This window comes from Tachyglossus aculeatus, chromosome 16 (genome assembly GCF_015852505.1).
Source record: "Tachyglossus aculeatus isolate mTacAcu1 chromosome 16, mTacAcu1.pri, whole genome shotgun sequence".
Taxonomy (NCBI): Eukaryota; Metazoa; Chordata; class Mammalia; order Monotremata; family Tachyglossidae; genus Tachyglossus; species Tachyglossus aculeatus.
Window position 1 is genome coordinate 25,416,739 of NC_052081.1, and position 144,179 is coordinate 25,560,917.

At 44.3% G+C, this 144,179-nt stretch overlaps 2 protein-coding genes and 1 non-coding gene across 7 annotated transcripts; 1 reads left to right on the top strand and 2 right to left on the bottom strand.

Moving 5' to 3' along the window:
* Window positions 1-4,167: 4,167 nt before the first annotated feature.
* BAG3 (BAG cochaperone 3) lies at window positions 4,168-57,868 on the bottom strand. The gene is made up of 4 exons (XM_038758471.1): window positions 57,548-57,868; window positions 25,266-25,625; window positions 16,977-17,369; window positions 4,168-5,494 (listed from the first exon to the last, which is right to left on the bottom strand). The coding sequence occupies exons 1-4, from the start codon at window positions 57,731-57,733 to the stop codon at window positions 4,712-4,714; spliced, it is 1,722 nt and encodes a 573-aa protein (XP_038614399.1). The 5' UTR covers window positions 57,734-57,868; the 3' UTR covers window positions 4,168-4,711.
* Window positions 57,869-60,026: 2,158 nt separating this feature from the next.
* On the bottom strand, window positions 60,027-60,099 carry TRNAK-CUU. Its single transcript has one exon. It is a non-coding gene; the product is annotated as a tRNA-Lys (tRNA).
* A 33,457-nt stretch (window positions 60,100-93,556) lies between these two features.
* TIAL1 (TIA1 cytotoxic granule associated RNA binding protein like 1) lies at window positions 93,557-125,499 on the top strand. Of its 5 annotated transcripts, none has more exons than XM_038758095.1 (12): window positions 93,557-93,639; window positions 105,055-105,151; window positions 113,300-113,449; window positions 113,605-113,659; window positions 114,085-114,172; window positions 116,018-116,093; window positions 117,208-117,316; window positions 118,471-118,566; window positions 118,662-118,746; window positions 120,374-120,497; window positions 121,866-122,005; window positions 122,837-125,499. In XM_038758095.1, the coding sequence occupies exons 1-12, from the start codon at window positions 93,608-93,610 to the stop codon at window positions 122,952-122,954; spliced, it is 1,170 nt and encodes a 389-aa protein (XP_038614023.1). In that variant the 5' UTR covers window positions 93,557-93,607; the 3' UTR covers window positions 122,955-125,499. The 5 variants fall into 5 exon arrangements, with proteins under 5 accessions (XP_038614023.1, XP_038614026.1, XP_038614022.1 ...); XM_038758094.1 differs by lacking the exon at window positions 93,557-93,639 and adding an exon at window positions 98,016-98,076; XM_038758096.1 differs by lacking the exon at window positions 93,557-93,639 and adding an exon at window positions 98,016-98,076 and having other exon boundaries at window positions 113,351-113,449.
* Window positions 125,500-144,179: the final 18,680 nt, after the last annotated feature.

Below are 144,179 nucleotides of genomic sequence, written 5' to 3' on the forward strand. Positions count from 1 at the left end.
GTACTTCAGCAACAAGGGAGACGACCCCTGCCCACAATGGGCTCACAGTCTAGAAGCGGGGAGACAGACATCAAAGCAATTAAACAGGCTTCATCAGTTTCAATATAAGAACGCTTACTGTGTGCCAAACACTGTACTAAACATTTGGGAGAGTACGGTATCCTATCACATGTTAATTTCAGACACAACAGAGCCAAAAGCCCGTTTAAAAAACCATAGGGGAAACAGGAATCACCCTTAGTGTGAGAATTAAAATTCACCTAGAGTGGCTTTATCTTCCTTCTTAAGATCGAAGCCGCCGGACTTTTAAAACCCTGTGAAACAGGGACAGAAAGGTATTTAACGAAGTGACTCAGTAATCTGTTCCAGGGTTTTCCCACCAGGCTGTTTCACATCCCAGAATAACTCCAACCCTGAATTCCATTCAAGGGAGTTGAGTTACACTCGTATAAGGTTACAGAACAGCGAACAGACCGTTCACATTTACACAGCGCTAGGAGAGGGCCGCGGGGAAAACACGCATGAATACAGTGAGAGGAATCGTCTCCCGAGGGGAAGGATCTGCTGTGAACAAAGTTCAGGATCGGGTGGGTTGAAAAAGACTCAAGCCGTTCATCATGGGAAAAGAAACAAAAACCAGGAATGGGAATTAGCTTTCCATTGAATTATTTTTCTTGGCAGAGAAACTTGAGTCAAATTGAATTGAACGCCGTTCGGTTTGATGGGAAATGGATCCGGTTTTATTCTGGAAAACCCGAGTTCATTTCACTGAGGTCATAAAGTCACTATCACTACAGTACAATAATAATTCATAATTATGGTATTTGTTAAGCGCTTACTATATGCCAGGCACTGTACTGAGCCCTGGGGTAGATACAAGCAAATCGGGTTGGATACAGTCCCTGTCCCATGTGGGGCTCAATTCCCATTTTGCCGATGAGATAACCGAGTCCCAGAGAAGTGACTTAACCTAGGTCGCACAGCAGAGAAGTGGTGGGATCGGGATTAGAACCCATGACCTTCTGTGTCCCAGGCCTGTGATCTAACCATTACGCCACGCTGCTTCTCGATCGTCGCGATTAAAATCTATCACTGGTACTTGGGCACACTGTATGCAGGATACTTAATAATAATAATGGCATCTGTTAAGCGCTTACTATGTGCCAAGCACCGTCACAGCTAGCTTCAGTTTGAAGTTTATTCACTTAAACTTTGAAACTACAGAGCATTTGCAGAGCTTTAGATTGGGTAGGATACGGCGGCCTCACAATCTTTGTAGACGGAGCTAATTCCGAAAAGAATCGGGTACGTTTTTCCAAACGGTCGGGATGTTAAACCATTTGATTTGCCAGTGGCGGACGTTTGGGCATCCATCTCCGAAGCTCCCTTCCCCATGGGCTACACTAACCGGTGCCTCTAACGATCTGTACTTTATTTTGGCGAACGGTGGAATGGGCGCATTCGGACTGGAAACATTGGCGTCTCAAGTCCATTTTGGGGCCACGCTGGGACAAGAGCGGGAAACAGCATGATGTAGGAAGGAAGCAGCGTTGGCTAGTGGATAGGATTCGCGGGCAACGAGATAGGCGAAATCGAGGCATGGTGAAAACGTTTAAAGGCGATGAGGAGGAGCTTTTGTTTGATGCGGAGGTGGACGAGCCACCACTGGAGTCTTTTGAGGACAGGATGGGGGGGTGACATGTCCTGAACATTTCTGTAGAAAAATGATCCGATCAGCAGAGTGAAGTATGGACTGGAGTGGGGAGAGGCAGGAGGCTGTTGCAGTAATCTGGTGGGCTAGCACGGGTGATTGTATTAATGCGGTCGCAGCTTGGATGGAGAGGAAAAGGCGGATTTTAGCCATGTGAAAGTGGGATCGACGGGATTTAGCGATGGATTGAATACGCACGTTGATGAGAGGGGAGTCAAGGACGACGCCAACGTTACGGGCTTGTGAAACAGGAAGGATGGTGCTGCTGTCTACGGTGACGGGAAAGTCACGGGGAGGACGGGGTTTGGGTGGGAAGAGAAGGAGCTCTGTTTCGGACACGTTAAGCTTGAGGTGACGGGAGGACAGCCAAGCAGAGATGTCTTGAAGGCAAGAGGAAATGTGAGACTGCAGGGAGGGAGAGAGAGCAGGGCTGGAGATTTTGATCTAGGTATCATCCACATAGAGGTGGTAGTTGAAGCCATGGGAGTGAATGAGTTCTCCGAGGGAGTGAGTGTAGATGGAGAATAGAAGGGGACCCAGGACTGAACCTTGAGTGCGGCTGTGGGCGACTTCACTTCTCTGTGCCTCAGTTACCTCATCTTTCAAATGGGGACAAAGACCGTGAGCCCCCTGTGAGACAGGGACTGTGTCCAACCCAAATTACATGGTATCTACCCAAGTACTTAAGTGCCTGGCACATAAAGCACTTAAATACCACCATTATTATTATTACTTCAGGCTCATCATCATCATCATCAATCGTATTTATTGAGCGCTTACTGTGTGCAGAGCACTGTACTAAGCGCTTGGGAAGTACAAGTTGGTAACAAGTTGGCTCAGCGATCAGATGCCACACGAGCCGGGTTCACGTTCCCAAGAGAATCCAGACACCGAGGCGTCCTAGGACACTAGGCCCGGAGGAGACCAAGTTCCCCCATCCAAGTGGGCTCTGCTAATTTTGCCAGCTCTGAAGTCACCACAGAGGTGCCAGAGAATATGCCAGGGGGCAGACGGAGAGGGCTTAAAGGGTAGATTGGCACAAAAGTGGCAGGCACAGCGGACTGTAATGCACGCCAAGTCTCCCCAGGACAGAAATACATACAGACTATCCCCGTTTTGACTGGCACGGATCGCCAAAAATAATGTAGAACCATTCCACGTCCTCCTCGGTGATGATGGTATTTGTGAAGCGCTTACTACGTGCCAGGCACTGTACTAAGCGCTGGGATAGATACCATGTAATCGGGTTGGACCCAGCCCCCGTCCCTCATAGTGCTCACAGTCTTTTAACTCCTATTTTGCAGCTGAGGTAACTGAGGCACGGAGAAGCGAAGGTCACCCAGCTGATGTGGCAGAGCCGGAATGAGAACCCAGGTCCTTCTTAATCCCAGGCCCGTGCGCCATCCGCTAGGCCAGACTGCTTCTCGGTGTCACGCCAACGATGCGACCGGATCCTCTGCCCTGAAACCTCGGGACTGAGAACCTGGCAAAGGAAAGTGGTATTGTTTGTGAACCCCATTCACACACTCACACATCTGTTGCGACCCCATTGAGGGACACAACATGGAGTGCAATGAGTGAGGCAGAGGTGCAGCATACCGCAAAGTGCCTGCAGAGGTTTGTGTCATTCATTCATTCGTGTTTGTTGAGCGCTACTGTGTGCGGGGCACTGTACTAAGCGCTTGGGAGGTACAAGTTGGCAACATATAGAGACGGTCCCTACCCAACAGCGGGCTCATTTACGGCCCCGGCCAAGTTGGCTGCCAATTAGTGGTAGCGGCACGGCCTGGGGGCCTCAGTAGCCGCCGCGATCTTCCCTGCCCACGATGGCCAGCTATTTTTCAGGATCCTTCTGGCCCGGCTCGCCTCTCCTCCGTCATAAACCTTCACCATGGATCGCACAGCCAGCCGGCCAAACTGAGATCAATCAATCAATCAATCATATTTATTGAGCGCTTACTATGTGCAGAGCACTGTACTAAGCGCTTAGAGGTCAACTCTAAACTCTAAACTTAGAGATTAGAGGTCAACTTAATCATCTTCAGGGCGCTTAGTACAGTGCTCTGCACATAGTAAGCGCTCAATAAATACGATTGATTGATTGATCTTCATCATAATAATTACGGTATCTGTTAAGCGCTTACTCTGTTCCAGGCACTCTACTAAAGCGCAGGGATAGATCGAAGTTTATCAGGTTGGACACAATCCCTGCCCCACATGGGGCTCACAGTCTCAGTTCCCGTTTTACAGATGAGGTGACTGAGGCAGAGAGAAGGGAGGTGACTCGCCCAAAGTCACACAGCAGACGAGTGGCGGAGCCAGGATGGTGATTCCCGGAGCTGCGTTCTCTGCGTACCGACAGCCCGTCCACCAAAAAGAGTGATACGGTTTTAAGAGAGATCGTGGTCCCCGGAAAGCTGCGGCCTTTCCGAGCGTTTCAGAAATCACCCACACGGTTTCAGGTTAATATATTATTGTTTTATTTTCCTTTTAAAATATAGCATTGAAATCGTCCACACTTATAAATAGTCCTACAACTCCTTGCACACTTTCTACCCATCATTAAAGTGCCCAATTGTGAAAAGGAAAAAAAAAAAAAATCATATTCAAGTGGCAACTTTTGAAGAATCCGTCATACCGTTCGGGACCGGGCGTGGCTTTTCCAATAACAGCCCAGGAACAAACCGTGTGAGACTGCTCATACCGATGTTGACATCACAGTACCCCGGCACGAATATGGCACAAAACCCACCGAGGGACGGGGCTAGCTTCTTGAAACGGGAGGCGATTTCCTTATTTATACAAGAGAAGACTACAGAGTACAAGCGGGATTTTCATTCTAGCCCTTGGGTTGTTCGTTATCTCCGAGCGTTTCCTGTGTCCCAAGCTGCTACGTAGATTAAAAACCCCTTGGTGCTCAGCTCCTGAAAGACATGCAACCTAAAATTTCTTTAAACACACAATCAGTCCCAAGTCCAGGTTTCTGCTCTCAGCAGACGGCTAAGGTCCTGTGGGATTGCTGGATGTGTCGGCTGTGCTGGCGGGATCCGCGGCGGCTCCCCTCGTTTCCGGCTGGTGCGTTTCCGATTTGGAGTCCTCTCCGACCCCTCGGTTTTCCGCATCCTTCTTGCCCCTGTCCGCCTCAGCGTCCACCTCCATGATTTCCTGCTGAGGGTGAGCGCTCTCCGGCAAGCCGGGCTGCAGTTCGTACACCTGGATTTGATCCGGGCCGTCTACGGCTTTCTGTTCCAGTTTCTCTAAAATATTCTGGACCTTCCTCACGCCGTCCCTCCGGGCCTGACGCACGTCCGGGCGGCCCTCCGGGTCCACTGAATCCAAAGCGAGCAGCTCTTTGGTCAGGTACTCTTCGATCATCAGGTACTTTTTGTCAGTTTTCTTGCCTTCGAACGAGTTGACCGCTTGCTCCAGGCCTCGGACCCTCTGCAGGATGGCTTCCACCTTCAGCACGCCGGGGTGCTTCGGGCCGTCGTCCCCCTCCGCCGTCTTCGGAGGTGGGGCTTCCGCCGGGGCCGGCCTCTCTTCCGAAGCCCCGCTCGCCGGGGGACAAGGGACGGGGACGGGAGGAGGGGGGATCTTTAGATCAACCCTCTCGGCCGGAGGCGGGGGCTTCTGCGGAAGCGGCTTGGAATCGAGCTCCTCGTGGACGACTTGAATCGGGACGTAACTTGGCGGCGGGTCTGTCCCGGCCTTGCTTTCCGGCTTGTTTTTGGGCTGAGGCGCTGGAGGCGGCTCTTGGTGCGGCGCTGGCGGCTGAGGAGATGCCTGTGAAGAAGACAGACTCATTTGGAATAACTGGGATCTAGGCTGAGAGGTTGTATCTGTTGGCATCGTCATCATCAATCGTATTTATTGAGCGCTTACTGTGTGCAGAGCACACAGTACTAAGCGCTTGGGAAGTACAAATTGGCAACATATAGAGACGGTCCGTGCCCAACAGCGGGCTCACAGTCTAGAAGGGGGAGACGGAGAACGAAACCAAACATATTAACAAAGTAAAATAAATAGAATAAATATGTACAAATAAAATAGAGTAATAAAAACGTACACATATATACAGGTGCTGTGGGGAGGGGAAGGAAGGGTGAGCCCGTCATCGAGTAGGGACCGTCTCTAGACGTTGCCGACTCGGCCTTCCCAAGCGCTCAGCCCGAGGGGCTCCCCGTCTTCATCCCTGTTTTCCGGATGAGGTCACTGAGGCCCAGGGAAGTGACTGGCCCAAGGTCACCCGGCAGGCAAGCGGAGTATTTACTGAGCACTTCCCGAGCACTGTCCCAAACGCTCGGGAGAGGACGGTGTAACAACATCACAGGCGCCTTCCCTGCCCACACCGAGCGTACAGTCCGGGGGGGGAGGCAGACATGAACAGAAATCAAGAGATGACAGATGTGGACGTAAGTCCGTATCGAGAAGCAGCGTGGCTCCGTGGAAAGAGCCCGGGCTTTGGAGTCAGGGGTCATGGGTTCGGATCCCGGCTCCGCCAACCGTCGGCGGTGTGACTTGGGGCAAGTCACTTCGCTTCTCTGGGCCTCAGTGACCTCGTCTGGAAAATGGGGATTAAGACTGTGAGCCCCCCGGGGGACAACCTGATCACCTTGTAACCTCTCCAGAGCTTAGAACAGTGCTTTGCATGTAGGAAGCGCTTAACAGATACCATTATTATTATTATTAATAATAATAATATTATTATATTGGCAGAAAGGTGCGGCGGCTAAAATCAGCCCCAGGCAGGGACAATTACACACACACACGCACGTTCGCTTGTGATTTTAAGACGCCTGTTTGGTCATTCGTCTCTTATCCTCATCAATCGTATTCAGTGAGCGCTTACTGTGTGCAGAGCGCACAGTACAAGTTGGCAACATATAAGTATTTTTTTTACTCTATTTATTTTGTTTGTACATATCTATTCTATTTATTTTATTTTGTTAGTCTGTTTGGTTTTGTTCTCTGTCTCCCCCTTTTAGACGGTGAGCCCACTGTTGGGTAGGGACTGTCTCTAGATGTTGCCAATTTGTACTTCCCAAGCGCTTAGTACAGTGCTCTGCACATAGTAAGCGCTCAATAAATACGATTGATGATGATGAAGTCTCTTACTTGGCTGAATCTTTCAGTAAATGGTACCGCTGGGGAAATGAAGAGATGGAAAACGCCGGGAGGAGGGGAGGAAGTTTTCAAAAATGAAGATGTGGTTACAGAAGCAGCCTTGACTCTTAGAGCAGGCTACTTTTCTACCAGGTGCTATTTCAGGAAGGGCTTGGAACCAATCAATCGATTGATTTAGACTTTTAGACTGTGAGCCCACTGTTGGGTAGGGACTGTCTCTATACGTTGCCAATTTGTACTTCCCAAGCGCTTAGTACAGTGCTCTGCACATAGTAAGCGCTCAATAAATACGATTGATGATGATGATAAATACGATTGATGATGATCGATGGTATTCACTGGACGCTTACTGTGTGCAGGGCACTGTACTAAGCACTCGGGGGAGTGCAATACAACAGAGCTGGTAGACGCGTTTCCTGCCCACAGTGGCCTTACAGTCTTTTTTGGATTTCCAACTGGTCGATGATTGTTTCTGGACAGGTTAATTTGCTGGTTGGGAACAAAGAGAATGGGTGGGGCATTAAGCCCTTTAAGAGTATTTTCTTTTTTAAGGGCCTCTAGGCTGAAATAAAACGATCAGCTACGATGCTTAACTCCTGCTCTGACATTTGGATCACAGATGTTTAGTTACTAGGAGAATAATAGTTAAATGGGACACAGGGAAGATACACGTTTTCTAAACTATTTTTCAATAAGGCAGAATTATAATGGAGCTCTAGCTATAACATCTTGTATATTAACACAACTTTTAAGCTAGGTAAATCTACCCAGTTGATTAACATTTTCTTTATTAATGGTGATCGTTAGGCTCTTACTAGGTGCCAGGCACTGTACTAAGTGCTGAGGTACATGAAAGTTAATCAGGTTGAACACGGTCGCTGTCCCACATAGGGCTCACGGTCTTAATCCCCATTTTACAGATGAGGTAACTGAGGCCCAGAGAAGCGATTTGCTCATTCTGCATCAGGAGTCAGAATCAAGATGAAACAAAGTACATTTTTTAAATCAAAAAAATCCATTTCATCTTCAAAGTTGCGGAAAGAATATGCTCTCCCCTATGAAATTTTCCATTATGCAAAATCAGGCCTGCCTGTAATACTTGGAAGACAAGTATCAGCTGCAATGTCCCTATCGTTCCTTCTCTGCCATACCCACAGTTCCGCTCTTAATTGGTTTCATCGGTTCTTGCAGGGTAAGTGCAAGACCCTAAGTAGCTTGAGAACTTCCTGCAGTAAATTATGTAAAGCACAATAATGCATTTCCGAGGTCCAAAAAATGGACCTAGGATTACAAAAACAACGATAAAAAACAATATAATTCTGTCGGTCCAAAAAATGGACCCATAAGATTACAAAAACAACGATAAAAAACAACATAATTCTGTCATCAAAAAGCAAATTAACCACGTACCATTAATAAAACATTTTGAATTGGATGTTTTCATGGGTTCAGCTCTAAAGACTTAAAATCTCCAATCACATCTTATTCTACAAAGAAGCACCTCCTACTGACGTACGAGAGAGGCCTTTATTTATGCTAAATAGACTTTCCATTATTTAATGCTAAATCCAATTAGGCTTTCATCACTATTCAATTCATCAAAATACTTTGAAGCTTGAGAAGGAGAGAAGGTGGTCAGTTTGTGTAATCTTGGGTGAAACACCTTGAAGCGAGGGAACTGCATTAAAATTCAATAATGCTATAAGAAAGTGCGATAGTCTTTCACAGCAGGTAATGGCTGCGTTGCTAAACTAATCATCATCATCATCATCATCAATCGTATTTATTGAGCGCTTACTGTGTGCAGAGCACTGTACTAAGCGCTTGGGAGGTACAAATTGGCAACATATAGAGACAGTCCCTACCCAACAGTGGGCTCACAGTCTAAAAAGTGGGCTCACAGTCTAAAATCTAACTAATCACCTGGTCCAGTACATCCAAAGGTGATATACTAACTATAATTATCACTAAGATTATTAATAAATTATCATTAGTCTTATTATTTAAAATATCATTATTTGTGAACTCCTTGCTTTAGAACTGGAAACAGTATATAATGGTGTGGTGACGGCTTTCCTAAAGACCTTTTTTATGGCGTTTATTAAGTACTTACTATGTGCCAGGCACTTTTACAAGGTAATCAGTTTGGACACAGTCCATGTCCCACCTGGGGCTCACAGTCTTAATCCCCAATACAGATGAGGTAACTGAGGCACGGAGTGACCGCTGAGATCTTTAAAAAAGGAATGCAGTAATAAAGTGCCTTTTATTCAAAAGTTTAGTAGTATTCCTGTTTTCTTTCATGGAGCATTAAACACGGGGCCGGTAGGAGACTCGGGTTCGAAGCCCAGCTCTGCCCTGGCTAGCTCTGGTGACCTTAAGCAAATCGCTTAACCTCTCTGAGCCTTGGCTTCCTCACTGGAAAACGGCGATAAAACAGACCGCGTTACCCCTGTGGGGCAGGGATAATGTTTTATCGAGGACAGCGCTTAATAAACACCATCATTATAATTAGGATTTTTTTCTCTTGATGTCCAGAAACTCACTGTGAAGGAGATTCACTCATTCAATCGTACTTATTGAGCGCTTAGTGTGTGCAGAGCACTGTACTAAGGAGATGGCAAGTACTCCTCTGTATGTAAAAGTGAGGCAGTGTGGCTTAGTAGGAAGAGCACGGGCCTGGGCTCCACCGCTTAGGCTTGATGTGTGACCTTGGGCAGCTCATTAATTTTTCTGTGCCTCAGTTCCCTCATCTGCAAAATGGGGATTCAGGACCCGTTCTCCCTCCTATTTAGACCGTGAGCCCCACGTGGGACCTAATCATCTTGTATCTACCCCGGCGCTTAGTGCAAATTGCAAGCACTTAACTAAAACCGTTATTATTATCTTCATCACCATCAATTTATGATTACCCGGTTTCCCCAATAGATTCTAAACCTCTAGAGGAAGGGAACGTGTCTTTGATTTTTCTTGCCCTCTCCCGAGCATTTAGCACAGTTCTCTGCACAAAGCAGGCACTCCAATACTATTGATTGACTGATTTCCACTTGTCAGTTGAAAGAAGGATGACACGGAGGTTGTGGCTCCAACGATGAGAAGCAGTGTGGCTCAGTGGCTTTGGAGTCAGAGCGCTTTCCACATAGTAAGCGCCTAATAAATGCCATTAAAAAAAACTATGTTGTTGAGTCATTGGTGGAAAAGGGAATCAGTCAAACAGTCAAATTTGTTGAGCACTTACTGTATGCACAGCACTGTACTAAGTGCATGGGAAGGTACGATGTAATAATGTAACAGAGGCATTCCCTGCCCACAACGAGGTTACGGTCTAGAGGCGGAGACAGACATTAATATAAATAAATAAATTACAGATATGTAATGGGGTCGGGAAGGGGGATGAATAAAGGGAACAAGTCAGGGTGACACAGAAGAGGGCGGGAGAAAAGGAAGAGAAGGCCTCTTGGAGGAGAAATGTGCCTTCACGAAGGCTTTGAAGTGAGGAATGGTAACTGTTTTTTGGATAAGAGGGAAGGCATTCCAGGCCAGAGGCAGGATGTGAGCGAGATAGACGAAACTGAGGTACAATAAGTAGGGTAGCATTAGAGGAGCAAAGTTTGCAGGCTGGGTTGTAACAGGAAAGCAGCGAGGAATGGTAGGAGGGGGCAAGGGGATTGAGTGCCTTAAAGCCAATGGTAAGGAATTTCTACTTTATGTGGCGGCGGAAGTATAGTGCTTTGCACACAGTAAGCACTCAAAAAATTCACTTGACTGAACTAATGAAGAGCCACTGGAGGTTCTTGAGGAATGGGGAAACACGGCCCGAATAGGGCTTTTGGTAGGAAAATGAGAGGGGTAGCAGAGTAAAGTATGGACTGGAGAAGGGAAACAGGAGGCAGGGAGGTCAAGTAATCAAGACGGGATGGATTAAGTGCTTGGGTTAATGTGGTACCAGTTTGGATGGAGAGGAAAGGGCGGGAAAAAAAAGAATAGGGAACAGAATCCACGATTCCACCATGCTGTTATCCCAAGAGCCTCCTGGGGAATCTGGGACTGTTCTCTGGAAGGGAAAATGAAGATGTGCTTCCCTAAATCTAAAAGCCTTCCGGGGCTTCCTCCTGTCCTGTATGCACCACGAGGGGAAGGGGTACTGATCATCATCATTATCGTCATCAATGATGATTTATTAGGCATTTACTGCATACGGAGCACTTGCAACAAAGCTGGTAGACAAGTTCTCTGCCCATAACGAACTGAAGCGTGGAAGGTGGTAACTAGGCCACCGAAAAGGGCAGGGTTTTAAATGCTATTTAGGTGCTTACTACGTGCCAGGCACTGTACTAAACCCTGGGGTAAGATTCAAGCTAAACGGGATTAGACACTGTCATGTCCCAGGTGGGGCTCATAGTTTAATCCCCATTTTAACAGATGAGGTGAGTGAGGCCCAGAGAAGCGGAGCGACTTGCTCAAAATGACACAGCAGACAAGTGACAGGGGCAGGATTAGAACCCAGGTCCTCGGATTTCCGGGTTCGGGCTCTTTTCGCTAGGCCAGGCTGTTCCTCTAGGTTTTCTTGGTTAATCATTCTGTCTGTGACTCTCAAATTACCATTGCTGAGTGTAAACCTGAAATCAGGGCCCCATCAAGGCCTCCCCACCATGGGATTAACCAAGGTAGAAATGGGAGGCATAGTACTAAAATATGGCTTCAAACCAAACAAACAGTTAATCAAAAGACAGCGCTCTATAGCAGCGGTAAAACAAAAAAAAATAAGGGTTTTATTTTGATGGAATGGGGCTGAAATTCTATTTCTTCACTTAAAGCCTCCTCAGTCTGTCAGTCAGTCGATTGTACTTATTGAGCGCTTTCTGTGTGCAGAGCACTGTACTAAGTGTTTGGGAGAATACAATATAACAATAAACAGACACAGTCCCTGCCCACAACGAGCTTGAAGTCTACAGCGGAGCTTAGTGGGAAGGATGCTTGGAACAGTGCTAAGCACAAAGTAAGCGCCTAAAAAATACCATAATTATTATTATTCTGATTCGCAGGGAGGAGGGAGTTCAGGGGCACTGTGCTTTCATCACTTCCTTCACTCTCAGTGAGAAACTCCATCCATTTATATTTTCCACCAAATTCAGACCGGAGACTTTCATGGCTAGCTGCGTGAAAAATACTAAGTTTAATAACTGTAGTATTCCCTCTCCTTCCCTTCCCCACAGCACCTGTATATATGTTTGTACATATTTATTACCCTATTTATTTATTTATTTTACTCGTACCTATCTATTCTATTTATTTTATTTTGTTAGTATGTTTGGTTTTGTTCTCTGTCTCCCCCTTCTAGACTGTGAGCCCACTGTTGGGTAGGGACTGTCTCTATATGTTGCCAGCTTGTACTTCCCAAGCGCTTAGTACAGTGCTCTGCACACAGTAAGCGCTCAATAAATACGATTGATTGATTGATTGACTGATTGATTAAGCGCTCTGTGCCAAGCACTGTACTAAGCGCTGGGGTAGGTACAAGATAATCAGGTCCCACATGGGGCTCACGAGACCAAGTTGGAGGGAGAACACATACTGAATCCCCATTTTGCAGATTAAGGGAACTGAGGCAGAGAGAAGTTAAGTGACTTGCCCAAGGTCACGCAGCAGACACGTGGGGGAGCCGGGATAAGAACCCAGGTCCTCGGATTCCCAGGCCTGTGCTCTTTCCATGCTGCTTCTTTATATGAAAATATGCAATCAATCCATCAATTGAATTTACCGAGCACTTAGTCTGTGCTTGTATGTATGTACTGAAAGCACGTTTCCTGCCCACAATATATCATCATCATCATCAATCGTATTTATTATCAAATCCCCCAACCATGCTTCCCCAATTAATTTCCAGCACCCCAAGTCACATATGCCCATCAGCTATTACTATGATTTATAGTAATAATATATAATATAGTATAATATAGTATATATTATTATATATTAATTATATCATTATATATTATATAGTATATATTATTATATATATTATACTATATTATATATATAATATAGTATAATGACTTATTTATTCCCATCCTCAGGACTTACATACTACACATGCATTCAACCGTCTTCCAATTTATTTATTTATTTTACTTGTACCTATCTATTCTATTTATTTTATTTTGTTAGTATGTTTGGTTTTGTCTTCCAATTAAAGAACACTTTCTCCTTGCGGATACGGAATGGGTCAGATGCTTTTTTGTGCACTTCCCTTGTGCTTAGTTCAGAGTATTGCGCCCAGTGGTTTTCCAGTAAATGCCATTACCTTTTCAAAAACTGAATTTCAAATGCCTCGAACGCAAATCCCGAGATCCAATATAGCAGAAAATAAAGATAGCTACGTTTTTCACTTTTACTGAACTAGCCCAGGGTGGCTTCGTGGACAAAGCACGGGCCTCAGCAGTCAGTGGACCTGGGTTCTAAACCTACTCTGCCACTTATCTGTTGTGGGACCTTGGGCGAGTCACTTCTCTGGGACTCAGTCACCTCATCTGTAAAACGGGGATTAAGTCTGTGAGCCCCAAGTGGGACATGGACCGTGTCCAACCCGATTATCTTGCAGCTACCCAAGTATTTATTACAGTGCCTGGCGCAGAATAAGCGCTTAAATACGACTTAAAAATAACACCTAATACAGCATTCTGCCCACAGAAGGCACTAAGTACTATGCTCTATACAGCAAAAGCATTCATTCAATCGTATTTTTTGAGCGCTTACTATGTGCAGAGCTCTGTACTAAGCGCTTGGAAAGTACAATTCAGCAATAAAAACAAACAATCCCTGCCCACACCGGGCTTACAGTCTAGAAGACACTCAAAGGGTTCTACTGAATGAATGAGGGAATGAGCAAATCACATATTCATTCATTCATTCAATCGTATTTATTGAGCGCTTACTGTGTGCAGAGCACTGTACTAAGCGCTTGGGAAGTACAAGTTGGCAACATATAGAGACGGTCCCTACCCACCAGCGGGCTCACAGATCCGACATGTTGCCGCAGAAAACCAAGACGGAGAATTGAGACTAACTTTTAGACCAATCAATCAATCAATCAATCCTATTTATTGAGCGCTTACTGTGTGCAGAGCACTGGACTAAGCGCTTGGGAAGTACAAATCAAATGGGAAAAGACATGGACGGTTACTGGAATAGTTTGATCTACTTGGGCAATTGCTTCACCCTCAATCAATCAATCAATCGTATTTATTGAGCGCTTACTGTGTGCAGAGCACTGGACTAAGCGCTTGGGAAGTACAAATCAAATGGGAAAAGACATGGACGGTTACTGGAATAGTTTGATCTACTTGGGCAATTGCTTCACCCTCAATCAATCAATCAATCGTATTTATTGAGCGCTTACTGTGTGCAGAGCACTGGACTAAGCGCTTGGGAAGTACAAATCAAATGGGAAAAGACATGGACGGTTACTGGAATAGTTTGATCTACTTGGGCAATTGCTTCACCCTCAATCAATCAATCAATCGTATTTATTGAGCGCTTACTGTGTGCAGAGCACTGGACTAAGCGCTTGGGAAGTACAAATCCAATGGGAAAAGACATGGACGGTTACTGGAATAGTTTGATCTACTTGGGCAATTGCTTCACCCTCAATCAATCAATCAATCATATTTATTGAGCGCTTACTGTGTGCAGAGCACTGTACTAAGCGCTTGGGAAGTACAAATCAAATGGGAAAAGACATGGACGGTTACTGGAATAGTTTGATCTACTTGGGCAACTGCTTCACCCTCAATCAATCAATCAATCGTATTTATTGAGCGCTTACTGTGTGCAGAGCACTGGACTAAGTGCTTGGGAAGTACAAATCAAATGGGAAAAGACATGGATGGTTACTGGAATAGTTTGATCTACTTGGGCAATTGCTTCACCCTCAATCAATCAATAAATCAATCAATCGTATTTATTGAGTGCTTACTGTGTGCAGAGCACTGTACTAAGCGCTTGGGAAGTACAAATCAAATGGGAAAAGACATGGACGGTTACTGGAATAGTTTGATCTACTTGGGCAATTGCTTCACCCTCAATCAATCAATCAATCGTATTTATTGAGCGCTTACTGTGTGCAGAGCACTGGACTAAGCGCTTGGGAAGTACAAATCAAATGGGAAAAGACATGGACGGTTACTGGAATAGTTTGATCTACTTGGGCAATTGCTTCACCCTCAATCAATCAATCAATCGTATTTATTGAGCGCTTACTGTGTGCAGAGCACTGGACTAAGCGCTTGGGAAGTACAAATCCAATGGGAAAAGACATGGACGGTTACTGGAATAGTTTGATCTACTTGGGCAATTGCTTCACCCTCAATCAATCAATCAATCATATTTATTGAGCGCTTACTGTGTGCAGAGCACTGTACTAAGCGCTTGGGAAGTACAAATCAAATGGGAAAAGACATGGACGGTTACTGGAATAGTTTGATCTACTTGGGCAACTGCTTCACCCTCAATCAATCAATCAATCGTATTTATTGAGCGCTTACTGTGTGCAGAGCACTGGACTAAGTGCTTGGGAAGTACAAATCAAATGGGAAAAGACATGGATGGTTACTGGAATAGTTTGATCTACTTGGGCAATTGCTTCACCCTCAATCAATCAATAAATCAATCAATCGTATTTATTGAGTGCTTACTGTGTGCAGAGCACTGTACTAAGCGCTTGGGAAGTACAAATCAAATGGGAAAAGACATGGACGGTTACTGGAATAGTTTGATCTACTTGGGCAATTGCTTCACCCTCAATCAATCCATCAATCGTATTTATTGAGCGCTTACTGTGTGCAGAGCACTGGACTAAGCGCTTGGGAAGTCCAAGTTGGCAACATATAGAGGCAGTCCCTACCCAACAGTGGGCTCACAGTCTAAAAGTTGTTGGAGATTTGTTCGTAGTTGGAGGTTTAACCCTGAAATTTGGCTTGAAATTTCCATCACGACAACAATCTAGGCTTAAAGACAAGCTGCTGTAGTCAAGGAAAAATGCTCCCCAAAAGTTAAAAATACAGGCGGGAGCCCATGCTGGATTTTCCTTCAGGCCTCCGACCAATCCCCCATCCCGGCCCCAGGCCCGGATTGTGCAACTCTGCGCCAACACCAACTATGCTGTGAAACAACGATGATGTTTCCAGGCTTGAAAAGGTCCCCGATCTTCTCAGTCAATCCTATTTATTGAGCGCTTACTGTGTGCGGAGCACTGTACTAAGCGCTTGGGAAGTACAAGCTGGCAACATAATTTATCCACAATCCAGCCTCAAAGGACCTTCTCACTGTACCTCAATCTCGGCTGTTTTGCCGCCGACTCCTCGCCCACATCCTGCCCCTGGCCTGTATCGCCCTCCCTCCTCAAATCCCTCGCTTCAAAGCCTTATCGAAGGCACATTTCCTCCATGAAATTAAGCCTCCCCTTTCCTCTTCTCCAACTCCCTTCTGCGTCGCCCTGACTTGCTCCCTTAACTCATCCCCCATCCCATCCGCCAAGCTAGCTCTCTTCCTCCCTTCAAGGCCCTGCTGAGAGCTCACCTCCTCCAGGAGGCCTTCCCACACTCAGCCCCTTCCTTCCTCTCCCCCTCGTCCCCCTCTCCATCCCCCCCATCTTACCTCCTTCCCTTCCCCACAGCACCTGTATATATGTATATATGTTTGTACATATTTTTTTTTACTCTATTTATTTTATTTGTACATATCTGTTCTATTTATTTTATTTTGTTAGTACGTTTGGTTTTGTCCTCTGTCTCCCCCTTTTAGACTGTGAGCCCACTGTTGGGTAGGGACTGTCTCTATATGTTGCCAATTTGGACTTCCCAAGCGCTTAGTACAGTGCTCCGCACATAGTAAGCGCTCAATAAATATGACTGACGATGATGACGATGATCCCAGCTCCACGGCACTTATGTCCGTATCTGCAATGTGTTTTTTTTATTTCTATTAATGCCCCCTCTGGACTGTAAGCTCGTTGTGGGCGGGGATTGTGTCTGCCGTTCTACTGCATCTCTCCCAAGCGCTCAGTACAGTGCTCTGCACGCAGCCCATAAATACGGGTGAGTGGACGAACGAAGGAATGAAGCAGGGGTAGAAATCCTCCTACCTGGGTGGGTTTGTCCGCCACCGTGTGCCCCCGGACGGGAGACGGGGGAGGAATCTGCGGGCCGGCTCTGCCGGGCGAGCTCTCCCGGCTGGCCGAGGCTTTCGGGGGCATCCTGAACGGGGACGGGGCGCGGAAGGGCTTCGGCTCCCACTCGTCGCTCTGGATCTTGTGGTAGACGGGCTGGTGGGTTTGGTAGTCGCCCTGCTGCGCCGGGTAATGGGTCTTCTGGGCCTGGTGGTAGGCTTGGGCAGGCTGCCGGAGCACGTTCTGCTCGTGGATCACGGGGATGGGGATGTACCCGCGGGGAAGCGGGTGGCCACCCAGGCCGGCTCGGCCGGGCGGCTGAGGCGGGCCCGGCGGCGGGGAGTCGGAAGCGGTCGGAGACTGAGATCGCTGGAAGAGACAAGAGCCGCACACGCAAATCCGCGTGGGTTATCTGCCCCTTCCCCTTGCCAAGATCCGCCCTTTCCTCTCCATCCAAACTGCTACCCTGCTCATTCAAGCTCTCATCCTATCCCGTCTGGACTACTGCACCAGCCTTCTCTCCGATCTCCATTCCTCGTGTCTCTCTCCACTTCAATCCATACTTCATGCTGCTGCCCGGATTATCCTTGTCCAGAAACGCTCTGGGCATATCACTCCCCTCCTCAAAAATCTCCAGTGGCTACCAATCAATCTGCGCATCAGGCAGAAACTCCTCACCCTGGGCTTCAAGGCTGTCCATCCCCTCGCCCCCTCCTACCTCACCTCCCTTCTCTCCTTCTCCAGCCCAGCCCGCACCCTCCGCTCCTCCGCCGCTAATCTCCTCACCGTACCTCGTTCTCGCCTGTCCCACCGTCGACCCCCGGCCCACGTCCTCCCCCGGGCCTGGAATGCCCTCCCTCTGCCCCTCCGCCAAGCTCGCTCTCTTCCTCCCTTCAAGGCCCTGCTGAGAGCTCACCTCCTCCAGGAGGCCTTCGCAGACTGAGCCCCTTCCTTCCTCTCCCCCTCGTCCCCCTCTCCATCCCCCCATCTTACCTCCTTCCCTTCCCCACAGCACCTGTATATATGTATATATGGTTGTACATATTTATTACTCTATTTATTTTACTTGTACATTTCTATCCTATTTTATTTTGTTGGTATGTTTGGTTCTGTTCTCTGTCTCCCCCTTTTAGACTGTGAGCCCACTGTTGGGTAGGGACCGTCTCTATACGTTGCCAACTTGTACTTCCCAAGTGCTTAGTACAGTGCTCTCTGCACATAGTAAGCGCTCAATAAATACGATTGATTGATTGATTGATTGATTGATTCCCCGCCTTGGTCCTATCGGCCCCCGTTCGTTAAGGAAACGTCACCGCAGAGCACTGGACTGAGCGCTCGGGAGGCCTTCCCAGATTGAGCACCCTCCTTCCTCTTCATTCATTCATTCATTCAGTCGTATTTATTGAGCGCTTGCTGTGTGCAGAGCACTGGACTAAGCGCTTGGGAAGTACCAGGAGGCCTTCCCAGATTGAGCCCCCTCCTTCCTCCTTATTCATTAATTCATTCAATCAATCGTATGTATATATGTTTGTACGTATTTATTACTCTATTTTACTTGTATATTCTATTTATTTTATTTTGTTAGTCTGTTTGGTTTGGTGCTCTGTCTCCCCCTTCTAGACTGTGAGCCCACTGTTGGGTAGGGACTGTCTCTATATGTTGCCAATTTGGACTTCCCAAGTGCTTAGTACAGTGCTCTGCACATAGTAAGCGCTCAATAAATACGATTGATTGATTGATATATGTTTGTACGTATTTATTACTCTATTTATTTTACTTGTACATATCTATTCTATTTATTTTATTTTGTTAGTCTGTTTGGTTTGGTGCTCTGTCTCCCCCTTTTAGGCTGGGAGCCCACTGTTGGGTAGGGACTGTCTCTATATGTTGCCAATTTGGACTTCCCAAGCGCTTAGTACAGTGCTCTGCACATAGTAAGCGCTCAATAAATACGATTGATTGATTGATATATGTTTGTACGTATTTATTACTCTATTTTACTTGTACATATCTACTCTATTTATTTTATTTTGTTAGTCTGCTTGGTTTGGTGCTCCATCTCCCCCTTTTAGGCTGTGAGCCCACTGTTGGGTAGGGACTGTCTCTATATGTTGCCAACTTGGACTTCCCAAGCGCTTAGTACAGTGCTCTGCACATAGTAAGCGCTCAATAAATACGATTGATTGATTGATATATGTTTGTACGTATTTATTACTCTATTTATTTTACCTGTACATATCTATTCTATTTATTTTATTTTGTTAGTCTGTTTGGTTTGGTGCTCTGTCTCCCCCTTTTAGGCTGGCAGCCCACTGTTGGGTAGGGACCGTCTCTAGATGTTGCCAATTTGTACTTCCCAAGTGCTTAGTACAGTGCTCTGCACATAGTAAGCGCTCAATAAATACGATCGATTGATATATGTTTGTACATATTTATTACTCTATTTATTTTACTTGTACATATCTATTCTATTTATTTTATTTTGTTAGTCTGTTTGGTTTGGTGCTCTGTCTCCCCCTTTTAGGCTGTGAGCCCACTGTTGGGTAGGGACCGTCTCTATATGTTGCCAACTTGGACTTCCCAAGCGCTTAGTACAGTGCTCTGCACACAGTAAGCGCTCAGTAAATACGATTGATTGACTGATTGATTATCAGAAATTCCTCACATGGGCCTGGGTGTTCAGGCCTTCACACCAGCCTCGGGGCTGCTCACCATTCCTGGCAGTGCCCCGGTCCCTTCTTAATAATAATGATAATAATAACAATTGCTATTATTATATTATATCATTATAATATCACTATTATAATGTAATATAATTACATTATGACTCCCAAGCCCACGCTCTTTCCACTGAGCCACACTGCTTCTCTGTGCCACGTCCTCCGGACTCCTTTCCTCTTCTCCCACTCCCTTCTGCGTCGTCCCAGCCCCACAGCACTTATGTCCATACCTGTAACTTATTTATTTATATTAATGCCTGTCTCCCCTTCTAGACTGGAAGTTCGTTGTGGGCAGGGAATGTGTCTTGTTTATTGTTATACTGAACTCTCCCAAGTGCTTAGTACAGTGCTCTGCACACAGTAAGATTATAATTACTATTATAATGTACTATTCTAATAATAGTTACCATTATTATTATTATTATGGTATTTGCTAAGTGCTTACTATGTGCCCAAGTGCTTAGTACAGTGCTCTGCACACAGTAAGATTATAATTACTATTATAATGTACTATTCTAATAATAGTTACCATTATTATTATTATTATTATTATGGTATTTGCTAAGCGCTTACTATGTGCCCAAGCTCTGTTCTAAGCGTTAGGATAGATACAAGATAATCAGGTTGTTCCACGTGGGGCTCACAGTCTTCGTCCCCATTTTCCAGCTGAGCTAACTGAGGCACAGAGAAGTTAAGTGACTGGCCCAAGGGCACACAGCAGACATGTGGCAGAGCCGGGATTAGAACCCAGGTCCTTCGGACTCCCAGAGCCGTGCTCTATAATAATAATGATAGTTGTGGTAACTGTTAAGCACTTACTATGTGCCAGGCACTGTTCTTAGCAGCGTGGCTCAGTGGAAAGAGCCCGGGCTTTGGAGTCAGAGGTCATGGGGTTCTATTCTATTTATTTTATTTTGTTAATATGTTTTGTTTTGTTCTCTGTCTCCCCCTTCTAGACTGTGAGCCCACTGTTGGGTAGGGACCGTCTCTATGTGTTGCCAATTTGTACTTCCCAAGCGTTTAGTACAGTGCTTTGCACACAGTAAGCGCTCAATAAATACGATTGAATGAATGAATGGGTTCAAATCCCGGCTCCGCCAATTGTCAGCTGTGTGACTTTGGGCAAGTCACTTCACTTCTCTGGGCCTCAGTTCCCTCATCTGTAAAATGGGGATGAAGACTGTGAGCCCCCCGTGGGACAACCTGATCACCTTGTAACCTCCCTAGTGCTTAGAACAGTGCTTTGCACATAGTAAGCGCTTTAATAAATGCCATCATTATTATTATTTTTATTCTAAGTGCCGGGCGGATACCGGCAAATCAGGTCGGACACAGTCCCTGTCCCACGTGGGACTCGCCGTTTTAATCCCCATCTTACAGATGAGGTGACAGAGGCCCAGAGAAGTTAAGCGACGGTTGTCCAAGGTCACATGGCAGACATGTGGCAGAACTGGGATTAGAACCCAGATCATCATCATCATCATCAATCGTATTTATTGAGCGCTTACTATGCGCAGAGCACTGTACTAAGCGCTTGGGAAGTCCAAACTGGCAACATCTAGAGACAGTCCCTACCCAACAGTGGGCTCACAGTCTAAAAGGGGGAGACAGAGAACAAAACCAAACATACTAACAAAATAAAATAAATAGGATAGATATGGACAAGTTAGATCCTTCTAAGTCCCAGGCTCGTGCTCTAGCCGTTAGGCCATGCTGCTTCGGTTCCCCCTCCACAGCTACGCTCTGTCCATTCCGCTATGCTTCCCTCCCCTAGTATTCCTATTTTCTCAGGCCTCTGCCCACCTTCCTCCTCCTCCTCCTCCTTCCTCCTTCCACCCGGCTCCCCGTCCCCCTGCGCCCGGCTCCCCCGGCTAATTGCTTCCGGAGAACCATCAATCGTTAGAATGTGGGGCCTGTCTAACTCAGGGTGGACTAGACTGCTCCTGCAGTTCCTGGTTGTTGTTTTTTCTGTATTTTCTTTTTCAGTGGTATTTGTTAAGTGCTTACTAAAGCAATGATAATTGTGTTATCTGTTAAGTGCTTGCTATGTGCCATCTTACCTCCCATCCTACCTCCATCCCCCCGTCTTACCTCCTTCCCTTCCCCACAGCACCTGTAAATACGTATATATGTTTGTACATATTTATTACTCTATTTATTTATTTATTTTACTTGTACATATCTATTCTATTTATTTTATTTTGTTAGTATGTTTGGTTTTGTTCTCTTGTCTCCCCCTTTTAGACTGTGAGCCCACTGTTGGGTAGGGACTGTCTCTAGATGTTGCCAACTTGGACTTCCCAAGCGCTCTGCACACAGTAAGCGCTCAATAAATACGATTGATTGATTGATCAATCGAACTCCACGACAACCCGACAGAAGAACTGCTTACCCTAATAAGAGTTCTGCATCCTTGCCCGTCTTCTTTATTTTTTTTGAAACGGTATTTGTTAAACCCTTACTCTGTGCCAAGTGCAGTACTAGGCACTGGGGTAACTACAAACTAAGCAAGTTGGACACAGTCCCACATAATAATAATAATGATGGCATTTGTTAAGCGCTTACTATGTGTAAAGCATTGTTCTAAGCGCTGAGGGGGATACAAGGTGATCAGGTTGTCCCACGCGGGGTTCACCGTCTTCATCCCCCTTTTACAGATGAGGGAACTGAGGCTCAGAGAAGTTAAGTGACTTGCCCAAAGTCACACAGCAGGCATATGGTGGAGCCGGGATTAGAACCCATGACCTCTGACTCCCAAACCTGTGCTCTTTCCACCGAGCCATGACTCATCGTCTTAATCCCCATTTTACAGATGAGGGAACTGAGGCCCAGAGAAGTTAAGTGCCTTGCCCAAGGTCACTCAGCAGAGAAGTGGCTGAGCCAGCATTAATAATAATAATAATAATAATTATGGTATCTGTTAAGCGCTTACTATGTGCCAAGCACTGTTCTAAGCGCTGGGGGAGATACAAGGTAATCAGGTTGTCCCACGTGGGGCTCACAGTCTTTAATCCCCATTTTCCAGATGAGGGAACTGAGGCCCAGAGAAGTTAAGTGCCACACGGCAGAGAAGTGGCTGAGCCAGCATTAATAATAATAATAATTTTGGTATTTGTTAAGCGCTTTACTATGTGCCAAGCACTGTTCTAAGCGCCGGGGGAGATACAAGGTGTTCAGGTTGTCCCACATGGGGCTCACAGTCTTTAATCCCCATTTTCCAGATGAGGTAGCTGCCCATCTGTGCGGCCACTGCTTCGGGCTTCGAGGTGGCGGCGGACTGAAAGTTTTGGCGGGGGGAGAGGGTTGAATCAATCAATCGTATTTGTTGAGCACTTGCTGTGTGCAGAGCACTGTACTGAACGCTTGGGAAGTACAGGTTGGCAACATGTGGGGACGGTCCCTACCCAACAGTGGGCTCACAGTTGAAGGTTGGAGGCATGTGCTATGCCCATATGCCCCCTCTCCATCCCCCTCATCTTACCTCCTTCCCTCCCCCACAGCACCTGTTTGTACATATTTATTACTCTATTTATTTATTTTACTTGTACATATCTATTCTATTTATTTTATTTTGTTAGTGTGTTTGGTTTCGTTCTCCGTCTCCCCCTTTTAGACTGTGAGCCCACGGTTGGGCAGGGACTGTCTCTATGTGTTGCCAATTTGTACTTCCCAGGCGCTTAGTACAGTGCTCTGCACACAGTAAGCGCTCAATAAATACGATCGATTGATTGATTGATTATCAGAAATTCCTCACATGGGCCTGGGTGTTCAGGCCTTCACACCGGCCTCGGGGCTGCTCACCATTCCTGGCAGTGCCCCGGTCCCTTCTTAATAATAATGATAATAATAACAATTGCTATTATTATATTATATCATTATAATATTACTATTATAATGTAATATAATTACATTATGGCTCCCAAGCCCACGCTCTTTCCACTGAGCCACACTGCTTCTCTGTGCCACGTCCTCCGGGCTCCTTTCCTCTTCTCCCACTCCCTTCTGCGTCGTCCCAGCCCCACAGCACTTATGTCCATATCTGTAACTTATTTATTTAATGTCTGTCTCCCCTTCTAGACTGTAAATTATTTATTTATATTAATCTCTGCCTCCCCTTCTACACTGTAAGATTGTTGTGAGCAGGGAATGTGTCTTTACTGTTATACTGAGCTCTCCCAAGTGCTTACTACAGCGCTCTGCACACAGCAAGCACTCGATAAAAACGACGGAATGACTGAATGAAATCCCAGGCTCTTTCCCCTAAGGCCGCGCCGCCTTCCTCTCTTATCCCGGGCTTTCTCGCTAACTCGTCATCATCATCATCATCAATCGTATTTCTTGAGCGCTTACTGTGTGCAGAGCACTGTACTAAGCGCTTGGCAACATACAGAGACGGTCCCCACCCAACGGTGGGCTCGCAGTCTAAAAGGGGGGGGTGGAGAACAAAACCAAACATACTCACAAGAGAAAATAGGTAGAATAGAGATGTACAAACAAAATAAATAAATAAATAAATAAATAAATAAGTAAATAGCTAGATAGATAGATAGATAAATAGATAGATAAATAAATAAATAAATAAGTAAATAGCTAGATAGATAAATAAATAGATAAATGAATAAATAACAATAAATAAATAAATAAATAAGCAAATAAAAAATAAATAAATAAATAAATAAGTAAGTAAGTAAATAGATAGATAGATAAATAAATAGATAGGTAAATAAATAAATAAGTAAATAGCTAGATAGATAGATAAATAAATAAATAAATAGATAGATAGGTAACAATAAATAAATAAATAAATAAGCAGGCAAATAAAAATAATAAATAAATAAATAAATAAATGAATAGATGGATAGATAGATAGATAGAAAAATAAATAAATAGATAGATAGATAAATAAATAAATAAGTAGATAGATGGATAGATAGATAAATAAATAAATAAATAGATAGATAGATAAATAACAATAAATAAATAAATAAGCAAATAAAAAATAAATAAATAAGTAAATAAGTAAATAGATAGATAGATAGATAGAAAAATAAATAGATAGATAGATAGATAAATAAATAAATAAGTAGATAGATGGATAGATAGATAAATAAATAAATAGATAGATAGATAGATAGATAGATAGATAAGTGAGTAAATAGATAGATAGATAGATAGATAAATAGATAGATAGATAGATAGATAAATAAATAACAATAAATAAATAAATAAGTAAGTAAGCAAATAAAAAATAAATACATAAATAAATAAATAAATAAATAAATAAATAAATGAGCAAATGAATAAATAAATAAATAAATAAATAAATGAATAAATAAATAAATAAATAAATAAAGCAAGCAAGCAAGCAAGCAAGCAAACAAGCAAGCTCATCTGAGGGCCTGGCTGCAGGACGCTACAGAAAGCGCCCGGAGTAAAGGCAGTTGCCCTTATCTAAGAGAGCGGGAATGACCAGGAATTAAGAAGCGCAGGACGGCGGGAAGAGTCAGCCGGTGGCCCACGCCAGACCCTCCCCGGCGAGACTGACCTCAAGCCCGTGAGAGGCGGGAGGCGGAGGGGTGGCGGCGGCCGCCGCCGCCTGTCCGCACTGTCTGTCCGGCTGGCCGGCTTCGGCCGGGCCCCTGAGAGGCGACTCGGGCTGGCCGTAGGCCCGCAGAGGCGACTGCGACCTGGCGGGATGGGCCACGGTTTCCGCTCTGACCCGCTGCACGCCCGGCTGGTGAAAGGAATGAGACGGGGGCTGCTGCGGCCTGTTCTCCAAGCCTTCGTGGCTGACCGGGATGGGGATGTAGCCGGGTCGCAGCTGAGGGTACACCGGGGTCCCTTCTCTGGCCACCTGCGGCTTCGGGCTCTCCCCGGTCGGGCCGTTTGCAGAGGACTGACTCTCCTAGAATAAAGAGAACCACGTTAACACGCTTCAAACGCGGGGGGAAAGAGCGGGAAGTTTTTTAAAAAAAAAACCAGCACCCGACCGAGGCCTTCCACATTGCGAGGTTAAAGACGTCTCTGATTTTGACCTACAACCAAGGGATTTATATATGTAAATATATGTATGTATATATGGTTGTACATATTTATTACTCTATTTATTTTACTTGTACATATCTATCCTATTTATTTTATTTTGTTGGTATGTTGTTCTCTGTCTCCCCCTTTTAGACTGTGAGCCCACTGTTGGGTAGGGACTGTCTCTATGTGTTGCCAATCTGTACTTCCCAAGCGCTTAGTACAGTGCTCTGCACATAGTAAGCGCTCAATAAATACGATTGATGATGATGACGATTGAGCTTGTTCTGGAGTTATGCCCCCTTCCTCCCAACTCTGCCAAGAAGGAGCCGCTTCTGGAAAGCCAGGAGAGCCTATTCCTTTACCTCGTCGACAGCTCCAAAATGGGAGTTTAAACTCCCCTAACTGGTTCCTCAAGTCTTCTCCCCTGCATGATTTTATGGGCGTTCGGGGTGAGTCGGGCTGAGCTGCCTTCCTAAACATCTAGGATCACAAATTCAAATCCCGAAGGCCCTGCTGAGAGCTCACCTCCTCCAGGAGGCCTTCCCAGACTGAGCCCCTTCCTTCCTCTCCCCCTCGTCCCCCTCTCCATCCCCCCCATCGTACCTCCTTCCCTTCCCCACAGCACCTGTATATATGTATGTACATATTTTTTACTCTATTTATTTATTTTATTTGTACATATCTATTCTATTTATTTTATTTTGTTAGTATGTCTGGTTTCGTTCTCTGTCTCCCCCTTTTAGACTGTGGGCAGGGACTGTCTCTATATGTTGCCAATTTGTACTTCCCAAGCGCTTAGTACAGTGCTCTGCACATAGTAAGCGCTCAATAAATACAATTGATGATGATGATGATGAAAGGTGATCAGCTCCCTGAGGGCGGGGACCACTGTTCTCCCCTATAAAAATAATAATACTATCAATCAATCAATCATATTTTTTGAGCGCTTACTGTGTGCAGAGCACTGTACTAAGCGCTTGGGAAGTACAAGTTAATACCAGTAATAATTGTGCGTTTGTTAAGTGCTTACTATGAGCCAAGCACAGTAAGACCATCAGGTCCCATATGAGGCCCCCACTCTAAGCAGGAGGGACAACAGGTACTGAACCCCCATTTGGCAGATGTGAAGTGACTCGCCAGGGTCACACAGCAGGCGAGCCAGGATTAGAACCCAGATCCTTTGACTCCCGCCAGGGCTCGGGCTCTTTTCACTCAGCCACGCTGCTTTTCCTCCGTGCTCGGCGCACAACAGGGGTCCAACAGATATGACTGATTCATCGACTGAGCCCGATAAAATGCGACGCATTTCCTTGTTTTCCTGACGGCGATTTCCTCCGGGAAAATACCGACCGCCGGGAAGGGAAACGGCGTTCAAATACGAGTGACACTTAAACCACAGCAGCAGAAGCAACGGAGGCCGGGCGTGCCAACCCAAGAGTGGCTAAGGAAGGGTCCGTGAAGTGCAGTTATTCCTTCAGGATCCAGTCTATTTTAGGGCTTGCCGCGGGAACGAGTTCCAGATGTCCGTCGGGAAAGATCGTGTATCACACAAGGCATCCCGGTCACTCCCTAAGCACGCTGTTATTCAGCGAGCAGGAAAATTTCCCAACGAGGTCGGTAACGCGGCCTCAAGTCCCCGGGTCCCAAAGTTTCTTGAGAAAAAGTTTAACGTTAACAGGTGGACGCTACATACGCAAGAATTAAGACAGTCACCATGAAAGTGGTCGGAGGTCATGGGTTCAAATCCCGGCTTCACCACTTGTCAGCTGTGTGACTTTGGGCAAGTCACTTCTCTGGGCCTCAGTGACCTCATCTGGAAAATGGGGATGAAGACTGTGAGCCCCCCCGTGGGACAACCTGTTCACCTTGTAACCTCCCCAGCGCTTTGAACAGTGCTTTGCACATAGTAAGTGTTTTATAAATGCCATTATTATTATTATTATTATATGCACATAAGTGCTGCGGGGCTGGGAGGGGCGATGACTAAAGGGAGATGTGCCAAGCCACATCCCCTTCCCGCCTTCAAGCAGCGTGGCTCAGTGGAAAGAGCCCGGGCTTTGGAGTCAGAGGTCATGGGTTCAAATCCCGGCTCCGCCACTTGTCAGCTGTGTGACTTTGGGCCAGTCACTTCGCTTCTCTGGGCCTCAGTTCCCTCATCTGGAAAATGGGGATTAAGTCTGTGAGCCCCACGTGGGACAACTTGATTACCTTGTATCTACCCCAGAGCTTAGAACAGTGCTTTGCACATAGTAAGCGCTTAACAAATGCCATTATTATTATTATTATTTAGTCTTCTTAAAGACTCGCCTTTTCCTAGAGCCATTTCCTAACTGATCCTCATTTTCCCTGGTCATGGCATCTTAGTCAGTCAACTGTATTTACTGAGTGCTTAGTGTGTAAGCACTGTACTAAGCGCTTGGGAGAGTACAATATTGCAATAAACAGACGTATTCCAAGCAGGAATATGCCAGTTTATTCGTCCTACTTATTTAATTGTTTGTTGTTTCTTTTCCCAGGCGTAGCAATCCTCTTATTTACCTCCCTATTGTATGTACGTGGCTCTTCAAAGCCAGGGCTGTCTTCTGCTTCTGCTCTCAAGTGCTTAATAATAATAGTAATAATAATGATAATAATAATAATAATGGCATTTATTAAGCGCTTACTATGTGCAAAGCACTGTTCTAAGCACTGGGGAGGTTACAAGGTGATCAGGTTGTCCCACGTGGGGCTCCCAGTCTCAATCCCCATTTTACAGTTGAGGTAACAGAGACCCAGAGATGTTAGGTGACTTGCCCAAAGTCACACAGCTGACAATTGGAGGAGGCAGGGTTTGAACCCATGACCTCTGACTCCAAAGCCCGGGCTCTTCTCCACTGAGCCTCGAGCTCTGCCCCTAGCAGGTGCCCAGAACAGTACTTTGCACACACAGTAGACGCCCAGCAAATACTGAAGATGATGATGACACACAGGATTCAGATCCCTGGGGTGGGCAAGAAGTGCGTCCTGTCAGTAACAACTCCCGTCATTCATTCATCATCATCATCATCATCAATCGTATTTATTGAGCGCTTACTGTGTGCAGAGCACTGTACTAAGCGCTTGGGAAGTACAAATTGGCAACATATACAGACGGTCCCTACCCAACAGTGGGCTCACAGTCTAGAAGGGGGAGACGGAGAACAAAACCAAACATACTAACAAAAGAAAATAAATAGAATAGAGATGGACAAGTAAAATAAATAAATAAAAAGAGTAATAAATCTGTACAAACATATATACATATATACAGGTATACAAACATATATATAAGGCATATACGGGTACATAAACATATATATACACATATACAGGTATATAAGGTATCAGGTATATATACAGGCATATAACATATATCATCATCATCAATCGTATTTATTGAGCGCTTACTGTGTGCGGAGCACTGTACCAAACGCCTGGGAGAGTACAGTAGAACAAGGCCGGCTGAAAAGCCTCCCGCAGTTTTAGGAAAGGGAAGACAGCCCTATCCTGCCCAGAAGCAGCGTGGCTCAGCGGCAAGAGCCCGGGCTTTGGAGTCAGAGGTCATGGGTTCGGATCCCGACTCCGCCACATGTCTGCTGTGTGACCCTGGGCAAGTCACTTAACTCCTCGGAGCCTCAGTTACCTCATCTGCAAAATGGGGGTGAAGACTGTGAGCCCACGTGGGACAACCTGATCACCTTGTATCCTCCCAGCGCTTCGAACAGTGCTTTGCACATAGTAAGTGCTTAACAAATGCCATTATTATTATTATTATTATTATTATTATTATTATATCCTGGAGCAGGGAATGAACCCCAAATGGCCGCCCCTGCCCCGCTGGTCGACCATGGTCCCTGGCCCAGCCCTGTCCCCTACTCTGGGCTCTGGGATCAGGCCAGCAGCAGCCCTCATAATAATAATAATAATAATGGCATTTATTAAGCGCTTACTATCATTATCATCATCAATCGTATTTATTGAGCGCGTACTGTGTGCAGAGCACTGTACTAAGCGCTTGGGAAGTCCAAGTTGGCAACATATAGAGACAGTCCCTACCCAACAGTGGGCTCACAGTCTAAAAGGGGGAGACAGAGAACAAAACCAAACATACTAACAAAATAAAATAAATACAATAGATATGTACAAGCAAAATAAATAGAGTAACAAATATGTACAAACATATATCCATATATACAGGTGCTGTGGGGAAGGGAAGGAGGTAAGATGGGGGGTGGAGAGGGGGACGAGGGGGAGAGGAAGGAAGGGGCTCAGCACTGTTCTAAGCGCTGGGGAGGTTCCAAGGTGATCAGGTTGTCTCACGGTCTTAATCCCCATTTTACAGATGAGGTCACTGAGGCACGGAGAAGTCACTTGCCCAGAGCTGACAACTGGTGGGGCAGGGGTTTGAACCCATGACCTCTGACTCCAAAGCCCAGGCTCTTTCCAATCAATCAATCAATCGTATTTACTGAGCGCTTACTGTGTGCAGAGCACTGTACTAAGCGCTTGGGAAGGACAAGTTGGGAGTTTCCACCGAGCCAAGCTACTTCTCCGGTAGTCCGGCAGAAGCTTCATCATCATCATCATCATCAATCGTATTTATGGAGCGCTCACTATGTGCAGAGCACTGTACTAAGCGCTTGGGAAGTACAAATTGGCAACATACAGAGACGGTCCCTACCCAACAGTGGGCTCACAGTCTAGAAGGGGGAGACGGAGAACAAAACCAAACATACTAACAAAATAAAATAAATAAAACCAAACATACTAACAAAATAAAATAAATAGACTAGATATGTACAAGCAAAATAAATAGAGTAACAAATATGTACAAACATATATCCATATATACAGGTGCTGTGGGGAAGGGAAGGAGGCAAGATGGGGGGTGGAGAGGGGGATGAGGGGGAGAGGAAGGAAGGGGCTCAGCAATGTTCTAAGCGCTGGGGAGGTGATCAGGTTGTCTCACGGTCTTAATCCCCATTTTACAGATGAGGTCACTGAGGCACGGAGAAGTAACTTGCCCAGAGCTGACAACTGGTGGGGCAGGAGTTTGAACCCATGACCTCTGACTCCAAAGCCCAGTCTCTTTCCAATCAATCAATCAATCAATCGTATTTACTGAGCGCTTACTGTACTAAGCGCTTGGGAAGGACAAGTTGGGAGTTTCCACCGAGCCAAGCTACTTCTCCGGTAGTCCGGCAGAAGCTTCATCATCATCATCGTCAATCGTATTTATTGAGCGCTTACTATGTGCAGAGCACTGTACTAAGCGCTTGGGAAGTACAAATTGGCAACATATAGAGACAGTCCCTACCCAACAGTGGGCTCACAGTCTAAAAGCAGCATGGCTCATTGGAAAGAGCACGGGCTTTGGAGTCAGAGGTCATGGGTTCGAATCCTGGCTCCACCACATGTCTGCTGTGTGACCTTGGGCAAGTCACTTAACTTCTCTGAGCCTCAGTTCCCTCATCTGTAAAATGGGGATTAAGAATGTGAGCCCCATGTGGGACAACTTGATCACCTTGTATCCCCCCCAGCGCTTAGAACAGTGCTCTGCACATAGTAAGCGCTTAACAAATGCCATCATTATTATTATTATTAAAAGGGATGAGGCCCCTCACAGCCGGCGTGGTGGGGCTGTGCACTCACCGCGCAGTGTCTCAGCTCCGAACTACTTTCATTCATTCAGTCGTCTTTATTGAGCGCTCACTGGGTGCAGAGCACTGTACTAAGCGCTTGGGAAGTACAAGTCGGCAACGTATGGAGACGGTCCCTACCCAAAAACGGGCTCACGGTCTAGAAGGGGGAGACAGACAACAAAACCCGTAGACAGGTGTCACCAACCGGTCTCTCCCAAGTCTCCCGACGGGTGACGGCAGCTGTGGCCCGGGGAGAGGAAGAGGAGGAGGGAAGAGGCTCAGAACGCCTCAAAGCCACCGATGCAGGGCTCTCCCCATCCCTCTGGGGCAAATGTCCCCACAATCAATCAATCAATCGTATTTATTGAGCGCTTACTGCGTGCAGAGCACTGGACTAAGCGCTTGGGAAGTCCAAGTTGGCAACATCTAGAGACAGTCCCTACCCAACAGTGGGCTCACGGTCTAAAAGTCTAGAAAACAGCCTAAAAGACACAACCCGCCCACCTCCGCCCCTCCGGGCCTAAAAGCCAGAGTGTCTGTGGTGCCTCTGCTTCCTCACTGCCAAGATCATCATCATCATCATCATCAATCGTATTTATTGAGCGCTTACTATGTGCAGAGCACTGTACTAAGCGCTTGGGAAGTACAAATTGGCAACATAGAGAGACGGTCCCTACCCGACAGTGGGCTCACAGTCTAAAAGGGGGAGACGGAGAACAAAACCAAACATACTAACAAAATAAATAGAATAGATATGTACAAATAAAATAAATAGAGTAAAAAAAATGTACAAACATATATACAGATAATAATAATTGGCATTTGTTAAGCGCTTACTATGTGCAAAGCACTGTTCTAAGCGCTGGGGGGGATACAGGGTGATCAGGTTGTCCCACGTGGGGCTCCCAGTCTTAATCCCCATTTTACAGACGAGGGAACTGAGGCCCAGAGAAGTGACTTGCCCAAGATCACGCAGCAGACATGTGGCGGAGTCGGGATTCGAACCCATGACCTCTGACTCCAAAGGCCGGGCTCTTTCCACTGAGTCACGCTGCTTCCCTTCCAGAACCCCTCAAACTTCCCTACATCAACTGTGGGTTTTTGTCAGGGGAAATAAAAAAGAAAGACAACCACAACCACCCCCGGCGAACTTTAAAATAATTATGGTACTTGTTAAGCGCTTACTATGTTCTGAGCACTGTTTTAAGCACTGGGGTAGACACAAGTCAATCAGGTTGGACACAGTCCCACACGGAGCTCACGCTCTTAGCCCCATTTTACAGATGAGGTAACTGGGGCACGGTTAAGTGACTTGCCTAGGGTCACACAGCAGACGCGTGGCAGAGCCGGGATTCGAACTCAGGTCCTTCTTGATTCCTAGGCCCGGGATCTATTCGCTAAGCCACCCTGCTTTACTTTCAAAGCCCCCCAAGCCCACCAAAGGCTGCTGCTCTCAAGGATTTCAGCAAGCAGAGGCCAGCAGAAAACTCTTTCTCTAGGCTATAAGCTCCTTGTGGGCAGGGATCTTGTGATACTGCACAGTTCCAGGTGCTCAGTACAGTGCTCTGCACGCAGGAGGTGCTCAATAAATACCGCTGCTTGGCGGTGATCGCCTCACACGGCACACACACGTCATTCAAGGAAGCAGCGTGGCTCAGTGGAAAGAGCCCGGGCTTTGGAGTCACAGGTCATGGGTTCAAATCCCGGCTCCCCTAATTGTCAGCTGGGTGACTCTGGGCAAGTCACTTCACTTCTCTGCGCCTCAGTTCCCTCATCTGTAAAATGGGGATGAAGACTGTGAGCCCCCCAGGTGGGACACCCTGATCGCCTTGTATTCCCCCCAGCGCTTTGAACAGTGCTTTGCATATAGTAAGCGCTTAACAAATACCATTATTATTATTATTATTATTATTCAAGGTGACAAGCATCACTGATGAACACTGGTCAAAAGCACTGAGCATGCGTCGAAGAGACCGACAGATTTTTCGTCTTCAGGTTAAAAGCATCCGGCAAATGAACTTGGAAGTGACTCGCCTTTCGGAGAAAGCTAGTCTCAGGACATAATGGCAGCAAGATTAGAAGGATTCACTCATTCAGTCGCATTTATTGAGCGCTTACTGTGTGCAGAGCACTGTACTAAGCGCTTGGGAAAGTATAATACAGCAAAAAAGAGAACACACAGCGAGCTCACGGTCTAGACGATCTCTGGCAGATATCCTCTGCACGAAGCTAGAAGAGCAAGCATCTATAGGCTCAGGATTATAGAATTATTTTAACTATTAATATATATATTAATATATATTAATATATTTTAACTATTTAAATATATGTTTGTACATATTTATTACTCTATTTATTTATTTTACTTGTACATATCTATTCTATTTTCTTTTGTTAGTATGTTTGGTTTTGTTCTCTGTCTCCCCCTTTTAGACTGTGAGCCCACTGTTGGGTAGGGACTGTCTCCATATGTTGCCAATTTGTACTTCCCAAGCGCTTAGTACAGTGCTCTGCACATAGTAAGCGCTCAATAAATACGATTGATGATGATGATGAATTATTTTAACTCTCTCATATGGCATTTGCCCAAGAGGAGAGAGTGAGTTTAAAGGCCACGGGCAGCGTCCAACAAGTAGCAGTATGGCCTTTGGGAAAGAAAACAAGGCTGGGAGCCGGAGGACCTGGCTCCTAACCTTAGCCGTCGCTTGCCTTCTGTGTGACCGCGGGCAAGTCACTTAAACCTCTCTGGGCCTCAGGTTCCGCATCTGTAAAATGGGGACGAAATGCCTGTTCTCCCTCCTATTTAGACTGTGAGCCCCATGTGTCAACTTGTGTCAATTATGTGTCCATTATGTTGCCAACTTGTACTTCCCAAGCGCCCCGGTTACCTAATTCATAAAATGGGATTTTAAAATGGGGATTACATATTTGCAATTCTATTTATTTTAATTCATTCATTCATTCATTCAATCGTATTTATTGAGCACTTACTGTGTGCAGAGCACTGGACTAAGCACTTGGAAAGTACAAGTTGGCAACATATAGAGACAGTCCCTACCCAAAAGTGGGCGATCTTAATCCCCATTTTACAGATGAGGTCACCGAGGCACGGAGAAGTAACTTCTCCCCCTTGTCCCCCTCTCCATCCCCCCCATCTTGCCTCCTTCCCTTCCCCACAGCACCTGTATATATGTATATATGTTTGTACATATTTATTACTCTATTTATTTATTTATTTTACTTGTACATACCTATTCTATTTATTTTATTTTGTTAGTATGTTTGGCTTTGTTCTCTGTCTCCCCATTTTAGACTGCGACCCCACTGTTGGGTAGGGACTGTCTCTCGATGTTGCCAACTTGTACTTCCCAAGCCTCTGAGCCTCAGTTACCTCATCCGTAAAATGGGGATTAAAACTGCGAGCCCCACGTGGGACAACCTGATCACCTTGTATCCCCCCCCCAGCGCTTAGAACAGTGCTTTGCACATAGTAAGCGCTTAACAAATGTCATTATTATTATTATTATTAAATATCCCGACTGTAATGAATCAACCGATCAACGGGATTTACTGAGTGCTTTCTGGGTGCACAGCACTGTACTATTCTATTATTTTTACTATTATTAGTAAAAATACGATTATAGTAGTATTATAATAGTATTACTATTACTATTATTAGTATAGTGCTTAGTACAAAGCACTGTACTAAGTGCTTAGGAGACTACAATGTAACAATAAACAGACACATTCCCTGCCCACAGTGGGAACTCACAGTCTAGAAGGGGAGACTATTTTTATGTAAAAAATTCACCGCCCGGCAGAGCTTCAGTTACTCCCACATACAGAGATGCAGCGTGGCTTAGTGGAAAGAGCACGGGCTTGGGAGTCAGAGGTCCTGGGTTCTAATCCCGACTCCGCCACTTATCAGCTTATCAGCTGTGTGACTCTGGGCAAGTCACTCAACTTCTCTGTGCCTCCGTTCCCTCATCTGCCAACTGGGGATTAGGACCGTGAGCCCCACGTGGGACAACCTGATGACCTTGTATCTCCCCCAGCGCTTAAAACAGTGCTTGGCACATAGTAAGCGCTTAACAAATACCATAATTATTATTATTATTATACAGGTTGAGTTAGTGCACCCTCTCCACCTTAAGCAACATCAATCAATCCATCATATTTACTGAATGCTTATTGTGTGCAGAGCACTGTACTAAGTGTTTGTACATATTTATTACTCTATTCATTTATTTATTTATTTTACTTGTACATAAGTAGGCACATTCCCTGCCCACAGCGGGAGCTCACAGTCTAGAAGGGGAGACTATTTTTATGTAAAAAGTTCACCTCCCGGCAGAGCTTCTGTTACTCCCACATACAGAGAAGCAGCATTTTGTTTTTATTTTATTTTGTTAATATGTTTGGTTTTGTTCTCTGCCTCCCCCTTTTAGACTGTGAGCCCACTGTTGGGTAGGGACCGTCTCTATATGTTGCCAACTTGGACTCCCCAAGCGCTTCGTACAGTGCTCTGCACACAGTAAGCGCTCAATAAATACGATTGATGATGATGATGATAAATGCTGGGGCGAGTACAGAGTTCGAAGGCACGTTCCCCCCTTCTTAAAGATGTAAAAATCAACCCATCTCATTGAAAATCCCGCACCTTCTGATAATTATAGCACCTTTAAAGCACTTACTTTGTGCCAAGCCGCTGTGGTAGATATGAGATCATTTGGTCCCACATGGGGCACACAGTCTAAGTAGGAGGGAGAACAGGGATGGAATACCCATTTTGCAGATGAGGAAGCTGAGGCACAGAGCGGTTAAATCATCATCATCATCAATCGTATTTATTGAGCGCTTACTATGTGCAGAGCACTGTACTAAGCGCTTGGGAAGTACAAATTGGCAACATCTAGAGACAGTCCCTACCCAACAGTGGGCTCACAGTCTAAAAGGAGGAGACAGAGAACAAAACCAAACATACTAACAAAATAAAATAAATAGAATAGATATGTACAAGTAAGATAAATAAATAGAGTAATAAATACATACAAACATATATACATATATACAGGTGCTGTAGGGAAGGGAAGGAGGTAAGATAGGGCCACATCTAGAGCCGGTCCCGACCCAACAGCGGGCTTACAGTCTAGACGGGGGAGACGGGGAACAAAACAAAACGTATTAAAGAAATAAAATAAATAGAAGAGAGATGTAGAAGTAAAATAAGGAAATAAACAGACGGTCCCTACCTCAAAAACGGGCCCGACTAGGCCCCAACGCTTCCTCGAGTCGAGGAAAAAGGAAAAAGGGGGGCGATGACTTGCCCAAGGTTGCACAGCAGACAAGTAGCGGAGGCAGGATTAGAATCCAGGTCCTCTGACTCCAATCTCTAGACCATAAAACTCACTAAGGGACAGGGAAAGTGTCTGCTAATTCTTTTGTACTGTATTCTCCCAAACACTTAGTACAACTCGATAAATACCACTGATTGACTGAACGATTGATTCTCTACAGCCGATGCAACCGGAAACCAAAAATCCACATTCAGAAATTACCAAGTGAAAAGCAAACCTTAACAATAAGTTAATAGGCTCCTAAAAGCAAGATTTTCACAGGGTGTACTGGTACCATTTTAATAATAATAATGATGGCATTTGTTAAGCTCCTACTATGTGCAAAGCACTGTTCTAAGTGCTGAGCACTGTTCTAAGCGCTGAAAGCAGCATGGGATAGTGGATTGAACAAGGGCCCGGGAGCCAGAAGGCCCTGGGTTCTAATTCCGGCTCCGACACAAGTCTGTTGCGTGACCTTGGGTAAATCACTTAATTTCTCTGGGCCTCAGTTACCTAATTCATAAAATGGGATTTTAAAATGGGGATTACATATTTGTAATTCTATTTATTTTAATTAATTCATTCATTCATTCAATCGTATTTATTGAGCGCTTACTGTGTGCAGAGCACTGTACTGAGCGCTTGGAAAGTACAAGTTGGCAACATATAGAGACGGTCCCTACCCATGATACGTATATGCCCATAATTCTATTTATATTGATGTTACTGATGCCTGTTTACTTTTGTTGATGTCAGTCACCCCCCTGTTGGGTAGGGACCGTCTCTATATGTTGCCAACTTGTACTTCCCAAGCGCTTAGTGCAGTGCTCTGCACACAGTAAGCGCTCAATAAATACGATTGATTGACGGATTCTAGACTGTGAGCCCGTTGTGGGCAGGGATTGTCTCTATCTGTTGCTGAACTGTACTTTCCAAGCGGTTAGTGCAGTGCTCAGCACACAGTAAGCGCTCAATAAATACGACTGAATGAATGAATAGGATTAAGAGAGTGAGACAGGGACTGTGTCCAACCTGATCAACTTGCATCCACCCCAGTGCTTAGCACATAGTGCTTAATAAGTACTATTATTATTACCTATCATTATTATTAATAATATAATATATAATTAATATAATACAATATATAATATATAATATGATATAATATAATGATATATAATATAATAACATATGATATAACATGATATGATAATATATAATATAATAACATATAATATATAATATAATAACATATAATATATAATATAATAACATATAATATATAATATAGCATAATATAATAATACATAATATAATAACATATAATATGTAATATAACAAAATATAATAAAATAACATAATATATAACATAATATAATAATATATAATATAATAATATATAATATATAATGTGATACATAATAATATAATGATATAATATAATATGTTAATATATAATTGTAATAATATGATTATTATTACCACCTATTATTATTCTGTATTATTAATACAGAAAATGATGCTCTTGGCAGCCTGACCTAATGGAAAGAACCCAGGCCTAGGAATCAGGGGATCCATCTGAGTGCTGATCCTTGCTCCCTGACTTGATTGCTGTGTGACCTCAGGTAACTTCCCTGTGCCTCAGTTTCCTCATCTGTAAAATGGGGCTTAATTACCTTTTCCTCCCTTCCCCTACACAGTGAGCCCTGGATGGGACAGGGGCAGTCTGATCTGATTATACTCCTTTTACTCCAGGGCTCAGCATTACTGACTGCTGGGGGGTAAATGCAAAATAATCAGTTCAAGCATAGTCCTTGCTTGCCCCACACTCATAATCTAAGAGATAGGCTTATCTAAACCATGGTACTGATAAAAAAAACATCGTTTTAAAGGAGAGAAAGACTGAAGAACTCATCTGGCTTAGTAGTAACTTAGCTCAGGGTCTCAAAAACAGCCAAATGTCTCCTCTTTTAGTCAGTTACGGAAACTGCCAAAGCAGCTCCTGAAAGAAGGTAAAAAAACAAGGTCCAGAGGACCTCAGAGTAACTCAAGTTCATATCTCATTAAAGAATCAGGTTCCAGTTAATTTCGTCTGATTTAGAAGCTGCTAAAAATGGCTCTCCAGAGATTCCGACTTTGTTGCACTGAAAAGTGATTTAAGTGGGACACAAGTATCATTAATTGGGTTTTTAGGCCAAAAAAACAGCCACTTACATTGTGACTTAGGTTACACGTATGAAAGTGCCGACAATTTTACTATCATCGTCATCATCAATCGTATTTATTGAACGCTTACTACGTGCAGAGCACTGTACTAAGCGCTTGGGAAGTACAAATTGGCAACACACAGAGACAGTCCCTACCCAACAGTGGGCTCACAGTCTAAAACGGGGAGACAGAGAACAAAACCAAACATACCAACAAAATAAAATAAATAGGATAGATATGTACAAGTAAAATAAATAAATAAATAGAGTAATAAATATGTACAACCATATATACATATATACAGGTGCTGTGGGAACAGGAAAGAGACCCGGGATATTTTACAAAAGCAGACATACCAGAAAGAGTACTTATCAAGCACCGACTTTGGGCAAAGCACTACGCAATAATACACAGGCAAGAATTAGACAGTCTCACCCATCTACGGTAGAACAGGAACAGGACATCACCTAAAAATCATTTGTGTGTTCGTTTTACTAATAGTTAAGTAAAATGTTTGGCATAAAAAGGAAGCTGGATGACAGCAGGATAAATTAAATAAGCAACATGAGTTTCTTGAGACGGGAATAGTTAAGTAAAATGTTTGCCATAAAAAGGAAGCTGGATGACAGCAGGATAAATTAAATAAGCAACATGAGTTTCTTGAGACGGGGACCGTGTCTGATCTGATTGCATTCAATCTACCCCAATGCTTACTTTTTTTTTTTTTAATGGTATTTAAGCGCTTACTACGTGCCAGGCACTGTACTAAGCACTGGGGTAGATACAAGCTAATAGGATGGGACACGGTCCCTGTCCTACACAGGGCTCGGAGCCTTAATCCCCATTTTATACCTATGGTAACTGAGGCACAGAGAAGTGGAGCAACTTGCCCAAGGTAACACAGCAGACAAGTGGCCGAGCCAGGATTAGAACCCAGGTTTCTATCCACTATATGATGCTACTTAGGATGTTGTGTGATACATAAGATTATAAGAGTAGTAGTAGCAGTAATAGTAGTAGTATTAATTATAATAAAGTGAGCAGTTAGAAGTTCTTCCCTTTTCAATCTGATGTTCGGGTTAACTAGGTAATTTATCTTTCTTCATTTTCAGCTCCTTCCTGCTTTTTTTTTCCTTGCTAAAAAGGCAAAATTCCCCCATTATATACTGCAGAGGGCCTTTTTTCTTTTAATTAATTCATTCTTTCAATTGTATTCATTGAGCGCTTACTGTGTGCAGAGCACTGTACTAAGGGCTTGGGAAGTACAAGTTGGTAATTAATTGAGTTGGTAATTTAATTGAGTAGCAGATATTTTTATTTCAGCTCAAAGAGGTTTTTATAAAAAAAATTTTAAGTTGGGACTAACAGCTCAGCTTAGAATCAATCAATCAATCAATCGTATTTATTGAGCACTTACTGTGTGCAGACCACTGTACTAAGGGCTTGGGAAGTACAAGTTGGTAATTAATTGAGTTGGTAATTTAATTTAATTGAGTAGCAGATATTTTTATTTCAGCTCAAAGAGGTTTTTATAAAAAAAATTTTAAGTTGGGACTAACAGCTCAACTTAGAATCAATCGTATTTATTGAGCTCTTACTGTGTGCAGAGCACTGTACTAAGGGCTTGGGAAGTACAAGTTGGTAATTGAGTTGGTAATTTAATTTAATTGAGTGGCAGATATTTTTATTTCAGCTCAAAGAGGCTTTTATAAAAAAAAAATTTAAGTTGGGCCCAAGAGCTCAGCTTAGAATCAATCAATCAATCAATCGTATTTATTGAGCGCATACTGTGTGCAGAGCACTGTACTAAGGGCTTGGGAAGTACAAGCTGGTAATTAACTGAGTTGGTAATTTAATTTAATTGAGTAGCAGATAATTTTTATTTCAGCTCAAAGAGGTTTTTATAAAAAAAAATTTTAAGTTGGGACTAACAGCTCAGCTTAGAATCAATCAATCAATCAATCATATTTATTGAGCGCTTACTGTGTGCAGAGCACTGTACTAAGCGCTTGGGAAGTACAAGTTGGCAACATATAGAGGCAGTCCCTACCCAACAGTGGGCTCACAGTCTAGAAGGGGGAGACAGAGAACAAAACCAAACATATTAACAAAATAAAATAAATAGAATAGATAGTTACAAGTAAAATAAATAAACAGAGTAATAAATATGTACAAACATATATACATATATACAGGACAAACATATATACAGAACACTGCTTTGCACATAGTAAGTGCTTAATAAACGTCTTTTAGACTGTGAGCCCACTGTTGGGTAGGGACTGTCTCTATATGTTGCCAATCTGTACTTCCCAAGCGCTTAGTACAGTGCTCTGCACATAGTAAGCGCTCAATAAATACGATTGATGATGATGATGATGATTATTATTATTATACATATTTATTATCAGTGGCATTTACTGAGCACTTACTGTGTATACAGCACAGTACTAACCACTTGGGAAAGTACGAAGATAATATTGTCATTTCATGCTCAGCAGGGTTATCAAAATCATTATCAGTATTATTGTTTTATTATTAGTGTATTTGTTAAGCACTTACTACTTGCCAGGTACTAAGTGCTGGGGTAGAGCCAAGTTAATCAGGTCGGACACAGTCCCTGCCCCACATGGGGCTCCCAGCAGGAGGGAGAACAAATTTCTAGCTCCTTCCTGCCTTTTTTTCCCCCAAAATCAAGAAATGAGTTTTAATGAAAAGCAAACTAATAATGATAATAATGTTGGCATTTGTTAAGCGCTTACTATGTGCAAAGCACCGTTCTAAGCGCTGGGGGGGCGGTTACAAAGTGATCAGGTTGTCCCATGTGGGGTTCACGGTCTTAATCCCCATTTTACAGATGAGGTAACTGAGGCTCAGAGAAGTGACTTGCCCAAGGTCACACAGCAGACGTGGCGGGGCCGGGATTCGAACCCATGACCTCGGACTCCAAAGCCCGGGCTCTTTCCGCTGAGCCACGTGGAGCAAGGTAGATTTCCAAGCCAGTACGACCGTGTGACTGGCCAATGTTTTCTCAGGCTTCATCCTCTCCATCCTGCCAGAACTCAGGTTGCCACTACCTTGTTTGGGAGGGACCGTCTCTATATGTTGCCAACTTGTGCTTCCCAAGCGCTTAGTACAGTGCTCTGCACACAGTAAGCGCTCAATAAATACGATTGATTGATTGATTGATTGAGGGTGAAGCGACTGCCCAAGTAGATCAAACTATTCCAGTAACCATCCATGTCTTTTCCCATTTGATTTGTATTTCCCAAGCGCTTAGTACAGTGCTCTGCACACAGTAAGCGCTCAATAAATACGACTGATTGGTTGATTGATTGTTTGGGCTACGACGCAATGACAAAATTAGGAACTTTCTTCCGAAAATGCCAGGAAAAACTACTACGTGGAGTGGCAAAGAGGCCATCCTTCAGCATGTGCTGTGCGGACCCCGTGAACACAACATGCGTCCTCCTGAAATCCGCGGAGTTTTTTGGTTTGTTTTTTTAATGGTACTTGTTAAGCGCTCATTATGTACTAAGCTCTGCGGTAGATACACACTAGCCAGGTTGGACAGAGTCCCTGTCCCACATGGGGCTCACATTCTTAGCCTCCATTTTACAGATGAGGTAACTGAGGCCCAGGGAAGTTAAGTGACTAGCCCAAGATTCATTATCAATCGTATTTATTGAGCGCTTACTGTGTGCAGAGCACTGTACTAAGCGCTTGGGAAGTCCAAGTTGGCAACATATAGAGACAGTCCCTACCCAACAGTGGGCTCACAGTCTAAAAGGGGGAGACAGAGAACAAAACCAAACATACTAACAAAATAAAATAAATAGATGTGTACAAGTAAAATAAATAAATAAAATAGAGTAACAAATATGTACAAACATATATACATATATACAGGTGCTGTGGGGAAGGGAAGGAGGTAAGATGGGGGGGATGGAGAGGGGGAGGAGGGGGAGAGGAAGGAAGGGGCTCAGTCTGGGAAGGCCTCCTGGAGGAGGTGAGCTCTCAGTAGGGCCTTGAAAAAAAAAGAAAAATTTTTTCTTCCACAGCAGACAAGTGGCAGCGTCAGAATTAGAACCCGGGCCCTTCTGACTCCCAGGGCCATGCTCTCTCCACTAAACCACGTTGATTCTGAGTTTTGAAATCAAACATATTTATGGAGTGCTTACTGTGTGCAGAGCACCGTACTAAAGCTCCCGGGCGAGTGCAATATAATTGAGTTAAGAGCGGCGTGGAGCAGTGGATAGAGCGAGGGCTTGGGAGTCAGGGGTCGTGGGTTCTAATCCCGCCTCCGCCACTTATCATCTGTGTGACTCTGGGCAAATCACTTAACTTTTCTGTGCCTCAGTTCCCTCATCTGCAAAATGGGGATTAAGACCGTGAGCCCCACGTGGGACAACCTGATCACCTTGTATCTCCCCCAGCGCTTAAAACAGCGCTTGGCACATAGGAAGCGCTTAACAAATACCAAAATTATTATTATTATCATGAGAGGTCTCTACTCAGACATCTTGAGATATACCGAACTGCACCTGTCATATTTTCGAATGTAAATCCCGTTTCAGCTTTCCAACACGGTGATGTATGTATGTTTGTACATATTTATTACTCTATTTATTTATTTATTTATTTTACTTGTACATATCTATTCTATTTATTTTATTTTGTTAGTATGTTCGGTTTTGTTCTCTGTCTCCCCCTTTTAGACTGTGAGCCCGCTGTTGGGTAGGGACTGTCTCTATATGTTGCCAACTTGTACTTCCCACGCACTTAGTACAGTGCTCTGCACATAGTAAGCGCTCAATAAATACGATTGATGATGATGATGATGGTTTTGACTTTACAGGACTAGCCTCCTTTGTGGACTAAATGGGAGCCAAAGGGATGGTGATGAAACAATTTTGAAGTTATGACGGGGAGGAGAGAGGCGGAATGGAGCGGGAGAGGCCAACAGAGTCGTCACCTGATCGCCAGATGGACCGACTGGGCAGGGTTGAGGGTTGACGCGTCCATTTCACTTCCGATGAAGGTCGTCTACCCTACTGTAGAACCTTCCTGACCCAACGGGAACATCAATCAACCAATCAATCGTCTTTATTGAGCGCTTACTATGTGCAGAGCACTGTACTAAGCGCTTGGGAAGTACAAATTGGCAACATATAGAGACAGTCCCTACCCAACAGTGGGCTCGCAGTCTAAAAGAACATAATAATGTAGCTCTAGCTTGCTCTCCTACAAAAGATTCAAGAACACGATTCTGAGAAATTTACGATGAAAAAAAAAAGGGGGTCCGTCCGGCTCAGAAGTCAGCCCCCCATTTATAACTTTGTGGCTAAGACAAAACTGGACTTACAACTTTTCCACGTCATTTACATCAATCAGTTGCATTTCTTGAGCCCTCACTGTGTGCGGAGCACTGTACTAAGCGCTTTAGGAGAGTACAGTACAGCACAGTTGGTCGACGCGTTCCCGGCCTTGACAGTCTAGAAGGGGAAACGGACGTTAACATAAATGAACTATTTAAATGAGCCAATTGGGTCAGAAGTCTGAGGATTTGACTTGATCTTTGGAAGACTGACTCCTCCTGTGATCAGGGTTTTTGGTCATCATCAATCGTATTTATTGAGCGCTTACTATGTGCAGAGCACTGTACTAAGCGCTTGGGAAGTACAAATTGGCAACAGATATGGAGATCCTTAAAACTCCTTTGGACTTGGGAACCAGTGTGGCCCAGTGGAAAGAGCACGGGCCTTGGACTCAAAAGACCTGAGTTCTAACCCCAGTTCTGCCACTTTCTTGGGAAATGTCACTTCACTTCTTTGTGCCTCAGGTTCTTCAAAGGTGAAATGGAGAAGAAATCCTGGTTCTCCTATTTAGACTGTGAGCTCCATGTGGGACTACCTGATTAACTTATATCTACCTCAGCGCTTAGAACAGTGCTTAACACATAGTAAGCGCTTAACAAACACCGTAAAAAAGTGACAAGTATGGTTTAAATCCAGCGCAGAAAAAATAAGCTCCCCTTGAAGAAGCAAGCTAGATTTTTTGCAGCGAAACATAGACCGGCTCCTCTCTCGTTTCACACCACACTTTTTAAAAAAATGGTATTTGTTAAGTACTTATGCCAGGCACTGTACTAAACGCTGGGGTAGGTACAAGATAATAGGATTGGGCGCAGTCCATGTCCCACACGAGGCTCACAGTCTTAATCCCCGCTGCGGGAACTGAGGCAAAGAGAAGTGACTTGCCCAGGGTCACACAGCAGATCGGCGGCAGAGTCGGGATTAGGACCCAACTCCTCTGATTCCCAGGCCTGCACTCTTTCCACTAGGCCATCCTGCTTCTTTGAATACTGATGCTTGAATATTGTCAGTTCGCCCACGTTTTAGATAGAATTAGACTGCAAACCATATATGTATATATGTTTGTACATGTTTATTACTCTATTTATTTATTTTACTTGTACCTATCTATTTATTTTATTTTGTTAGTACGTTTGGTTTTGTTCTCTGTCTCCCCCTTCTAGACTGTGAGCCCGCTGTTGGGTAGGGACTGTCTCTATATGTTGCCAGCTTGTACTTCCCAAGCGCTTAGTACAGTGCTCTGCACACAGTAAGCGCTCAATAAATACGATTGATCGATTGATTGACACGTTATTATTATTTACTTTCTTTAGGGTATTTGTTAAGCGCTCACTATGGATCAAGCACTGTTCTAAGCGCTGGGGTAGATACAAGTTAATGATGCAAGTCCCACGTGGGACTCACAGTCTTAGTAGGAGGAAGAACACGCTCTGAATCCCCATTTGACAGCGGAGGAAACTGAGGCACGGAAGTTAGGTGACTTGTCAGCAGGGAAAAATGGCAGAACCCAGATCCTCGGATTCCCAGGCCCGGGCTCCTTCCCTCGGCCACGCTGCTACGTTATTCCGGGAGCTGGGTCTCTCTGAGCGCAGCGTGACGCAGCAGTGGAAGAAATGGCTGGCACACACGGCACTCTCTGAAGGACACAGGGTGAGCGCTACATCGTGTGTTTTCCTCGCCGCGAGGTTCTGCGAGAAAGCGACCCTCGGGGTAAAGACGCACGGACGGACTGACTTGAGTTGGACAGGCCCTTTCCTCGGAAAATCTGATCGTTCCCAAAGGCACACGTCTAGAAGGGGTCACGCCAACGGCTGTAATTCACGAGGTCTGAAAGCAGCACCCTTCCTTTTCAACCAGTGTCACCCCTCGCTGGAAACGGATAAGACGCCAGGCGCCTTTATGTCTGGTATTTTTATTTTAAGTACCCGGCTTCCCTCTGCCTTGACTTCTGCCACAGAATTCTGAGGCTCAGGAGCGGCTCCCAAGTTCACGGGGGTTTGGACCGGGATGGCACAAGCTCAGGAGGAAGATGGGGGAACTGAGGCAGGGGAAGGGGCTCCCCAGAGAAACACTCCGATTTGAAGACTCGGAGGGGCCGCCACAAAAATCGAGCTTATGATGTCATTACATCACACTGCCGATCCTGACATGCTTCTGGTACTTAGGAGAGCCTTTAGCAGTCGCCCTCCGCGATCAATAAATCCGAATGCATGAATAAATAAATTACAACATTCATTACTTTATGTTCCATTTTATAGATAGGTTCCTTGAGGAACGGAGAACAGCTTGCCTAAAGTCACAGAAACCCCTCTTGTGGAAAGACTGGAGTCCCCGTAACTATCTAGTGGTATATATGTTTGTACATATTTATTTTACTTGTACATATCATCATCAACATCATCAATTGTATTTAATGAGCGCTTACTATGTGCAGAGCACTGTACTAAGCGCTTGGGAAGTACAAATTGGCAACATATAGAGACAGTCCCTACATATCTATTCTATTTATCTTATTTTGTTAGTATGTTTGGTTTTGTTCTCTGTCTCCCCCCTTTTAGACTGTGAGCCCACTGTTGGGTAGGGACTGTCTCTATATGTTGCCAATCTGTACTTCCCAAGCGCTTAGTACAGTGCTCTGCACATAGTAAGCGCTCAATAAATACGATTGATGATGATGATGACATCATTTCCTCACGATACACAGGCTACTGGAATAAAACAAGCTCACATCTCAGTGACCAGTAAGCTCGTTGTGGGCAGGGACTGTGTCTATTATATTGTATATTGTACTCTTCCAAGCGCTTAATACAGTGCTCTGCACATAGTTAACGTTTAAAAGATACGGTTGATTGACTGATCCCAAATTCAATTTCAAAAGAATTAAATAGGAACTTAAGTTTCAATGTTGAAATAACTGGGCAAGTTCTGTCCCCCTCTATTAAACAAAAAAATCCAGCACTCCCCTAAAACGGTGAATTCTGATGGAATCCGTGAGGTCTCGGATATTAGCTTCATGGGATCACTAGGCACTTGGAATACTGAAATTTAAAACTTTACTGAGCCTGCAGAAAACATTTGTGAGGAACAACTACTCTACCGAAACACCATCCCAAAAGGCATAGTAAATAGTATATAAAACAACACAGTAAATCCCCCGATAATGTGTGCTTTAATTGTGTGTTTTTGGTCAGAACACTGTCGGGGAATTTGGAAAAGTTCATCCGAAGTGTGCGTCAGCCTGAATAGGAAACAGTGGGGCATATGCTCAGACCATCAATCAAGACATGCGTATCACGTGAGTTTTCCTTAATGCGAGGTTCCTGAAGAACGTAATCCCCGGGTTATTAGAGAACTATTTAGAAAGATAGATTTAGGCTACTCAGGTTTTCAAACAAATGACCGTTTAGGGGCTGGCCGATGGGAGGACTGTTCCATAAGGGTGCAGGGATAATTGGGATAATCGTAAACACAACGCAGGCTAGGAGAAAGGGAAAGGGTCGGGGGGTGGGAGCAGGGCCCGACTGATTCCAAAATTTTGACCGCAGAATCTTAGGGCGAACACATCAGAGCAAGGGTGGGGAGGAAATCAATCAATCAATCAAGCGTATTTATTGAGCGCTTACTATGTGCAGAGCACTGTCCTAAGCGCTTGGGAAGTACAAATTGGCAACATATAGAGACAGTCCCTACCCAACAGTGGGCTCACAGTCTAAAAGGGGGGAGACAGAGAACAAAACCAAACATACTAACAAAATAGGTTTGAGGTTGCACATTCTCTGCTTCTATGTGCAGTGCTACACTCCTGACTGGCTACAGATAGTGGCTCTTTGTTGGCTCCAAACTCCAGCAAGCAAGGAGTCGCTCAGAACCAAACGCGGCCCACGCCGACTTGTGGGTTCCAGGTTCCTTGAGGTGTCAGCTCTGATCAGCCGCCCGTTTTTAAAGAAAAGTGCCTGCTTTTGCTTTATCATGGCTTATGACTGGTAGGTTACAAGCTAGGACGCATTAAACATTTACGGCGAGTCACAGTCACTCACAAGCCTTAGAAAGAAATTACATCAGACAGAAACTCCTTACCATCAGCTTTAAAACACTCGATCACCTTACCCCTCCTACCTCATCGCACCGCTCTCCTATTACAACCCGGCCTGCACACTTTGCTCCTCCAACACCAAACCAACTCATCGTATCTCCATCTCGTCCATCTCGCCGCCAGCCTCTCACCCACGTCCCTTCTCTGGCCTGAAACGCCCTCCCACCTCATATCCTTCAGACAATTACTCTCTCCTTCTTCAAAACCTTACTTAAGGCCCATCTCCTTCAAGAGGCCTTCCCTGACTAACCCCTCCTTTCCTCTTCTCCCCCTCCTTTTCTGCACTGCCTTGACTTGTTCCTTTTATTCATCCCCGGCCAGCCCTACAGCACTTACATTCATATCCATAATTTATTAATATTAACATCTGTCTCTCCCTCTGGACCGTAAGCTATTTTGTGGGCAGGGAATGTGAGTTCCCTGTTGTATTGCTGTGTTGTACTTTTCCAAGTGATTAGTACCACTGTTGGGTAGGGACCGTCTCTATATGTTGCCAATTTGTACTTCCCAAGCGCTTAGTACAGTGCTCTGCACATAGTAAGCGCTCAATAAATACGATTGATGATGATGATGATGATAGTACAGTGACCTGCCCGTAGTAAGCGTTAGATAAATACAGCCGATAGATTGATTACAGCTTTTGTCAATCGTATTTATTGAGCACTCAGTACAGTGTCAAGTACACAGAAAGCGCTCGACAAATATGACTGAATTGAATGACTGAACGAGCGCTGTGTGCAGGGCACTGTACTGGATGCTTGGGAGGGTACATTATAAGAATAAACAGGCAGGTTTCCTGCCTGCAGAACTGTGATAATAAGTAGGTTTAGAAATGTTCAAGTGCTCTGAAAGTAGAGGCAGAAAAAACAGAGGTGTTTCCCACCAGGTGGAAGCTGTAGCTTTTGGCTGCAAAAACTGTAAACTATTTTAATCAGAACAATTTTACCTAAGACTTTAAATGCTTTTAGCTTTTTAACACTAAGTATATGAGGCATCATTAGGCAAAAAACAATGCACTACGGTGGCCACCGTCCTGTTGTAGACTGAGCAGTCTGGGTCCAACTGGTTGATCCTCTTTCCAGTACAAACCATCGAGTTTATCCGGTATCAATCAATCAATCAATCGTATTTATTGAGTGCTTACTATGTGCAGAGCACTGTACTAAGTGCTTGGGAAGTACAAATTGGCAACACATAGAGACAGTCCCTACCCAACAGTGGGCTCACAGTCTAAAAGGGGGAGACAGAGAACAGAACCAAACATACCAACAAAATAGAATAAATAGGATAGAAATGTACATGCAAAATAAATAAATAAATAAATAGAGTAATAAATATGTACAACCATATATACAGGTATATATCGACGTCTGAAATTTTTATTTGAAATGCCCAGCCTTCCTCCTCCTCGGCTCCCGCCAAGTCCGGCGGCTCGGAGGCGGCCCGGAGGATACAGAGGCTGTGGATCTCATGGGATGGTCGGGAGTGACCCCAGTGAAACGCTTTGATTTCGGGGGTCCCTGGGCAAACGCCCACGAAACGGGGGCTCTGAGATCGGTTGCATTACGCCGCACGTCCAGCACAACACCCGTGACATCATAGGCGTCCGTGGGCCTGGGATCCACAAAAGGCAGTAAATGGCCACAAATAACCCCATCACAGTCCCTCTGATGCTAGGTAACAGCACGGACTCACCCAGAACTACGGGCTGGCACTTTGTTGGGTGACTGCAAGTAAAGCGGGCCGGGAATTGCTTGCTTTTGACTTGGACAGTATCTTAACCAGAAGATAAGGTGGCCCCTTAGGAGCACAGACCTGATTTTTCGTGTCTTTCGAGATCAAATAATAAGGAGGCCATAATAGGTCCCATGCTGAGTCATTCCCCCATCACCGGCCATGTGCAAAATGGGGCTGGGTCCCAAACCACCAATTCCAATAGAGAAGCAGCGTGGCTCAGTGGAAAGAGCCCGGGCTTGGGAGCCAGAGGTCACGGGTTCGAATCCCGGCTCCGCCGACTGTCGGCTGTGTGACTTTGGGCCAGTCACTTAACTTCTCCGTGCCTCAGTTAACTCGTCTGTAAAATGGGGATTAAGGCTGTGAGCCCCACGTGGGACAAGCTGATCACCTTGGATCCTCCCCAGAGCTTAGAACAGGGCTTTGCACATAGTAAGTGCTTAACAAATGCCATCAAAAATAATAGGGCGAAAGCTCACAACCTTATTTCCAACTGAACAAATAAGGGATGTGCAAGCAGTTCTTGTATGAGCTTGTATAAACTGAAGTTTGAGGACTGGAGAGTACTGTTCCTGGGGATCTTTCTGGATGATCCAGGATGTACTGGCCTTCACACTCCTCCTACAGCATATTTTTTTACAGTATTTGGTGAGTGCTTACTATGCGCCAAGCGCTTAGTACAGTGCTCTGCACACAGTAAGCGCTCAATAAATACGATTGATAAATACGACTGATGATGATGTGCCAGGCACTGTACCAAGCACTGGAGCGTATACAAATTAATCAGGTACGAGAAAGTCTGTATCTCACTGGGGGCTCACAGTCTTAATCCCCATTTTACAGATGAGGTAAGTGAGGCACATAAGTGAAGTGGCTTGTCCAAGGTCACAGCAGATCGGTGGCAGAGTCAGAATTAGAACCCAGGTCCTCCTGATTCCCGGGCCTGTGCTCTTTCACCTATGCCGTGTTGCTTCTCCTGTCTTCCCGATAGTTTGTAAGTAAACTGAGGGCAGGGCTAGTGTGTACTAATTCTACTCAGAAGATGTTCACTAAATAGTACTGACTGATGGATTTCACGTCACTAGTATCAGCAACTCGGTGATGTCCCATTCACCCTGATCCCCGTCTGCTTCTTGGGGTCACAGGTAAAGATGAGCACGGGCAAAAATGGGCTGTATTCGGCTTTTCCCCTCGGTACCTGGATTCCAGTCAGACAGAGAGGGTCGTCACTCGGTGGAGGTGTCTCTCCAACCTCCGGGAACGGAGCCGACAGACGGGAAATTTCAGAAAGCCAGTAGCCACCAAGGAAGCAGCTACGCCTGGGTTTATTTCATTCCTTCTGGCGCTGCTGCTCCGCTCCAAGGACAACTGCGTGGGAAATGATGTGTGTTTGTGTGTGTGTGTATCTGAAAGCGTGGGAGGAACCTGGTGATGTCTCAGGGACGGAGGCGGGTATGTGTCTGAATGAGTTTTTCTCTGGAGTACACTGAGTGTTTTGGGTCCAAGTGAATACGTGGGTGCAGATGAGCACCTGTTCCGTCTCTCGGCCTCTCTCCTATTTGTTCTATGCTTGTAACCCACACCCAAGAAAGAAAGCTGGAACTGGCCGGAACTCAGTGCCGTTATAACTAAAAATCCAGGGAGTTGGGGAGGGCATGATGTCAGGCCTCACCCCACCGCTCCCATTTCACTCCACCTGAAGTCCTAGGCTGTGGGTACTCAGTGTCGTCTTCCAGCCGCCGCCGGATGGAAGGGAACCCGGAAAACTCAGTACAGGTCCGTACCGAAGAGCTCTTGCCTGCCTCTTTCACCACAATACCATCCCTCCCACCCCAAAGCCTCCTCACCCTGTCTGTCACTGCTGGTGGCCTTCTGGTTAGAGCTACATTTTTACTTTTCGTCCTGCCTACACCTTTTGACTTCCCGCTTACACGTGGGGTCTTTCCATCTGCAGTTGTAATCTGTTAAATCGCTTAATCCTTTAAGAAGAATAACAATTTTTCTGGAAAAGGAGCTGGCCTAATTTGGGTCCCCTCTAGACGAAATCTGGAAAGGAATGCAGAGACTCCATAGGCATATGCTTTTTATCACTTAAGCGGAATATTTTCATTAATTATTCCTTTTTGTAGTTACGGTTGGTCTTGCCCTTCCACAGGGAAGGAAGACCCTTTCCTCTATGGAGAAATGTTGAAGCTAACCCCCCTCTAGAGAGATGGCATCCGGGTGGTCGAAGGAGACAAGGTCCGCGTGACATATTAGGGACCTTAAGAACTGTACAACAACCGCCTTTTGTCCTAGAAGTTTCCATCGTCAAGTATAGAAAATGTTTTCAGGAGAGGTTTCTCTCACACTCTCACATCCAGTGCTTTTCTGATCAATCCAGTTCTTCCCTGTCCCTTCTTGAAATGACATTGCCAACATAACACACACAAAAAATCAATTTAGGACCAAAAAGTTCCCGCAACCGCACTGAGATACATTTCCTGTTCGGTGAGACAATATTCACGTAGGTTTAGATAAGAGGGAACATTGAGAGGCTTTTAAATAGGAACAGCCCTCCTGGGGAAAAAAAAAATCTAGGCAGCAGAGGTGTGTTAAAAAAAGATATCACCTTGAAGCCCTTGCAGACACAAACCTCCCCAAATCAATCAATCAATCAATTGTACTTACTGAGTGCAGACCACTGTACTAAGCGCTTGGGAGAGTATGCAATAAAAGTAGGTAGGACTCACCAATTCGGTGTGTTGGGGAGTCACGATCCCCGGATCAGAGGAACCCTCTCTGAAATGACATCTGGCCTACCCCCGTTTCTAACCGAGGGACCTCCACCTTCAGTCTAAGAAGCCTTCATTTAAGCAGGCAGAATGAATTTTCCATCTCTAATGTAAATAACTAGACTGCAAGGGCCGGGGATCTACTACCTCTAAAACCAAGAACGACAAAAACCGAGGTAAACAGCCTTTCACGGGATTCACTGGGGCTGAACTGCAAGTGAGGACCTAGAGGTTAATTTCACAAGCACATTAAAACCCAAATTACACTAGAATTGCAAAAGAGACCACTTCACTACAATGTAAGAGACAATCACATTCCTAATAACATTTCTCTCCAAAAGACCATCCTAAATCATAGACAATCTCTTAGCAAAAGACAGTAGCCATACTGTTATTCTTTCAGAAATGATTTTTCTCGGTCTTTCATTTGGGGCGGGGGCGGTGGAGGGGCACTGTAGTTTAAAGTAGCAAATACGGTAAATGAGATGACAAATCAAAAATTAGATCTCGATTTTAAAAGTCAATTTCAGATAACGAGGCCCAAATTACGTCGGTCATATCCGCTCATCATTATCCCTGCAATAGTTCCGCAGAAACCACTGCTTTTGTTGGTTGAATGATGATCGGGAATTACAGAACAGTCCGTTTCTTATTTAGAAGCACTCAGCTTCCTCAATTACGCCAACTTATCCAAACAAAACTGAACGTTTCAATTTCCTATCACGGGATACACTTTCTGCCACAGCTGTCAGGTAAAGATATTTCCACTATGAATCTTTCTACTTCCTCTGAGACTTAAACATTGCCATCCGATGAAGTATCCTCCCTCCGTAGAAGAATACATCAAGGGCGTGTTCTTTCAGAGTGAACAAGTTTTCAAATGTATTTCTCTTTAGGGGAGGTAAATACAGTTTCTGTAGAAAGTTGCCCATGGATTTTAAAAAGGATTAAGCAAAACGGTGGGAGCCCCAGCCTCTGTAACTGACTACAAAGACTGGTTCATCAGAGGCGACACCCTAAGCTTGTTTTACCAAGTTTCATATTTATCAGCCAACTTGGGCCAGCCCAGCTAATGTGGCATATGTTTAAACTTGTCAGGTGAATAACAACTGGCATGTTCTTTCACAACCCCTTACATCTTCTGGAAAAATTACATGTTTCAACATTTATCTTGGAATGTTATCCCCAAACACATTTTGTCTGCAACTACCTAATCATTTTTGTCCCAAGTTTCCAACCAACTATAACAGGCTTTCATTAGGGGAGGCATGATTGTTATGCTCGGAACAGTCTGTACCATCCTCAAAAAAAGTGGGTCCAATTAATTACGTCGATCTGCAGAGTAATTAACCACGGGTGACCTCAGAAATGAACACGCGATCGTTTCCGAAGGCAATTACTCTAGTTATGGGTCTCTGAGAAATGTACTGAACAGAAACTGGGAGAAGTACACATTTAGACAAAAAGTTTGCCAAACTCCAGAAGGGGAAATCGGGGCATGCCTCGCAAAATATCGCGGGGACCAAAGTAATTTTATTAAAAGTCTAGCTTTCTCGAACATCCTAATATTTTCACTTGGGTTTCCGGGTTCCTGATCCTGCTGGCCTGAATTCTGACTTATATTTGTCCACTAGAGATTCTGCCTCCTTCAGTGATCTTATACCGCCTATACCGCTGAATGATTTTGAGTGGAGAGTTTAGCGACAAATGATCTCATCGGTGCCGGTCCTGGGGCGGAAAAAAATCATTTTTCTTCAACTACTAAGCCGTGAAATGATCCTAAAGGATGAGTGGCGCCCCAAAGCGTGGCTTCCCTGGAATGTGGGCCGGGAGGGGGAGTGGGATTTCTGGCTGCTGCCCGCCCCGAGGCCCAAACGCATAACACGGAAACCTTTTCCATTGCACCTCTGAAAAGCTGATTTGGAAAAAGGCAATCAGAAAACCTCTCCATCCCCCCCATCTTACCTCCTTCCCTTCCCCACAGCACCTGTATATATGTATATATGGTTGTACATATTTATTACTCTATTTATTTATTTATTTTATTTGTACATATCTATTCTATTTATTTTATTTTGTTAGTATGTTTGGTTTTGTTGTCTGTCTCCCCCTTTTAGACTGTGAGCCCACTGTTGGGTAGGGACTGTCTCTATATGTTGCCAATTTGTACTTCCCAAGCGCTTAGTACAGTGCTCTGCACATAGTAAGCGCTCAATACGATTGATTGATTGATTGATCCGTCAACGCCCAAGGTGGCGAGGCTACAACTTCGCCCCCCGCCCCAGATTTTTTCCAACGAGACGCCTGGTTTCAGCTCCCTTTCATTCAATAATAACGATGGCATTTGTTAAGCGCTTACTATGTGCAAAGCACTGTTCTAAGCGCTCCATCGTCTTTACTGAGCGCTTACAGCGTGCAGAGCACCGGACTGAGCGCTTGCTTTCATCCCGGGGGCAAAAGGAAGGCGATTTATTTATTTTAGTTGTACATACTTATCCTATTTATTTTATTTTGTTAATACATTTTGTTTTGTTCTCTGTCTCCCCCTTCTAGACTGTGAGCCCACTGTTGGGTAGGGACCGTCTCTATACAATAACAATAATAATGGCATTTATTAAGCGCTTACTACGTACTGTTCTAAGCGCCGGGGAAATTACAAGGTGATCAGGTTGTCCTACGGGGGGGGGGGGGGGGGGGGGCTCCCAGTCTTAATCCCCATTTTACAGATGAGGTAATGAGGCCCAGAGAAGTGAAGTGACTCGCCCAAAGTCACACAGCTGACAATTGGCGGAGCCGAGATTCGAACCCACGACCTCCGACTCCAAAGCCCGTGCTCTTTCCACTGAGCCACGCTGCTTATATGTTGCCACTTTCTACTTCCCAAGCGCTTAGTTCAGTGCTCTGCACACAGTAAGCGCTTGATAAATACGATTGAATGAATGATTCCAGCGCTTAGAACAGTGCTTTGCACACGGTAAGCGCTTAATGAATGCCATTATTTATTTATTTATTTTACTTGTACATCTCTATCCCATCGATTTTATTTTTTTAATATGTTTTGTTTTGTTCTCTGTCTCCCCCTTCTAGACTGTGAGCCCAGTGTTGGGTAGGGACCGTCTCTATACGTTCCCAACTTGTACTTCCCAAGCGCTTAGTACAGTGCTCTGCACACAACTGTTAATGAATGCCATTATTTACTTATTTTACTTGTACATATCTATTCTATTTATTTTATTTTGTTAATATGTTTGGTTTTGTTCTCTGTCTCCCCCTTCTAGACTGTGAGCCCACTGCTGGGTAGGGACCGTCTCTATACGTTGCCAACTTGTACTGCCCAAGCGCTTAGTCCAGTGCTCTGCACACAGTAAGCGCTCAATAAATACGACTGATTGATTGACTATTATTACTATTATCATTACTTGGTTGGGCCCAAAGCCTGGCGATCCAAAGCAGGTTGATGGCCCAGCCTCGTCAATCAATCACTCAATCAATCGTATTTATTGAGCGCTTACTGCGTGCTGAGCACTGTACTAAGCGCTTGGGAAGTCCAAGTTGGCAACATATAGAGACGGTCCCCACCCAACAGTGGGCTCACAGTCTCCCTGCAGGTGGGGGGCCAGGACGGGGAACTGAGCGCTTAGTACAGCGCCCTGCGCAGGGTCAGCCTCAGTCCTGGGCAAAAGAGGAGCTGAGTTTCCCGGGCCGGAGCAACTTTAAATAAACCTGACGAGGGGCCGGAGGATCAGATGATGATGATGATGATGGTGGTGATGATGGTGATGGGGCGGCCGGAGGCCTGCAGTGCGTCACAGACAAAAGCCAGCTTCTGCCCTCAATGCAATGCCATGTCCCCGGGGGGGGGGGGGCGGGGCTGGCACCAGCGACGCCCTTTCCACCCCCTGCCCTTCCTCCTCCTCCTCCTCCTCCTCCTCCTCCCGGTCACCCTCCTGTAGGTCACTCTCCAGCCGCCCCCGGGCCCCCAACTTTCCCTGCCCGCCCAAGTGGGCCCCGATCAATCAATCAATCAATCGTCTGTATTTAGCGCTTACTATGTGCAGAGCACTGTACTAAGCGCTTGGGAAGTCCAAAGTGGCAACATATACAGCCAGTCCCTAGATCCGATCCGTGGACTTTCCTAATCAATCAATCGTATTTATTGAGCGCTTACTGTGTGCACCGCACTGTACTACTACTACTACTACTACTACTAATGATGGCATTTATTAAGCGCTTACTATGTGCAAAGCACTGTTCTAAGCGCTATTAAGCGCTTACTATGTGCAAAGCACTGTTCTAAGCGCTATTAAGCGCTTACTATGTGCAAAGCACCGTCCTAAGCGCTTGGGAAGTCCAAGTTGGTAACATATATAGAGCCAGTCCCCACCCAACAGTGGGCTCGCAGTCTAGAACTGTTGGGTAGGGACTGTCTCCATGTGTTGCCAACTTGTACTTCCCAAGCGCTTAGTAAAGTGCTCTGCACCTAGTAAGCGCTCAATAAATACGATTGATTGATAGAAGGAACCACCCAACAGTGGGCTCGCAGTCTAGAAGGAACAAAACCAAACATACTCACACAATTAAATAGAATAGGCCCATCGAGTGGCCGGAGCCTCGACTTACCTTGTGGCCGTCCGGGGCCCCCCGCGGGTCGTTCCAGGTGGTCGTGCGGCTGTTGTGGTCCACGAAGAAGGGCCAGCCCGTCTGGGGGTCGATTTTAATCTCCCAGCCCGGGGGCAGGGGGGCTCGGTCGCCGCCCCCGCTGTTGGTCGCCATCTGGACCAGCGGAGAGTGAGTGGCCGCGCTCATGCTGTGCTCTGCCCTGCCTTGCTTTGCCCAGCTCAGCTCTGCTTAACTTGGCCCTGCCCTGCCCAGCTCTGCCCAGCTCAGTTTTGCTGTGCCCAGCTCCAGCCTACTGTTTGGCCCCCCCCCGGAGCGGGCTGTCCGGGAAGAAGGGGCAGGCCGCCCACTTTTATGGATTTATGGCCGGTGACGTGCGAGGAAAGGGGTGGAAGGGTCTGGAAATAGCAGCCGAGGGGAGGGGACGGGGGGGAGGAGAGAAAGGCGGACAAGAGAGAGAGGGGGAAGGAAGGAAAAGGGGGAGGGGGAGAAGAGGGAGCACAACTGGGGCCCGGTGGAAACTTCTGGGCTCCTCGGGCTGAAGCCCGCCCGCCCCACCAATCAATCAATCAATCAATCAATCGTATTTATCGAGCGCTTACTATGTGCAGAACACTGGACTAAGCGCTTGGGAGGGACAAGCTGGCAACAGTGGGTCACTGTTGGGTAGGGACTGTCTCTCTATGTTGCCAATTTGTACTTCCCAAGCGCTTAGTCCAGTGCTCTGCACATCGTAAGCGCTCAATAAATACGATTGATGATGATAGAAGACTCACCACCACACTCACCAGCCTCCTCCTTCCCTTCCCTCCCTTTCCCTCTCTCCTTTCCCTCCCCTTCTCTCTTTTAAATAATAATAATGGCATTTGTTAAGCGCTTTCTATCAATCAATCAATCGATCAATCGTATTTATTGAGCGCTTACTGTGTGCAGAGCACTGGACTAAGCGCTTGGGAGGGACAAGCTGGCAACATGTAGAGACAGTCCCTACCCAACAGTGGGCTCACAGTCTAGAAGACTCACCACCACACTCACCAGCCTCCTCCTTCCCTTCCCTCCCTTTCCCTCTCTCCTTTCCCTTCCCTTCTCTCTTTTAAATAATAATAACAATGGCATTTGTTAAGCGCTTTCTATCAATCAATCGTATTTATTGAGCACTTACTGTGTCAATCAATCGTATTTATTGAGCGCTTACTGTGTGCAGAGCACTGGACTAAGCGCTTGGGAAGGACAAGCTGGCAACATCTAGAGACAGTCCCTACCCAACAGTGGGCTCACAGTCTAGAAGACTCACCACCACACTCACCAGCCTCCTCTCTCCTTTCCCTTCCCTTCTCTCTTTTAAATAATAATAATGGCATTTGTTAAGCGCTTTCTATCAATCTATCAATCGATCAATCGTATTTATTGAGCGCTTACTGTGTGCAGAGCACTGGACTAAGCGCTTGGGAGGGACAAGCTGGCAACATATAGAGACAGTCCCGACCCAACAGTGGGCTCACAGTCTAGAAGACTCACCACCACACTCACCAGCCTCCTCCTTCCCTTCCCTCCCTTTCCCTCTCTCCTTTCCCTTCCCTTCTCTCTTTTAAATAATAATAATGGCATTTGTTAAGCGCTTTCAATCAATCAATCAATCGTATTTATTGAGCGCTTACTGTGTGCAGAGCGCTGTACTAAGCGCATGGGAAGTCCAAGTTGGCAACATATAGAGACAGTCCCTACCCAACAGTGGGCTCACATTTCTATGTGCAGAGCAATCAATCAATCAATCAATCGTATTTATTGAGCGCTTACTGTGTGCAGAGCACTGGACTAAGCGCTTGGGAGGGACAAGCTGGCAACATATAGAGACAGTCCCGACCCAACAGTGGGCTCACAGTCTAGAAGACTCACCACCACACTCACCAGCCTCCTCCTTCCCTTCCCTCCCTTTCCCTTTCTCCTTTCCCTTCCCTTCTCTGTTTTAAATAATAATAATAATAATGGCATTTGTTAAGCGCTTTCTATCAATCAATCGTATTTATTGAGCGCTTACTGTGTGCAGAGCACTGTACTAAGCGCATGGGAAGTCCAAGTTGGCAACATATAGAGACAGTCCCTACCCAACAGTGGGCTCACATTTCTATGTGCAGAGCAATCAATCAATCAATCAATCGTATTTATTGCGCGCTTACTGTGTGCAGAGCCCTGGACTAGGCGCTTGGGAAGTACAAGTTGGCAACATATAGAGACAGTCCCTACCCAACAGTGGGCTCACCCTTCTAAGCGCCGGGGAGGATACAAGGTGATCAAGTGGTCCCACGTGGGGCTCACAGTCTTCATCCCCGTTTTACAGATGAGGGAACTGAGGCTCAGAGAAGCTAAGGGACTTGCCCAAGGTCACACAGCAGGCACGTGGCGGAGTCGGGATTCGAACCCATGACCCCGGACTCCAAAGCCCCGGCTCTTTCCACTGAGCCACGCCGCTTCTCAAGATTCACGCCCAACGTGGGGCTCGAACCCACGACCCTGAGATTAAGAGTCTCATGCTCTACCAACTGAGGTAGTCGGGCATGCAGTCCCTTCGTCTCTCCCATCATTTTTTATAAAGCTCCCATTACAGTTTTCAGGGAATACAGCGAAGACCTCCCAATCCATAATAACAATAATAGTAATAATGGTATTTGTTAAGCGCTCACTATGTGCAAAGCACTGTTCTAAGCGCTGGGGAGGTTACAAGGTGATCAGGTTGGCCCACGGAGGGCTCACAGTCTTAATCCCCATTTTACAGATGAGGTCACTGAGGCCCAGGGAAGTGAAGTGACTTGCCCAAAGTCACACAGCAGACAAGTGGCGGAGCCGGGATTTGAGCCCCCTTAACTTTACATTTCTATGGGAAAATAACTCTTTTTCAAGAATGGAAAAGGGTGATATTTGAAAATTCCAATTCTGATGTGCATCGGGGAATAGGAAGACATTCCGACCTTCAAAATGCATCCTGTACGGTACTTGCTTCTTGTAGAGAAGCAGCGTGGCTCAGTGCAAAGAGCCCGGGCTTTGGAGTCAGAGGTCATGGGTTCAAATCCCGGCTCCGCCACTTAGCTGTGTGATTTTGGGCAAGTCACTTAACTTCTCTGTGCCTCAGTTACCTCATCTGGAAAATGGGGATTAAGACTGTGAGTCCCACGTGGGACAACCTGATCACTTTGTAACCTCCCCAGTGCTTGGAACAGTGCTTTGCACATAGTAAGCGCTTAATAAATGCCATTATTAGTAGTATTATTACTCTCCCAAGCACTTAGTACAGTGCTCTGCACACTGTAAAACGCTCAATAAATGTAACTGAATCAAGGTACCTGAGTAGGGGCACTTTAGGTGGTTTTAATGGCTTAAGCTTAATGCCTTCCCAGGGTAGAATTTCCTGCCTTTCCATGGATTATTTTAGGAGCATGTGGCAGGAAGGGAAAAAACCAAGATCACAATTACAAACAGTTCGATTCCAAAGAGTTTCAGATTTTAAAGCCCTTATACCTGTCAGTCTATTCTATCCCCTAGCAAATGAGCTGGAAAAAGAGCTGACTTCCTAAAATTATTGGTATTTAATAATGATGGCATTTGTTAAGCGCTTATTTCTCTCTTGACTTTCTAGGAACTACATAGATAATGTTCAGCGCTTAGAACAGTGCTTTGCACATAGTAAGCGCTTAATAAATGCCATTATTAATGTTCTTTATCAGCACCAACAACATGTGTTGAGTGCCGCTACTATGTGCAAAGCACTCCCCTAAGCAAATAAATGCTCCCTCTAGACTGTAAACTCGTTTTGGGCAGGGGCGTCTGCTAGATTATACTCTCCCAAGCACTTGTTACAGTGCACTCAATAAATACAAATGATTGATTGATCAAAGTCAATTAGCTTTTAATCAACAACCTAAAAAGATGGAGGTATGTCTTTGCATTCTCTTTTTTTTTTCGTATATGGAAATCACTTATATTTTATAAAGGTAGCCTTTCTATAATAATTGTGGTATTTGTTAAGCGCTTGCTTCTAGACTGTTGAGTAGGGACCGTCTCTCTATGTTGCCAACTTGTACTTCCCAAGCGCTTAGTCCGGTGCTCTGCACACAGGAAGCGCTCAATAACTACGATCGATTGATTGGTTGAGCGCCGGGGTGAAGACAAGCAAATTGGATTAGACCCAATCCCTGTCCCCCTTGGGGATCACGCTCTTAATCCCATTTTGCAGATGAGGAAACTGAGGCACAGACAAGTGAAGTGATTTGCCGCCCAAGGGCCGGGATTAGAAGCTAGTCAGAGAAGATGTCACTGTTCATTGCAGTGTACCACGCTGGTCTATCTGTCTCAATCGCCTCTCAGTTTTCAGTCTGAACGTCGGAGGTTAGGTTTTACAGTGTTTTTAGAGTTTTTCCGCTGTCCTGACTTCCAGCTACCGAATTTCAGCTCACCCTATAGAGCGGCTGCTTGGATATCCTACTTCACCTATTCTGCCCGCGTGTCCCGCTTACCTTCAGTGCTGGGAGACTAATTTCATTCCAGGACTTCGTTATTTGTGATCCCGTCTGGACATTGGGTGGTGATGCCGGGGAACGGTTCGAGGAATCGGATGCGGCATTGAAAAGCGGGGTGGCTTAGTGGAAAGAGCACGGGCTTGTCCCGCTTACCTTCGGTGCTGGGAGACTAATTCCATTCCAGGACTTTGTTATTTATTTGTGATCCCGTCTGGACATTGGGTGGTGATGCCGGGGAACCGTTCGAGGCATCGGATGCGGCATTGAAAAGCGGGGTGGCTTAGTGGAAAGACCGCGGGCTTGGGAGTCAGAGGTCGTGGGTTCTAATTCCGGCTCCGCCATGGGTCAGCCGTGACTTTGGGCGAGCCACTGAGCTTCTCTGTGCCTCAGTTGCATCATCTGTAAAACGGGGATTGAGGCTGCGAGCCCCACGTGGGATGACCTGCTTACCTTGTGTCTACCCCACGGGGGGACAACCTGGTCACCTTGTAACCTCCCCAGCGCTTAGAACAGTGCTTTGCACATAGTAAGCGCTTAATAAATGCCATTATTATTATTACCCCAGTGCTTAGAACAGTGCTTGGCACATAGTAAGCGCTTAACAGATGCCATCATTATTATTACTATTATTATCATTATCTGCAGGGAGTTCTGGTCTCACGGCCGGTGAGAAAAGTCTGGACAGACTAATATCCCTGTAGACGTTTGGTTTGGTTAGGAGCCTAAAGTTACGCGGTCACCGGATTCTCCCGGACAGTCTCCGGAAAGATGAAGTGGCGTTCTCGATTCAACTTTTTACTTCCTTGTCACCGCCACCTCGTCAGTCCCCGCGCTGCCTAGGTAACAGAATTTTGTGCCAGCGCTCGGCTCTGAATTGCCAACCGTCGGTTATTCGGTCACGCCGAAGGCTTCCCCGGCACAATCCGATCCATCACCTCGGGTTTTCTTTAGACTTATCTTCTGATTCCATGAAGTGGCTTGCCATCGTCTGCATGTCTTCTTGGATTTGGGCCCCTAGGGCACGGCATCCGTCTACCGAAACTCTTGAATACCTGTGTCTGGGACCTTAGATGATGCTTAGAGTCTGTTGAATAGGCAGACTTTTTCACAGGGGTGGAAGTGTAGTTGAACCGTCGACTTTAACTCTGGAAAGTTAAAGTTTCCCAGACTGTGACCCCTCCTTCCTCTCCCCCTCCTCCCCCTCTCCTTCCCCCCCGCCTTACCTCCTTCCCTTCCCCACAGCACCTGTATATATGTATATATGTTTGTACGTATTTATTACTCTATTTATTTATTTATTTTACTTGTACATATCTATTCTATTGATTTTATTTCTTTGTTATGTTTGGTTTTGTTCTCCGTCTCCCCCTTCTAGACTGTGAGCCCGCTGTTGGGTAGGGACCGTCTCTAGATGTTGCCAACTTGTACTTCCCAAGTGCTTAGTACGGTGCTCTGCACACGGTAAGCGCTCAATAAATACAATTGATTGATTGATTGATTGGAACGTAAGCTCTTCCTCTAGGCTCATTGTGGGCGGGAAACGTACTGTCCCGAGTGCTTAGTATCAGTGCTCTGCACTCAGTAAGCGCTCAATAAATACGACTGGTTGATATTCCAACGCCTGCCTGCATCCAGATCTCAGCTCCAGTATGGCTGCATGGAATAAACTGAACAGGATCAGACCCTCCACACATCCTTACTCTACTGCCCTGGCGATGGGGCATAGTTCAGCAGCTCTGACCCGGCCGGTCAGACCATCATGGGGTAGTCTCAACATCTCAAAGGAACTTTTCAGGGAGGCCGGATTTAATAAGCAGTTTCTAGAGCCCATTTTGAAGGCCACAGTAACACGGCTGCCTTCCCAGACTGAGCCCCTTCCTTCCTCTCCCCCTCGTCCCCCTCTCCATCCCCCCCATCTTACCTCCTTCCCTTCCCCACAGCACCTGTATATATGTATATATGTTTGTACATATTTTTTACTCTATTTATTTTATTTGTACACATCTATTCTATTTATTTTATTTTGTTAGTATGTTTGGTTTTGTTCTCTCTCTCCCCCTTTTAGACTGTGAGCCCACTGTTGGGTAGGGACTGTCTCTATGTGTTGCCAATTTGTACTTCCCAAGCGCTTAGTACAGTGCTCGGCACATAGTAAGCGCTCAATAAATACGATTGATGATGATGATGATGGCTGCAGTGGGGCCAATGCTTTCTTAAGGTCTGTGAAAGCCAAATACGGGTCTGGGGTTCCCTGCATTCTCCTGCACGTTCACAGTGCCGTGCTGCAGTCCGGAGCCTCTTTTGGATGAGCATTTTTTTAATGGTATCTGTTAAGTGCTTACTATGTGCCAGGCACTCTACTGAGAAGTGACTTTTAGACTGTGAACCCACTGTTGGGTAGGGACTGTCTCTATATGTTGCCAATTTGTACTTCCCAAGCGCTTAGTACGGTGCTCTGCACATAGTAAGCGCTCAATAAATACGATTGATGATGGATTGAACCCGAGGATTTCTTCCTCATCTGAGATGAGGCTGGAGTCACCTTCAGTCTTCAGCGTCCTGTGATGACCTTGTGGTGGTCCGCATAGCCTGAGATCTTTTCTACTTTGGCATCCCACCACTGACCCCCGTGTTCCTTAATTTGATTTGAATGTGAGGAATTTTAGGACTTATTTTTGTCTAAGTCATGAGGTGCTTCAAGGTGCTGCTGTTGGAGCAGTGATCTTTTTATTGCAAGTGGTTTCTTTATCATTTGCATTCAATCAATCCTGAGGACTTCACAATATCTTGAAGCGGCGTGGTCTAGTGGATAGAGTACTTTTAGACTGTGAGCCCACTGTTGGGTAGGGACTGTCTCTATATGTTGCCAATTTGTACTTCCCAAGCGCTTAGTACAGTGCTCTGCACATAGTAAGCGCTCAATAAATACGATTGATGATGATGATGATGATGGGTACGGACGTGGGAGCCGGAAGGACCTGGGTTCCAATCCTGCCTCCTCCGCTTGTCTGCTGTGTGACCTTGGGGAAGTCACTTCACTTCTCTGTGCCTCAGTGACCTCAACCGTCAAATGAGAATTGAGACTGGAAGCCCTTTGTGGGAGCGGGACTGTGTCCAATCTTGTATCTTGTATCCACCCAGAAGGACTTAACAAATACCAATACAAAAGCGCGAATGAATCAACTTTAATGTGTTAATGTAATGGAAAAGTGAAGAATGAACTCCTTTAACGTGAAGCAAATATGCGGTAATACTTGATAACTCCATGCTCTTAATCTCGGCCCCCCAAAAAGTTGACGAGGGTTCCAGGCAGTTATTATTATCATCATCAATCGTATTTATTGAGCGCTTACTATGTGCAGAGCACTGTACTAAGCGCTTGGGAAGTACAAATTGGCAACATATAGAGACAGTCCCTACCCAACAGTGGGCTTACAGTCTAAAAGGGGGAGACGGAGAACAAAACCAAACATGCTAACAAAATAAAATAAATAGAATAGATATGTACAAATAAAATAAATAAATAAATAAATAAATAGAGTAAGAAATATGTACTTGTCAGCTGCAGGGTAGTCAGTAACATTTAGCTTAACGTGTAGTTGTGAGGCCATTTTTTGACACCCTGGTTGTAGTCAGTGACAGTTCAAATGCATCGGATGAAGGACTGCGTCTCTTTACTGTTATTTTGTACTCTCCCAAGTGGTAATAATAATAACTAATAATTATATTTGTTGAGGGCTTACTATGTTCTAAGCACTGGGACAGATACAAGGTAATCAGGTTGGAGACGGTCCCTGTCCCACATGGGGCTCACAGTCTCGATCCCCATTTAACAGATGAGTTAACTGAGGCACAGAGAAGTTAAGTGACTCGCCCAAGGTCACACGGCAGGCAAGTGGCAGAGCCAGGATTAGAACCCACGACCTCTGACTCGCAAGTGACTAGGCCGTGCTGCTTCTCTGCACACGGTAAGTGCTCAATAAATATGAATGAATGAATGAATGACCTGACCAGAGTTGCAAAAAAACCATTTTCTTTGAGCAACTGACCATAAGGTATTCAAGGGATACTTTTACAATACCGCACATAAGGCTTATACGAATTCTAGCCCAAACTCCCTAAAAATATATGATGGATTGATACGTTGTTTTAAACAAATTCCAGTGTTGTCCAAACAGGTGAGCTTTTAAAGTTTTTAGTTGAGCCATTTGTGATTGGCACAAGTTTATTACTGATAGGATTTCCATTCTTTTCCAGGAGTGCTGGGATGGTGACTCTGAGAGCCTTTCCCAGTTATAAAACTGCTTTATAAGAATTCTTAACTACTTGTTGGTTTTGATGTGGAACAAGTTCCAGCTTGAGATGCAAACCGTCAGCTTGGATAAAATTTCCTTTTACGTATCAGGGAGTAGCCTCCCATCATGCACCCTTAATGGAGTATTATTTCAGTTAAACATGAGATCAGAATGTTCTGTTATTAGGGGGATAAAAGGTTAAAACTCTCTCATTTTAAGTGGTTCTTAGCCATTAGCAAGAGTGATAAAGAAATTTCCAACTTTTAAGAGCTAGCATTTTCTGCATTTGGGATGTTTCTGCTTTTGTGGGGGGCATTTCTTAGCTTTATTCATTTTTATTCATAGGGAGCGTGTGATAAAAATGAAAGTTTAAGACAGATTGCCTGCCCTCAGGGAGTTTAAAATCTAATATTTATGCCTTTTGTCTTCCTATTACAAACGCCGTGTACCTCCACTTTCTGCTTACCAACGTGGCGACTGCATTCTCGCATAACCCCACGTTATGAAAAACTTTGTGTTGTCGTTCTCACCCTGTGTCCGACGCTGAACACAGGCTCACAACTGTTTCTTCTGATGGTGCATGGAACGATATCCAGCTAGGCACGTGTTGTCAGAAGAAAGTTCCCTAGTACCGGTATCTTGTCTTATCCCTAAAAATGTACATTTTGACCCAACTGAGTGTATGCCAGAAGATATTTAAAAGTGTTCAGCTCTGGAGGTGAACGAGCACCTTGAAACCAGAAAATAATACTCTTTGCATAATAGTCTGTGGCTTTTTTATTTTCTTCTAACGACAGTATTTGGGCGAGAGGATTGTCCCAGGAGACATTGTGAACAGGCAGTTGATTAAGGGGGTCACTGTCCTCTTCCACAAGTAAGATTTGAGGATACTCATACATTAGTCACTAATACTAAATGAAAACAAACAAGACGGTTGGTTTCCTTGTAAAGCTTTATATATGCACAGGTGTGTTGCTCCAGAAAAGCATTTTGTGGATCAGTGCTCTTGAAAAAATTAAGCAGGTATTTCATCTTGATGTATTTTTCCAAGGGATTCCTGAACTTTTCCCTTTTCGGTTTTATTATTTTAACTCAACGAGCACGCCTGGAACCCTCGTCAACTTTTTGGGGGGCCGAGATTAAGAGTATGGAGTTATCAAGTATTACCGCATATTTGCTTCACGTTAAAGGAGTTCAGTTTTCACTTTTCCATTATATTAACACGTTACAGTTGATTCATTCGCGCGTTTGTAAACTTTAACCCTCTTATATCCCCAGGAGGTAGAAGGAATAATTCTTGGGATCTTAAAGGCACAAGACAAGGGCGTTGGCTGAATTTAACCAGGGCATATCATCAAACCAAATTTGGCAATCTCAATCTCCATGTGTAAAGTTAGAAATGGCCCAAATGTTCTGGGTGTTTCCACTTGATAGAAGGAAAACACTTGATTCTGATTACTCGATTTTCTTGGAAGGCTGGTCTATTTCACTGGTTCCTTTAGCTATATTAGAGCTACATATAATAATAATAATAATAATGGCATTTATTAAGTACTTACTATGTGCAAAGCACTGTTCTATGCGCTGGGGAGGTTACAAGGTGATCAGGTTGTCCCACGGGAGGCTCACAGTCTTAATTCACTGGTTCCTTTAGCTATATTAGAGCTACATATTATAATAATAATAATGGCATTTATTAAGTACTTACTATGTGCAAAGCACTGTTCCATGCGCTGGGGAGGTTACAAGGTGATCAGGTTGTCCCACGGGAGGCTCACAGTCTTAATCCCCATTTTACAGATGAGGTAACTGAGGCCCAGAGAAGTGAAGTGACTTGCCCGAAGTCACCCAGCTGACAAGTGGCGGAGCCGGGATTTGAACTCACGACCTCTGACTCCAAAGCCCGGGCTCTTTCCGCTGAGCCATGCTGCTTCTCTAACTTCTCTACATATCTAACTTTATTGAATCATTTTATTGAATGGAAATTCTTAGTGTGATTATTTTTGCTTCTTCATCTTAGTATTAGGTTCGTGCTGTAAACAGCTTCGTTACCCAATGCCAAGACACTTCCAGGATATAGAGCCAATATAACTTTGATTGAGACAGCTTTTATAACTTATAGCTTTTATAACTTTTATTTCCCTACAATATAACTTCGTAGGGAAAGAAAACGCTACTGGGCGAGATCTTACCCTCGCTGCTGAGAAGATTTATGAGCAATTGACAGTTAATCCCACTGGGTGTGGAGGTAGAGATCAACCTTGCCACAGTGATGCATTTATTTGGTACAGTGCCTGCCGCTGTTTTCAAATCCACTTCTTGATATTCCTGAATCTTCCGCCCAATATTCCTGAATCTTCCGCCCAAGAAGAGCAATCCTCGTTGCTGCCCTAAAGGCCAGTTTGCCTGATTGTCGTTTCTTCCACCAACTGGCTGCCCAAACACATGGTTGAGATCGTTCTCTCTCCCTTCTGCGTCGCCTCTGCATTTTGGTCTATTCCACCCCTTAAACTCTATGCACTTGGGTCTGTCTACACCCCACGCCCACCCTCGCACTACTTACATATATGTCCTTACGCTCTATTGCTGTAATTAATTTCAATGTCTGTTTCCCCCACTTGATTGTACCTTCCTTGAGGACAGAGATTGTGTCTACTAGTTCTATTGTCTTGTTCGCTCTCAAGTGTTTAGTACAGCACTCGGCACTCAATAAGCGCTTACTAAATACCTGTAGACTGACTGGTCTTCAGGGGTTTGCCATCGCAGTTCCCCAGACCATAGCAGGGTCTGCTCAGTCTGTTGAGACGAATGATTGATATAAAACCAACTCGTCAAACCACCTGAAAAGGGAAACCTCGATGTCTCCAGAAATAGCTGTTACTCTCAGTAAAAAGCCAACTGCTCTCATGGAGGACATGGCTGAAAGTCTCATTTTAACCGCCCAATCCATCAATCAATGGTATTTATTGAGAACTTACTGTGTACAGAGCACTGCATTAAGTGTTTGGGAGAGTAGAAATGGGCCCTGCCCACAAGGAGCCTACGGTTTAGAGGGGGAGACAGGCATTAAGATAAAGAAATAAATTACAGATATGCTACGGGGCTGAGGGTGGGAGGAGGGAAGGGAAGTAGAGAAGATGAGGGCTTAGTTGGGAAAGGTTTCAGAGGAAATGTAATTTTTAGTAATGTTTTGAAAGTGGGAAGAGTGATGTCTGTTGTACACGACGGGGAAAGGAGTTCCAGGCCTCCTCTGTACCTTCTCTGAACCTTCTGTAAAATGGGGATTAAGGCTGTGAGACCTAAGTGGGACAGGGACTTTTTGTCCAACCTGATTAACTTGCATCATCTACCCCCAGCGCTTAGTACAATGCCTGGCACATAAAAAGTGCTTAACAAATACCATTTTTTAAAAAAGCTTATGCAGACACTTCTTTGCTGGATGTCATCGGTCTAGGATGTCAAGCATTTGCCACGTTTTTGATTACGATGACAACTTTGGAACGAAAGCCTTGCTCTCGGGTACTAGTATATTCTCTCATCTCTGAAGGGCCTCTTCCTTGATGGAGAAAGGCACGTTACAAGGATTACTGAAGGGATGCTACAGCTTCCTAGAATTCCCTCTTGCCTGGCGGAAGGGAGGAGTGATTTGTACTTTTCATCAGGGCTGGAGTAGAGTGGGGCCATATAGCTAATCGCTGCGGGATAATGTTCCAAGGAAATCCCAACATAAACACGACAGTAATAATAACAAACATTCCTCCGTACTTAGGTGGAACAATGCTTCTTGTCGTTACCAGGAAAAGGTTAAAACCCAAACTGGTTTGTCTTGTTTATGTGATTATTCATTCATTCATTCACTCAATCGTATTTATTGAGAGCTTACTGTGTGCAGAGCACTGTACTAAGCACTTGGGAAGTACAGCTGCCACGGAATAAATATTCTACCAGAATAATGACAATAATTGTGATATTTTTTAATGGCATTTGTTAATCGCTTACACTATGGCCAACCTGATTGTCTCGTATCTATCTCAGCGCTTAGTACAGCGCCCGGCACATACACTATGGTCAACCTGATTGTCTCGTATCTATCTCAGCGCTTAGTACAGCGCCCGGCACATAGTATGCCCCACACGGAGCTCAGAGTCTAAGCAGGAGGAAGAGCAGATATTGAATTGCCGTTTTACAGATGATGTAACTGAGGCCTAGAGAAGTTAAGTGACTTGCCCAAGGTCACACAGCTGACAAGTGGCGGAGCCAGGATTTGAACCCACGACCTCTGACTCCAATGCCCAAGCTCTTTCCACTGCTGCTTCTCTAACTTCTCTACATATCTGACTTTATTGAATCATTTTATTGAATGGAAATTCTCAGTGTGATTATTTTTGCTTCTTCATTTTAGTGTTAGGTTTGTGCTCTAACCAGCTTTGTTACCCAATGCCAAGACACTTCCAGGATATAGAGCCAATATAACTATATTTCGTAGGGAAGGAAATCTTTTTAAATGATGTTTGTTAAGCCTTTATATTAAGCACCATTCTAAATGCAGGGGAGGCACAGAGAATAGCAATAATAATGATAATTATGGTATTTGTTAGTAGGCACTATACTAAGCCCTGAGTTAGATATGAGGTAATTAGGTTAGATTGTGTCTAATTAGGTTAGACACAATCCCTCACTCACATAGGCCTTACAGTCTTAATCCTCATTTTACAAATAAGGTAAAAGATGCCCAGAAAAGTTAAGTGACTTGCCCGAGGTCCCACAGTAGATAAGTGGCAGAGGTGGGATTAGAACCCAGGTCCCTTTGATTCCCAGACTTCTGCTCTATCCATTAGGCCACGCTGCTTCCAGATGAGTGGGATAGGGAAACAATGAAAAAACAAAACGTGCTGAGCTATGGAAAATGTTTCCAGAAGGATTTAAAGTATGAAAGCAGTTGTGTCTAATTAGGTTAGACACAATCCCTCTCTCACATAGGCCTTACAGTCTTAATCCTCATTTTACAAATAAGGTAAAAGAGGCCCAGAAAAGTTAAGTGACTTGCCCGAGGTCACACAGTAGTTAAGTGGCAGAGGGGGAATTAGAACCCAGGTCCCTTTGACTCCCGGACTTCTGCTCTATCCATTAGGCAACCCTGCTTCCAGATGAGTGGGACAGGGAAACAATGAAAAAACAAAACGTGCTGAGCTTTGGAAAATCTCTCCAGAAGGATTTAAAGTACGAAAGCAGTGTACTGTATTCAGGGAGAGGTGGCAGAATCTGAAGGTGGCAATCCTCAAATTATCTAGTCAGATACAAGTAAAGTCATCTGTGTGAAAGAGCATGGGCTTTGGAGTCAGAGGTCATGGGTTCAAATTCCGGCTCCGCCAATTGTCAGCTGTGTGACTTTGGGCAAGTCACTTCACTTCTCTGGGCCCCAGTTACCTCATCTGTAAAATGGGGATTAATCCTGTGAGCCCCACGTGGGACAACCTGATCACCTTGTAACCTCCCCAGCGCTTAGAACAGTGCTTTGCACATAGTAAGCGCTCAACAAATACCATTATTATTATTATTATTATTATATCCGTATTCACTTGCACTTCCAACGGAAATATTTTATAAAAATGAAAATTTGTGCAGAGCTGCCTTGAGGCTGGATCAGATTGAGCATGGGAAATTTCTACTCTCAAATGTTCTATTTTACACTTTTAAAATGCGGACATAAAAAGGGCTCAGGAATCTAAAGTTGGAAATCAAGATTTTGGAAATGAAGGCCACTGGGAGGTGAATTTAAAATCAGTGGAAACTAACAAGATCACTCTCCTATGGTACCTTACTTATTTCTTTGTCCACAGAAGAAACAACTAAACAGCCCCAAATTTGTTTTTCAGAGGGACAACTAATTTGCTTTGCAAATCCATGGCTTTGCCTTTCTGGTCAACTTTGGTGCATTACAAAAGGGGGAAAAAGACTGTAACACACCCAATTATGCAGGGCTCCAGTGGGTGGGGAAGATTCTGATTATCTTGGGCTATCGCTCTTAAAGTGAGTCAGTTCTAGACAATTCATCCTCATCGATCGTATTTATTGAGCGCTTACTGTGTGCAGAGCACTGGACTAAGCGCTTGGGAAGTACAGATTGGCAACATATAGAGACGGTCCCTACCCAACTGTGGGCTCACAGTCTAAAAGGGGGAGACAGAGAACAAAACCAAACATGCTAACAAAATAAAATAAACAGGATAGATATGTACAAGTAAAAGAAATAAAGAAATAAAGTAAAATAAATAAAGAAATAAAGTAAAATAAAGAAAGAAAGTAAAATAAAATAAAGTAAAATAAATAAATAAATAAAGTAAAATAAAGAAAGTAAAATAAATAAATAAAGTAAAATAAATAAAGTAAAATAAATAAATAAATAAAGTGAAATAAATAGAAAGTAAAATAAATAAAGTAAAATAAATAAAGAAATAAAGTAAAATAAATAAAGTAAAATAAATAAATAAATAAAGTAAAATAAAGTAAAATAAATAAATAAATAAAGTAAAATAAAGAAAGAAAGAAAGTAAAATAAATAAAGAAAGAAAGTAAAATAAATAAATAAATAAAGTAAAATAAAGAAAGAAAGAAAGTAAAATAAATAAATAAATAAAGTAAAATACCATTCACTATTTAACCCATATCACTTGTGCGTATTTTCAACTAGATCTTTTTAAATGATATTTGTTAAGCCTTAATATTAAGCACCATTCTAAATGCAGGGGTAGATTCTCGATTTTCTCGACTGCGGCCCGTTGTTAGGTAGGGACTGTCTCTATATGTTGCCAACATGCGCTTCCCAAGTACAGTGCTCTGCACACAGTCAGCGCTCAATCATCAATCGTATTTATTGAGCGCTTACTGTGTGCAGAGCACTGGACTAAGCGCTTGGGAAGTACAAATTGGCAACATACAGAGACAGTCCCTACCCAACGGTGGGCTCACAGTCTAAAAGGGGGAGACAGAGAACAAAACCAAACATGCTAACAAAATAAAACAAATAGGATAGATATGTACAAGTAAAAGAAATAAAGAAATAAAGTAAAATAAATAAAGAAATAAAGTAAAATAAATAAAGAAATAAAGTAAAATAAAGTAAAATAAATAAATAAATAAAGTAAAATAAAGAAAGAAAGTAAAATAAATAAATAAATAAAGTAAAATAAATAAAGAAAGAAAGTAAAATAAATAAAGAAAGAAAGTAAAGTAAATAAAGAAAGTAAAATAAATAAAGAAATAAAGTAAAATAAATAAAGAAAGTAAAATAAATAAAGTAAAATAAATAAATAAAGTAAAAGAAAGAAAGAAAGTAAAATAAATAAATAAATAAAGTAAAATAAATAAATAAAGTAAAATAAATAAATAAATAAAGTAAAATAAAGAAAGAAAGAAAGTAAAATAAATAAATAAATAAAGTAAAATGCCATTCACTATTTAACCCATATCACTTGTGCGTATTTTCAACTAGATCTTTTTAAATGATATTTGTTAAGCCTTTATATTAAGCACCATTCTAAATGCAGGGGTAGATTCTCGATTTTCTAGACTGCGGCCCGTTGTTAGGTAGGGACTGTCTCTATATGTTGCCAACATGCGCTTCCCAAGTACAGTGCTCTGCACACAGTCAGCGCTCAATCATCAATCGTATTTATTGAGCGCTTACTGTGTGCAGAGCACTGTACTAAGCGCTTGGATACGCTAATAAAGACTCTAGACGCTAATAAAGCTTAGACTCTAAGCTAAGCGCTAATAAATACGATTGAATGAATTCCCTGAACCACACGGGGCCGGCGGTCTTAGTGGGAGGGAGAAAGGCTATTGAACTTCCACTGTACAGTTGAGGAACCATAGGCACAGAGAAGTTCAATAACTTGCCCAAGGTCACACAGCCGGCGAGTGGCAGAACTGGGATTAGAATAATAATAATAATATAATAATATTACATTATATATTATATTATATATTAATATGTATTGTAATATGTAGTGTGTAATATGAAATTATATTATATTAATATAATGATATTAATCGGCATTTGTTAAGCCCTTACTATGTGCAAAGCACTGTTCTAAGCGCTGGGGAGGATACAGGGTGATCAGGTTGTCCCACATGGGGCTCACAGTCTTAATCCCCATTTTCCAGATGAGGTAACTGAGGCCCAGAGAAGTTAAGTGACTTGCCTAAGATCACACAGCTGACATGTGGCGGAGTCGGGATTCGAACCCATGACCTCTGACTCCAAAGCCCGTGGTCTTTCCACTGAGCCACAGGAGCGTTCTCTATTCTCTAGACCGTGCAGCTTCCTTAAATAGTTTCCTCAGTCCTTAATTAGTTATCTCAGGTTACTAATAATATTTTCCATGACTGTTTTAAGAAACAAAGGTATCCTAGTTGCAAAGAATTTCAGTGCAGATTAATTCCCTTTCCTCTGATATCTGGATAATAATAATAATAGCATTTATTAAGCGCTTACTATGTGCACTGTATGTCTTTTTTTTTCCCTTTAAGTTGATGAAGATCACTTGCCTTTGGCAGAAATTCGTTTCATTTTAATGCAGATATCCCTGCAGATTTTTGGATCAAAGGTTTGGAAAATACTAAAACAGGTGGAAGGGATAATGCAACCTTGCAGGTGGACATGATCTCTGCCCTCAAGGAGTTTACAAATGTGATGGCATGAGGGAAGCAGCGTGGCTCAGTGGAAAGAGCCCGGGCTTTGGAGCCAGAGGTCATGGGTTTGAATCCCGGCTCCACCACATGTCTGCTGTGTGACCTTGGGCAAGTCACTTCACTTCTCTGGGCCTCAGTTCCCTCATCTGTAAAATGGAGGTGAAGACTGTAAGCCCCATGTGGGACAATTTGATTACCTTGTATCTAGAACAGTGCTTGGCACATAGTAAGCGCTTAACAAATACCAACATTATTATTATTATTATTTAAAAAATTACAGATGGATATGTACATCAGTGCTGTGGGGATGGGGTGAAATTCAGTTTGGCGTAGTGGATGGAGCACTAAGAGATCAGCAGATCATGGATTCTAATCCCAGCTCCGCCACTTGTTTGCTGTGTGACCCCGGGCAAGTCGCCTCACTTCTCTGGGCCTCTGTTATCTCATCTGTAAAATGGGGATTGAGGCTGTGAGCCCTGCTTGGGAAAGGGACTGTGCCCAACCCAATTTGCTTGTATTCACCCTAGCACTTAGTGCAGTGCCTGGCACATAGTAAGTGCTTAACAAATACCTAATTATTATTATTATTATTATTATTGTTATTGTCATTGTTATTATTATTATTATTAGTTACAGACCCAAGTGCATCGACACTGCAGAAGGGAGGGCAGAGCATTGTCTTTGAAGATGGGGAATGGCGGCCTTGTTCCTTTCCTTATTCCCAGCGGTTTTCCTGCCTCTGCCCCTTCCCACACCTCACCTTCGGCCCCTGCTCCTCTGTTTCAGTCAGTCAGCCAGTTAATAGTACTTATTGAGCGCTTACTATGTGCAGAGCACTGTACTAAGCACTTGGGAGAATACCATATAACAATAACGCGACAGTGGAAAGAGCATGAGCTGGGGAGTCGAAGGAGGTGACTCCGCCACTTGTCTGCTGTGTGACCTTGGACAAGCCACTTAACTTCTCTGTGCCTCGGCTACCAGCACTTGTGTATATCTGTACAGATTTATTACTCTATTTTATTAACGATGTGTACATAGCCATAATTCTATTTATCTATTCTGATGGTATTGACACCTGTCTACTTAATAATAGTAATGAATCATCATCATCATCATCAATCGTATTTATTGAGCGCTTACTATGTGCAGAACACTGTACTAAGCGCTTGGGAAGTACAAATTGGCAACATATAGAGATGGTCCCTACCCAACAGTGGGCTCACAGTCTAAAAGGGGGAGACAGAGAACAAAACCAAACATACTAACAAAACAGAATAAATAGAATAGATAGGTACAAATAGATATGTACAAATAAAATAAATAAATAAATAAATAAATAATAAAGTAATGAATAATTATGGTATTATAGAGAAGCAGCGTGGCTCAGTGGAAAGAGCACGGGCTTTGGAGTCAGAGGTCATGGGTTCAAACTCCGGCTCCGCCACATGTCTGCTGTGTGACCTTGGGCAAGTCACTTAACTTCTCTGAGCCTCCGTTACCTCATCTGTAAAATGAGGATTAAGACTGTGAGCCCCACGTGGGACAGCTTGATCCCATTGTATCCCCCCAGCGCTTAGAACAGTGCTTGGCACATAGTAAGCGCTTAACAAATGCCATTATTATTATTATTATTATGGTATTTGTTAAGCGCTTCCTATGTGCCAAGTACTCTTCTAAGCGCTAGTAGATTCAAGGTTATCAGGTTGTCCCACGTGGGGCTCACAGTCGTAATCCCCATTTTACAGAAGAGGTGACTGAGGCACAGAGAAGTGAAGTGACTGGCCCAAAGTCACGCAGTTGACAAGCGGCAGAGACGGGATTAGAACCCACAACCTCTGACTCCCGAGCCCGGGCTCTTTCCACGCTGCTTGTTTTGTTTTGTTGTCTGTCTCCCCCTTCTAGACTGTGAGCCCATTGTTGGGCTGTATCTGTATCACAACTGTGATACATCTGTATCACAACTGTATCTGTTGCCGAATTGTACTTTCCAAGCGCTTAGTACAGTGCTCTGCACACAGTAAGCGCTCAATAAATACGATTGAATGAATGAATAAAATGATTGTGAGCCCCACATGGGACAACCTGATTACCTTGAATCTACCCTAGTGCTTAGAACAGTGCTTGGCACCTAGTTAGCACTTAACAAATACCATTATTATTATTATTATTATTACTACTAATAATAAACAGACACATTCCCTTCCCACAACGGGTTTCCCTAGTCCTTTTTCCTGCCTATCGTCCAGTATGTTTTTTTTCCCCTTCGTTTGAACTTTAATCCCGGACTTTAATCAGCTTTTGCTGCGTGGGCTGTGCTTTTGGTCTCTGTCTCTTTTTCCCCTTTTCTTTTCCCAGCCCCTACCCATCCCTCCTTCTCTGCCAAGGTCAGATTAGCACGGGAGAATAGGACGGCAGCCAGGCGACCCCTCAGAAATCATACTTAGTACAGTGCTCTGCACATAGTAAGCGCTCAATAAATACGATTGATGATGATGATGATACCCCCCAAAAGGCCGCTGTTAGGGGCATTACGAAGAAGGCATCTCAACTCGACCTTCCCCAAACGGCCCCCTCACATGTGCAGTGTCATAGGCCTGCAGAGCCTGCCACCAAATAATAATAATAATAACGGCATTTATTAAGCTCTTACTATGTGCAAAGCACCTGTTCTAAGCGCTGGGGAGGATACAAGGTAATCAGGTTGTCCCACGGGAGGCTCACAGTCTTAATCCCCATTTGACAGATGAGGGAACTGACAGAGAAGTGAAGTGACTTGCCCAAAGTCACACAGCTGGCGGAGCTGGGATTTTTTTTTTTATAATGGCATTTATTAAGCGCTTACTATGTGCAAAGCACTGTTCTAAGCGCTGGGGAGGATACAAGGTGATCAGGTTGTCCCGCGGGAGGCTCACAGTCTTCATCCCCATTTGACAGATGAGGGAACTGAGGCCCAGAGAAGTGAAGTGACTTGCCCAGAGTCACACAGCTGGCGGAGCTGGTATTTTTTTTTTATAATGGCATTTATTAAGTGCTTACTATGTGCAAAGCACCTGTTCTAAGCGCTGGGGAGGATACAAGGTAATCAGGTTGTCCCACTGGAGGCTCACAGTCTTAATCCCCATTTGACAGATGAGGGAACTGACAGAGAAGTGAAGTGACTTGCCCAGAGTCACACAGCTGGCGGAGCTGGGATTTGAACCCATGACCTCCGACTCCAAAGGAAAAGAGGTAAAGGGAAATTTAGGAGATGGGAGAGGAATAGTAGTAGTAGTAGTAGTAATAGGGGGAGGAGGGGAGTGTTGTAACCAATCAGTGGTATTTATTGTATTTATTGTATCGTATTTATTGTATTTTATTGTACTGTATTTATTATTTGCTCCGCCACTTGTCAGCTGTGTGACTTCGGGCAAGTCACTTAACTTCTCTGGGCCTCAGTTCCCTCATCTGTAAAATGGGGATGAAGACTGTGAGCCCCCCGTGGGCCAACCTCATCCCCTTGTATCCCCCCAGGGCTTAGAACAGTGCTTTGCACATAGTAAGCGCTTAACAAATGCCATCATTATTTATTGTATACCTATTGGGCGCGGAGCACTGTAAGTGCTTTGGAGAGTATCGTACCGTGGAGCTGGAAGATGTACTCTCCCAACCACTTAGTAGTAATAATAATTATTTTTCAGCCCCACAGCACTTACGTACATATCTGTAATTTTATTTATTTTTTATTGAGGTCTGTCTCCCCCACTCCAGACTGTAAGCTCGTCGCAGGCAGGGAATTCATTTATATAAATCGTATTTATTGAGCGCTTACAGGGAATGTCACTGTTTATTGTTGTGTTGTACTTTTCTAACCGCTTAGTACAGTGCTCTGCATACAGTAAGTGCTCAATAAATATGATCGAATGAATGAATGAGTTGTAATAGCAGTAGTAGAAGTTGTTGTAATACTAATAATAATGGCATTTATTAAGTGCTTACTATGTGCAAAGCACTGTTCTAAGCACAGGGGAGGTTACAAGGTGATCAGGTTGTCCCACGGGGGGCTCACAGTCTTAATCCCCATTTTACAGATGAGGGAACTGAGGCACAGAGAAGTTAAATGACTGGCCCAAAGTCACACAGCTGACAATCGGCAGAGCCGGGATTTGAACCCATGACCTCTGACCCCAAAGCCTGTGCTCTTTCCACTGAGCCACGCTGCTTCTCTAGCAGGAGTGATAGTAGTAATTGTGATGGTATTTACTAAGTGCTTACTATGTGCCAAGCACTGTTCTAAGCACTGGATAGTAGTTGTAATAGCAGTCCTATTTATGGACCGCTTACTGTGTGCAGAGTACATATTTATTACTCTTTTTATTTATTTATTTTACTTGTACATATCTATTCTATTTATTTTATTTTGTTACTACGTTTGGTGTTGTTCTCTGTCTCCCCCTTTTAGACTGTAAGCTCACTGTGGGCAGGGAACATGTCTGCCAACTCTGTTGTACTATACTCCCCAGAGTGCTTAGTACAGTACTCATCATCATCATCATCATCAATCGTATTTATTGAGCGCTCACTGTGTGCAGAGCACTGTACTAAGCGCTTGGGAAGAACAAGTCGGCAACATATAGAGACGGTCCCTACCCAACAGTGGGCTCACAGTCTAAAAGGGGGAAATCATGGCATTTGTTAAGTGCTTACTATGTGTCACTGTACTGAGCGTTGGGAAGTAGGAGCAGAATGGAGAGAGCACAGGGCCTGCCGTGTGACCTTTCATAAGTCACTTACCTTCCTCAGTTACCTCATCTTGAAACGGGGATTCAATAACCGTTTTCCTTCCTTCTTAGACTGCCCGCCCCGTGGGAGGCAGGGACTGTGTCTGACCTGATTATTTACTATGAATAGATCAATCAATCAATCAATCAATCGATCGTATTTATTGAGCGCTTACTATGTGCAGAGCACTGTACTAAGCGCTTGGGAAGTACAAATTGGCAACACACAGAGACAGTCCCTACCCAACAGTGGGCTCACAGTCTAAAAGGGGGAGACAGAGAACAAAACCAAACATACCAACAAAATAAAATAAATAGGATAGAAATGTACAAGTAAAATAAATAAATAAATAAATAGATAGAGTAATAAATATGTGCAACCATATATACATATATACAGGTGCTGTGGGGAAGGGAAGGAGGTAAGATGGTAAGATATAATAGATGGTAAGATATAATAGATATCTACTATTATCTTCCCCAGTGCTTAGAACAGCACTTGGCACATAGTAAGCACTTTAAAATCAATCAATCAATCAATCAATCGTAGTTATTGAGCACTTACTGGGTGCAGAGCACTGCACTAAGCTCTTGGGAAGTCCAAGTTGGCAACATATAGAGACGGTCCCTACCCAACATTGGGCTCACAGTCTAAAAGGGGGAGACAGAGAACAAAACCAAACATACCAACAAAATAAAATAAATAGGATAGAAATGTCCAAGTAAAATAAATAAATAAATAAATAAATAGAGTAATAAATATGTGCAACCATATATACATATATACAGGTGCTGTGGGGAAGGGAAGGAGGTAAGATGGTAAGATATAATAGATGGTAAGGTATAATAGATATCTACTATTATCTTCCCCAGTGCTTAGAACAGCGCTTGGCACATAGTAAGCACTTTAAAATCAATCAATCAATCAATCGTATTTATTGAGCGCTTACTGGGTGCAGAGCACTGCACTAAGCGCTTGGGAAGTCCAAGTTGGCAACATATAGAGACAGTCCCTACCCAACAGCGGGCTCACAGTCTAGAAGGGGGAGACAGAGAACAAAACCAAACATACTCACAAAATAAAATAAATAGAATAGAAATGTACAAGTAAAATAAATAAATAAATAAATAGAGTAATAAATATGTGCAACCATATATACATATATACAGGTGCTGTGGGGAAGGGAAGGAGGTAAGATGGTAAGATATAATAGATGGTAAGGTATAATAGATATCTACTATTATCTTCCCCAGTGCTTAGAACAGCGCTTGGCACATAGTAAGCACTTTAAAATCAATCAATCAATCAATCAATCGTATTTATTGAGCGCTTACTGGGTGCAGAGCACTGCACTAAGCGCTTGGGAAGTCCAAGTTGGCAACATATAGAGACAGTCCCTACCCAACAGCGGGCTCACAGTCTAGAAGGGGGAGACAGAGAACAAAACCAAACATACTAACAAAATAAAAGAAATAGAATAGATAGGTACAAGTAAAATAAATAAATAGGGTAACAAATATGTACAAACATATATACATATTCTCCTCTAGCCACAGCGCCCCGCTGACTCTGGCCCGTAGACAAATGGCGGAGTCTCAAAGACCCCTCGAGGTTCTTACAATCTAGAGAGAGAGACGGACCAACAAATGAATTACCGACAAGGGCAGCGGCACTTACGAGAAGCAGCATGGCACGGGGGATAGAGCACAGGCCTGAGAGTCCAAGGGTCCTGGGTGCGAATCCTGGCTCCGCCACTTGTCTGCTGTGTGACCTGGGGCCAGTCACTTCACTCCTTCGTGCCTCAGTGACGTCATCGGTACAATGAGACGGTACAATGGGACACGGCCTGCGTCCAACCCGATTCACATCCCATCATCATCATCATCAATCGTATTTATTGAGCGCTTACTATGTGCAGAGCACCGTGCTAAGCGCTTGGGAAGTCCAAATTGGCAACACATAGGGACAGTCCCTACCCAACAGTGGGCTCACAGTCTAAAAGGGGGAGACAGAGAACAAAACCAAACATACCAACAAAATAAAATAAGTAGGATAGATATGTACAAGTAAAATAAATAAATAAATAAATAGAGTAATAAATATGTACAACCATAATAAATATGTACAACCATAATAAATATGTACAACCATATTTACATACATACATACCATACAACCATCCCATCCCATCACTTAGTTCAGTGCCTGGCACGGAGTAAATGCTTAATACCGCAATTATTACTATTATTATGTGTATGTAAGCTCATCGTAGGAAGGGTCGTGTCTGCGAATTTTGCGGTATTGGACTCTCACAAGCACTTGGTACAGTGCTCTACACATAGTAAGCGCTCAGTTATCAAGTAGCAGAAACACTGAGTGCTCATTTTGTGGAGCACCACAAAGAGACGTGACTTTTTTAGAGGTCGAAACTATGCGTTCTTCAAAGACCGTTGTAGGCTGTGATGAGCACAGTGCTCTGCACATAGTAAGCGCTCAATAAATACGATTGATGATGACGATGATGATGAGATAACCGAGGAAATGTAAAGCAAAGCGGTAAAATCTCCCGGCGTCTTCACTGTAACTCCAGATTCCGTGCGTGGCAGTCAGTTGTGATTTTTTACTTCGCTGCGTTTAACTGCCAAGGCAATCAAAGGCTAAAGCTGAAGAGAGGTCCAACCCTGTCTATTTATGGAAAAACTAGCCTTAACGTATTTTCAGGTGTGGTTTGAGTTACTATGGTTTAAAATCCTATTTTTTTAAACAGTTTTTCTAATTGGTTGAAGTGTGTGTCGTGGGAGAGTAGTTTTGTGGTCTACATTTGATGCTGATGAATCACCTGGGAAACTTTTCAGACTAAACACCTTGATTAAATCTTTTCATTATACAGATGAGGCCACTTTGTAAAATAAAGAAAAAAAATAATGTTTGGGTAGGTGGCATGTCGAATTATTTCTGGAAGAAGGAAGACAGGCAAGTCACTAATTCCAGTATAGAATAATGTCCTTTCGCAACGGAGAATAAAACACTCCATTCATTCATTCATTCAGCTGTATTTATTGAGCGCTTGCTGTGTGCAGAGCACGGTACTAAGCACTTGGAAAGTACAATTCAGCAACATTCATTCGATCATATTTATTGAGCGCTTACTGTGTGCAGAGCACTGTACTAAGCGCTTGGGAAGTCCAAGTTGGCAACATATAGAGACGGTCCCTACCCAACAACGGGCTCACAGTCCAGAAGAGGGGAGACAGACATCCAAACAAGTAAACAGACATCAGTAGCATCAGTATAAATAAATAGAATTATAGATATATACACATCATTAATCCAATTAATAGAATAATAAATATGTACATATATACACAAGCGCCGTGGGGAAGGGAGGGAGGTGGAGCGGAGGGAGGGAGTCGGGGCGATGGGGAGGAGGAGCAGAGGAAAAGGGAGGCTCAGTCTGGGAAGGCCTCGTGGAGGAGGTGAGCTTTCAGTAGGGCTTTGAAGGGGGGAAGTGTGCTAGTTTGGCGGATGTGAGACCGTGAGCCCACTGTTGGGTAGGGACTGTCTCTATATGTTGCCAATTTGTACTTCCCAAGCGCTTAGTACAGTGCTCCGCACATAGTAAGTGCTCAATAAATACGATTGATGATGATGTGAGGACGGAGGGCATTCCAGGGCAGAGGTAGGATGTGGGCCAGGGGCCGACGGCAGAAACTAGGTGGGGTGGGGAAAGGAGAGAAGGGAAAAAAGGAAGAAAGTGTTGGTTCCAGTCAAAAATACTTAAGTAAGGGACCCAAAGAACTGGCCAAGTCCCAGGCCTCCTAAAATGGCCCCAATTCAGACCAGGATATTAAAGAACGTCTCCCTCGTTTGTTAAGCCCTTACTAACGTGCCAAGCCCTGTAGTAAGATAAAAGGGAATCAAAACAGATACAGTCCCTGTCCCACTCGGGGCTCACAGCCTAAGTAGGAGGGGAGTAGGGATTGAATACCGGTTTCACAGATGAGAACACTGAGGCACAGAGAAGTTAAAGTGATTTGCTGAAAGGTAGGTAAAGCGGCGGAGGGAGGATCAGAACCCAGGTCCTCTGAATCCCAGGTTTAGGTTGTATCCACTGGGCCACGCTCCTTCTCTAGCTTTAAACTTGGCTCTGTCCTGGCCTTGATGAAACCTGAGCTTTTCCGTTGAAAGCGCAGCTCCCGTTCTCCCCTTCCCTCCCTCCTTCTTCCCCACTAAGCTCAGTTCTGCCATTGCCTGTATTTGACCTGTTCTGGTTAGAGCGCGATAGTAGAATCAGGGAACACTTTTTAGACAAAGCACCATATTCTTCATCCCAGAAGCCTGCAACCTTGGTGTCTCTCTTGATTTCCGTTGTTTTTCAGGTCTGTATGAACTCACAATCCGTTACGCACTGTACCTCGTTCTCCTCACCGTACCTCGTTCTCGCCTGTCCCGCCGTCGACCCCCGGCCCACGTCCTCCCCCGGGCCTGGAATGGCCTCCCTCTGCCCCTCCGCCAAGCTCGCTCTCTTCCTCCCTTCAAGGCCCTGCTGAGAGCTCACCTCCTCCAGGAGGCCTTCCCAGACTGAGCCCCTTCCTTCCTCTCCCCCTCGTCCCCCTCTCCATCCCCCCCCATCTTACCTCCTTCCCTTCCCCACAGCACCTGTATATATGTATATATGGTTGTACATATTTATTACTCTATTTAATTATTTATTTTACTTGTACATTTCTATCCTACTTATTTTATTTTGTTGGTATGTTTGGTTCTGTTCTCTGTCTCCCCCTTTTAGACTGTGAGCCCACTGTTGGGTAGGGACAGTCTCTATGTGATGCCAATTTGTACTTCCCAAGCGCTTAGTCCAGTGCTCTGCACACAGTAAGCGCTCAATAAATACGATTGATTGATTGATTGATAATATATAATATAATATATAATATAATATATAATATAATATATAATAATAATACAATTCTGACGGTTTTGACACCTGTCTGTGTGTTTTGTTTTGCTGTCTGTCTCCCTCTTCTAGCCTGTGAGCCCATTGTTGGGTAGTGACCGGCTCTAGATGTTGCCCACTTGGACTTCCCAAGCGCTTAGTACAGTGTTCTGCACCCAGTAAGTGCTCAATAAATACGACGGAATGAATGAATGGACTTCCCAAGCGCTTAGTGCAGTGTTCTGCACACAGTAAGCGCTCAATAAATACGATGGAATGAATGAATGGACTTCCCAAGCACTCAGTACAGTATTCTGCACCCAGTAAGTGCTCAATAAATACGACGGAATGAATGAATGGACTTCCCAAGCGCTCAGTACGGTGTTCTGCACCCAGTAAGCGCTCAATAAATACGATGAAATGAATGAGTGGACTTCCCAAGTGCTCAGTACAGTGTTCTGCACACAGTACGCGCTCAATAAATACGATGGAATGAATGAGTGGACTTCCCAAGCGCTTAGTGCAGTGTTCTGCACCCAGTAAGTGCTCAATAAATACGATAGAATGAATGAATGGCCTTCCCAAGCGCTTAGTACGGTGTTGTGCACACAGTAAGCGCTCAATACAGTGTTCTGCACACAGTAAGTGCTCAATAAATACGATGGAATGAATGAATGGACTTCCCAAGCGCTCAGTACGGTGTTCTGCACCCAGTAAGCGCTCAATAAATGCGATGGAATGAATGGACTTCCCAAGCGCTTAGTACAGTGTTCTGCACACAGTAAGCGCTCAATAAATACGATGGAATGAATGAGTGGACTTCCCAAGCGCTCAGTGCAGTGTTCTGCACCCAGTAAGCGCTCAACAAATACGATGGAATGAATGAATGGACTTCCCGAGCGCTCAGTACGGTGTTCTGCACACAGTAAGCGCTCAGTAAATACGATGGAATGAATGAATGGACTTCCCAAGCGCTCAGTACGGTGTTCTGCACACAGTAAGCGCTCAATAAATACGATGGAATGAATGAGTGGACTTAGTACAGTGTTCTGCACCCAGTAATCGCTCAATAAATACGATGGAATGAATGAATGGACTTCCCGAGCGCTCAGTGCAGTGTTCTGCACCCAGTAAGCCCTCCATAAATGCGATGGAATGAATGAATGGACTTCCCTAGCGCTCAGTACAGTGTTGGGCACCCAGTAAGCGCTCAATAAATACGATGGAATGAATGAGTGGACTTAGTACAGTGTTCTGCACCCAGTAATCGCTCAGTAAATACGATGGAATGAATGAATGGACTTCCCAAGCGCTCAGTGCAGTGTTCTGCACCCAGTAAGCCCTCCATAAATGCGATGGAATGAATGAATGGACTTCCCTAGCGCTCAGTACAGTGTTCTGCACCCAGTAAGCGCTCAATAAATACGATGGAATGAATGAGTGGACTTAGTACAGTGTTCTGCACCCAGTAATCGCTCAATAAATACGATGGAATGAATGAATGGACTTCCCGAGCGCTCAGTGCAGTGTTCTGCACCCAGTAAGCCCTCCATAAATGCGATGGAATGAATGAATGGACTTCCCTAGCGCTCAGTACAGTGTTCTGCACCCAGTAAGCGCTCAATAAATACGATGGAATGAATGAGTGGACTTAGTACAGTGTTCTGCACCCAGTAATCGCTCAATAAATACGATGGAATGAATGAATGGACTTCCCGAGCGCTCAGTGCAGTGTTCTGCACCCAGTAAGCGCTCCATAAATGCGATGGAATGAATGAATGGACTTCCCGAGCGCTCAGTGCAGTGTTCTGCACCCAGTAAGCGCTCAATAAATACGATGGAATGAATGAGTGGACTTAGTACGGTGTTCTGCACACAGTAAGCGCTCAATAAATACGATGGAATGAATGGGTGGACTTCCCAAGCGCTTAGTGCAGTGTTCTGCACCCAGTAAGCGCTCAATAAATACGATGGAATGAATGAATGGACTTCCCGAGCGCTCAGTACAGTGTTCTGCACCCAGTAAGCGCTCAATAAATACGATGGAATGAATGAGTGGACTTAGTACAGTGCTCTGCACCCAGTAATCGCTCAATAAATACGATGGAATGAATGAATGGACTTCCCAAGCGCTCAGTGCAGTGTTCTGCACCCAGTAAGCCCTCCATAAATGCGATGGAATGAATGAATGGACTTCCCTAGCGCTCAGTACAGTGTTCTGCACCCAGTAAGCGCTCAACAAATACGATGGAATGAATGAATGGACTTCCCGAGCGCTCAGTACAGTGTTCTGCACCCAGTAAGCGCTCAATAAATACGATGGAATGAATGAGTGGACTTAGTACAGTGTTCTGCACCCAGTAATCGCTCAATAAATACGATGGAATGAATGAATGGACTTCCCGAGCGCTCAGTGCAGTGTTCTGCACCCAGTAAGCGCTCCATAAATGCGATGGAATGAATGAATGGACTTCCCGAGCGCTCAGTGCAGTGTTCTGCACCCAGTAAGCGCTCAATAAATACGATGGAATGAATGAATGGACTTCCGAAGCGCTCAGTGCAGTGTTCTGCACCCAGTAAGCGCTCCATAAATGCGATGGAATGAATGAATGGACTTCCCTAGCGCTCAGTACAGTGTTCTGCACCCAGTAAGCGCTCAATAAATACGATGGAATGAATGAATGGACTTCCCGAGCGCTCAGTGCAGTGTTCTGCACCCAGTAAGCCCTCCATAAATGTGATGGAATGAATGAATGGACTTCCCTAGCGCTCAGTACAGTGTTCTGCACCCAGTAAGCGCTCAATAAATACGATGGAATGAATGAGTGGACTTAGTACAGTGTTCTGCACCCAGTAATCGCTCAATAAATACGATGGAATGAATGAATGGACTTCCCGAGCGCTCAGTGCAGTGTTCTGCACCCAGTAAGCGCTCCATAAATGCGATGTAATGAATGAATGGAGTTCCCGAGCGCTCAGTGCAGTGTTCTGCACCCAGTAAGCGCTCAATAAATACGATGGAATGAATGAGTGGACTTAGTACGGTGTTCTGCACCCAGTAATCGCTCAATAAATACGATGGAATGAATGAATGGACTTCCCAAGCGCTCAGTGCAGTGTTCTGCACCCAGTAAGCGCTCCATAAATGCGATGGAATGAATGAATGGACTTCCCTAGCGCTCAGTACAGTGTTCTGCACCCAGTAAGCGCTCAATAAATACGATGGGATGAATGGGTGGACTTCCCGAGCGCCCAGTGCAGTGTTCTGCACACAGTAAGTGCTCAATAAATACGATGGAATGAATGAATGAACTTCCCGAGCGCTCAGTACAGTGTTCTGCATACAGTAAGCGCTCAATAAATACGATGGACGTAGTACAGTGTTCTGCACACAGTAAGCGCTCAATAATGAATGAATGAAGCGCTCAATAAATACGATGGAATGAATGAATGGGCTTCCCAAGCGCTCAGTACGGCATTCTGCACACAGTAAGCCCTCAATAAATACGTTGGAATGAATAAATGGACTTCCCAAGCGCTCAGTACGGTGTTCTGCGCACAGTAAGCGCTCAATAAATACGATGGAATGAATGAATGAATGGATGGATGGATGAATGAATGAATGAATCCCCTCAGGGCGACTGCTACGGACCCCGGGGGTTTCCACTGCTGAGGCGATTCCACTTTCGGCCTCAGGCCCGGGTTTTCCTTTGCTTATAATAGCGTGTCTACTTTTTAATAATAATAATAATAATAATAATAATAACGACGGCATCTGTTAGGCGCTTACTACGTGCAAAGCAGCGTTATGAGCGCTGGACGCCCGAGAGCAGCGCTTCCCTCAGACCCAGAAGGCGGTCTTAAAATGCCTGACGGGGCGCGCGCACAGCCCCCTGGGATTTGTAGTCCGCGGCCGCCTACATCTCCCATCTCCGCCCGTCGCCCGTGGTGCCGCCCGCCGGGCCCCCGCACTACAGCTCCCAGAAGCCCCCGCGGCGCGCGCCGAGCCCACAATTCCGCGGGGCCGGCCGCCTGCCCGCCTGTCAGTCAGCCAGTCAGTCGGGTAGTCCGTGCGGGCGCTCCGGGGGCTGGAGCGCTCAGTAAACACGATGGAATGAATGAATGGACTTCCCAAGCGCTCAGTACAGTGTTCTGCACACAGTAAGCGCTCAATAAATACGATGAAATGAATGAGTGGACTTCCCGAGCGCTCAGTACAGTGTTCTGCACACAGTAAGCGCTCAATAAATACGATGGAATGAATGAATGGACTTCCCTAGCGCTCAGTACAGTGTTCTGCACCCAGTAAGCGCTCAATAAATACGATGGAATGAATGAGTGGACTTAGTACAGTGTTCTGCACCCAGTAATCGCTCAATAAATACGATGGAATGAATGAATGGACTTCCCGAGCGCTCAGTGCAGTGTTCTGCACCCAGTAAGCCCTCCATAAATGCGATGGAATGAATGAATGGACTTCCCTAGCGCTCAGTACAGTGTTCTGCACCCAGTAAGCGCTCAATAAATACGATGGAATGAATGAGTGGACTTAGTACACTGCTCTGCACCCAGTAATCGCTCAATAAATACGATGGAATGAATGAATGGACTTCCCAAGCGCTCAGTGCAGTGTTCTGCACCCAGTAAGCGCTCCATAAATGCGACGGAATGAATGAATGGACTTCCCTAGCGCTCAGTACAGTGTTCTGCACCCAGTAAGCGCTCAATAAATACGATGGAATGAATGAGTGGACTTAGTACAGTGTTCTGCACCCAGTAATCGCTCAATAAATACGATGGAATGAATGAATGGACTTCCCGAGCGCTCAGTGCAGTGTTCTGCACCCAGTAAGCGCTCCATAAATGCGATGGAATGAATGAATGGACTTCCCGAGCGCTCAGTGCAGTGTTCTGCACCCAGTAAGCGCTCAATAAATACGATGGAATGAATGAGTGGACTTAGTACGGTGTTCTGCACACAGTAAGCGCTCAATAAATACGATGGAATGAATGGGTGGACTTCCCAAGCGCTTAGTGCAGTGTTCTGCACCCAGTAAGCGCTCAATAAATACGATGGAATGAATGAATGGACTTCCCGAGCGCTCAGTACAGTGTTCTGCACCCAGTAAGCGCTCAATAAATACGATGGAATGAATGAGTGGACTTAGTACAGTGCTCTGCACCCAGTAATCGCTCAATAAATACGATGGAATGAATGAATGGACTTCCCAAGCGCTCAGTGCAGTGTTCTGCACCCAGTAAGCCCTCCATAAATGCGATGGAATGAATGAATGGACTTCCCTAGCGCTCAGTACAGTGTTCTGCACCCAGTAAGCGCTCAACAAATACGATGGAATGAATGAATGGACTTCCCGAGCGCTCAGTACAGTGTTCTGCACCCAGTAAGCGCTCAATAAATACGATGGAATGAATGAGTGGACTTAGTACAGTGTTCTGCACCCAGTAATCGCTCAATAAATACGATGGAATGAATGAATGGACTTCCCGAGCGCTCAGTGCAGTGTTCTGCACCCAGTAAGCGCTCCATAAATGCGATGGAATGAATGAATGGACTTCCCGAGCGCTCAGTGCAGTGTTCTGCACCCAGTAAGCGCTCAATAAATACGATGGAATGAATGAATGGACTTCCGAAGCGCTCAGTGCAGTGTTCTGCACCCAGTAAGCGCTCCATAAATGCGATGGAATGAATGAATGGACTTCCCTAGCGCTCAGTACAGTGTTCTGCACCCAGTAAGCGCTCAATAAATACGATGGAATGAATGAATGGACTTCCCGAGCGCTCAGTGCAGTGTTCTGCACCCAGTAAGCCCTCCATAAATGTGATGGAATGAATGAATGGACTTCCCTAGCGCTCAGTACAGTGTTCTGCACCCAGTAAGCGCTCAATAAATACGATGGAATGAATGAGTGGACTTAGTACAGTGTTCTGCACCCAGTAATCGCTCAATAAATACGATGGAATGAATGAATGGACTTCCCGAGCGCTCAGTGCAGTGTTCTGCACCCAGTAAGCGCTCCATAAATGCGATGTAATGAATGAATGGAGTTCCCGAGCGCTCAGTGCAGTGTTCTGCACCCAGTAAGCGCTCAATAAATACGATGGAATGAATGAGTGGACTTAGTACGGTGTTCTGCACCCAGTAATCGCTCAATAAATACGATGGAATGAATGAATGGACTTCCCAAGCGCTCAGTGCAGTGTTCTGCACCCAGTAAGCGCTCCATAAATGCGATGGAATGAATGAATGGACTTCCCTAGCGCTCAGTACAGTGTTCTGCACCCAGTAAGCGCTCAATAAATACGATGGGATGAATGGGTGGACTTCCCGAGCGCCCAGTGCAGTGTTCTGCACACAGTAAGTGCTCAATAAATACGATGGAATGAATGAATGAACTTCCCGAGCGCTCAGTACAGTGTTCTGCATACAGTAAGCGCTCAATAAATACGATGGACGTAGTACAGTGTTCTGCACACAGTAAGCGCTCAATAATGAATGAATGAAGCGCTCAATAAATACGATGGAATGAATGAATGGGCTTCCCAAGCGCTCAGTACGGCATTCTGCACACAGTAAGCCCTCAATAAATACGTTGGAATGAATAAATGGACTTCCCAAGCGCTCAGTACGGTGTTCTGCGCACAGTAAGCGCTCAATAAATACGATGGAATGAATGAATGAATGGATGGATGGATGAATGAATGAATGAATCCCCTCAGGGCGACTGCTACGGACCCCGGGGGTTTCCACTGCTGAGGCGATTCCACTTTCGGCCTCAGGCCCGGGTTTTCCTTTGCTTATAATAGCGTGTCTACTTTTTAATAATAATAATAATAATAATAATAATAACGACGGCATCTGTTAGGCGCTTACTACGTGCAAAGCAGCGTTATGAGCGCTGGACGCCCGAGAGCAGCGCTTCCCTCAGACCCAGAAGGCGGTCTTAAAATGCCTGACGGGGCGCGCGCACAGCCCCCTGGGATTTGTAGTCCGCGGCCGCCTACATCTCCCGTCCCCGCCGGTCGCCCGTGGTGACGCCCGCCGGGCCCCCGCACTACAGCTCCCAGAAGCCCCCGCGGCGCGCGCCGGGCCCACAATTCCGCGGGGCCGGCCGGCCGCCAGCCCGTCAGTCAGCCAGTCCGTCAGTGCGGGGCGGGCGGGCGCTCCGGGGGCTGGAGCGCTCAATAAATACGATGGAATGAATGAATGGACTTCCCAAGAGCTCAGTACAGTGTTCTGCACACAGTAAGCGCTCACTAAATATGATGGAATGAATGAGTGGACTTCCCGAGCGCTCAGTACAGTGTTCTGCACACAGTAAGCGCTCACTAAATACGATGGAATGAATGAATGGACTTCCCAAGCGCTCAGTACAGTGTTCTGCACACAGTAAGCGCTCAATAAATACGATGGAATGAACGAATGGATGGATGGATGAATGAATCCCCTCAGGGCGACTGCTACGGACCCCGGGGGTTTCCACTGCTGAGGCGATTCCACTTTCGGCCTCAGGGCCGGCTTGTCATTTGCTTATAATAGCGTGTCTACTTTTTAATATTAATAACCATAACGACGGCATCTGTTAGGCGCTTACTACGTGCAAAGCACTGTTGCAAGCGCTGGGCGCCCGAGCGCGGCGCTTCCCTCAGCCCCAGAAGGCTTAAAATGCCTGACAGGGCGCGCGCGCGCGCACAGCCCCCTGGGATTTGTAGTCCGCGGCCGCCTACATCTCCCGTGGTGACGCCCGCCGGGCCCCCGCACTACAGCTCCCAGAAGCCCCCGCGGCGCGCGGCGGAGCCACAATTCCCTGGGGCCGGCCGCCCGCCCGTCAGTCAGCCAGTCAGTCAGTCCGTCCGTGCGGGCGGGCGCTGGAGCGCTCAGTAAATACGATGGAATGAATGAATGGACTTCCCAACCGCTTAGTACGGTGTTCTGCACACAGTAAGCGCTGAATAAATACGATGGAGTGGATGAATGAATGAATCCCCTCAGGGCAACTGTTACGGACCCCGGAGGTTTCTACTGCTGAGGAGATTCCACTTTCGGCCTCAGGCCCGACTTTTCATTTGCTTATAACAGCGTGTCTCCTTTTTAATATTAATGACAATAACGACGGCATCTGTTAGGCGCTTACTACGTGCAAAGCACCGTTGTAAGCGCTGGACGCCCGAGAACAGCGCTTCCCTCAGGCGCGGAATTCCCTCAGCCCCAGAAGGCGGTCTTAAAATGCCTGACAGGGCGCGCGCGCGCGCGCAGAGCCCCCTGGGATTTGTAGTCCGCGGCCGCCTACATCTCCCGTCGCCGCCGGCGGTGACGCCCGCCCGCACTACAGCTCCCAGAAGCCCCCGCGGCGCGCGCCGGGCCCACAATTCCGCGGGGCCGCCCTCCCTCCCGTCAGCCCGTCAGTCAGTCAGTCAGTCAGTCCGTCCGTGCGGGGCGGGCGGGCGGACGGGCGCTCCGGGGGTCCGGAGCGGGGGGGGAACTCGGCGTCCCCGGCCGAGCCCTGCCTGCCGGCCGTCCGGCCGTCCGGCCGTCCGGTCCTCGGGGCCCCGGTCGGGCGTCGCGCGGCGGGGCGGCGCCTGCGCGGCGGGCCGCTTCCTGCCCGGCCCGGGGGCGGCGGCCATTTTGTGCAGCCTCCTCTTCCTCCTCCTCCTGCTCCTGCTCGGAGCGGCGCGTCCGGAGCGGGCCGGGGGACAGCGGGCCGCGCCTCAGCCGGCCTCGCCGCCGTCGCCCCTTCCCCTTCCCCCCCCTCCCCTCCCATCCCCCTCCCTCCCTCCCTCCCTCCCTCCCCCCCTCCCTCCTTCCCCTCCCCTTGTTTGTCCTAGGAGCTCCCCGTCGCACCCACCATGATGGAGGACGACGGGCAGCCCCGGACCCTGTGAGTACCCGAGGGGCCCACCCGTCTCTCTGCCTTCCTTCCCCTCAGCCCGGGGCCTGTCTTCCCCTCCGTCAGCTTGGACTCCCCAAGCGCTTAGCACAGCGCTCTGCACTTAGTAAACGCTCAGTAAATGCGATTGATCGAGTCAGCGGCCTGGGCGTGTGTGTGTGTGTGTGTGTGTGTGTGTGTAGGCCTTTCCTCCCGAAGACGCCTCCCTTCGTCACCAGATCCCGGCCCCGCCAGTTGTCAGCCGTGTGGCTTGGGGCAAGTCACTTCATTCTGGGCCTCAGTGACCTCATCTGGAAAATGGGGATGAGGGTTGTGAGCCCCACGTGGGACAACCTGATCACCTTGTACCTCCCCAGCGCTTAGAGCAGTGCTCTGCGCATAGTAAGCGCTTAATAAATTCCATTATTATTATTATTATTATCATCAAACCCCGGCTCCGCCGGTTGTCAGCGGTGTGGCTTTGGGCCAGTCACTTCTCTGGGCCTCAGTGACCTCACCTGGAAAATGGGGATTAGGATTGTGAGCCCCACGTTGGGCAGCCTGATCACCTTGTACCTTTCCTGCGCATAGAGCAGTGCTCTGCGCATAGTAAGCGCTTAATAAATGCCATTATTAGTATTATTATTAGTATCATCAAATCCCGGCTCTGCCAGTTGTTAGCGGTGTGGCTTTGGGCAAGTCACTTCTCTGGGCCTCAGTGACCTCATCTGGAAAATGGGGATGAGGATTGTGAGCCCCACGTGGGGCAACCTGATCACCCTGTACCTCCCCGTCATCATCAATCGTATTTATTGAGCGCTTACTGTGTGCAGAGCACTGGACTAAGCACTTGGGACAGTGCTGTGCGCATAGTAAGCGCTTGATAAAGGCCATTATTACTATTATTATTATTATTATCATCAAGTCCCGGCTCCGCCAGTTGTCAGCTGTGTGACTTTGGGCAAGTCACTTCTCTGGGCCTCAGTGACCTCATCTGGAAAATGGGGATGAGGATTGTGAGCCCCACGTGGGACAACCTGATCACCTTGTACCTCCCCCAGCGCTTAGTACAGTGCTCGGCACGCAGTAAGCGCTCAATAAATGTGATTGAGTCAGCGGCCTGGGGGTGTGTGTGTGTGTGTGTGTGTGGAGGCCTTTCCTCCCGAAGATGCCTCCCTTCATCATCAAATCCCGGCCCTGCCAGTTGTCAACGGTTTGGCTTCGGGCAAGTCACTTCTCTGGGCCTCAGTGACCTCATCTGGAAAATGGGGATGAGGATTGTGAGCCCCACGTGGGACAACCTGATCACCCTGTACCTCCCCGTCAGCATCATCATCAATCGTATTTATTGAGCGCTTACTATGTGCAGAGCACTGTACTAAGCGCTTGGGAAGTACAAGTTGACGACATATAGAGACAGGCCCTACCCAACAGTGGGCTCACAGTCTAAGAGGGGGAGACAGAGAACAAAGCCACACATACTAACAAAATAAAATAAGTAGAATAGATATGTTCAAATAAAATAAATAAATAGAGTAAAAAATATGTACAAACATATACATATATACAGGTGCTGTGGGGAAGGGAAGGAGGTAAGATGGGGGGGATGGAGAGGGGGACGAGGGGGAGAGGAAGGAAGGGGATCATCATCAATCGTATTTATTGAGCGCTTACTGTGTGCAGAGCACTGGACTAAGCGCTTGGGACAGTGCTCTGCACATAATAAGCGCTTAATAAATGCCATTATTATTATTACTATCATCAAATCCCGGCTCCGCCAGTTGTCAGCGGTGTGACTTGGGGCAAGTCACTTCTCTGGGCCTCAGTGACCTCATCTGGAAAATGGGGATTAGGATTGTGAGCCCCACGTGGGACAACCTGATCACCCTGTACCTCTCCAGCGCTTAGAACTGTGCTCTGCGCATAGTAAGCGCTTAATAAATGCCATTGTTATTATCATTACTATTATTATTATTATCCTCCCCCTCCTCGCCGCTGACAGGAGGTCCAGGCGCGAAGGGCGGCCCCCCCTCCTCGAGTTTCTTCTCCTCAGGACCTGCTGACTCATTCATTCATTCATTCCTTCATTCAGGCATATTTATTGAGCGCTTACTGTGTGCAGAGCACTGTACTGAGCACTTGGGAAGTCCAAGTTGGCAACAGCCCTGGCAGGCCCCTCTCCCAGGCCCGCTTCATTCTCCGGGCCTCCCCCGCCCTAGAGAGGCCTCCGTGGCCATGTGTGTGAGTGTATGTAGACGTCTGTGTGGGCATACGTCTCCATGTTCACGTGTGTGAGTGTATGTAGACGTCTGTGTGGACATACGTGTGCAGAGTCTCCCATTCCCCCCCCCCCCCCCCCCCCCCCCCCGGGCCCACCTTGGATGGCCTTCACCTGGAAAAGGGGGTGTGGGGAAGCCCGCAATAATAATAATGGTATTTATGAAGCGCTTACTATGTACCAAGCGCTGTTCTAAGCGCTGGGGGAGATACAAGGCGATCAGGTTGTCCCACAGGGGGCTTAGTCCCCATTTCACGGATGAGGCACTTCTAATCCCCATTTTACAGATGAGGGAACTGAGGCACGGAGAAGTGAAGTGACTTGCCCAGAGTCACACAGCTGACAAGTAGCGGGGCAGGGATTTGAACCCGTGATCTCCGACTCCAAACTGTTTCCACCGAGCCACGCTGCGGAGCCGCTGAGAGTGGACGGTCCATCTTCTGAACCCCGCCTCAGTTTCCCCACCCACCCATTCCCCTGTTGGATGAGGACGTGTCAAGAGGCCCAGAGAACCTCCTCCGAGCGGGGGGCAGGTTTGGCCTTAATGTCATTCCGTGCCCTCTGCCCGGTTGCCCCCCGAAAACTCAGAGCTGGGACAGACTCGCCATCGGCCCGTCGGTCAGTGCCATGGCCAGGTCAATCAATCAATCAATAAGTAAATCGTATTTATTGAGCGCTTACTGTGTGCAGAGCACTGTACTAAGGCGCTTGAGAAGTACAAGTTGGCAACATATAGAGACAGTCCCTACCCAACAGTGGGCTCACAGTCTAAAAAATAATGGCATTTATTAAGCGCTTACTATGTGCAAAGCACTGTTCTAAGCGCTGGGGAGGTTACAAGGTGATCAGGTCGTCCCACGGGGGCTCACAGTCTTAGTCCCCATTTTAATAATAATAATAATTGGCATTTGTTAAGCGCTTAATATGTGCAAAGCACTGTTCTAAACGCTGGGGAGGTTACAAGGTGATCAGGTTGCCCCACAGGGGGCTCACAGTCTTAATCCCCATTTTACAGATGAGGGAACTGAGGCACAGTGAAGTGACTTGCCCACAGTCACACAGCCGACAAGTGGCGGAGCCGGGATTTGAACCCATGCCCTCCGACTCCCAAGCCCGGGCTCTTTCCATTGAGCCACGCTGCTTCTCAGTCAATCAGCCGTATTTACTGAGCGCTTACGGTGTGCGGAGCACTGTACTAGGCGCTTGGGAAGTACAAGTCGGCAACACATAGAGACAGTCCCTACCCAACAGTGGGCCGGGGGACCGAGCGGGTTTAAACTCCCGGCTGACCAAGGATGGAGGGGATGCCGCCCGCCGATAACGTCGCGTGTCATCCTCAAGCCGGGATTAAGGAAAGGGGAGAATGCTGAAATTTTGGGGGGGTCCAGCTCATTCAGGTCAAAAATGCCTTAACCCCTCTTGGCGTCTTCCCGGGATCGGTCTTTATAGCTCTAATCAGATCCAGCTTCCAAATGTGTCCCTTCAGGTATGTCTCACAGTGCCACCGTCCTGTCTCTTTTCTCTTGCAGTGTCTCCCCGAGTCCCTCCCTTCACTCTCCCAAGAGTGTAAATTCACAAAAAGTAGGGACCACATTGAATTACGCGTTATCCCCGCCCCGTGCCTAGTTCGGTACCTCAGTGCTCAGTAAACGTTTCTGCTAGCGATGCTACACGAAGTTAAGATGAGGTACCATTCCAGGTCGAAGAATCGCCCCGTCTACAGACACCCTAATAGCTTTCCGCCCTGTTTCCAAGTCGAGATGGAAGTGGATATGTCCGAGTTCAGCCTAAAAGGAAACGTTGGTTCTTATTTGTCAGGTTTTCGCTTCCCATCCCTTCCCATCGCCTTTCGAATCTTGAGTCCAGCCGTAGGAGACATTTCCCAACTCCCAAAGGATCCAGGATAATATGGTTGGAAGAGAGACGTCACAAATTCCTTTTGGGTGAAAGTTAAGGAGTACTTCTTTAAATTCACTTCGTACTTTTTGGCGGTTGCCGATACATAGGAAGTTGGCAGTTTTTTTAAATTGTACTTTTAACAAAGATTTCTCTTCTTAACTATGCCCAGAAATGCCTGTGTGTTTGTTACTAGTGAGGTTTTTTTCTACAGACACACACAAGCTCAGACACATGGTTCTATCTGCAGAAAACAATGTGGTGTTAGCTACTAGGTAGGTTTTTAAATATTAATTACCTACGATATGAATTTATCTTGTAGTGCTTAGTGGTGTTGGATTGCTTTCTTTAGTTTAGTATTATGCTGGCTTAATTATTTATTTTTTTTATATCGACCTCAGTTTACATTTCGCTTTTGGGTGTACGGCCGAGTGGGTAATTCTGCTTAATCCAAACTTTTTCCGTTTTCTCTATTTGCCCAGTCCGTTAAAATCGGTAAAAAAAAAAAACTTGCCAAATTAAGGAAAGTGCCGCTTAATCATAATGCAAGATAAAAATCCGCTTTAGTGAGTCGCGTACTGGTTCTGCCATTGATCTCATCGTCGACGTGGCAGGACTCCGCTTTGCAGAGTAAATGTCACCTTACAATTAGTCTTAAAGTAGCCTTGATTTGGCCTTGAGAGGGGCACTTGCACCTCGTTTTAAATTCGCCACGGAGTAATGGAGCGGTCCGATCGCGCGGACTCTCTTACCTGCTGTCAGGCTGCTGAACGTGTTGCCCCCCATTGGATTTTCAACCAAGACGTTAGGGGTATAAGGTGTCTTTTTTTTCAACTGGGCTCTTTCAGTTCCCGTGGTTCTGATGCTTAACAGTAAAATTATTTCTGAATGCTCCCCCTTTTTTTTTTTCTTCTCCTGCAGCTAATGACACTAAGGTGTTGCTGTTACTAAAAATGTTCTCGGGTGCCTGTGAAGTTTTCACTGGTTTACAGAACTCTTCCTTCCCATCCAGGATTAACGGTGTCTATGTCTTCTCAAGTATGTCGAAAGTAGCGCCTAATTCGTGCTGGGATTTGCTTGGCTCAGCCACCGTTGTGGAGTTCCTGGGTCCCTTTTTAGCCCCAGGTGATGGGGTTTCCCAGTGAGTAGGGTTCGCACTGGGATCCAGGAGTTCTAGAGCTGGGGGATGGAAGAGGAGGTGGAGGTTCACCCCCTGCCACCCCCAGCCCTTAAGCTTCCCGAGACAGGGTGGGAAATTGATCCGGCGGGTTTCGTGCCTTGGCAACTCTCGCAGTACAAATGAAGTGCTGACTTGAAGATAGAGCGGGTGGTACAGAGAAAAGCCCGATGATTCAGCCTAATTAGGATCAATACAAGTTAATCAATACGGTGAATTACCCAAATTGGATTATAATTGGACTTTCCCAATTTTATTCAGGTATCCACCCTATCCGTTGGCTTTTTTTCCATTCGATCGTCCTAGCTGGCCAGCGTATCCCACCAGTCATTTGGGCAACAGGGCTTCTGATAATTGGCCTTCTGCTGTAAAAATATTAAAAACAGTGGAAGTATGAAAAGTAGCATGCTGCTTATGCTACAGGTAACCAGAAACAGTAGCCAAAAGCGTCAACATTTGCAAGTACGCTCATTTTTTCTAGAGATCATTGTCCCTTTTTACTTTATAATGTTAGTGACCATGCTGCTTATGCTACAGGTAACCAGAACCAGTAGCCAAAAGCATCAACATGTGCAAGTACGCTCATTTTTTTCTTCAGAGATCGTTGTCCCTTTTTACTGTATAATGTTAGTGACCATGCTGCTTATGCTACAGGTAACCAGAACCAGTAGCCAAAAGCATCAACATGTGCAAGTACGCTCATTTTTTTACTTCAGAGATCATTGTCCCTTTTTACTGTATAATGTTAGTGACCATGCTGCTTATGCTACAGGTAACCAGAACCAGTAACCAAAAGCATCAACATGTGCAAGTACACTCATTTTTTTCTACAGAGATCATTGTCCCTTTTTACTGTATAATGTTAGTGGCGTGAGCCACAGACCTGGTAGAAGCACGGGGTTGTTTGCCCTGGGTAAGAAAGGACTGCATGTTGGAATATCATAGAAGTTTTTCCGTAACGCAGGGGTTGTGTTTGTCAAGGACCTTGTGTTATGGGACTATTCCATTTTAATAACCATCAGTTCAATGCAAAGTAATGGGTTAGGAATGAGGGGCACCGGGTTGGAAGGTACATAAGGTCCTATAATGTGTCCACCCCAAGCCTGATGCTTTTACACCTTTGCCACTCGTTATTTAACTGTATTAAATATTGCAAAATTGCGAAAGCAGAAAATAGCATATGTTCCAGTACAGTAAGGCTAATGCAGAGCCTGAAGAGTCTAACCGCACTTCACCTTGATTGTTACCACACATGCGTTCTTTCCCCGAACTTACCCATGCCAGTTTGTGGATTGGTTTGTACCGACACCGGGTGATTTGGGTCTCCAATTCTTTTCATTGCTGTATAATAAATTGGGGAGTGGAAGCACGTGTTTTAGCAGAACTGGATATAGAGTAAAATAATAAACGCTTACTGTATTTAAGGGCTTACTATGTGTCAAGCACTGTTCTAAACTCTGGGGTAGATACAAGTTAATCCGATTGGACAGTCCCTCTGCAGTATAGGGCTCACAGTCGTAAAATGATGAAGCTGAGGCACCCGGCAGTTAAATGACTTGTCCAAGGTCACACCGCAGGCAACAGGCCTCAGAAATCTCCAGTGGCTGCCTGTCAACCTGCACATCAAGCAGAAACTCCTCACTCTCGGCTTCAAGGCTCCCCATCCCCTCGCCCCCTCCTGCTTCACCTCCTTTCTCTCCTTCTCCAGCCCAGCCCGCACCCTCCGCTCCTCCGCCGCTAATCTCCTCACCGTTAGGCCTCGTTCTCGCCCGTCCCGTCGTCGACCCCCGGCCCACGTCCTCCCCCGGGCCTGGAATGGCCTCCCTCCCAACATCCGCCAAGCTTGCTCTCTTCCTCCCTTCAAAGCCCTACTGAGAACTCACCTCCTCCAAGAGGCCTTCCCAGACTGAGCCCCCTTTTTCCTCTCCTCCCCATCCCCCCCCCACCCTACCTTCTTCCCCGCCCCACAGCACCTGTATATATGTTTGAATAGGTTTATTACTCTATTTTACTTGTACATATTTACTATTCTATTTATTTTGTTAATGATGTGGATTTAGCTTTAATTCTATTTATTCTGACGACTTGAAACCTGTCCACATGTTTTGTTTTGTTGTCTGTCTCCCCCTTCTAGACTGTGAGCCCGTTGTTGGATAGGGACCGTCTATATGTCGCCGACTTGTACTTCCCAAGTGCTTAGTACAGTGCTGTGCACACAGTAAGAGCTCAATAAATATGGTTGAATTATTGAATGAACGGGCAGAACTGGGATTAGAGCCCAGGTCCTCCGACTCCCAGGCCAACGGATTTTCCCACGAGGCCAGAGTGCTCCCAGTTCTTCTATAATTTGTGCTTTCCCTACACATTTTGGTTTTCATGTATCTTGGGAGTCGGGAAGCATTCTTCCAACAGTGCCCATCTATTTAGATAGAACTCATTTTGGTGCTGGAGAAGCGGTTGAGCATTTTGATGGTCAAGACGTGTCCTCAAGTGAAATTTTCTTTATCCTAGGATTTACCGAAAGCACAATCCCTACATTACATCTACTGTTTCTAACTTTTGACAAGCCACAGGGTTAATCTGCATTTACTTTTTAAATTTGCCGCCCAGACTTCCACCATCTTAATTTAGAACACGTACATTTTCAGAAATGTTCTTCAGAATGAAAGAAATTGTGTTGTGGTATTTGTTCAAAATGGGAGCGGGTTGTTTCATAAGTTTATCTACATAAACCTAGCTTCATTTTGCAGAGTTGGGAAATAGGCAGGACTTTCCAATCTTTCAGTCCACGGTTCACCACCCCGCCACCCCCGTGGTCAAAGTTCTGGGTGCCGGACTCCAGAGGTAGCGGAGACGTTTGATTCTGGACCTCAGTTCGGAATAAGTTTTGTTTTTATATTTTTTGTTCGCTTGTTTCTATAAAGCGAAAGGATCCTGGACTTCAGGATCGTCAGTCTTCTCAGCTGCCACTTTGAAATTTGTTTTATTTGATTTTATTTCTTTTCATTACACTTGCAAAGGAATTCTAGCAAGGTAGGAGATGTACACGTGGTGGTGGGGTGGAGCGAAGGTGGTGGTTGGTTCATCCCATATCTAGGTGATTTTGCAGCACTGCTGGGGAGGGTCTTATTTATGAAATGCCGTTACACGCTCAGAGAAGGGCACTATTTGTATTTCTAAATAGAAATTTCTATTTGTATTTCCAAATGGTGTCCCCCATTCTGTGACAGGCTAGGAACGTTCTTTTTCAGTTACCTTAAATGACTGCACAAAATGGTTTTGTTGTGTTAGAATGGTTTTGAAAGAAAAAATATGGCTCATGTTTAAATTTCAGAGTGAGGGTTGGGCTATTTTTCCCATAAAATAGGGCAGTTGGATATATATTAAGGGACACTTTAATGTGTGTTATAGAATGAACCACAGTCTGTAAATGTTTAATGAGGATATGTTTAGAGCAGTAGGATTCTATTAGGGAAGCAATATTATGGGAGAAACCGTCTTGAAGTCTTTCCCCTACAGATTTTGAAATGCTACTTTGGCCTTTTTAGTACAATTAATAGAAATTGCAGTTTTAAAGTAATTAGATGATTGCTTATAGTAGACATATTTTATACTGCTGCTTATAATACATATATTTTAACGTCAGAAGGGAAAAAATATCGACTAAGCCTTTTTTCTCTCCCTTTTGCCATCAAAAATAGTTCATCACTCCTCCCTTATTTGAGGAAATCATTTTTGGGTAATGACTTGGTTACATGATTTTCTTATTATGTGACACAGGCAGTCAGCATTCCAATCAAGAATTAATCTGTGACCTTTTTTTTTTAGCACCTGCTGAGTCATAAGCACTGTACTAAGCGCTTGAGAGTAAAACAGCAAGCTATATCGGTCCTAATAACAGAATCTACAGCTTTAGGATGGGAGTTTGCTTGCCCTGTGCCTTGCCAGCTCTGCAGGGTGAACTGTAATGAAGCTATTGTGTGGGGTATATCATTGAAGGAAACAATTTCCCTGGAATTGGTCATTGACTTAAATTTTCGTGCTTTTAACAAAAAGTGATCTTTCCTGATACACCCCAGTTCGCTCTCTTTGGGTACAGTGGTGCTCATTTGCACCATGATAAGAGGGTTAAGTGAAAGCACTAAACAAAATAGGTTCCCTGTGTGAGCTCCTGTCTACCAATGCTGTTATCTTGCAGTCTTCCAAGTGCTTAGTTCATTGCCCTGCAGACAGTAAGCGCTCAATAAATACCATTGATTGATCTATTGATACAGAGTGTAGAGCACAATACTGCATTCCCAAGACTCAAACACTTGTCCGAAGCAATATCAATATGATAAATATTCAATAAATATGGTTAGAGAATCAAATAGCCGTGTTAGTGGGTACCGGTAAGAAAATGTGGATTAGCTGTTCTATGTGTAATTATGTAAAGAATATTCAAAGTGTTTTCTTTTGCATCTTATTCAGCGAAAAGGCCACCTTATGTTAACATACTAGAGATCATTTAATCCCAACCCGGGAACAAAGAGCTATTGAAACGGGATTTTTCAAAATCTCTGTTCCAGCTAATCAGTTTATACCCAGTTCTGTCAAGCAGTGGTAATTATTGAGCGCATACTGTGTGCAGAGCACTGTACTAAGTGCCTGGAAGAGGGCAATACAGTAGAGTTGGTAAACATGCGGAGGCTGCATTCTCGCAACATACTGTGGTATGGGAAATTAGTGCTGTAGTATTCCCGGTGTTTGACAATGCACATGTGTGCGTAAACCTCTCACTATGATACCACAACATGCTGTGTCCAGAATTGTGATATCAGACAAACGCTTCCTCTTTCTCTCAGTTCCCTAGTCAAAACACGTGTCCTGTTACAGTTGGGTGTACTTCAGATTTTAAAGCATGGTGGGGAGAGACAGAATGGGGCATTTGAGCCAAGGTAAACTTCGGGCAGCTTTGAAGGCCATATTATCTTGAAATCAAGAATGCACCCGAAGAAATATGGGCCTTAAAATTCAACAGCACATCACAAAAGAACACTTAAGAGCATTACAAAGGAAGAATCCCTGTCTGTGGTAAATGAATGCCGAAAGGGTTGGTCTGGAAGGGGATTCATTTTAAACACATTTCTAAGATGATAGATTAATCTCAAGTTTCTAAGTACCCTTTTTCTCAGGAAAAGCCATTGGAATCGGGAAGCCTGGGGCATTTTCTTCACCTCAAATTTTCAAACCTCTGAAATAGCTTAGAAAAAAAAGACCATAAAATGCATATTTACATTTGAGTCTGCAAAACAGGGTAGAAAAAAATAGGCGTGTGGGGTGGGGGATGTTGAATATGACACTGTGAATTTTAAAATTAATAGAAAAATAACTATCCCTTGTTTTCCAGGGAGTTTGACCAGATGTCCTTGTGTGAGTGAATTTGGGTTTGTTAAAGTAAAATTGGATGTTAAAAAATAATAGCTCTCTGCTTCCTAACCCATCCGTCCCCATCAAACCCAACAACCGTTAATAGGCACAGCAACTTCAAAGTGGTTTATCTCAAAGGATTTAGAGTCTTTCTGTGGAACTGATCTTAAACCTTTAATATGTAATAGTAAAAATGCGTGATGATGATGGTATTTACTAAGGTACTTACTCTGTGCTAAGGGCTGGGAGGATAAAGTTTTGGGTGTCTATATACATATATGTACATATATATTTATATGGACATGTTTATGTATCAAATCGACTCAGAAAATCTTTGAAATAAAGAGCCTGATTCTACAGACCCTTTCCTTTTGGACATGCATTACGTGTAGGGGCACTCAGCTTCATTTATTAAACTGCCTTTCAGAGTTTACTAAATACCCAGTGAACTGAAAAAGTTGTTGCCTCTTAACTTTTCAGGCTCAAATTTTGTTAGGTCAACAGGTCTGAATCACACTGGGAAATTTATTAAAGGCAGCTGAAAAATGAATCAAGTGAGTTGCCATGTAATAATTCTCTTGTCACCTTAAAATTTGGTTGTCATCTGACCAGGAGATACTAAATCCCTGAGTTTAAAGATAATTATGTATTTTTCCCTCCAATGCAGCTATGTAGGTAATCTCTCCAGGGATGTGACGGAAGTCCTTATTCTTCAATTATTCAGTCAGATTGGACCGTGCAAAAGCTGTAAAATGATTACAGAGGTAAGACCACCCAATTAATATGGTGTCGATCAGTTTAACATTTTAATTAAAAATGAACCAATACTCATTCTGGGATAGTAAGCATTGTGCTTGGTAGGAATAGCAAAAACCTATCTAAAGACATTGAATGTTGCCTTTTATTTACTTGTCAATTTGTCTTCCCATTTTTTAATGGGGCTCCCCTCCTAACACCTTGAAGTTTTCTACACTCGCTGTCTCTACTGTACTGTTATTGTTATGAATGTATTTAAGTGTCAGACACGGCTCTGCGTGCTGGGGTAGATACAAGTTAATCAGGTTGGAGACAGTCCCTGTCCCACATGGGGCTCGCTGTCTAAGAAGGAGTGAGAAACAAGTGTATTTATCCCCATTTTACAGTTCAGGAAACTGAGGCATGGAGAAGTTAAGCGACTTGCCCAGGGTCACCCAGCAAGCAGTTGGCAGAGCAGGGATTAGAACTCAGGTCCTCATTCCTCTAGGCCGTGCTGCTTCTCTCCTCCATCCCCTGCAATCTGGCTTCAGCCTCCACTCCACAGTAATGGCTCTCTCTAACATAACCAGTAACCTCCTTTCCAAATCCAGTGGCCTTCACTTTTCTGCCGAAAACTTTAACTCGGGTGTCACCAAAACTGTCCTCTCCTGTTCTGTTCATTCTCTGTGACCATTCCTTCTCCGTCTTTTTCGCAGGCGCCTCGTATACATCATACCCCCTGACTGTGGGAGTCTCCAAGGTTCATTTCTGCGTCTCTCTCTATTCTGCATCTCTCTCTATTCTGCATCTACACCCACTCCCTTGGAGAACTCATTCACTCCCACTGCTTCAACCGCCGTCTCTTCGTGGATTATTCCCAGATTCACTTCCCCGGCCCTCACCTCTCTCCCTCTGCAGTCTCACATTTCCTCTCGCCTCTGGAACGTGTTTACTTGGATGTCCCACCAGCACCTCAAACTTGACATGTGCGAAAGAAAACTCATCTTCCCACCAAAATTCCTGTCCTTCCCCTGAGATTCCCATCACTGAAAGACGACACCTCTCTCCTCCCGGTCTCACAAGCCTGTAACCTCGTTCTCATCCTTGTCTCCTCAATCTCATTCCACCCACACATTCATTCAATCATGAAATCCTGTCAGTTCTACCTTCACAACATCACTAAAACCCATCCTCTTTGCTCTGTCCAAACTGCTACCACCCCCTCAAGCACTCCTGCCTTTGCTGTTGCATCAGCCTCCCTCGTTGACCTCCTGGCCTCCTGTCTCTCCCTTCTCCAATTCATACTTCACTTTATTGCTGGCTTATTTTTATGAAGAAACGTTCAGTCCATATCCCGACTCAAACCTTCAGTGGTTGCCCAACCATCTCTGTATTAAAAACTCCTCGCCATCACCTCTTAACTCTCCTACCTCACCTCACCGATTTCCTAACTGAACCCAACTCGAACTCTCCCCTTCTGTAACACGTAGTCTCTGCACCTTGGTCTCATCTTTCCCGCCACCAAACCCTTGCCCATGTTTTCTCTCTCAGCCTGGAGCTCCATTGCCCCTTCGTGTCTAACAGTCCAGCATTCTCTCCCGCACCTTCAAGACCCTCCTAAAATCACATCTCCTCTAATAGGCCTTCCCAGACTAAGCTCTTTATTTCCCCAGTCCTCAGCGTTGACTATAATCCTGACTGAGTATCCCTGGATACTGAGTAACACCTGGATACTAAATATTCCTATACACTACTTTCCCATTCCCCAATCTATCTTGCTGTCAGTCTCCCCCTGTAGATTGTACGCTCCCTGTGGGCAGGGATTGTGTCTCCCAGCTCTGTTTCCCAAACACAGTGCTCTGTGCACAGTAAGCACTCAGTAAGTACCATTGATTGAGGGACAGCATGAGTGGAAGATCGAGGCGAGAGATCAGAATAAGGCTCTCCTGCCCAGTCGTCGTCCAGAAATTCAACCTCCTGGAATAGGCAGTGCTTTTCAAGTTCGTCGGTAACTATTGCTTCCCCCTTGTCTGTGACATTTAGTTCTATCACAGAACAAAATTAAATTGGCCTGGGGTGATTTGCTGTAAACAGGGACGTCTCCGCTATTTCCAAGTCTCTTCTCTTTCAGGTAGATGCGGATAGATTGCTTGATTAGTATAGTATATGTGTTTAAGTTAAGATGGTAGGTCTTTGCAGAATCATCTTTCACGTTTTTTCATTTTCGGTCTTCTGGCCTCTTTGAATTCTCCGAAAACGGGGACTAGCAAAATGCTCCCTGCCCTTTCTAAGCACTGTACACTTTGTCAGAGGACCCACAGATTTACTTCGAGTTTTAATTTGACTTCCCATGTTAGTTGGCCATCTGGTCAACTGATCACAATTAATCCTTTTTATAAAGGCAGAAATGAAAGAAATATAAAACCTTCTCTTTTGTAATCATCTGTGAATCAGATTTTTCTCTCCAGTCTCCACAGGGTTATCCTTTCTTCGATCATCCTCATTTGCTTAATATTAATTGAGGAAAGGTTTGTGTTGTCTCTTTCTGTGTTCCTGGTTAGTGATCTGGACCACTTTTTAGTAGTTTTTCTGTTTACCCCTCGTGTGGGATAGTCGTGAGTTAAGCCAAGTGGCCTCCGGTTACCCTTCTTGTCCTTACGTTCTGGAATAACGTGTTACCACGTTTGCAGAACTTTATTTGAAATTGGGATCCTTTGGGCCACTTTTGCAGTGGGACCATCCTTCCCTCAATTTCACTCACTCTTACATTTAATTTCCTGTTAGTAGGAATCCAATCAAAAGGCTTTCTGCCCTAGTTGATTTCTCTACTTTCCATGCTAGAAAATTGTCCCCAGTTCCTTCCAAATGTTGATTTGTTGATCTGTGTACTGCTGCATTTTTGCTAGTAGATGTTTAGGTAGTTCAACTTCCCAGGTCCTTATCCAGAGGCAATTTAGATCAGTTAAGCAAAGAACTCCCAATCTGCCTCAATCTACTTACTGTAAATAACTGTAATTTTTCTAATGCCTCTCTCCCCCTCTAGACTGTAAACTCTTTGTGGGCAGGAAACATGTCGACCAACTATTGTATTGTACGCTCCCAAATGCTTAGTACAATACTCTGGAAACAGTAAGCGCTTAATAAATACTACCGATTGATCTACCCTACTGTATTATACCCTGCTATAGACTTCTGCTATCGTCGTCCCTCTCCTTAATTTTATTTAAAAACTTACCTCTTGATCCTTTCTTCCATATGGAACCAACACATTTTCCTTGACCTCCCTCTTCTCCACTACCCACTTTATTTTGTGAAAGTGGCTTCTTCAGAGGTGGGTAAAGGGACTTTCCGGATGATCATTCTGGTGGCTGAGCGCAGATATTTCTGAACTCCGTTGCCCATGGAATTGGCTGTTTTTTTAGAGGTCAGGCTCTGCTCCTTCCATGGTCTTAGAAGCTGGGCCCTTTCCCCTCCAATTTCTCTTGCTTCACTTCCTAAGCATTCTTCCTTTTCTCAGATTTAGAAAAGGATTAGATTTCCAGTGTGAAATGAGGGGCATTTGGGTGACTTTTAGTCTTCAAGCGTCAGCCTTCTCAAGAGATAGCTATTTGGGTAGCTGTAGAGGACCTCAAATTTCTATGTAGAGTGCTTTGTAAACTCTGGCTTTTAGTTTTTCCAGTCTGTAACTCAACTTGTACGTAAAGTTGGACTCACTCTGCATGACTGTACTTATTTCAGTACACAGGCACACTCTCTTCCAAGTGAACAAAATACACGAAATCCAGAGATGCGTTATGCCCTGGTTGCCGATGTAGCGCAGGATTTGGAAGCCTCGTCTGAAGTTTTGTCTAATCACCGCAGGGAAAATAGTCCCACCCCCAGTCCCTCCTTCCTTTGCCTTGCTTCCACCATGCTGCTTTTAAATCAGGGGTTTGCAGGTAGGGTTGTCTGCTTCAGAAGAGGCCTCAGATGGGGCGTGAGTGGAAGGGGAGGAAATCTCTCCTGCCCTGCTGTGCCACCGCCGAAGCAAAAGAAACCCATTTGTACGTTCTCCCTTTGCTGGGGACAGGAAAGCAGAGCTGACACCATTTCTCTCATGCTTCACTCAGCGTTGCACTTGGTTGCCGGGGAGGAAGTGGACGCTTGATGGGGAGTTGCTCTCTCTTATCACAGCTAGAAATGCCCGCGGTCTCCTTGTCCACCAGGTAGCTAAAAGAAAGAACAGAGGGGCTTGCTTAAAGGAATTGGTAAAGCAACTCTCTAAGTTCCATGGAAAAACTCTAATGGCAACCTATTCATCGGTCTCATCCATCTAGAGAAGCAGCATGGCTTAGTGGATAGAGCACGGGCCCGGGAGTCAGAAGGTCGTGGGGTCTAATCCCGGCCCTGCCATTTGTCTGCTGTGTGACCTTGGACAAGTTGCTTCAATTCTCTGTGCTTCAGCTACATCATCTGTAAATCGGGATTGAAACTGAGCCCCACATGAGACAGGGTTTTTGTCCGATCCAATTTGCTTGTATTGCCTGAGCACTTAGTACAATGCCTGGCACCTAGGAAGCGCTTAACAAGTACCAATATTATTATTAGTTATCTCACCGCCCACAGTTTGCCCACGGCCTCCCTCCGGCCCGGAACTCCCTCCCCTTCTATGGGACAGAGCGCCGCTGTCCCTCCCTTCAAAGCCTTATTAAAATCTCATCTTATCCAAGAGACCTTCCCTAATTAAGCCCTCTTTTCTCCTACTCTCTCTTCCTCCTTGAAGCACTTGATAGTCACCTCAGCCTTACAACCCTTATGTACACAGCCGTAATTTATTTTAAAGTCTGTTTTCCCCTCTGGACTGTAAACTTGTGGGTAGGGATGTCTTTTCTCCCAAGCACTTACTACAGTGCTCTGCATATAGGGAGCGCTTAATAAAAATCAAAATGGCAAAAAGGAACTTGGCTGGGTCCAGGCTGTTTGGTTCACCATTCAGGGCAGTGAGGCAGGGCTAGAACACAGGTATGTGGCCATCGGGATCCTTGCGGCCCCGTAACATTTTCCTGGCCCCTTTCTGTGGGGAAACGATGATGGTGAAACATTGAGTGGGAACTGCATGAGTCCCTGGTTTAAAGTAAAAAAAAAAATAGCAGTTAGAGGGGTAGTGTGGAAGGGTGGAGCTTGGAAGGCAGATTAGAGAGGCCGTGTCTCAGGGTACAGGGGCTCAAAGTCCCTAGGAATAGTGAAGGGGAAGGGACAAGTGGATGGGAGCAGCTGGGACTGATCTACAGTAAATTTTTTTTTAATAAAAAGACTTGGTCATCAGGGTTGTTTAGATAGGTACCAAATTACATTTAAGTCTCTGGGAAAGTATATCTCAGTATATAAGTGGTTCATCATCTATCCAAATATTCATTCATTCAGTTGTATTTATTGAGCACTGACTGTGTGCAGAGCACTGTACTAAGTGCTTGGAAAGTACAGTTCGGCAACAGGTAGAGACAATCCTTACCCAACAGTGTGCTCACAGTCTAGAAGGGGGAGACAGACAACAATACAAAACAAGTAGACAGGCGTCAATAGCATCAAAATAAATAGAATTATAGATAAATAGACATCATTAATAAAATAGAGTAATATGTACAAATATACACAAGTGCTTTTGGGGAGGGAGTAGGGGCAAGGGGGAGGGAAGGAGGAGCAGAGGAAAAGGATCAGTCTGGGAAGGCCTGGAGGAGGTGAGCTCTCAGTAGGGCTCTGGAGGGAGGGCATTCCAGGCCAGAGGTAGGACGTGGGCCAGGGGTCGATGGCGGGACAGGCGAGAACGAGGTCCAGTGAGGAGGTTAGCGGCTAAGGAGCAGAGTGTGCAGTTTGGGCTGTAGAAGGAGGGAAGGGAGGTGAGATAGAAGGGGGCAAGGTGATGAAGAGCTTTGAAGCCAATAGTGAGGAGTTCGTGCTTCATGCGAAGGTTGATAGGCAGCCACTGGAGATTTTTGAGGAGGGGAGTGACATACCCAGAGCGTTTCTGTAGAAAGATAATCAGGGCAGCAGAGTGAAGTATAGACTGAAGAGACAGGAGGATGGGAGATCAGACAGGAGGCTGATGCAGTAATCCAGTTGGGATAGGCCGAGAGATTGTACCAACAAGGTAGCAGGTTGGATGGAGAGGAAAGGGCGGATCTTGGCGATGTTGTGGAGGTGAGACCGGCAGGTTTTGGTGACGGATTGGCTATGTGCGGAGTCAAGGATGACACCGAGGTTGCGGGCTTGTGAGATGGGAAGGATGGTAGTGCCATCCACAGTGAAGAGGACAGGGTTTGGGTGGGAATATAAGGACTCAGTCTTGGACGTGTTGAGATATAGGTGGCGGGCAGACATCAAGGTGAAGATGTCCTGAAGGCAGGTGGAGATACGAGCCTGGAGGGAGGAAGGGAGGGAGAAAGAACAGGGGTGGAGATGTAGATTTGGGTGTCATCAGCATAGAGACGATAGCTGAAGCCGCGGGAGCGAATGAGTTCACCAAGGGAGTGAGTATGGATGGAGAACAGAAGGGGACCAAGAACTGACCCTTGAGGAACCCCTACAGTAAGGGGATGGGAGGGGGAGGAGGAGCCCACGAAGGAATAAATGACCGGAGAGATAAGAGGAGAACCAGGAGAGAATGGAGTCCATGAAGCCAAGGTTGGATAACGTTTTGAGGAGAAGAGGAGGGTCTACAGTGTCTAAGGCAGCTGAGAGGTCGAGGAGGATTAGGGTAGAGTAGGAACCATTGGATTTGGCAAGAAGGAGGTCATTGGTGGCCTTTGAGAGGGCAGTTTCGGTGGAGTGGAGGGGATGGAAGCCAGATTGGAGAGGGTCCAGGAGAGAGTTGGAGTTGAAGAATTCGAGGCAGCGAGTAGACGACTTGCTGTAGGAGTTTGGAAAGGAAAGGTAGGAGGGAGATAGGGCGAAAACTGGAAGGGGCAGTGGGGTCAAGAGAAGGTTTGGGAGGAAGAATACGTGCATATCCTGGGGTACATCTTTAGATGTGGAATAAGGCTTTTTCCCTTTCTTTTTAGTTCCCACCAGCACTAGTATACACAATTCAAAGTACGCACATAATGTTCTTGTAAAGCTAGCTCTCAGTACTGTGTCAGAGTGTTTGTCAAATTTCATGAGTAATTGAAGGTTTTACCACCATGGAATAATTTTCAAATATTCATGAAACTGAAAAAATCCAGTTCAGGCTACCCTGAGTCTGCAGTCGCCAGCATCCAGAGGTGGCAAAAGTTATTTATTTTTCTGGGTGTTTTGAAAAAGTTTCACCTTGAGTTACAGTGTTCTCGGAATGAAATTTTATATACTCTATGTTGTATTTTGGATTTATATTCTTCCTTCAGACCTAGTTTCAGAAATTCCTTAATTGAGCTCGTGTATTTCTTCATTATTTAGATTGTAACAGTGGCAGACAATCTTGTTTGAGATTAGTCCTCATGAATGTTGAATTACCAATGTTAGTGAATTCCCTTCTGAAATTGGTAGGTTTCACCCGGCCCCTATTTCTGTTTCCATCACCCTTTCAGTCAATGAAAAGTGCACCTTTCTATGGATTTTCCAGTGTTCCTGTTGTATGTCTATGCTGTATTTTTATTTAATTTCTAGAGGGATAAGGCCTTTGGGAAGATGACTGTTAAAATGTAAATTGCATTCTTTGAGGCTTCCTGCGTAATGTAGTGGTGGGAGGAAATACGTGGTGGTTGATTCTTTGGCCCTATTTCTGACTTTTTTTTTTGGGGGGGGGGGTTCTACTTCAAATTAAATTAATAGTGTTAGTTATTACTGTACTTGGGAGAGTACAGTAGATTAGTCTACATGACCACTGCCATCAAAGTTACTATCTAGCGAGGAATTCGTAGTCTTGTTTTGACCCTTAACAAAACACTATGCAGAGTAGTGCACAAAAGGAACTGTAGTTTCCTTGATCATTTAAGGCCTTCTTTTAGACAACAGCCATATTTTAATAATAATTTCATCAGTTCTGGTAGGTACAAATTCACTTGAAGGCTTATATCTGTGCAACAATTAATATAGGACTCTTGTGAGCAAAACTGAGCCGATTACAAGAATCTCAATTAAAAACAGGCTTTCATAGGCTGTTGCAATGTTGCTGTTTAAATTTCTAGCTATCAGTAATGTTTTTTCCTGGATTTTCTTCTCAGCAACCCGATAGCAGAAGGGTCAACTCTTCTGTTGGATTTTCTGTTTTGCAGCATACAAGCAATGACCCATATTGCTTTGTGGAATTTTATGAACACAGGGATGCAGCTGCTGCATTAGCTGCTATGAATGGGAGAAAAATTTTGGGAAAGGTAAGTTTAGGGATAGCACTTACGGTTTTACAATTGCATGTTAAACCTTTGTGGGTGGCGGGGGGTGAGTTGAAGCTTGCTTTTGTGTGCTATTCTCAGTAAACATGTGAACAGCCAACAAATGGCAATTTGAATTTTCATTTGTTCATTTATAGGAGGTCAAAGTAAATTGGGCCACCACACCAAGTAGCCAGAAAAAAGACACATCCAGTAAGTACTCCCGTAGCATTTGTTTACGGCCCTGTGTTTAGGGCCAACTTTTTTGTGTTTTCTTCCTACCCTATATACTGATATCTAATAATTCATATGTTATTCATATGTTAATTCATATGTTAATTCATCTAGAGAAGCAGAGTGGCTCGGTGGAAAGAGCACGGGCTTTGGAGTCAGAGGTCAGGGGTTCAAATCCGGACTCTGCCAATTGTCAGCTGTGTGACTTGGAGCAAGTCACTTCACTTCTCTGTGCCTCAGTTACCTCATCTGTAAAATGGGGATGAAGACTGTGAGCCCCACCTGGGACAACCTGATCACCTTGTATCCTCCCCAGCGCTTAGAACAGTGCTTTGCACATAGTAAGCGCTTCACAAACACCATCAGTGTTATTTAAAAAAAACCCCGCAACATTTTTTTTTCAGATCACTTCCATGTATTTGTTGGGGATTTAAGCCCAGAAATAACAACAGAAGATATCAAGTCAGCATTTGCTCCTTTTGGTAAAATATCGTAAGTATCAGTTTTGCCAGGAAAAATTGCGCAGTATATAATTGTCTGAAGTATAGTTTTCTTTTTCAAGTTAGCATTGCTTAAAAGTTTTCATAAATGTATTAAAATGTAAATATGGAATTTAATGTTCTTGGGGTTGTGTCTGTATCTTATTCTGTGCATAATGTGTCTGCGTTTCTAAGCGTAATTCTATTCTTCAACAGCAAACAGGTTCTCTAGTGAATAATCAATAAGTAAATTGTGGTTCACCTTTTTTTAGCCTTTAAAATGTAGAGGAAAGTGGTGATGGCTTAGTCAAGTTAAATAACTCACACATAAACATTTTAAAGAACAAAAGGCCAAGGTAAAATCCCAGGGTTCCATGACTTAAACTCCATATATTAATCTTGATCGAAAGTAATGCCATATTTTCGTATTGAAATCTAAAAGTACAAATTAGTAATCTTTTTAGCTCTAGAGTCCCTAAGTTATAAACATGGAATGCTTAGTAAAATCATTAAAAGTTATCTTGCGGTCGTTAATCTCTTTTTGCTGTTGGAGAGTGATTGCAGTCTGGTTTTTCTCAACGTAGAGTAAATGTCACAATTTTGTTCTTTGGTCAAATGGTGTAAAACGTATAATTTTTCGAATTAAATGATGCGTCTCATACTGCGTGAAAGCAGTTTTGTATTGTTTAGTTTGTAGATTCTTGAAATTAACACAGCACAAATATGTACTACATTACAGGAATTTATTTTGGCAAATAATGTGTCACTTTTACTGCACATTTTATTCTGTACATATAATCTTTAATGGATCAAAAAAGCCTTAACTTTTAATCTTCTGTTTTGGTGTTTGCTTTGCTTTTTATCTCTTAATGTGGTAAGTAGTGCTGTTTTTAAAAATCAGTGTAAAACGAATAATACAGGTTGCTGTTTCTCGATTTTGATTTTATACCTGAGACCTGCAGTTTTTCTAAAGTCCAAGTCACAATTAAAAGTAATAGCATTCTGGTTATTTTGCAGAATTGCTCATAAGAATGGACAGGATCTTGAAGGCTAACTGCAAGGAACTGTGCACACTGGAACTCAGTTGTAGATTTTTTTCTCATTTCTATTTTATTCTTATTATACATTATTTATATATACATATTTTAGTATTTACATTTTAACATTCTATATTCAGTGCAGTTCTATATTTCCAATCATTTTAACTTACTCACTAAAATTTCTGTGTAAATTTGTTGTTTTCGTACTGGTGTGCTTAGCATTGTTGTTAGTTTTTTATTCTCCTTTCTTAAATTTCTGAAAATGTCAATTTTTCAAAATTTACAGCTGCCCAAACTCCAAAATGATGGTAGAGAATTGACCAAGAAAAATAAAGAAATCTGTTAACAGGCCATGTATGCCTTTTTAATTCCTATTTTTTTCCTCTTTTTCAATTTTTTAATATTTCATATACTTTGTATCACTAGGCAGAAGACATTTAACTATTTAGAAATTGCATGGTAAAGTAGTTAGAACTGTTACAGTTAATTTATAGACAAGTAAACCTTAGAGGACCCTAGTCAATAGAATATTTGAAAAGGAAACTTGTTCCTTTTAATCTTCAAATTTGATCATTTAGTTTTAGAAAAGCACAGGCTATATTGATAGGTTGCATGTTTATTTACATGTTTTTGTCCTACTGCTTTTTTCTAACAGGTAAAGAAGCAATAGGGAAAGGTCAGAAATGGCTATAGTTAATTAGGGCTAACAGAAAATTGATTTAAAACATAAGCTCACAATACAGTGTGTGTGGTTCCTTTTAGTTTTTATTTTGATGGTTTCTATTATTTCCCTCATTTAGCTGTGCTTCTTTTCACAGGGATGCTCGGGTAGTTAAAGATATGGCAACTGGAAAATCGAAAGGCTATGGCTTCGTATCGTTTTATAACAAACTGGTGAGTTAGCTCAATTATAAATTTTACATTTTAGACAGGGTTCAAATTGCAGGCAAGTGGTAGTAGCTCATAAAATTTATTATCGTAAAAATGCATCATAGCTGAGGTTGTTATTCTCTGTATACTAAAATAAAACTGAGCGTTAAATTTCTGACAAAAGTATTTATTAAAATTACTTCTGTGCTCAAGACAGAATAAATATTTTAACCTTTCTAATTTTGTCTTTGTAGATGTCATTCAGCCTCTACTAAGAAGCCACTCTTTGGATCTTTTTATTTCTCTCTTATTTTTTCCTCCCGTTTTGATGTTTGCCACTCAAATATTTTTTTTATAAGCTTATACTTGGGAAAACTTTGTTCTTGGGGGCCAGAGATCATTTGTACCTCATCCATTTATTTCTTTCCCAGTACTTAGTACAGCGCTTTGTGCACAGTAAGCAATTAATAAATACTACTACTAAGAAGGGAGCACTTTAAGGATGAATGTGTGAAAACTGTAGATCCTTAGCTGTTAGGAATCGTAAAGAAAAATAGGAGTCTAGGGATCTAACAAACCTTCGTTAATTTTGACAGGCTTTAGTTCACTCTCTACAGTTCTTTTTTACATTTTTCAAATGATGAAGGTAGTAATTTGTTCTATAATTCATCAGTTTCGCATGGTGATACAAGTACTGGCTATATACTGGCAGAGCTTATATAAAACCGTGCCTCTTGGTATCAGTCTTGTCAGGCATATTTTTCATTTATGGTGATGGGGAGAAAAATGCATTAAATATTTGAATGATAAAACCTAAATGACATAAGCATAAGCCTATCTCTGGTTGTATGTTCTGCATAATTTTAATATCCTGAAATCCCTTTTAAGTCTCTTGGATTTAAGCAGTCTAAAGAAATTCAGCTTTCTCCCTAAAATGCAGGTGAATGATTCAGAAAACATTCTTTGAAGTTGAAGTCATCTTAGAAACTCTTATCATCTTCGTGTTTAGTTATTACCAGTTAGCTTTCTCTCAAGCCTTGATTTTTGCCGATGTAGCAATTCTGACAGAGAAGTGTACGTTCTAACCATTTCCTTCTCATAATTTTGAACTCTCATTTGCTTACTCTGTTGATTACAGGATGCAGAAAATGCAATTGTGCATATGGGAGGTCAGTGGTTGGGAGGCCGTCAGATAAGAACCAACTGGGCCACGCGTAAACCGCCTGCTCCTAAAACCACACAAGAAAGTAAGACTCCTTATTTCGCGGGGCTCACGTTTCCCACAGTTCTGCTGATTTCTGTCTCCCCCTCCGGACTGTGAAATTGGTTATGGCGGGGAATGCCTTCCGCACTCAGTTGTACCCTCCCAAGAGCTTAGTACAGATCTCTGCACGCAGTAAGAGCTCAAATACCATTGATCGATTTAATTTGCATCGGTCCAGACCCTAATATTGGACTAGAATTAGAGTGCCAGCTTTTCATATGAGGGTGGGCTAAACTTGGGACGGCACTGGAGGAGGGGAGGTGGGAGGGGAGAGGTGAAGGAGAAGGGAAGGGTTCTTTACGCGGTAGGTGCTCAGTTATCTCCCTCCTTTTTCTCCTCCAGTGCCTCAGTTTAGGTGTTCCTTGCTGGGCTGGGGGACCGTGGGCTTGCGATTTCCTTTGCCTGTTAGACCTAGGCCTCCCAGAACCCTTCCCACCGCCCACCAGGTCATATCTTTTGCTCACGCTGCTGCTTCACGGGACGCCGGGGGGGCCCCGGGGCTGAGAGTCGGCTCTGTCTCCTCACCGCTTGGTGTTGCAGGGGGGCTGTTGTCCTCTTCTGGGGAACCCAGCGTCACATCCCTACCCCCTGAGGAGGGCCCGTGGAAAAACTCAGCCTCATGCTGAGCCCCTTTCCCTGGGGGAAATGCCAAGGATGCCTCCAGGTGGGTCTGACTCCTTGCTGCTTAGCATGCCCCTCCCTGGCCATCCCCCTACCGCACATTATTCGACGGGGCGTGGGGCTGCGGGGTCTGGCGGATGGAAGCAGGTGCGTAGTGACACCCACCAGCCTTAGGAACCAAGTGGGTCAGTGTCAGGGATCCAACCATTACCACCTCTGCTCCGAGGGCAAGGGCGGGCTAGCTACGGCTGCCCGTCGCCCCCAAATCTGGTGCCAATCTCAAGAGAGCTACTATCCACTCTTTAAAAACTCCCCAGGGATAAGTCTTTAAACTTCGCTTTCCAGTGAGGTCAAAGTGGCTAAATTAAGTCGCCCGCGGCGATGCGTTTTAGAAATAAAATTTTGACGGTGCTCGTGTTGCTTCCGGTGGATTCTTTTTTTGCAAAATTTGGGGCCTCGTGTAGGATTTCATCTTTGCGGCAACTGATCATATCGCTGTTGTCTTCCCGTTCGTAGATAGCACGAAGCAGTTGAGATTCGAAGATGTAGTAAATCAGTCAAGTCCAAAAAACTGTACGGTGTACTGTGGGGGAATTGCCTCTGGATTAACAGGTATGGTGTCATACTTCGCGTGTCATTCTAGCGGGGGCTTTTGATCTGTGAGATTCTTGTCAGGCTTGTATTTACGAATGGTGCGTATCTTTCAGATCAACTTATGAGACAGACATTTTCGCCTTTCGGGCAAATTATGGAAATACGAGTTTTTCCAGAAAAAGGTTATTCATTTGTCAGGTAAGGTTGCTCTTTAAAAGTCAGTAGTTCTACTTGGTTTATCCTTTTATTTGTTTACTTTTTTTGGATTAAATTGGCACCAGCTTTGAAAATGTGCAGCCCTGACTGCCGTGTTCTAGTGCTCAGCTCTTCCGTGACGCGTGTGTTTTGGTTAGACTATAGGGGATTTAGGGACAAGGTGAGCTTATCTGGGCATGGCACAGTGTGGTGTCGAAAGAAACAGTTTGTGCGCACGGTTTTGGAATGGGATAATACTACCGTGGAAGTTTTCCTCACTGCAGGGTTTTGCAAGAATGCAACCCCCGCTTTATAGGAGGACTGTGGGAGTATTTGTGGTAAAACTAGCAGAAATAAATACCTGCCTTCCTCTCTGCTCCATGTGGGACAGGAACTGTGTGCGATCTGATTATCTTGCATCTAGCGCAGCGCTTAACACATAGTAAGTACTCGATAAATACCTTAATTTACTTGGTCAGACATACACGTACCTAAGTGGAGGCAAGCACTCGTTTCTCTCGAACGGAGGGAAGGACCAGCTTTTGGGCTCAGCTCTCACCTGAGTCAGCCCAGAGCCGGCCGGTGGTGAGCGGCACTTCCAATTACATGTTCTGTTGTGCAGGGTAATGGAGTCCCTGTAGCCACTGCCCTGCTCTCTACTCCTGGTTGGCAGAGTTCCCATCCTGTCGTTTCTGTGCCGGGATTTCAGCCCATCTGGTTGGGATGATGGCAACAGTAGCCTCCCGCACTTAGCCTCTGTGGCTGGCGTTGCTGCCAGACTTTCCGCGTTGCGGATGTCCCTGGAAAAGAAGGCCCGACTCTGAGGAGGGGCGGCGGGCTGGGGAAGCCAGCGGGGTTTTCTGGATATGGTGGCCCTATAGCCACCAGGAAGGGAAAGGCCACAGATTTGATTTCCCCTACCCCACCCCTAGATTCATCCCTTCTCGCTCCCGTGGGGCTCAGAGTTCGGGTGCCACTGTACTTGAAGTTTGTTTTTTTTTTAAAGAGTCGTCCTCCACTATGCCCTGTTCAGTACGGATTGAAAATATCGCTGAAGCAGATTTCATCCCAGCCTTAACCTCCCCTGCCAGGCCCTTCCTCGGAGGTGTCTGTCTCTTTTCAAGTAGATTGTGGGTGTGAATGTGAAGCGAGAATTTGTGTGAGGGTGCAGTTGCCCGCATAGATTTGCAGTTGTTGGCATCTCTTGCTAGCCAGCTGTGAAGGGCTTCCTTCACCCCCACCTTCCAATCCCTTTTCCTCCCCGGATGATTTCCCCGCGGCCCATTCTTCCCGGTCATTTCCTATTGCTGTTCTGCTCGTGGCATTCCTCAGGAAATGGCCTGGCCTCTCATGGGCTGCTGGGGAACTTCCTGGGGGTGACGGGGAGGGAGAGTCGCAGGAGGTAAGGAGAAGCCACAGATTGGGAAATTCCTCGGCATGGGAGAGAAGATGCCAGGGTTACTCAGTTATGGGCGCCAATGGGCCTGACATTTGATATCTCTAAGGGGTTCACACGATTAATCCCTCAAGACGTAGGAATTCAAAGTGGCTGTTTGGTGCATGACGATGTTCATCTTTTTGATTTAAAAAAAAAAAAGTATATGTTTTGGCTCTCTACTTTGCCTTCTAGGTTTTCAACCCACGAAAGCGCGGCCCATGCCATTGTTTCAGTAAACGGCACTACAATCGAAGGGCATGTTGTTAAATGCTACTGGGGCAAAGAATCACCAGACATGACTAAAAACTTCCAGCAGGTAATGCATTTTTCTTGGCTCCTTATATGTTTGAATGCCGTATCTTCTGTTCAGTGGCTTTTCCAGAAGACTTTTTGGAAGGGCTTTTTGTTTAGAAAACACAAGTTCAAGAGTGTGTTTTAGAAAAGTTTCCCGTTTGATTTGGTCAACTGATGGGATTATCAGTCATAAAGATAGCAGAATGGGTGAATTGTCCAAATGCAGGCCTTCAGATAATTCCCGGCATTCTACATATGATCTAACAGGTAATTCCTGGCATTCTACATATGATCTAACTAAATTGGTTTCAGTAGCCCTCAAATGATAATGTCCATCCAGAATTATTTTTACTCAGTTGCAATTAATTATTTCTATTTTTAATAAGTATTGGCAGTAGAAAAAACCTTTTGCTGGTGTCTCATACAGTTTGTCATTTTACAAACCCTGTCTGGCTGCCAAGAACGACGATATTTTACTGCATTTCCACGTCTTTTAATTAAGTAGACACACTGCCACTTCCTTTCTCTAAAGCATTATATCAGCTTTAGAAGCTGCGTGACATAGTAGGTAGAGCATGGGTTCTAACCCAGCTCTGCCACTTGTCTGCTGTGTGGCCTTGGGTGAGTCACTGCACGTCTCTGCGCTTCAGTTACCTCGTCTATAAAATGAGGTAATGAGGTCTTCATCTTTTTGGGCCTAATTAAATATTTTTCTAGCACAATTTAGTTGAAAATTCACTGACTGGTCTTGCAGCATCATCATGGCATATATAATCATAAACGAGTTGATTCATTAGTCTTTATTGGGCACCTACTTGTGTTCAGAGCATTATACTGGGTACTTAACGGCTACAGTAAAAGGAAAGGGTAACTTTATGGGAAAAGACCAAAAGAAAACCTTTCAAAGACGACCTTGTCTTACCGTTTCTTCATATAGGTCATTAGGTTTAAGTCTGTTCCTTTTCTGCATTCGTAAGAATTTGAGCACCACGTGGGCAGCTCGGAGAGAAGGAAAAAAGTAAAAGAAACGGTCCTTGCTCTTACAATCTAATGGGAGAGTTTGCTCAACATAAATTGTAGATCCAGAGGGAGCGGGAAAATAATTTATACATTTGTGGTCTTTGTACAGGTTTTTAGTTGAGAATTTTAATGGAAAAGTAAATCCGTGAATGAATAAATGGTGTCTAAGTTGATATGTACATACGTGGTGGTGATGGAAATCACCTTCCCGTTACCTGTCTTTTTACAGCAGTGCAAAGCACAGTGCTGTGCAGATAAAGGGGCCCGAATAGATGTAATTTAAAGACCGCCTTGTTCTCATTTTGCCAAATAAGCAGTTATGATTAAGATTTTCCTACTTTAATCTGGCGTGTTATTTGATTTTTCTTAGGTTGACTACAGTCAGTGGGGCCAGTGGAGCCAAGTGTATGGAAATCCACAACAATATGGACAATATATGGCTAATGGGTGGCAAGTACCATCTTATGGAATGTACGGACAAGCGTGGAACCAGCAAGGATTTGGAGTAGAGTAAGTTTAAATTTTGTTGTGGTAACCCCGAAACTTAATATTTTGTCAGACAAGTTTGTGGCTATATCCAAGCTCCCAGAAGATGAATTAGTGAAAATTTTCGTTAGTGAATTAAGCCAAGATTTTTTGATTCCGTAGTAGTATTAGGATTCAGTGATTTTTTTTTTTTAAGCTGTTGCATCAGTATCACTTGAGGCATGAGAGAAATACCAAATATGTAAAGATGTGTTTATTGTCCTTTTTTTTCTGCCTACTTTGTAAAGCCACACATTGCTGGGCCTGCTTACATCACCCTGCATCACCCCATCTCTCCAAAGTCATTACCTTTGCTGACCAAAAACAAGAGATGGGTTGGCGTGAACGCACGAGAAAAGCTACAGCCTGCCTTAATGGCCCTCCACTTTCCATTTTTCAGTCTTGCCTTGCTTTTGCTAGTTCATTTGAGTTGTCCTTAAAGTCTCAACTCACTGTCCCATGATTTTATATTTTAAAAATGTATTTGGTAGGTAGGTAGTGCCTGGTAGTTTTTGCAGTATTTCTTTTATCTCTGAAAGCAAGTTTGGAGCCCAGCGATCTTGAATTACGTTACACGTTGCATTTTCAGGAATGTTTTGATGGGTTTCAGGTGGTGAGTTCTAACTGGGTTATTTCTCTAATTTAAAAATCTGCTTAATGGTTTTAAAAAGCTTTTTTTTGTACTAGCTATAGTCTGATAGGTCCGACTTCATGTATTTTCTACAGGAGGGAGTTATGTTAAGCCACGGGAAATTAAAATGACATTCGTATTCTCATTGTTAAATAATGTAAAAAAAAAACTGTGTTCGTTTAAAGCCAATCTCCATCTGCGGCCTGGATGGGTGGATTCGGTGCTCAGCCTGCTCAAGGACAAGCTGCCCCTGTAATACCTAACCAAGCTGGATATGGTATGGCAAGTTACCAAACACAGTGAGCTGGGACTCTGTTCAAACAAAAGGATAATTCACGATAGGCTTCAGTTTCCAGTGACACGCTGAAGACGGGAACGCAGACATCGGAAAACGGAAATATTTATTTTAAAAATGGAAATGTTTGGAACCTTTAGCACAGCTTTGCTTTGGTGAAGAACACAAATGTCTTCTAGTTCTGCCTTTTTTGTTCATGATGGAGATGAACATGAATTTTCTTTGTGTATAAAAATGAAAATAAAGTCAATAAAGACAATTCTGACTACAAATTTTGATATAGTAGCAGGAGAAATGGCTTATGAATTTTAATTCTCAGATTACCATTCCATTTTTTTCTGTTCTGTCTTCAGTGTTTGACATCACTGTGTTTAAGAAAAAAAAAAAGAAAACGAAAAAAAAATTGGGAATTTAAAATACGGTGAGACTCTCTTTAATTTGAACCTAAATCCTGAACCTTCTTTTTAATGGTGGACCAAATGTTATGTAAGACAGTATTTCTTCTTTCAGCAGAAACAAGTGTCATTCAGAAGACATAGATAATCTTGAAGTAATTTTTAAAGAATATTTAATTTTTTATACACCTAAAGAAACTGAAGCCTGATTGATGCAGAAATATTGCAATCGAAACTGAAGAAGAGTACTGTCTGAGTTACTTGAGTAAATTCTGCGGTCCACATTCAGGCACATATTAAACTTCAGAGATGTTTTGCTTATTAAAAAATGTAGTAAACTGAATTTAATTTTGAGAAATGTTTTTTGCAAGTATGGTGGTTTTTTTAGTCAGGCAGTCATACTTGTGCTTTTACATAAAGTTTGAAAGCTACCACATTGTAAATATTTAATAACTACGATGTTTTAAAAGCATGCTCAAACCTAGAAGTAGCAATGTAATTATTCAAAGTAATACCTAATACATTCTGCTGCTCGAGAAGCAGTGGACTGACAAGAATGTGCAAGACTGATGTTTCCAAAGTTGGCTACTATGTAAAATTGCATAAAATACTATACAAAGAAAGCCTTAATTTTAATTTCATAAATCTTTAATGCATCAGTGCATTTTAATGTCACTAGAAAGTTGAAATTTGTTGCTTTACATATTTGGTATGTAAATACCTTGGTTTAAAAACCTTGTAAACCTATTTCAAGGTTCCTATAAGTTGTATAGTATGAGTGTTTTGAAAAGTCTTGGGGTGTTTTTTAAGTCTAGAAATATTTTGCCCAAGAATTTTTTAACAAGATTGTTAAAACATCTTATTTTAGACTATTCAATGTGCCATTTGGTAAATGGAGATGCAGTTGAAGCAGTACGCTGAGTTGTGACTTTTTTTTTTATTTTTTAATGGAAGTTTTTGTCTTTATGGGTGGTTTGCATGTGATGAACTTGTAAAGAGGCTGGGTTGCTTGTATACTGAGTGTGTAAACGGATAAATAGTGAAGGTGTTTTAAGAACTAACCGGGAGCTATTTATGAATCATTTTGTAGTTGGCCCGGGAAAAACTGCCTCCATGAATTTGTAGCTGAACCAGAATTGCATTTGGATAGATCCCCATGTGCGTGGTGTGTGGCAGCTACAGGGTGCAACTGTTTCAGCTGTGATTCTTGAATACACTGTAGTATTAAGGCAGAAGGCATCAAAAACTAAGGAAATATATTTAGCCATCGAGTAAGGTGACCTTAATTTGAATGGGAGGAGTTACAAAAGAAACACTAGTCAGCGCATCTACATTCCTCTGTTCCAAAAACTGCCCGACTGTCTTCTGTTCAGGTATTCTGAGGGATTCTGGGGCTTTAAAAATATTTTGTATTTGACCCCAAGAGCTGAAGGCATTTCTGTTGAAACGGAGCAGCTGGCGGAAGCCAGGTACACCTGAGTTCTCCTGCTCGATCTGCCAGGATAGCCTTTTCTGAGTGAATTGCTGCTCTATATCAAAAGATACCGAGTTAGGTCATTACTTTGGTTGAATGCCGATGTCCGCGTGTACAGGTGTATGCTAGAATTTAATAAAAAAAAATTCAGAGCTGCAGGTACATCACCAACCCTAAATGGGCGTGCGACTGAAGTGTCCTTGGTTTTAGTCTAAAGGAGATTCCGTGATCTCTGTCCGTGAAAAGCGTTTCGCAATATTTAGGTGACCATTTTTTTTTATCAAGCTGTCAACAATGGTACCGTTTGTTTTCAAAACATACTTAGGCTACCACAGATTTTAGTGTTTCCCAGCTGTGGACTAACGGGAGGATTCTGTACTGCCGAGATCCTAAATAAGAATGGTTTCCTTTCTTTTTGATAGTGTTCATATCTCAACAGAGATTGCCGTTGGCACGGAAAACCTCGTCCAGACTTTTGTGGAGGTTATCACCGTGACGTGTTTTGATCAGCCATCCTCATTGCTCCAGGAGTCTATTTATCAGTACCTATCCCCATGTCATCACAAGTTGATTTCAAAGAACATTGGCAATAAGTGGCCAAAGTCACTGGCGTATAACTTATGCCAAAGTTGTAAACCAGATTTGAAGAAAGTCTTTCAATAAAGACTGACTTATACGACTTAATCTGTTTCGTCATTTTTTTTATGTAGTGATACTTCCTATTTAGCCCTAAAATCTAAAATTTTCAACATTCTCTTTACTAGGAGGTGAGTATACAGCAAGTGGACTCATCTCTAGATGCTTGGTGTGAAGGCATTTGTTCCGAATAAGAAGCAATGTAGGTGATACTTTACACTCCTTGAAGCTGATTTTTCTGCATTGCCTCACATCTGTCTGAAATATTTCTATAAAATAATTTAAAGTGCAATATACAATTATGTTCAAATAGATTCCCTTTGAGTTTTTGGAAAAGAAAAGCCTTTAGTTTCTCTTTGAGCACTGGACATTTTTTACTCTTGTTTGAGCTCCCACCCCCTGCCAAATGCAGCCCATTAATGTGATCAGTGTATCTGTTGAGTTCTTAATCTGTGCAGAACACTGTACTAAGCGCTTGGGAGAGTACAGTACAACAGAGTTGGTAGACATTCCCTGCCCACAATGAGCTTTCAGTCTAGAATACCGTACAGCTGGCGGTACTGGGGTATAGGGTGAAATTTAAAATATTACATAAAAAGAATTTGGTTTGGGAAAATTAAAATGTAAAGACCTCCAATCAGATACCCCCAGGTCTCATGAAGTCCAGTACTCAGGCTGTTGTACTCAAGGTTTATGTAACTGTCCTAGCCGACGCGCATGGTGAAAACAGGTTCAGGCAAAACTGGGTGATTGTCGGTTCTAAATCACTCTGAATGAAAAGTTGGAGTTGTGTTATATAAAATTGAAGCCATTTGACCGTAACTGAGTGTGCCAGTGCAGTGCTACAATTTACAGTACTGTTAGCAGGACAATTATTTACAGCAGTTGGGAACAACGCTTTCGATAACCAAGCAGATTTGGTTTAGCTGGTGCCAGAACTGATGGAAGTTTTGGTTCTGTGAAACTTTTTACAAGGTTGGTCTTGTTTAGAGTAATTTGGAGGCCCAGGTGATTAGCTTTCTACTTACTGTTCATCCACTTATGCCATAGTGCTTGTTTAAAATATATTTTTGGGGTCGAATGTGACTAGGAAATTGAGGCGCGTTCTTCCGACTTGCACCTGTCGGAGCCTGGTTTACCGCAGAATCTGAGAAACTGCTTTTGCTCACGTATGTGGTATCGGAACACGTGAATACCTCAGTGTGAATTTTCCTTAGCCCAAAGTTTTGCAAGAACATACCCTCGCTTAATAGGAAAACTGCGCGAATCTATAGTGTTAGCCTAGCACTCTGAAAGAGTTCATGCAATCTAAAGGGCTGGGTTTATATTTAAGAAACTGATTATGCACTTGGAGGGTCAAACCTGTTGTTTTTAAGCAATTTGGCTTGAATGAGGAGCAGATGTATCTTTAAAAATGGAAGAAGTGGCATGAGCTTTCCAGTGGACTTTGACTCTTAACAGAATTGAAAGAGAATAGTGTTTCTTCCCAGTCTTCAAAAACAGGCTTTGAGTAAAGATGTAACTTAGAATAATTGAAGAAAGGATCATTTATGTTCATATTTATTATATTCATTTTGCCTTCATTCTCAGGTACTTTTTATAGTCTGGAGACAAGACAAATATTATTCTAAGTTTGGTTGTACTTCAGTTTTTTTGTTGAGACCTGGGGAAGTCAATTTCTTCAGCCATATTCGTGTTTTAGTAAAATGAAGTACTTTGGTTCTGTGTGTATGTTTTGTGTGTGTGATCAAAGATTGGCCACCTGTTTGTAGATCTTGCGGCTGTGTCAAGTTTTTCAAGGACCTCATACTTAACATATCCTTGTGACCAGGAGCAAGGCAGGAAATTTTGCTTAGACCTACCTTAGAAATGCTGCAGTGTAAAATTCTAGTATTTGTACAAAAAATGGTGTTGAGGGTGTAGAACGTAAAATGCATCAGAAACTCACCTTTAAGCAGTTGGTAATGTGTTCTCCCACTTTCGTTTTACCCTTTACATGTTGTAATTAGGTCCCTGATATTTATGTAGACCTACGAAGAGAAGAAATGACACATTTGAAAGACAGGGAAGGTATGAAACAAGACAAGAAATATAATAGCACCTGGCATGTGTGATTGTACATGTCTTCTAGGTAAAATTTAAGAATTGTAAAATGAACAACTACCTGATGCTGTGTTCTTATAATTAAGGTAAGCCTGATCCCTGCTAATTATTCAGTATTTATTGATCAATCAATCAGTGGTGTTTTTCGAGGACTTATTGTGTGCAGAGCACTGTACTAAAGTGCATGGGAGGGCACTGTAAGATAGAATTGGTAGACACTATCCCTACCCTCAGGGAGCTTCCAAGCTAGTGCTGATCATATTAAAGCTTAGTCTAGAGGTTCTTACTTGATTTCCTAGCTTAATTTTGGTTTTGTACAATGAAATTTACATCTAGGGGAACCCAAACTTTCTCTGAGGATAACAGGTCCCGTTGGCCTATTTCCAGTTGGATGCCTTAAGGGTTTTTTTATCCTTTAATTTACCATTCCATCTAAAACCCACATTGAGCTCATATTCCCAAAATGCAAATTTTTGGATGATTCCCAAATCTACATCTCTCTCCTCTGTAGTCTCATATCTCCTCCTGCTTTCAGGACGTCTCCCCTCGGATGTCCCGCCGACACCTCAGACCTAATTATGTCCAAAACAGAACTACTCATATTCCCACCCAAACCTGTCCTCTCTCTGACTTTCCCATCCCTAGAGACAGTACCTATTGAGACAGCATTCAATTGTATTTATTGAGTGCTTACTGTATGCAGAGCACTGTACTAAGCGCTTACCATCCTCCCTGTTTCACAAGCCCGTAAACTTGGTGTTATCTATGACTCATCTCATTCAACCCATGTATTCACTCAATCGTATTTATTGAGCGCTTACTGTGTGCAGAGCACTGTACTAAGCACTTGGGAAGTACAAGTTGGCAACATATAGAGATGGTCCCTACCCAAGAGTGGGCTCACAGTCTAGAAGATTGTCTGCCACCAGATCTTGTTGGTTCAACCTTCACAGCATTCCTCTCCGTCCAAACTGCTATCACGCTAACCCAAGCATTTATCCTGTCCCGGCTTGATGGCTGCATCACTCTCTTTGCTGACCTCCCTGCCTCCTGTCTCTCTCCCTTCTAAGGTCCAAACTTCACTCCGTTGCCCAGATCATTTTCTATAAAACCATTCGGTCACTGTGTCCCCACTCCTCAAAAATCTCCAGTGGTTGCCCATGTATCTAACAGAAACTCCTTACCATAGGCTTCAGGGCATTGAATCACCTGTCCCATCCTACCTTACTTGCCTGATTTTCTACTACAACCCAACCCACAAACTTCAGTCCTCTAATGCCAACCTACTCACTGTACCTCGATCTCGTCTATCTGGGTGGCACCCTCTCACCCACATCCTGCCCCTGGCCGGGAACACCCTCCCTCTTCATGTCTGGTAGGCGATCACTGCCCATCATCATCACCTCCAAGAGGCTTTCCCCAACAACAAAGCCCTCATTTTCTCTTCTCACCCTCCCTTCTTGGTTGCCCTTGAATTTGGATTTTCCCCTGTTATTCACCCCCTCAATCCCAAAGCACTTAACATGCATAGTTACCTCATCTGTAAAATGGGGTTGAAGACTGTGAGCCCCGCGTGGGACAACCTGATTACCTTGTGTCTACCCCAGCGCTTAGAACAGTGCTTGGCACATAGTAAGCGCTTAACAAATACCAGCATTATTATTATTATTACATCTGTAATTTATTTATCTTAATGTCTATCTCCCCCTCTAGACTGTAAATGCATATGCAGGGACTGTGTCCACCAATTCCTAAGCCGCTTAGTTCAGTCCTCTTAATCAATTCAGTTGATTGACATAAGAATATCACTTCCTTCTTAGGTACTTTAAAATTACCATTTGTTCTCTCTCCTACTAGGTTTCTGTCCATATGCTGGACTTAGGAAGCACTTAATAAATACCATATCTAAGTATCAAGCGCTGTGCTAACTGCTGAGGTTGTCACAAATAACAGATCAGGCAAGATTTCCTTCCTAGAATTCCCAATCTTGGCGGGGTAGACAGATAAGGACGGCAGGCAGTCGACAAGCAGCAAAACCGTCAAGCCGAGGCAACAATTTCAAGACAGAAGAATGGATGTGGGAGGTGGACGGCGGCGGGCTCCCCTCTGCTCAAGGTAAGTAGCGCTTAGTTCCAAGCCATCTCGGCCTCCCCGGGCTTTTCAAGTTTGTAAAAATAGTCTTCCTGCACAGGAACAAACCGAAGCTGGGTCTTAAGGCAGGCCCGAGTCACCAATTTTTCCATGTTAGAAAGGTCCTGGGGGCTACTGCTTCATCACCTCTTGCCCTGCTGGAGCAGAGGTAAGGGCCTGGACCATCTAGCTCCGGAGCGACAGCTTTTGTGCTGGAGGAACACGCCAACTTTGTGCTCCTGCTTCGTCCTGCCTTGCAGGAGATGAGGCTGTTGGGAGCCCAGGTGGTTTAGGGCTCGTTAGGAAGTCTTTCTGGGGGAGTGGGCTTTGGGATTCTGTGTTAAACGAGTACCCTGGCCTCACACGGATGCTTTGTTCTTACTCTGCTGCCGCCGTAAAGCAGACACAAGAAAAGGAGCCCACGGCTCCTCTGTTTTCCTGCCTAATTCACGTGTTCTACATATTCAACTTGGGAGAATAAGGCAGATCTAAACTTGAGTTGGAGATATGGAATTAGAAAATACGCGTGGAATGTGACACATCCATCTTAAAATAGCAGCACCATCCTAGCACTAAAACTACTCACCGTAACACAGCCACGCTGGGTGGGACGTAGAAGGGGAATGAGCAGCAGTGGACCGCCCAAACGGCTGTTTTCCGGAGAGCGAAAGGAAGGGAGAAGGGGAGAGGAAGCATTTTAAGGACTTAGTGAGACACGGCCGGAGACCAGGGTGCATCCCAGCTGAAAACAGAGTCAGTTGCGGAGGACAGACTGGCATGGTAAACTGAGCAAAAGTTTAGACAAGGAGACAAAAGGGAAAGTGATACCCAGCACTACAAACATCAAGAACGACAACGCCGCGAGCGGTGTTTCTGTGTGCTGGCCACCAACACTGACCTGTTCAAAAGACACACGTTCCTAGGTGAAACTCATTTTGTGGCGGCGTCTTCTCATATGAAGCCGTACGATAAAAATGAATAGGAGTGAACTCTTCCTTACTCGGTTTTATTTGTCCCCGAAGCGCTTGAAGTCTTAGGAAATGTGACCATTCAGACAGAATAGATTTGCAGATTATTGATATTGAATAAAATAGTCTAATTAAAATAGAATCTTGAAAGATGAAAAATACACTTTTTAAATAATAAAGGGAATTGTGCCTTTGAGGTGATCGTAATATGAAGTATATTTTTAAAAACCCACATTTTATGTTAAGGCCAATGCTGCCTAGAGAATTTAGATAGGTGAAGAGAGGGATGTCACAAATGAGAGTAATCTGAGAGATCCGGAGACGGAGAGTTTCAGGATAGGAGGATTAAAGAAGAAAGCCATAGAAACTATTTAATATTTGTAAATGAGTGTGAATTTGATTATTTAAACCTTTCAAAAATATAAATGAAAAAGTGATGATCGTATGTGTTCAGTTCTTGCTTTGTGCCAAGCCCTTTGCTAACCAAGGGCTGGTACCCAGTCCCTTGTCCCGGTCGAGCTCACAAGAGGGAAAGGGAATAAGTATTTTATCTCCATTTTACAATGAGGAAACGAGCACAGAGAGGTTAAGTGATTTTTCCAATGTTAGCAGGCAAGTGGTGAAACACAGGCTAGAACTCAAGTCTAATGGCTCCCATTCCCATGCTTTTTAACTAGGCCCTGATGCTTCCCGTAAGTATACGTGAAAAATTACTTTCTTGACGGTGCTTATGTCAATCAATAGTATTTAAGTGCTTACCAGAACACAGGACCAAGAGCTTTGGTGAGCATATTCAACAGAGTTGGTAGACACATTCCCTGCCCATCAGGAGCTTAACTTTAAGGTAATAGAACCATTATTCCTTGTCCCCATGTATTCTCAGGTATGTTGTTACTGTTTATATTGACCTTCCCATCTGTTTTTTAATTAGCATCCCATCTAAATGTATTTTTCTACACCTGAATTACTAGAGGTATTTTGTTGTGGAAACTTTTATTCCCAGCGAACCTAAGATTTTTTTTTAATGGCCTTGTCATTTCCTTTCTAAATCTGAGGCAGGAAAATAATTTGATTTCCAAAAATAAGGCTGGCATGGGTATCAAGGAGTAAAGTCTCTTGTAGGACCTACCAAATGATTGGATCAGATTGTTTATCTTCAAATTCCTATCAATCAGCATAATTTGTAAAACCGAGATCGTCATGTTTGCAGATGGAATTCACTGCTGTTCTTTGTCAGGATGAAAGCAGTTCCTGATAATCCTGCCAAGGAAGAGATAGAATAAATGTATGCTATGCTGTAAAGAGGGTGGCATCTGTAAACAATCCTTTGGAATAAAAAAAAAAGCTGATGTATATTTGTCAGCATCATGTATCGATTCATTCATTGTATTTATTGAGCGCTTACTGTGTGCAGAGCACTGTACTAAGCACTTGGGAAGTAAAAGTCGGCAACATCTAGAGAAGGTCCCTACCCAACAACAGGCTCACCGTCTAGAAGTGGGGGACAGACAACAAAACAAAACATGGAGAGTCAACAGAACAAAAAGAATTAAAGCTCTATGTACATCATTAACAAAATAAATCAGAAGTCATGGGTTCAAATCCCGGCTCCGCCAACTGTCAGCTGTGTGACTTTGGGCAACTCACCTCACCTCTCTGGGCCTCAGTTCCCTCATCTGTCAAATGGAGATACAGTACTATTTAAATGTGGAACGACCTGCCTGTGGTAACAGTAATGCTACTGAGGCTATGTGATCATAATCCTGGAGTGGTACAGATTATAATATAAAACATTTTAACAATGTTTTGCTATGTTCTGACCCTGGAATAATGGAAAACTGTGTAGCTATTGGAGCCTTTTTACATTAACTCAGGGAAGATTGCCAGTACTGATAAATTGAGGCTGCTATCTTCCTCGAGCCATTCCATCAAAGAATTAACTTTTGGTTTTGTAATTTTGATGATTGCCAGATCTGAGAGGGACATGGGGGTTAAGGGGTCGGTGACGGGCGGGGGGGGAGGAATGACAACGTTGAAGAAGTGGGCGCTCTGGGGTTTTAAACTTTATTTAGGTGGACACTTTGTGAGATGATTTTTATTACCATAAAAGTGATAGCTTTTTGGAAAAATATATATTTATTTTTCCAGTTTTGGGAATGTATGCATTTCAGTATTTCTTCTAATGCAAGAAACATTCGGCCAAGACTAACAAATACAGAGAAATATTGACTTGGGCAACAAAATAAATAAATAAGTAAATAAATACGATTGATTGAAAATAGCGGCCAGTTTAGTATTAAACTAAAACTTAAAATTAATCATATTGAGCACTTTGTGCAGAGCACTATACTACGTGATAGAAAGGTTTGGTGGTCTAATCCCAGCCCTGCCACATGTCTGCTGTGTGACCTTGGGTAAGTCATTTCACTTCTCTCTGCCTCATTTACTTCGCCTGTAAAATGGGGACTGCGACTGTGAGCCCCATGTGGGACAGGGACTGTTTCCAACCCAATTTGCTTGTATCCACCCCAGTACTTAGTACAGTGGCTAGCACACAGTAAGTGCTCAATGAATACCACAATTATTATTAAAATAGTTGCTATTATCCATTTTTGCTCAAGACGTAGTATTGTATGCCCTACATGGAAGATTGTCGCACTAAGACTTTATATTTGTCCATTTTTTTTCTAACGTAGTTGAACCCAATATGAAAATAATAATAATAATAATGATGGCATCTGTTAAGCACTTACCATGTGTAGAGCACTGTTCTAAGCGCTGGGGAGGTTACAAGGTGATCAGGTTGTCCCACATGGGGCTCACAGTCTTAATCCCCATTTTACAGATGAGGGAACTGAGGCACAGAGAAGTTAAGTGACTTGCCCAAAGCCACACAGCTGACAATTGGCAGAGCTGGGATTTGAACCCATGACCTCTGACTCCAAAGCCCGGGCATCTTTCCACTGAGCCATGCTGCTTCTCTATGAAATATGAAAATAGATATTTTGGGTTTGCTTTCAGAATTTATGAAAAGGCATTTGGGGTTAAAAAATAGCATTCTATCTTATAGGGAAGCTCCTTATGCTGTTATGCGTTTCCTGTACTTTTTGGCGATGAAGATTTGCTTAAACAACTCATTCTGTTTCTCTCCCTGCCTTTCAGCCTTTGAAATATTTTGTCTTGAATTGAGGGATTATTGCCTGTTCCAACAGCTTTTCTCTGCTTGGCAATAAATAATGACAGATCTCTAGTATAATAGCATAAGGTACCTTTGCTCAATAGGATGGGATTTGAAAATTAAATATTTATATACATAGTTCACATAATTCATACTCTTATAGATACATTGCTATCTCATGGAAAAATATGTTTTTAGTCACTTATATATTGTTTTGGACTTTCTGGTTCTTGGGAGCTTATTAATGAGCTTGTCACTATTTTCCATGAAAGCACTTCATCCTTACATTGAACACTTTTTGTGGAATCATTTAAGAATGCTAACTGGGGCGTATCGATTATCTTTCATTCATCTTTAAGTGTCTGCTTTAAATTTGTCTTCATTATATAATTTGCTGTTGCTCGAACTGTTATGTGTTGTAGAGGTTATAATTGATAATCTTGAATTCCACCCTTGGCATTAACAGACCTATTCATTCATTCAGTCGTATTTATTGAGTGCTTACTGTGTGCAGAGCACCGTATTAAGTGCTTGGGAAGTACAAGTTGGCAACATATAGAGACGGTCCCTATCATCATCATCAATCGTATTTATTGAGCGCTTACTGTGTGCAGAGCACTGTACTAAGCGCTTGGGAAGTACAAATTGACAACATATAGAGACGGTCCCTACCCGACAACGGGCTCACAGTCTAGAAGGGGGAGACAGACAACAAAACAAAACATATGGACAGGTGTCAAGTCATCAGAATCAATAGAAATAAAGCTAGATGCACATCATTAACAAAATAAACAGAATAGTAAATATGTACAAGTAAAATAGAGTAATAAATCTGTACGAACCGGCCCTAAAAAAGTAGACTGATCATAACTGCTTTTTTCTGAAAATAACTGAGCAGTCTGGACTGCTTTTCCTTCGGGGAAAATGTTTTAAACCAATTGATATCATCAATCGTATTTATTGAGTGCTTACTATGTGCAGAGCACTGTACTAAGCGCTTGGGAAGTACAAATTGGCAACATATAGAGACAGTCCCTACCCAACAGTGGGCTCACAGTCTAAAACCAACTGATAGTCAAAAGCCCTGTTACAATATTTATAATTGTGGTATTTGTTAAGCGCTTCTTATGTGCCAGGCACTGTTCTAAGCGCTGGGGTAGATACAAGGCAATAAAGTTGGACTCAGTCCCTGTTCTGCATGGGGCTCGCAGTCTTAATCCCCATTTTATAGATGAGGTAACTGAGGCACAAAGTTAAGTGACTTGCCCAAGATCACACGGCAGGCAAGCGATAGAGCCGGGACTAGAACCCAGGACGTTTTGACTCCGAGGTCCATGGTCTGTCCTCCCGGCTGGTATAAATGATTAGGAATGGTTCCCTCTGAGTTTGGTAAAAATCCACAGTAAATTTTTCTCTTCAGTTTTACTTCTGAGAGCTCCTGACTTTTCAGTCAATCAGTGGTATTTATTGAGTGCTTATTGTATGCAGAGCACTGTACTGAACACTTGGGAGAGTACAATTCAAGCAGAGTCGGTAGGAATGTCTCCTGCCCACAACGATCCAACAGAGGACCACACTGCCTTAAGGATTGAAGGAGAAAACAGGATTCTCTGAAACATCAAAATGACACCAAAAACGTCATGGCTGAAGATCTGCAATGTGGACTTAGGCCTTAAGACTTTAGAAGAATCTTCATATTATTGGAGGGAGGGTTTGATGTTTTAATTTCCTTGGTTAATCGCTTTTTCCTTCGGACTTGAAGAGTTTTCAGGGTTTTTTTTGTTTTGTTTTTAAAGTCAAGCTGGACAAGTTACATCATCCAAATTTATTTCCATTCTGTTTCTGGTGAGTTGGCCTAGCCTTTTCATGTGGATAGTCGTAACTCAGTCACCATTTTACTTTATTTTACTTGTACATATCTATTCTATTTATTTTATTTTGTTAGTATGTTTGGTTTTGTTCTCTGTCTCCCCCTTTTAGACTGTGAGCCCACTTTTGGGTAGGGACTGTCTCTATATGTTGCCGATTTGTACTTCCCAAGCGCTTAGTACAGTGCTCTGCACATAGTAAGCGCTCAATAAATACGATTGATGATGATGATGACCATTGGTGAGGCTACATAAAACTGCATTACCCACTCTACAGATGGAGGATTTCTGACTCCAACCCAGTCCCTGGGTTAGGGTCTTTTTTTATTTCATGGTATTTGTTAAGCACTTACTATATAACAGGCACTGTACGAAACACTGGGGTAGATACAAGTTTATCAGGTTGGAAGCATTCCAGGGGGCTCACAGTCTTAATCCCCATTTTACAGATGAGGTAACTGTGGGGCACAGAGAAGTAAAGTGACTTGCCCAAAGTCACACAGCAAGTATGTGGCAGAGCTGGGAATAGACCAGCTTCTCTAGTTATTGAGTGCTCACGTGATGCTGTGCACCGTTGGAGGCACTTGGGAAGTACAGAATCCTGAAGATTCCCTACCCACACGGCGTTTACACTCTAACAGAAAATTTGACATGAATGCATAAAAATTTTTACAGAAAGAGAGGTCAAAAATAAAGCAGACAACTATAAATGAATGCTGAGGAGGGTGTGCTAAGTGCTAGTGCTTAGCTAATGTTTGACGTTTTGGAGGGGGGATATGTGCTGAAAGTTGAATTTAATTGGATTTTTGGAGGTATCAGGAAGGGGGGGGTTCCTTTCACATATATCTTTAAATTCTTTGTCCTGTGCTTTACCTTGTGGGTTTTTTGGTGAAATCAGTGTAGGATCCAAGGCAGTTGTGGGCAGTGAAAAGGAACAGAGGGAAGGTAAATCAGGAAAATAACTTTTAATCAACACTCACCCTAGTCCATCCCCGTCCAGAAGCTGCCAAGTCCCCAAGATTCAAAATGTTTACAGAGTCAACCCATGTTTTACCCACCCTCCACTCCACCCGAGCTGAGGGCCCACCTTTGGGTGCCTCACGGGTTGGTGGGCTCAACAGCTGGGAACAGGATGGAAATCATTCTCCCTAGGACCACCCGGCCCTGGTGACGGGCAGCTTGAACAATGCGCCCTGCTTCAGCTGCCTTCTACTCCAGAAAAGGCTCTTTGTCAGTGTTACTCTTTATATGGTTGAAAAATTGATCAGCCCTATGACGTCTATGCTGTCCAGGAATAACAAAAGAAAAAAACCCAAGGACTGGCATTCCTGGAGTTATAACCACAGCACATGCAACCCAGGAAGAGATCATGCCCTGTTCACCGACTTTCCTTGACACCTGTTTTTATGTCAATATGTGCCAAGCGCTGTACTAAGCACTGGAGTAATCAGTCATATTTATTGAGCGCTTATATGTGCAAAACACTCTACTAAGCAGTACAGTACAATATAACAACATTCATTCAGTTGTATTTATTGAGTGTTTACTGTGTGCAGAGCACTGTACTAAGCACTTGGGAAGTACAAAGCAACATGCAGAGATGGTCCCTACCCAACAACGGACTCACGGTCTAGAAAGGGGCGACAAAACAGATAGACAGGTGTCAACACCATCAGAATAAATAGAATTTGTAGCTACTGTGACATAACTTGGATCCATACCTAATCGAAATAAACAATTCCTTTTTTGTAAGGAATAGCATAAACTAATCATGTTACATTCCCTGCCCACAACCAGCTTGCATTCCAGAGGGGGAGACAGCTATTAATATAAATACATTTCAGGTGTGAGGGGAGAAGTGAATAAAAGGAGCAAATCAGGGCAATACGGAAAGGGAATGGGAGAAAAGGAAATGAGGACTTAATCAGGGAAGGCCTCTTGGGAGAGATGTGCCTTCAATTATGCTCTGAAGGTGGAGAGAGTAGTTGTCTGTCGCATATGAAGGGGGAGACCAGACCAGAGGCAGGACGTGGGCGAGATGTGGGCAGTGAGATAGACAAGATCACAGAATAATGAGTAGTTTGATATTAGAGGAATAAAGTGAGCAGGCTGGGTTGTAGTAGGAGACTAGCAAGGTGAGGTAGGAGGGGGAAAGGTGATTTAATGCTTTCAAAGCCAATGATTTAGAGGTGGATGGGCAACCACTGGAGGTTTTTGAGAAGTGAGGAAAAATGGACTGAAATGTCGAAAAATGATCCGGGCAGCAGAGTGAAATTTGGACCGGAGCAGGGAGCGAGCAACAAGAGGCTAGGAGGTCGGCAAGGAGGCTGATATAGTAATGAAGGTGAGGTGGGATAAGTGCTTGGATTAACACGGTAGCAGTTTGGATGGAAAGGAAAGGGTGGATTTTTAACAGTGTTGTGAAGGCTGAACCAACGGATTTAGTGATACATTGAATATACGGGTTGAATGAGAGGACTTAACGCCGAGGTTAAGGCCTTGTGAAACAGGAAGGATGGTAATGCCATCTACAGTGATGGGAAAGTCAGGGGGAGCACAAGGTTTGGGTGGAAAGATAAGGAGTTCTGTTTTGGAAATGTTAAATTTGAGGTGACAGCAGAACATCCAGCTAGAGATGCCCTGAAGGGCAAGAGGAAATGCAAGACTGCAGAGAGGGAGAAAGACCAGGGGAATTTTCCACATAGAGGTGGTAGTTGAAATCATGGGAGCAAACGAAGGGGAGTGGGTGTAGATGGAGAATAGAAGTGAACCCACAACTGCCCTTGAGGGACACCCACATGTAGGAGGTGGGAGAAAGAGGAGAAGCCCGTGAAAGAGACCGAGAATGAGCCAGAGGTTGGACACGGTTCATGTCCCCCTTTTAGACTGTGAGCCCACTGTTGGGTAGGGACTGTCTCTATATGTTGCCAATTTGTACTTCCCAAGCACTTAGTACAGTGCTCTGCACATAGTAAGCGCTCAATAAATACGATCGATGATGATGATGATGTCCCACATGGAGCTCACTGTCTTAATCCCCATTTTACAGATGAGGTATGTGCAGCACAGAGAAGCGAAGTAATTTGCTCAAGGCACATAGCCGGGAAGTGGCAGAGCCGGGATTAGAAACGGCCCCAAAATTGCACCCAACCACTGCAGGTAAGTCAGTTTCCCACCATCCATTTCCTGACCCCATCTCTGCACCCTTCGCTGTTTTCCCCCTTCCTTATTTCCCCAGCCTCTTCCGTTCTCTGTGCTCCCACATTTTTCTTTGCTTTCACCTAATGGATTCAGGAGCCAATGCCACACTTAGACCATTCGTTTTGTGAGGAAACTGATTCTGATTTTTATTGTTTAGACTCAAGATGTAATTTGAGAAGCTATGTGGCCTAGGTGAAAGAGAATGAAAGAACCTGCGTTCTAGTCCTCACTTCATCACTTGTCTGCTGGGCGACCTTGGGCAAGTCACTTCACATCTGTGTGCCTCAGTTTCCTCATCCATAAAATGGGGACTAAGACAGTGTGACCCATATAGAACATGGGCTGTATCTAATCTTCCACCCCAGTGCTTAGAACAGTGCTTGGGATACAGTAAGCACTTAACCGATGGTATTAAAAAAAAATCACAGCAACAAATTCTCAAAAGTCTATATCGTAAAGAACAATTCCCTATAACGTTCAGATTCGGCTTGATCTAGGGGAAAGGGAGCTGTTTTCGAAAAAATGATAGAAAAGCGAAGCTAGATTGTAAAAATTCTTGAAGGCAGGGATTGATTTCTACCAATTCTACTGTATTGTACTCTCAGTGCTTGCAAAGTGCTCTGCACAGAGTAAGCACTCAATAAATACTATTGATTGAAGCCACATAATAAAACTAAAAACTCTCCAGAAAGACATAAAACAGGAGTAAAAATAGTTATGCTGTAATATCTCGGCTCTTCTGTGGAGACAAATGGCATCTGAGACTAGGTGTATATAATAAGTAGATTATCTGCCTTCCACATTATCTTCTATATGCCTATTTAAAATTATTTTAAATGTTCATATAATATTTATGTTTCTAGATGACCTGCCTAAACATTTCTGTTTGGCAGCCTCGGTTATCTAATATCCTGCCGTCATGAAGTGAATTCTGGCTTCTGGGCACTTAGGAATGTGAAATAAGTACTGTATTTATATCTAGTTCCCAAACACAGGATTTGGATGTCAGAGAAGTTCTACATGTATACGAATCTGTGATGGTTGATATCTATTATGACATTTTCTGTCACTTGAGATAAGAATGAGAAAACCATTTTAAAGCAGTGCTGTGTAAGAGCTGTCTCTTCATCATTTGTCTTCCTCCTCAGAAAGCCCAAAGTAAGTTTTTCCAGGGCAAAGGAGGGTATAGTTGGCTACCAATATAAAAATGATTATCAATGGCTTTTTTTCAGCTTGTCTTGGTCTTATGTCTGGGTTTATGATTGCTTGTAATTAGGCACACAAAGATGTTTTCTGGAGGAAGTCTGCCGTATACATTTAGTTTGTTATTGTTATGAGAATGCAATTACCTCATTTGGATTTGGGAAGGCAAATTTTAGTCATGAAAAGCAATATTCCGAAATTCAGTGGTCTCCTACTGGACATTGAAAAGGAAGACCAAGATCAGCGCCTGCAAGATGAAAAATAGGATCTAGTTTGGTATGCAAAATGACTGAATCACACTAACAAAGAATGTTAAGACTGCATCTCCCTGCAGGCTTGTACCATTTTTAGCCAAAATGTCTCTTGCTAAGGAACAAGAGAAGCAGCACGGTTTAGCGGTTAGAGCTCGGGCCTAGAAGTCAAATCGACCTGGATCCATTATTAATCCTGGACCCGCCACTTGTCTACTGTGTGACCTTGGGCAAGTCACTTCACTTCTCTGGGCTTCAGTTCCCTCGTCGGTAAAATCGGGATTAACACCGTGAGCCCCATGTGGGATATTGACCCTGGTAATTAAAGAACACAGGTTCTTTAATTCTCTTTCACCTAGGCCACATAGCTTCTCAAATTACATCTTGAGTCTAAACAATAAAAATCAGAATCAGTTTCCTCACAAAACGAATGAACTTGTATCTAGCCCAGTGCTTAGTACCATGCCTAGCTCACAGTAAAAAGCACTTAAAACATACCATATAATAATAACAATCATGGCATTTGTTAAGCGCTTACTATGTGGAAAGCACTGTTCTAAGCGCTAGGGTGGATACAGGGTGATCAGGTTGTCCCACGCGGGGCTCACAGTCTTAATCCCCATTTTACACTGAGGCACAGAGAAGTTAAGTGACTTGCCCAAAGTCACACAGCTGACAAGCGGCAGAGCCGGGATTCGAACCCATGACCTCTGACTCCCAAGCCTGTGCTCTTCCACTGAGCCACGCTGCTTCTCTATAAAAAGAAGTTGCTGCTTACATGGGTACCAGTAAGCAAAGGTTTCAGAGAACTAGTTCTGATGCAAATTTCTTCTAGTATTCATGGCTGAGACAGACTTGAGAGATGATAATAGTGATATTTTTTTTAATGGCATTTATTAAGCGCTTACTATGTGCAAAGCACTGTTCTAAGCGCTGGGGAGGTTACAAGGTGATTAGGTTGTCCCAGGGGGGACTCACAGTTTTAATCCCCATTTTACAGATGAGGTAACTGAGGCACAGAGAAGTGAAGTGACTTGCCCAGAGTCACACAGCTGACAACTGGCGGAGCCGGGATTTGAACCCATGACCTCTGACTCCAAAGCCCACGCCCTTTCCACTGAGCCACGCTGCTTCTTCTAAGATATTTAAGTGCTTCCTATGTGCCACTCACTCTACTGTTTAAGTAGATACAATACAACTGGGTCACAAGCAGTCCTTCCATTCGGGCTCACAGTTTAAAGACAGGGAGAACAGGCTTTTAATACCCATTTTACAAATGTGGAAACTGAGGCACAGATAAATTGTGACTTTTTCTACGTCCCCTGCAGGTAAGTAGAGGAGCTGGGATTCGAACCCAACCGCAGAGAAGCAGCGTGGCTCAATGGAATGAGCCCGGGCTTTGGAGTCAGAGGTCACGGGTTCAAATCCCGGCTCTGGCAATTGTCAGCTGTGTGACTTTGGGCAAGTCACTTCACTTCTCTGGGCCTCAGTTACCTCATGTGTAAAATGGGGATTAAGACTGTGAGCCCCCCGTGGGACAACCTGATCACCTTGTAACCTCCCCAGCGCTTAGAACAGTGCTTTGCACATAGTAAGCGCTTAATAAATGCCATCATCATTATTATTATTATTATTATTCCCAGGCCACTGGTCTTTCGGCTAGGCCATGCTGCCAGTCTGACTAGGATAACCATTGATAGTACTGCTCTAACCTGGAAAAATTCATGTGAACTCCCAGGGGTAGAGTCAGACTTCTTTAGTCTTTACTCACCTTTTCCAGCATTGCCAGGATAGCAGTGGAGGTAAGAGTGAAGCTGGGAATAGAGGGGAGCTGTTGAAAAAGTGGGTGGCCATGGAGTATTTCGCTATTTCTAACGCTAACCTCACTGTGCCTCGACTCTATTTTGCCGCCGACCCCTCGCCCACATCCTGCCTCTGTCTTGGAATGCCCTCCCTCCTCAAATCTGACAGTTACTCTCCCCCCCCGACTTCAAAGCCTTATTGAAGGCATGTCGCCAAAAGACCTTTCCTGACTAAGCTCTCCTTTCCTTTTCTCCTACTGTCTTTTGCATCAATCAATCAATCATATTTATTGAGCGCTTACTGTGTGCAGAGCACTGTACTAAGCGCTTGGGAAGTACAAGTTGGCAACATATAGAGCATCACCCTGACCTGCTCCCTCTATTCATCCCCCCCCCCCCAACTTCACAGCGCTTATGTACATATCTGTCATTTATTTATTTACATTCATGTCTGTCTCCCCCTCTAGACTGCAAGCTCGTTGTGGGCAGGAAATGTGTCTGTTTATTTTTCTGTTGCACTCTCCCAAATGCTTCCAGCCTGTGAGCCCGTTGTTGGGTAAGGACCGACTCACTCTTTTAGACTGTGAGCCCACTGCTGGGTAGGGACTGTCTCTATATGTTGCCAATTTGTACTTCCCAAGCGCTTAGTACAGTGCCCTGCACATAGTAAGCGCTCAATAAATACGATTGATGATGATGATGATGACTCTAGACGTTGCCCACTTGGACTTCCCAAGCGCTTAGTACAGTGTTCTGCACACAGTAAGCGCTCAATAAATACGATTGAATGAACGAATGAATGAAAGAAAACTGTGAGTCCCCCCGTGGGACAACCTGATCACCTTGTAACCTCCCCAGCGCTTAGAACAGTGCTTTGCACATAGTAAGCGCTTAATAAATGCCATTATAATAATAATAATAATAATAATAATAATACAGAGCTCTGCCCACAGTAAGTGCTCAATAAATATGATCGAATGAGTGGCCTCAAAACGTCCATGCCCCGTGATTGCTAAAATCCCCCTTGGTGATAAATCTTGCTGTTTATGATCATGAACAGGCTCCAGCCGTGAGGATGAAAGTCAGCTACAACAATGGGAAAAGTTGAAAAAATACTTTTATACCTGTCCTATTTTTAGACAAATTCAATCAGTAGTCTTTATCGAGCGCTTACTCGGGGTTAGAGCATTATAGTAAGTGCTTGGGAGAGTACAAAAGAGCAGGAGCTTACAGTCTAGCAGGTGGGGATGGATGTTAAAATAAGTCACATCAGTGCTATAACAGGTAGGGATTTTGAGAACCCATAGTGTTTAAGTGAGGCTGAAGTGGCAGTTGTGGGGAAATGGGGTGAAAAGGTAGATTAATTAGGGAAGTTCTCCTGGAGGAGACGCCCTTGAAGAAGGGAAAAGCAGTGTGGTCTACCAAATGTGAGGGGAAAGACTATTGAGGGTTAGGGAGAATGTCAAAAGGCATTTAACGGATGAAAATATAAAGTAGGAGTTAGGGAAACAACGTGAGGAAGAAAAAACATCTAGGTGATAAGACAATCAAAGAGTCAAAGACAGAAAAGTGGTAAGGGGAAGGACAAAACAGACTAAATAGACTTCTAGACTGTGAGCCCATGTTGGGTAGGGACTGTCTCTATATGTTGCCACCTTGTACTTCCCAAGCGCTTAGTACAGTGCTCTGCACACAGTAAGTGCTCAATAAATACAATTGATTGACAAAATGAGGAAGAAAAGTCTTACAAAGTGATTAGCGTGTCTGAAAATAAAAGCCAATTAAGCTAATATCCTAATGAGAAATTGAAAAAAAAAATTCATATTAAAAACTAAGGAAGCTTAAGAAAAATACAATTTAAGGAAAAGGGATTAGTCTAAAAAGAGTATCGAAAAGCTCCTGAAAGAACAGCTTGAAAGAACAGGTTATCAGTTGGCAAAGCAAGTAAAAAATGAGCTTCTTTGGGTCTTACCTAGCCAAATTCCATCTGAGGTCATTGGGTTTGCCAGCTGAGAATAAAATTA

What these genes read in the sequence shown, in the direction of transcription:
- BAG3 (XM_038758471.1), bottom strand. Translation starts at nt 57,733, where the DNA reads ATGAGCGCGGCCACTCACTCTCCGCTGGTCCAGATGGCGACCAACAGC. An exon ending in GGGCCCCGGACGGCCACAAG is followed by an intron (nt 25,626 to 57,547) that starts GTAAGTCGAGGC and finishes TCTTTATTCTAG; the next exon opens with GAGAGTCAGTCCTCTGCAAA. An exon ending in CCGCCTCTCACGGGCTTGAG is followed by an intron (nt 17,370 to 25,265) that starts GTCAGTCTCGCC and finishes TGTCTCTTCCAG; the next exon opens with CGATCTCAGTCTCCGACCGC.
- TIAL1 (XM_038758094.1), top strand. Translation starts at nt 98,036, where the DNA reads ATGGTTCTATCTGCAGAAAACAATGTGGTGTTAGCTACTAG. An exon ending in TGACTAAAAACTTCCAGCAG is followed by an intron (nt 120,498 to 121,865) that starts GTAATGCATTTT and finishes GATTTTTCTTAG; the next exon opens with GTTGACTACAGTCAGTGGGG. An exon ending in CAGCAAGGATTTGGAGTAGA is followed by an intron (nt 122,006 to 122,836) that starts GTAAGTTTAAAT and finishes GTTCGTTTAAAG; the next exon opens with CCAATCTCCATCTGCGGCCT.